Raw genomic sequence first — 130,306 nt, 5'->3', positions numbered from 1 at the left:
CCTTCTCGTCCAACATCAGTGCCTTACCTCACAAATGCGCTTCTGGAAGAATAGTCAAACATTCCCATAGACACTCCTAAACCTTGTGGACAGCCTTCCCAGAAGAGTTGAAGCTGTTATAGCCGCAAAGGGTGGAGCCAACTCAATATTGAACCCTACAGACTAAGACTGGGATGCCATTAAAGTTCATGTGTGTGTAAAGGCAGGCGTCCCAATACTTTTGACAATATAGTGTATGTTGTGTCCGGGTTCAGGTGGACAGAAACCCAGGTACAAGTTGCAAAACCCATACAGGTGCCAACCCTATGCATGCGTGAGTTTGGGGCATGCGCAATAGGAGGTCTGGCATGGTTTGTTATAGAGCAGGGATCCTCAAACTACGGCCCTCCAGCTGTTGCGGAACTACACCTCCCATGAGACATTGTAAACTCTGACATTCACAGACATGACTAGGCATGATGGGAATTGTAGTTCCTGAGCAGTTGGAGGGCCGTAGTTGGAAGACCCTTGTTATAGAAGGTACCGGTGACGTAGCCTTCCCGGGGGGGGCACCTGTGGCCCCCTTGCTATGTCACCAGTGCCTATTGCAAAACAAGAAGTGGTGTGGAGACAATATAAGTGTACAAAAAACCCTTCAATGTATAAATGACATTAAGGATATCTCGGGATGCGCATGCAGCGCTCACGCTTTAATGAAAGGGCCGCAGTTTTCCCCAATTACTGTCATTTTTTAGCTATAAATAGTCAGAATCCCGTTTTCTTTTCGCAGTTGCAGGCAGCGAAGTCAGGCGCAGTTACCAATGCGGTGAGTTTAATTCACCATATTATATAAAGGGTCTGAGAGAGGCTGACAAGGGAAGATAATAGCCGGGAGAGCCGGATTGAGCAGGAGGGGGGTGAGGTGAGATGTTTATGGAGGAGGCTGGGGGGGGGGGGGATGCTGATGCCAGATGTGGCCCACTCAGACCCATCTGCGGCGTGTGATATCCGCTAACACCCGGCTGAGACTTCCCTCTTCTCATACTGAGCCCCTTATCTGCTCTGCGCATTCACACAGCCAAATCTGCTGCACACTGAGCCAGAGACAGGGGGGAGAGCAGACAGGGGCCTGGGGGGGAGGGCAGGCAGGGGCTGGGGGGGAGAGCATGCAGGGGCCAGCGGGGTGACCAGGTAGGGGCTAGGGGGAAGAGCAGGCAGGGGCCTGGGGGGGAGAGCAGGCAGGGGCCAGGGGGAGAGCAGGCAGGGCCCGGGGGGGAGGGAGAGCAGGCAGGGGACGGCTTGGGGGGGGAGCAGGCATGGGCTGGGGGGAGAGCAGGCAGGGGCCAGCAGGGAGAGCAGGCAGGGGCTGGGGGAAAGCAGGCAGAGATGGTGGGGAGAGCAGGCAGAGGCCGGGGGGGGGGGGGAGCAGGCAGGGGCCATCGGGGAAAGCAGGCAGGGGGCGGCGGTGAGAGCAGGCAGGGGCCAGCGGGGAGAGCAAACAGGGGCCGGGGGGAGAGCAGACAGGGGCCGGTGGGGAGAGATGACAGGGGCCGGTGGGGAGAGCAGGCAGGGGCCAGGGGAAGAGCAGGCAGGGGCCGGGGAGAGAGCAGGCAGGGGCCAAGGGGGAGAACAGGCAGGGGCCAGGGGGGAGGGAGCAGACAGGGGCCAGCAGGGAGAGCAGGCAAGGGCCAGGGGTAGAGCAGGCAGGTGCCGGGGGGGGGGGGGGAGCATCTTTATGTAGAGCAACAATTATTTTTTCAGATCCTCAGAGAGTTCTTTGCCATGAGGTGCCATGTTGAACTTCCTGTGACCAGTATGAGAGAGTGAGAGCGATAACACCAAATTTAACACACCTGCTCCCCATTCACACCTGAGACCTTGTAACGCTAATGAGTCACATGACACCGGGGAGGGAAAATGGCTAATTGGGCCCAATTTGGACATTATCACTTAGGGGTGTACTCACTTTTGTTGCCAGCGGTTTAGACATTAATGGCTGTGTGTTGAGGTATTTTGAGGGGACAGCAAATTTACACTGTTATACAAGCTGTACACTCACTACTTTACATTGTAGCAAAGTCTCATTTCTTCAGTGTTGTCACATGAAAAGATAGAATAAAATATTTACAAAAATGTGAGGGGTGTACTTACTTTTATGAGATACTGTATACACCCTATTTTACCAAAGTATTGTTTCGCCTACCTGAAATAAAATATTTACAAAAATGTGAGGGGTGTACTTACTTTTTCAGATATTGTGTGTAACATGAATAAATAAAAGCTGATCATTGTAATCACCCCTGTCAGTGGTAAATGGTTTTACTCATCCCTGTAAACAGATACATTCTGCTGGAAAGTTTGTGCTTTTGAAAAACAGCAGACTTGCTGGCTGGATCACCAGATCAAAATAGAAGAAAGAAAGCCTAAAAAAGAAAACGAATGCAGCCGTCACATCTAAGAATGAGTAAACTGCAATGTTTGCTTTTGGGTTTATTTCTGCATTAATCTAATTATGTCCCTCAGATTTTGCATGCAGTGTGGTCCAGGTTTGTCACTAAGGACTTTCTAAGTTGCAGAATAACGGCGCCGGCCACACTGCGGTGAATGACGATCAGCATCCCTCCTCTGGCAGGTGTCCCAACACTACTGAACACCACCTGTACCCGGCCGTCCCGAAACTACGGGAGGTTCAGAGAAACAAGATTCCTGGTAAAGGAAGAGAGAAAACGACCCGAGAAGAGGAAATAAAAACTGAAATTTTACCGGTTAATGAAAGATTCATTTTATAGTTTAAAGGGAAATTAACCACTTTTGGACCAGAAGATTTGCCCCCTTAATGACCAGGGAATTTTTTTTCAATACTGCACTGCGCTACTCTACTTTATGTCACCCATTATTTGCACAATTTTTTAATTTATTTATTTATTTAATAATATATTATTAAATATGTTATAAATGTTATTATTAATATATATATAAATATTATTTACTTTAACCACTCCTGGACCGGAAGGTTCCCCCCCCCCCCCCAATGACCAGGCCATTTTTTGCAATACGGCACTGCGTTACTTTAACTGACAATTGCGCGGTCGTGCGATGCTGTACCCAAATACAATTGAGCCTAGGGAATAAAATATCAACTGTTGCCATTTTTTTTTACGTCACGCGTTATTTGCACAATTTTTTTTATTTATTTAATATATTATTTAATATATTATAAATATTATTATTAATATATATATAAATAATATTTACTTTAACCACTTCTGGACCAGAAGGATTTACCCCCTTAATGACCAGGCTATTTTTTTGCAATACGGCACTGCGTTACTTTAACTGACAATTGCGCGGTTGTCCGACGCTGTACCCAAATAAAATTGAGCCTAGGGAATAAAATACCAACTGTTGCCATTTTTTTATGTCACCTATTATTTGCACAATTATTTTTTATTTATTTAATATATTATTAAATATATTATAAATATTATTATTAATATATATATAAATAATATTTATTTTAACCACTTCTGGACCGGAAGGTTCCCCCCCCCCCCTAATGACCAGGCCATTTTTTTTGTGATTTGGCACTGCATTACTTTGACTGACAATTGCGCGGTCGTGCGACGCTGTACCTAAATAAAATTGAGCCTAGGGAATAAAATATCAACTGTTGCCATTTTTTTATGTCACCTATTATTTGCACAATTTTTTTATTTATTTATTTAATATATTATTAAATATATTATAAATATTATTATTAATATATATATAAATAATATTTATTTTAACCACTTCTGGACCGGAAGGTTCCCCCCCCCCCTAATGACCAGGCCATTTTTTTTGTGATTTGGCACTGCATTACTTTGACTGACAATTGTGCGGTCGTGCGACGCTGTACCTAAATAAAATTGAGCCTAGGGAATAAAATATCAACTGTTGCCATTTTTTTATGTCACCCATTATTTGCACAATTTTTTTATTTATTTATTTAATATATTATTAAATATATTATAAATATTATTATTAATATATATATAAATAATATTTATTTTACCCACTTTTGGACCGGAAGGTTCCCCCCCCCCCCTAATGACCAGGCCATTTTTTTGTGATTTGGCACTGGATTACTTTGACTGACAATTGCGCGGTCGTGCGACGCTGTACCTAAATAAAATTGAGCCTAGGGAATAAAATATCAACTGTTGCCATTTTTTTATGTCACCCATTATTTGCACAATTTTTTTATTTTTTTATTTAACATATAATTAAATATATTATAAATATTATTATTAATATATATATATAAATAATATTTACTTTAACCACTTCTGGACAGGAAGGTTTTACCCCCCTAATGACCTGGTCATTTTTTTGTGATTTGGCACTGCATTACTTTGACTGACAATTGCGCGGTCGTGCGACGCTGTACCTAAATAAAATTGAGCCTAGGGAATAAAATATCAACTGTTGAAATGTTTTTATGTCACCCATTATTTGCACTATTTTTTATGTATTTATTTAATATATTATTAAATATATTATAAATATTATTATTAATATATATATAAATAATATTTACTTTAACCACTTCTGGACCAGAAGGATTTACCCCCTTAATGACCAGGCCATTTTTTTGCAATACGGCACTGTGTTACTTTAACTAACAATTTTTTATTTATTTATTTAATATATTATTAAATATATTATAAATATTATTATTAATATATATATACAAATAATATTTACTTTAACCACTTTTGGACTGGAAGGTTCCCCCCCCCCCCCCCCAATGACCAGGCACCCCCTAGGCACACATTTAACCCTTTGATCGCCCCAGGAGTTAACCCCTTCCCTGCCAGTGTCATTATTAAAGTAACAGTGCATATTTTTAGCACTGATTACTTAATATTGCCTTCTGTAATCTTTGAAGTGTTCACTTCTTGGTTATTATTCTGGCTGTTCATTACATAGAGAATATATATGGTAGGGATCGGCACTTTACCCGATATATCGGTATCGGCCCCGGAACTGGCAGATATTGCCGATATTTTCGTGCCATCATTCTGCCTTCTTAGACCGCCTCCCCTGCCTTGGACAGCCTCGTCTGGAGTCGGGACTAGTCTTGTGGGAGTGTATCACAGCCATACACCCACCCACAGCAGCCCAGTGCCAGCCACCCACAGCCCCTGTGCCAGGGTGGCAGCCAGCCACCCACCCACCACAGGGTGCCAGCCGGCCACCCACAGGCCCTGTACCAGCCAGCCGCCCACAGGCCTTGTACCAGCCAGCCAGCCACCCACCCACCACAGGGTGCCAGCCACCCACCCACCACAGGGTGCCAGCCAGCCACCCACCACAGGGTGCCAGCCAACCACCCACCCACCACAGGGTGCCAGCCACCCACCCACCACAGGGTGCAAGACAGGCACCCACCACAGGGTGCCAGACAGCAGCCCACCAAAGGGTGCCAGACAGCAACCCACCAAAGGGTGCCAGCGATCCACCCACCACAGGGTGCCAGACAGCCATCCACCACAGGGTGCCAGACAGACACCCACCACTCACCACCCACCAGCTGAAAAAAGCCACACAAAACGCACTAGTTTTCTTTTTTTTTTTTTACAGCCAGAAAACGCTCCTGCCAAAAACTGCTGATAACAGCCTATGTGTGCATGGAGACATAGGAGAACATGCCAGGGAGACATAGGAGAACATGCCGGGGAGACATAGGAGAACATGCCGGGGAGACATAGGAGAACATTCTGGGGGAGACATAGGAGAACATTCTGGGGGAGACATAGGAGAACATGCTGGGGAGACATAGGAGAACATGCCGGGGAGACATAGGAGAACATTCTGGGGGAGACATAGGAGAACATGCCGGGGAGACATAGGAGAACATGCTGGGGGGACATAGGAGAACATGGTGGGGAGACATAGGAGAACATGCTGGGGAGACATAGGGAGACATAGGAGAACATGCCAGGGAGACATAGGAGAACATGCCGGGGGAGACATAGGAGAACATGCTGGGGAGACATAGGAGAACATGCCAGGGAGACATAGGAGAACATGCCGGGGGAGACATAGGAGAACATGCTGGGGAGACATAGGAGAACATGCCAGGGAGACATAGGAGAACATGCCGGGGGAGACATAGGATAACATGCCGGGGAGACATAGGAGAACATGCTGGGGAGACATAGGAGAACATGCTGGGGAGACATAGGAGAACATGCCGGGGAGACATAGGAGAACATGCCGGGGAGACATAGGAGAACATGCCGGGGAGACATAGGAGAACATGCCGGGGAGACATAGGAGAACATGCCGGGGAGACATAGGAGAACATGCCGGGGGAGACATAGGAGAACATGCCAGGGAGACATAGGAGAACATGCCGGGGAGACATAGGAGAACATGCCGGGGAGACATAGGAGAACATGCCGGGGGAGACATAGGAGAACATGCTGGGGAGACATAGGAGAACATGCTGGGGAGACATAGGAGAACATGCCGGGGAGACATAGGAGAACATGCCGGGGACACATAGGAGAACATGCCGGGGAGACATAGGAGAACATGCTGGGGAGACATAAGAGAACATGCTGGGGAGACATAGGAGAACATGCCGGGGAGACATAGGAGAACATGCTGGGAAGACATAGGAGAACATGCCGGGGAGACATAGGAGAACATGACAGGGAGACATAGGAGAACATGCTGGGGAGACATAGGAGAACATGACAGGGAGACATAGGAGATCATGCTGGGGAGACATAGGAGAACATGCCGGGGAGACATAGGAGAAAATGCTGGGGAGACATAGGAGAACATGCTGGGGAGACATAGGAGAACATGCTGGGGAGACATAGGAGAACATGCGGGGGAGACATAGGAGAACATGCCGGGGAGACATAGGAGAACATGCTGGGGAAACATAGGAGGACATGCTGGGGAGACATAGGAGAACATGCTAGGGAGACATAGGAGAACATGCTGGGGAGACATAGGAGAAAATGCTGGGGAGACATAGGAGAACATGCCGGGGAGACATAGGAGAACATGCTGGGGAGACATAGGAGGACATGCTGGGGAGACATAGGAGAACATGCTGGGGAGACATAGGAGAACATGCTGGGGAGACATAGGAGAACATGCTAGAGAGACATAGGAGAACATGCTGGGGAGACATAGGAGAAAATGCTGGGGGAGACATAGGAGAACATGCCGGGGAGACATAGGAGAACATGCTGGGGAGACATAGGAGAACATGCCGGGGAGACATAGGATGACATGCTGGGGAGACATAGGAGAACATGCTGGGGGAGACATAGGAGAACATGCCGGGGAGACATAGGAGAACATGCTGGGGAGACATAGGAGGACATGCCGGGGAGACATAGGAGAACATGCCTGGGGAGACATAGGAGAACATGCTGGGGAGACATAGGAGAACATGCCGGGGAGACATAGGAGAACATGCTGGGGAGACATAGGAGAACATGCTGGGGAGACATAGGAGAACATGCTGGGGAGACATAGGAGAACATGCTGGGGAGACATAGGAGAACATGCCGGGGACACATAGGAGAACATGCTGGGGAGACATAGGAGAACATGTCGGGGACACGTAGGAGAACATGCTGGGGAGACATAGGAGAACATGCTGGGGAGACATAGGAGAACATGCCGGGGACACATAGGAGAACATGCTGGGGAGACATAGGAGAACATGTCGGGGGACATAGGAGAACATGACAGGGAGACATAGGAGAACATGCCGGGGAGACATAGGAGGACATGCTGGGGAGACATAGGAGAACATGCTGGGGAGACATAGGAGAACATGCCGGGGACACATAGGAGAACATGCTGGGGAGACATAGGAGAACATGCTGGGGAGACATAGGAGAACATGCTGGGGAGACATAGGAGAACATGCCGGGGACACGTAGGAGAACATGCTGGGGAGACATAGGAGAACATGCTGGGGAGACATAGGAGAACATGCCGGGGACACATAGGAGAACATGCTGGGGAGACATAGGAGAACATGTCGGGGGACATAGGAGAACATGACAGGGAGACATAGGAGAACATGTCGGGGGACATAGGAGAACATGTCGGGGAGACGTAGGAGAACATGCTGGGGAGACATAGGAGAACATGCTGGGGAGACATAGGAGAACATGCTGGGGAGACATAGGAGAACATGCTAGGGAGACATAGGAGGACATGCCGGGGAGACATAGGAGAACATGCCGGGGAGACAGAGGAGAACATGCCGGGGAGACATAGGAGAACATGCCGGGGGAGACATAGGAGAACATGCCGGGGAGACATAGGAGAACATGCCGGGGAGACATAGGAGGACATGCCGGGGAGACATAGGAGGACATGCCGGGGAGACATAGGAGGACATGCCGGGGAGACATAGGAGGACATGCCGGGGAGACATAGGAGGACATGCTGGGGAGACATAGGAGAACATGCTGGGGAGACATAGGAGAACATGCTAGGGAGACATAGGAGAACATGCCGGGGAGACATAGGAGAACATGCCGGGGAGACATAGGAGAACATGCCGGGGAGACAGAGGAGAACATGCCGGGGAGACATAGGAGAACATGCCTGGGGAGACATAGGAGAACATGCTGGGGAGACATAGGAGAACATGCCTGGGGAGACATAGGAGAACATGCTGGGGAGACATAGGAGAACATGCCGGGGGAGACATAGGAGAACATGCCGGGGAGACATAGGAGAACATGCTGGGGAGACATAGGAGAACATGCTGGGGAGACATAGGAGAACATGCTAGGGAGACATAGGAGAACATGCCGGGGAGACATAGGAGAACATGCCGGGGAGACATAGGAGAACATGCCGGGGAGACAGAGGAGAACATGCCGGGGAGACATAGGAGAACATGCCGGGGGAGACATAGGAGAACATGCCGGGGAGACATAGGAGAACATGCCGGGGAGACATAGGAGGACATGCCGGGGAGACATAGGAGGACATGCCGGGGAGACATAGGAGGACATGCCGGGGAGACATAGGAGGACATGCTGGGGAGACATAGGAGAACATGCTGGGGAGACATAGGAGAACATGCTGGGGAGACATAGGAGAACATGCTAGGGAGACATAGGAGAACATGCTGGGGAGACATAGGAGAAAATGCTGGGGGAGACATAGGAGAACATGCCGGGGAGACATAGGAGGACATGCTGGGGAGACATAGGAGGACATGCTGGGGAGACATAGGAGAACATGCTGGGGAGACATAGGAGAACATGCTGGGGAGACATAGGAGAACATGCCGGGGAGACATAGGAGAACATGCCGGGGAGACATAGGAGAACATGCTGGGGAGTTTATTGGCTGCAGAAAAAAACGTCGGACACCAACAACAGCCGCTGTAAAAACATCCGTGTGCGTGAGGCCTAAAAAGTAGCAAATGTTTACTATACAAAATGCTTTATATACAGAAAACAGAGAGAGAGAGAATGTTGGACTTTAACCGCCTGCCCACAATGCACTGCAGACAGGCGGCCCGGGAAGGCAAAGCATTGTACTGATATATCTCTGCCTACTTCTGTGATTGTACACAGCGGGAGGGTGTCAGCAAATCCCCGCCAATAATTCAGGATCCGCTGATTGGCTGTGTCCAATCACAGCCCAGAGCTCTGTGTTGACGAACAACACAGAGCTTTGTATAGAGATAACAATCTCTCTGTTTCTTATCTCTGTAAAGCATGGACAAGAAACAAAGAGATCTGTTAGTAAAAGCAGCACACTGTACACATGTTACACATGGTTAGGCACGCATTTAACCCTTTGATCGCCCCTAGATGTTAACCCCTTCCCATTCAGAGTCATTAGTACAGTGACAGTGTAAAGAGGGGATATTCAAACTGTGGCCCTTCAGATGTTGCAGAACTACAAGTCCCATGAGGCATAGCAAGACTCTGACAGACACAAGCATGACATCCAGAGGCAGAGGCATTATGGGACTTGTAGTTTTGCAACAGCTGGAGGGCCACAGTTTGCACATCCCTGGTGTATAGTCAGGGGCTCACTGGCAACTTTCAGCCCAGAGGGCAAGTACAAACTATGAGCCCATGGTGCAGCGACTTGACCCCCTCCCATTCTCTCTCTCGCCGGCCTCCTCCTGACCCCCATTCCAGGATGAAGCTCCGCTCTGGGTACTCTCTACTAGCTGTCCGAATCTGGTTTCCCAACCATGCCAGCAGGGGGCAGTTGGGGGAAGCTGGGACAGCTCGGTCAGGGCTGGGGGAGGAGGAGAGTCTCCATTGGGGCATGGAACCGGTCTCTGCTCAGACACAGGTTACACCATCCATGCTTGTCCATGCTTGCTGTCCTTGTCTCAGTAGGTCAGCAGTGGGGACTTTTTACTTCTCTTCACCAGGAATCCTTTAGGCATGTCTGTGGCAGAAGGAGGGAACAGGTGGGGCTTTAGGGGTCGACCAGCAGGAGGATCCTGGTCAGTGAAGGCCTGTGCGTTGGGGGCGCAGGGGCGCCGCCCCCCTATCCATACGTCCGGCCCCCTAATCTACATGCGGGGCGCCGGACACCTGGAGTTCAATGGGGCTTTTATTTTTGTATCACCTGATTAGAGCCAGAGGCTCTAATAGGCTTAAGCAAAGGGAGGACCTGGGGCACAGAGCAGTGCGCCCCGAGCCCACCCATCGTGAATGAAAATTCACTATTGTCACACGGATCCTCCTCCTGGCCAATCAGGAAGCGGGTCCTCCCGCTTCCTGATTGGCCGAAAGGCAAACCCCATGCCATTGACCGAGGAGGAAGCGGGAGGACTGAGTACTCGAGGAGATGCCGGGGGACTGAGGAGAAGCCGCCGCTGCCTGAGGTAAGTGCACTGGTCTCGCGGGGGGGGGGCACGCTTAAGCTGGTCACTCTGCATTGAAAGGGGGCACGATGATCCCTGCATTGAAAGGGGGCACGCTGGCATCTCTGCATTGAAAGGGGGCACGCTGATATCTCTGCATTGAAAGGGGGCACGCTGATCTCTGTGCACTGAAAGGGGGCACACTGATCTCTGTGCATTGAAAGGGGGCACGTTGGTTTCTCTGTATTGAAAGGGGGCACGCTGGCATCTCTGCATTGAAAGGGGGCACGATGATCTCTGCATTGAAGGGGGCACGCTGGTATCTCTGCTTTGAAAGGGGGCACGCTGGCATCTCTGCATTGAAAGGGGGCACGCTGGCATCTCTGCATTGAAAGGGGGCACGCTGGTATCTCTGCATTGAAAGGGGGCACGCTGGTATCTCTGCATTGAGAGGGGGCACACTGGTCTCTGTGCATTAAAAGGGGGCACGCTATACCTTAATTACTGAAGGCCCCTTTCACACTTTTGTGACCTCAAAGTCATGCAATTTTTTTACAGCGTTTTTTGCCGCAAAGCAATGCCTATAACATAACGCCCCCCCCCAAACATTTTGAGCACCAGCCGCCACTGATCCTGGTGAGGTCTTCACTCAGGAGAGAGACAACAGAACAACTTCCCACCCTCCCTCCCCCTTCTTGGTGGTTAAGTTCTTGGGTAATATGGGCTATTTCCCTTGGTGGTATGTCATGGCAGTTGGCGGGGTACAAGGTCCTTGTATGTGCTTTATTTGGTAAATGTAAATTGGTCTGGGCCCGTCTTGGGTACGGTTCCCTGTGGTTTGTCTGGGTTGTATCTGCTAATAGTGCTGTTGTCTCCGAGTCGGTGTTTTGCGGCTGGAAGCCTACGTTTGGTTAAGCAGGTACGTGAAGTGGTGGTGCCTACAAGGACCTTGGGGCTCCAAATTTCAGAATGTACTGACTGTTGCTTGTATGATTTGTATCTGTTATTTATACAATTTGGTTTAATAAAAGGCTGCTTTGGCCATTAAACTCCAGGTATGGTGTCTTGTGTGTAACTTGGGTAAAGAAATAAGGGGGAGTGTTAGTCAAGCAGTTATAGAGAAAAAATATTATTTTATACCCTAGTCAAGTCACTTAGGGACAATTCACACTTCCATCCCTACTCCCAATGGCTCCTTACTCAATAAACAGTCTGGGGATTTTGTTTTTTGGTACTTACTGTGAAACTTGGATGGGAGATGGGAATAGTGGGATACTCCAACTGGAACTATATACAGTAGATGAGGACAACTCTCATTTGGCCTCACCAGGTTACCTGTGGAAGCAGTCACACTGCTTAGACCATACTGCCACTTGTATGGAAGAACTGAGTCTTCTTGCTCTCTCTCCAGCAATAGACTTGATGAACTACATTATCTTCAGGACACTCTCTAGCATCCTCTTGACTAACACCGGTCCACTGACTCTTCTAGCTGAAGGGGTGGCCCCCCTTAGGTCAGGCCCCATGACACAAATCTGTACTCACTGTATACAGAATCAGATCCTCCAGTGTCTCCCTTCCAGTCAGCTCTGCAGGACATTTGGGTTCAGCTCCTCTCTGACTCTCTGGCCCTCAGGTCAACCACCTGAGGCCACATGGCAGCTTCTACAAAGGAAGAGCAGCCACCCCCTCCTTCCGGGACCCCGCTTTTCAGGTTAAAGACTCAGAGCACATGTGCCATTGGCATTTATACAGTCACCCAGCATGCACCAGGGGACTTTCCTTTGGCAATCACCAGGGCTGTACTAAATGCCAGTGCTCTCATTTGTCAGGTTTCCTCCCACTGTCTAATATGCCTCCCTATTGGACCAGTGTGAAACACTTCAGACAAACCGAGCTGCACCTGACCACCATGAGCAGACCTCACTAGCAGATCCTGCTCTCTGGTAGGCAGAGAATGATACAGATTTACCGGCAATCCTTCTGGTAAGCAGAAAAGATACAAAACTATATTCTCTCTCTCTAGCACCTACCTAGGAGGGTGTTACAGTATTATCACTGATCTGTCATAGGTGATGTCAGTGGAAGTTAGTCAGTTCCCTCTAGGTGTCAGTGTCAGATTTCCCGCCACACTATCGCAGTCCCATTATAAGTCGCTGATCACCGCCATTAGTAGCGTAAAAAAATTGAAAAAAATATCCCTATATAAATCCCACAGCTTGTAGACACACTATAACTTTCACGTAAACCATTTAATATACACTTATTGGGATTTTTTTTTTTTTTACCAAAGACATGTAGCAGAAATTCTGTAGAATACATCTTGGTCAAAAATTATGAAGAAATTTGATATGATATTTTTTTTATGTTTTATAGCAAAAAGTAAAACAATATTGTTTTTTCTTCATAATGTTCATTTTTTTCCCTTTTATATCACAAAAAATGAAAAACCCAGAGATGAACAAATGCCACCAAAAAAAGCTCTATTTGTGTAAAGAAAAAAATGATATTGGGATTTAGTTTTACCAAAGACATTTAGCAGAATAATTTTTGGCCTAAAGTTATGAAGAAATGGGATTTTATTGAATATGTTTTATAACAGAAAGTAAAAAATAATGTTTTTTCCCCCCAAATGTTTGATCTTTTTTCGTTTATATCAAAAAAGATTAAAAAAAAAAAAAAAAACAGTGGTGAATAAATACCACCATTAGAAAGCCCTATTTGTGTAAAAAAATGATATTGGGATTTTTTTTCACCAAAGACATTTAGCAGAATAAATTGTGGCCTAAAGTTATGAAGAAATGGGATTTTATTGGATATGTTTTATAACAGAAAGAAAAAAATAATGTTTTTTTTCCCAAATTTTCGATCTTTTTTTATTCATATCACAAAAGATAAAAATAAAAAAAAGAAAACAGTGGTGATTAAATACCACCATTAGAAAGCTCTATTTGTGTAAAAAAAAATTATATTGGGATTTTTTTGTTACGACATTTAGCAGAATACATTTTGGCCTAAAGTTATGAAGAAATTGGATTTTATTGGATATGTTTTATGACAGAAATTAAAAAATATTGTTGTTTTTTTTTTTCAAGATTTTTGGTATTTTTCCGTTTATATCACAAAAAAAAAAAAAAAACAGTGGTGATGACCGCGCTATAACCAGTAAAAGTAGCGTAGTGCTGAATAGCAAAAAATAACCTGGTCATGAAGGGGATAAAGCATTCCGGAGCTGAAGTGGTTAAAGGTGCTTCTGCTTCAACCTCAGAAATAAACAAGAACAACTTCCATGAAAATTGTACTTGTTTTATTATGTTGAACAAACTTAAAGTCCAATTAAGGAGTTAGGACTTCACACAGGCCAGTAATAACACCAGACACCTTTTGCATCCCACCCACTCCATAATAACAAATACGTTTAATTACAGATAAAAAAAAGAAAAAAAACCCCAACAGCAGAAAAACTTTGATATTATAAGAAAGTGAGATATCAACGGGTTTCGCAGGTTGGGCTTCTTCAGGAGAACGTTTAGATTAACCGATCTGTGTGAAAAACAAGTGGTGCTGCTATATCATGGAGAAGGGAGGCAAAAAGTAGCACATCACTCCAGGTCCACGCAACACCCAGTATGGGTAGGTACACATAAGGGGTCCTCACACACCCCGGGTATCACATTTTGTCCTCTAGAACAGTGTTTCTCAACTCCGGTCTTCAGGGCACACTAACAGGCCAGATTTTAAGTATTACCTTGGGGAGACGCAGACTAGAATACTGCAATCACTGAGCAGCAAATTATATCACCTGTGATGTATTTCAGTTTTCTTGCAAACCTGGCCTGTTAGTGTGGCCTGAGGGCCGGAGTTGAGAAACACTGATCTAGACAATAAGGATTTGGGATCATATATGTCATTCCCACTAGAGAGGTAATAAGGCAGATTCAAATACTGTTCCTTATTTGCAAGCAGTAACACACATCCCTCATAGACAGTCATGCTGTCATCATGATTAAGCCCTGATATAGCACGAAACGCGTTGACTTTTCACATTCCCCACAGTGACCTGTTGCTGTTTTATGTTATAATGAAGAAAGATATTTGGGGGGTTCAGCTGTCCGGACTATCGGAGTGCATTATGATGGGTTATTCAGTAAGGCTTTGCATCGACTTTAACCTTCTGCCCTTTGCCACTGCATTTGACCCTGAGAATAGTGAATCAGTCAATCAATTTTTGATTTTTTTCTTTTTTTAGCAATCTAACAAATTGGAATGAGTTTTGCATTTCCCGACTATCTGCAGCCTATACATTTCTGTAGTTCTGTTGATGGTATACAAACAGCTTGTTATCTGCAGCCCAGTCTGCTAGACTGAGCTTATCTCCTCCTGCACAGTGGCGGGCTGCGCGCCTCTTGTTGAGGCCTCTGTACTGAGAGGCTGCTTGGGAGCGCCGTGCTGAGGATGCCATGATAGCCCTGAAGGCAGCTGTGGGTATGGAGACATCATTTAGGCAAATAAGCCGGATATCCAATCATTTTCTATCATTGTTGTCATTTTCCAGCTGTTTTTGACATCAAAGGAATGTGTGTGATCCTCCTTACTCCAGAAAAGGCCGCTCTGTTTTTAGGTATAATTCTACACCATTATTAAAGTAGACCTTCATCCGCTAGATCAGGGGTGGGGAACCTATGTCCCGGGGGCCGTATGCGGCCCTCAAAGTCATTTGGTTCGGCCCCCCGTGCAGCTGAGTCTGTGCCTCTCAGCCGATCTGTCAGAATGGAGCCAATGCTTCCTGTATAGTTCCGGCTTTGTTGTGACAGTCTGAGTGAGTCACAGGCGGAGTGATATCAAATGCACTCCGCCTGTGACCAATACAGGAAACATCGCCTCTTCCTTCAGCGCGGCACCGCTGCTAGCCAGCATTTCCCGCCAGCAGCACACACAGCAGTACCAGCCAGAGCCAGCAGTACTCACAGCAGTATAAGCCACAGCCAGCAGTACCAGCCAGAACCAGCAGTACCAGCCAGAGTCAGCAGTACCCACAGCAGAACCAGCAGTACCCAAAGCAGTACCAGCCAGAGCCAGTAGTACTCACAGCAGTACCAGCCAGAGTCAGCAGTACCCACAACAGTACCAGCCAGCAGTACCTACAGCACAGTACTAGCCAGCAGTACCCACAGCAATACCAGGCAGCAGTACCCACAGCAGTACCAGCCTGAGCCAGCAGTACCAGCCAGTAGTACCAGTCTGAGCCAGCAGTACCAGCCAGCTGTACCCACAGCACAGTACCAGCCAGCAGTACCAGCCTGAGCCAGCAGTACCCAAGGCAATACCAGCCAGCAGTACCCACAGCAGTACCAGCCTGAGCCAGCAGTACCAGCCAGTAGTACCAGACTGAGCCAGCAGTACCAGCCAGCAGTACCCACAGCACAGTACCAGCCAGCAGTACCAGCCTGAGCCAGCAGTACCCAAGGAAGTACCAGCCAGCAGTACCTACAGCACAGTACCAGCTTGAATCAGCAATACCCACAGCAGTACCAGCCTGAGCCAGCAGTACCCACAGCAGTACCAGCCAGCAGTACCCACAGCACAGTACATGCCAGCAGTACCAGCCTGAGCCAGCAGTACCAGCCAGCTGTACCCATCAGCAGTACCAGCCAGCTATGCCCACCAGCATTACCTGCCACCAGTTCTTTTCAAAACTTACCACCACAAAGTCGACTGCTCTCTAGACTGACCGACGCAAACATGGAAAACCAGTTCCGAGTAGCAACATCATCAATACCAGCTAACATCACACACCTCACCAAAGAGAAGCAGTTGCAGCCATCACATTAGGGGTGAGTTAATTAAATGTTTGACCAAATATAACAGGCACATTTTTAAGTTGATAATTTTGTATGGCCCCTGAATGATTTTAAAAATCCCCAAATGGCCCTTGGCAGAAAAAAGGTTCCCTGCCCCTGCGCTAGATACACTAAGCACCACTGAACCCCATCCGCTAGATACACTAAGCACCACCTAACCCCATCCGCTAGATACACTAAGCACCACTGAACCCCATCCGCTAGATACACTAATCACCACTGAACCCCATCCCCTAGATACACTAAGCACCACTGAACCCCATCCGCTAGATACACTAAGACCCACTGAACCCCATCCGCTAGATACACTAAGCACCACTGAACCCCTCTATCAAAAATGGCAATTTTTTAGTATTTATTTACTTTTTTTTTTTTTTTGTTATGTCTGCCCCATCCCCAGCCACCTTTCTCACCTAGGTGATAATGACGTCTCCTCTGCTTAGAAGACTCTTGGGATATCCCATGATGCTTCACATTCCCTTCATGGGGCTGGAGGGGAGTGGGCCCGGAGGTGCATCATTAAGGTGACCAGGATGCGGCAGCCAATACCCGATGAGGTTAACATCAAAGGTGGTGGCACTGGATTCAGTTTTTTGACAGCATGGCAGATCACAGCAGGACAGGGGCGTAACTACAGGGGTTGCAATTGCAACCGGTCCCCATGCTCCAGGGGGCCTGTGCGGCTCCCCTGTACACCTGGATAGGAGGGGCGGCGGCGGGCAGCATGTAGAGAAATCCCTGTCCTCCTTTTTCCTCCTGTAGCTGCAGGAAGAAAATGGAGGAGATTGGTTCCTCTGTATGCTGCCCCTGCCACTCCTCCTATCCAGTTCACTTGTGTTCTGCTGTCTCTGGGCCCTGTGTGCTCCCCTGGTCCCACCCCCCTACTGTGCTGCCCCCCCCCCCCTCCTCACTGTGTTCCCTTCCCTTTCCTGCCGGCTGCTGCAGGGGATGTGTCACAATAGAGAACCAGGAAGAGGTTGGTAAATATGTAATTTACCAGCTCCTTCCTTTTCTGAATGGACAGAGTCATAGTCAGTCACATTGTAAAAAAATAAAATAAAATGATAAAAAATAATACAATTAAAATACCAAAAAATAAAAACTACTGACACCAGTGGGTGAACTTCCAGGATCGGAAAGGTCACACTTGCGACCGGGCCCTGGCATTCCACCACCATGGGGAGGCCCCAAGGTGGCAGGAAGGGGGCCCACTGCAGAACTTGTGAAAAGGGTCCCGCAACAAGAGTAAAGGGCCCCAGGATCAGTGGGAAGAGCCCCAGGCTTGAAGGGAAGGGCCCCGGCCAGGGGTCCACGGGGCCCTTCATGGTTACTTGCACTAGTGCCCTGAAGGTTCTAGTTACGCCTCTGCAGCAGGACAACACTGTATTAGCTGGCTAGGTGGGTTTGCAAATTGTATACAACACCAGCAAAAAGATAAGGGTGGGAAATTCTTTTTTTTTTGGGGGGGGGGGTGGGGGGGGGGCTGTCAGTGACAGGTGTTGGCTGTCACAATATGTAGCACTGCCTCCTTGAGGACTGCCGGATTTCACACTTATGGGTCCCCCAGAGTTACCATTGGCAACCTTGACATGCACAGTCTCTCACTTTTCCTCTTTGGCTCGTCCAATAATCAGTCCAGGGGTATGTAGTTGTTTTTGGTTTTTATTATAAATTAGAGATGGGAGAAGGAAATAGTGGGATACTCCGAATTAACTATGCACAATTTTGGAGGACTTATATCTCTTGGAATAGCCAGGCTGTTGATCCACCTTGCCACTGAGGTGAATTTAGCTTCAAGTCTCTTTCCTAAGATGACTTGATGAACTAATGTTATCTTCAGGACGCTCTCCTCAGTATGCTCTTTCTTGACTGCCGACCCCCATCCACTGACTATCCTACTCTTGGGATGGCCCCCCTCAGGTCAGGCCCCTTGACATGAGCCCCTGTACTCACGATACTGTTTTTCTAGGGTCTCCAGTGTCTCCCCCTCAGTCAACTCTCCTGGACCTCTGGGTTCAGCTCCGTTCCTCTGGCCCTCAGGACGACCACCTGCGACCACGTGCCACTGCTACAGAGGAGGAGGCAGCCGCCCCCTCCCTCCGGAACTCTGCTCTCAAGCCAAAGACCCTGCAGCACATGTGCTCCTGGATTTTATACAGTATCCCAGAATGCACTCGAGGCAACCTGCCCCTGCCAATCACCAGGACTGTACCAAAGCCTCTCTAGACATAATGAAGTGCAGGGGAAGGCTAGAACCCTGGTGATTCAAAAGAACATTTGTGAGGTCAGGTACTGATGTTGGATGTAAAAGCCAGGCTCACTATCGGTGTTCCAATTCACCTGAAAGGCGTTCAGTAGGGATGAGGTCAGGGCCCTGTGCAGAATATTTGAGTGCCTCCACACCAAACTGGTTAAACCATAGCGGGAATTCATGAAAGGTGTTGTAGACACACTTTATAATTCCATTGGACCGCAGCACCGAAAATCCCCCCCCCCCCTTCATCCCCATGGCTACAACAGCCTCCATTCTTCTTAAAAAGCTTTTCACAAGAATTTGAAGGGTGTCTGTGGGAATTTGTGCCCATTTATGAGCCCAGGTACTTAAGTTGGATGAGAAGATCTGGCTCACCATCAGTTTTCCAATTCATCCCAAAGGTGTAGTAGAAGTCAGGACTCTGTGCTGGACTCTCCTGTTCCTCCACACCAAACTCACCAAACCCTGTCTTGACTTGACTTCTGTCATTATTCAAGCCCTGTCTGTTTGTAGGTATTTGTCACATACCTTGTGGCTGAGCCTGGCGTGCAGAGGGAAGGCCTCTCATACAGCCCAGCTCGGAGACCACTGATGTTGCAACAGTGGTCACGAGAGCTTGGCGATGTATGAGTGCCTGTGTAGTCTTCTGCTGGAAGTATTGATGCATAGCAGGTGCATCACCATTGTAGACCAGATAGCTGGAACAGTAGACCCTTGCCTGGTGGACAGCAGGCAGCAGTAGACAGTGGCTGATAGCAGGTGCAGGAAGACTGGTATCCCACTAGGCAGATGCACACAGGGCAGATGAGCAACTGGATGCGTGGTCAGACAAGCCAGGTCAGCAACAGCTGGTCAGATAAAAGCATAGATGGCAGGCAAGGAATAGTCAGGATACAGACTGAAATTGGCAATACGAACTCAAGCAGATGGGCAGAAAGCAAAGCAAAGTCCAGAGACAAGCCAAGGTCAGAGAAGGTAGCGTTCTAGCAAAGTCAGGAGCAAGTCAGGTCAAACACAGAAATTAGCAGAATCAGATCAGGAATCAGCAGAACAGGAACACAGGTAAAGCTTCAGATCAGTGAGCAATGAACTAGTGCAGCTGCCGCACTTATATAGGCTATTTGGCGCCGGTGTCAATGGCGAATGTTTGCGTTCGCATTCACATCTTTGTGCGCTTGTGCCCGGGAAGATCACACCTGCAGGGCTGCGCCTGTTCATTTGCCTCGAAACTTCAGCTGTGCTATGGCTAGCACATCCCTGACAGTTATATTTACTTTATTTTTTATGTTCTGTATTGTGGTGGCATTTTTGTGCAACTTTAAAAGTGCAGTACCGCGGTTGAAGCAAAGTAATAGTTTGAGGGTGACAGAAATGCGTGGTCCTCTCACACCTGCACACATGCGGTAATATGTACTTAGGTTAAGAACTTGTTCACGCTACATGGTGACTGATGATTTTTTGCACCGGATCAACAGCAGTCACCACAAAGCGCACATAAAAATGTACGCACCTACTCTCACAGTACATACTGTAGGGGGAGTCAGGAGGACACAGTACTGGGATCAGGAGGGCACAGTACAGGTTCAGGGATGCTGCTCGGGACACGGCCATCCCAGGACAGCTTAGTAAAAAGAGTGACTGTCCCGGTAAATCCAGGACAGTTGGCAAGTATGATGTATTAAAAGGTTATCATGGGGCCCCCATGCACCTGAGGCCCCTGGGCAGTGCCCATGCATTAAGACAGCCATGTTTCCAAGTCAGTGCCCATGTGAAACAAGACAAAAAGCCTTTTTTCTCCTATGAGGGCAGTTCTCACCACTGCAAGCAGTCATTTTCTTTCTTTTAGCACATTGGGTTTTAATGCAAACTACATCATCGCAATGCCGCAATAGCAAAAAGAAATGAACACCGCCGGTGTTCGGCCCTGGCAAGCCGTATAGACACTGCACTTCCTGGTTTTCCTCCGTACACAATGACGTCATCCAAAGACCTCATGCCTACGCGTTTCTTAACAGGGACACGTGACTGCATCCAGGGATCCCCCTGAGGAAGTCATGTGTTTCTGTGATGAAACGCGTAGGGAATGAGGTCATTGCGCATGGAGGAAAACCTGGAAGTCCAATATCTATACAGCTTGCTGGGACCAAATGGTCTTAGTTTCTTTTGATGTGCGAGTGTGCTATAAGCACCAGAAAAATGTGGGTCATCTTTAATTTAGTGGTGTGAATAAAAGTATTAAGAGATGGAGCACAATGGAGTCTTTTTTTCTCTTGATTCTGTCATGAGGAGGAGTGGCGTCTACGTGGCATATTCCACTCAAGAATGGAGGGTTAGACTTAAAAGAGACACAAGCTGTTTTTGATCTTGCATTTACATGTTTTTTGCAAAATATCTCAATGTTTCTTCCTTTATACAGAAACATGTGTACATAAAGAAACAAACACCACCCGCATTAGGCCCCAGCAAGCCATATAGACACCACACTTCCTGGTCTCCCTCCATGCGTGATGGCGTCATCCAAAGGCCTCACCCTCTGCGCTTCATAACTGGGACACATGAATTCCTCAGGGGGCTCCCAAGGTCATGTGACTTCCTCAGGGGATCCCCATGAAGAAGTCACATGTCTCTATGATGAAACACATAGGGCTGGGGCCTTTGGATGAAATCATAGCACACGGAGGCAAAGCCGGGAAGTGCGGTATCTATACTGCTTTCTGGGGCCGAATACCAGTGGTGTTCATTTCTTTATGTGCACATTGTTGTTTATAACGGAAGCTGTGTGCAATGTGCAATGACGTCTTCCAAAGGCCACCCCCTCTGCGCTTCGTCACAGGGACAAATGACTTCCTCAGGGGGCTCCCAAGGGCATGTGACTTTCTCAGGGGATCCCCATGAGGAAGTCACCTTTCCCTGTGATGAACCGCACAGGGGCGGGGCCTTTGAATTAAGTTATCACACATGAAGGCAAACCAGGAAGTGTGGTATCTATACTGCTTTTTGGGACCGAATACCGACAGTGTTCATTTCTTTATGGGCACATTGTTGTATATAAAGGAAGCTGTATAGACACTGCACCTAGTTTTCCTCCATGCGCGATTATGTCATCCAAGGGCCTCCCCCTCTGCGCTTCATCACTTGGACACATGACTTCCTCAGGGGACTCCCAAGGACTTGTGGCTTCCTCAGGATATCCCCCTGAGGAGGTCACGTGTCCCTGTGACAAAACGCATAGGGGCAGGGCCCTTGGATGAAGTAATCATGCACTGAGGAAAATCGGTATCTATACGGCTTGCTGGGGCCGAATACCAGCGGTATTAATTTATTTATGTGCACATTGTTGTATATAAAGGAAGCTGTATAGCCTCTGCACCTGGTTTTTCTCCATGCGCGATGATGGCATCCAAAAACCTCCCTGTCTGCGATTCATTACCGGGTCACATGACATCCTCAGGGGGCTCCCAAGGGCTTGTGGCTTCTTCAGGGGATCCTCCTGAGTAAGTCACGTGTCCCTGTGACAAAACGCATAGGGGCAGGGCCCTTGGATGAAGTAATCATCTAGATTGTAAGCTCTAACGAACAGGGCCGTCCAATTCCTCCTGTATTGAATTGTATTGTATTTGTACTCTCTTCCCTCATATTGAAAAGCGCTGCGCAAACTGTTGGCGCTATATAAATCCTGTATAATATTAATCGCGCCCGGAGGAAAATCAGTGCGGTATCTAAACCCCTTTCTGGGTCCAAATACCGGCGGTGTTCATTTCTTTATGTGCACATTGTTGTATATAAAGGAAGAAGCATAGAAACTTTGGCACTTCCGATGTTTTTGTTTTTGAATGTTTTGTGTTTGTTACTGATAACAAATACATATGATAAAGGAGTAAATGCATTTTATATTTTTTGTGTTTTCAAAGTAATTCCTCAACCAAAATAAAGCATGGAGACATAGATGGATGGAGTTTGGGAAATGAAGAGAAACCCCTGAGGCAGTCACGTGTCCCTGTGACAAAACACGTAGGGCAGGGTCCTTGGATGAAGTAATTGTGAACGGAAGAAAATCGGTATCTAAATGGCTTGCTGGGGCCGATTACCGGTGGTGTTCATTTCTTTATGTACACATTGTTGTATATAAAGGAAGGTTTTTCTCCATGCGCGATGATGGCATCCAAAAACCTCCCCCTCTGCGCTTCATTACCGAGACACATGACTTCCTCAGGGGGCTCCAAAGGGCTTGTGGCTTCCTCAGGGTATCCCCCTGAGGAAGTCACCTGTCCCTGTGACAAAACGCGTAGGGCAGTGTCCTTGGATGAAGCAATTGCGAACGGAGGAAAATCGGTATCTAAACGGCTTGCTGCCGCTGGTGTATATTTCTTTATGTGCACATTGTTGTATATAATGGAAGAAGCTTAGAGACTTTGGCACTTGGGATGTTTTTGTTTTTGAATGTTTTGTGTTTATTACTGATAACAAATATGTACGATAAGGCCCCGTTCACACAGGGGCGATCCGACTTGGGGGGGCGACCTCCGAGGTCGCGGTGCAAGCAGCGCGCCGCGACCTCGGGGCGGCCGGCACGGACTTCATAACATTGAAGTCTATGACGGTCGCTCCGGGTCACCCCAAAGAAGCTCCGGACCCTTTTTCTAAGTCGGAGCGACTTGTGTCGCTCCTATTAGAACGGGTCTGCAGCTTCCCTATGGAAGGCGACCTACGGCGACCTGTGAGGCGACCAGGTCACCTCACAGGTCGCCTTAGTGTGAACGGGGACTTAAGGAGTAGATGCATTTTATATTTTTTGTGTTTTCAAAGTAATTCCTCAACCAAAATAAAGTATGGAGACAAAGATGGATGGGGGAGTTTGGGGGATGAAGGGAAACCCCTGAGGAAGTCACGTGTCCCTGTGACAAAACGCGTAGGGCAGGGTCCTTGAATGAAGTAATTGCGAACGGAGGAAAATCAGTATCTAAATGGCTTGCTGGGGCCGAATAACGGCGGTGTTCATTTCTTTATGTACACATTGTTGTATATAAAGGAAGCTGAATAGACTCCGCACCTGGTTTTTCTCCATGCGCGATGATGGCATCCAAAAACCTCCCCCTCTGCGCTTCATTACCGAGACACATGACTTCCTCAGGGGGCTCCAAAGGGCTTGTGGCTTCCTCAGGGTATCCCCCTGAGGAAGTCACCTGTCCCTGTGACAAAACGCGTAGGGCAGTGTCCTTGGATGAAGCAATTGCGAACGGAGGAAAATCGGTATCTAAACGGCTTGCTGCCGCTGGTGTATATTTCTTTATGTGCACATTGTTGTATATAATGGAAGAAGCTTAGAGACTTTGGCACTTGGGATGTTTTTGTTTTTGAATGTTTTGTGTTTATTACTGATAACAAATATGTACGATAAGGCCCCGTTCACACAGGGGCGATCCGACTTGGGGGGGCGACCTCCGAGGTCGCGGTGCGAGCAGCGCGCCGCGACCTCGGGGCGGCCGGCACGGACTTCATAACATTTAAGTCTATGACGGTCGCTCCGGGTCACCCCAAAGAAGCTCCGGACCCTTTTTCTAAGTCGGAGCGACTTGTGTCGCTCCTATTAGAACGGGTCTGCAGCTTCCCTATGGAAGGCGACCTACGGCGACCTGTGAGGCGACCAGGTCACCTCACAGGTCGCCTTAGTGTGAATGGGGACTTAAGGAGTAGATGCATTTTATATTTTTTGTGTTTTCAAAGTAATTCCTCAACCAAAATAAAGTATGGAGACAAAGATGGATGGGGGAGTTTGGGGGATGAAGGGAAACCCCTGAGGAAGTCACGTGTCCCTGTGACAAAACGCATAGGGGCAGGGCCCTTGGATGAAGTAAACGTGCACAGAGGAAAATCTGTATCTAAACGGCTTGCTGGGGCTGAATACCGGCAGTGTTCATTTATGTGCACATTTCTGTATATAATGGAAGAAGCTTAGAGACTTTGGCACTCGGGATGTTTTTGTTTTTGCATGTTTTGATCTTATTACTGATACCAAATACGTACGATATAGATGTATTTTCTTTTTTTTTTAGTTTTTCAAAGTAATTCCTCAACCAAAATAAAGCATGGGGACATAGATGGATGGGGGAGTTTGGCGTAGGCGTGACAGGTGCCCTTGAATGGGTTCATCATAGACGCTCGCAGAATAAAATTGACCAGCAAATTAACCCTTGTGTTACCGCCGGGGTCAGCAGCCCTCAGCATATTCTTAATTAACAAGGAAAGCAAGCTGTCTGTCTGCTGGGATATGACAGATCTGAGGGCTGAGGCCATCCGTCACCCTATCAGAGGGCACATTGTCTTCTGAGTGCCGCTAATTGCCACCATGCGGAGAGGCAGCAGATAGATAGGGAGCCGCTAACGACCAACTGTGATAGGTTATTCCTCCCAGGGGCACGGTGACACCGGGGGACAGACATCACACATATTAACCTCTTCCTCCCAGGCAGGAAAAAAAACTGGTTACATAACGTAATGTTAACGACTGGCGCAGACAAAAAGCTGCTGAAATACGGCAATTCTGAAGTTTATTCTGCTTATATTATGTCTTCCCTGGTTCCTCCCCCTCCCCCATCAATATAATAATTTGTTTATTAATTTCAAAATTTCAGTTCCTATTACCTATCTTTTTTTAGACCTAGTGACATCATCACTGGGTCTCTGTGCTTGTCTATGCAATGCAGATTGGAGGGGCTGGCAAGGTGCTGTACAGGTTTTTTTTGTCCTATGTGCCCCACTGGCATACCCCCCCCCCCCCCCAAATTGGAACAAAAAATATCTATTCATAAAAAGTATGCAAGCATAGGACCCCCCCCCCCAATGGGACCCCCCCCCCCCATCACGCCCCCCCTTAAAGCTTAAAAGAGAAAGGCTTTTGAAAGTTACAACTGCAGCAATTTATAAATTTGATGAAAGGTTTAGCACCAGGAAACACTTTTTGAAAGATAAAAAGTGCATTTTATATACAACTACATACAGTATCTTACAAAAGTAAGTACACCCCGCACATTTTTGTAAATATTTTATTCTATCTTTTCATGTGACAACACTGAAGAAATTAGACTTTGCTACAATGTAAAGTAGTGAGTGTACAGCTTGTATAAGGCCCCATTCACACTGGGGCGATCCGACTTCCTGGGGCGACCTTACAGGTCGCGGCGCGCTGCTCGCACCGTGACCTCGGAGCGGCCGGCACGGACTTCACATTGAAGTCAATGCAGGTCGCTCCAGGTCGCCCCAAAGAAGCTCCGGACCCTTTTTCTAAGTCGGAGCGACTTGTGTCGCTCCTATTAGAACGGGTCCACAGCTTCTCTATGCCAGGCGACCTGCGGCGACCTGTCAGGCGACCAGGTTGCCCCAGTGTGAACGGGGTCTAACAGTGTAAATTTGCTGTCCCCTCAAAATAACTCAACACACAGCCATTAATGTCTAAACCGCTGGCAACAAAAGTGAGTACACCCCTAAGTGACAATCTCCAAATTGGGCCCAAAGTGTCAATATTTTGTGTAGCCTCTATCAGTGCCTGACACCCAGGAGCAGCCCAACCCCCTCCATATACAGAACAGTCAGCTTCCATCAGTGCCTTCTCACCCAGGACCAGCCCAACCCCCTCCATATACAGAGCAGTCAGCTTCCATCAGTGCCTTCTCACCCAGGACCACCCCACCCCCTCCATAGAACAGTCAGCCTCTATCAGTGCCTTTTTACACAGGACTAGCCCACCCCCCTCCATATACAGAGCAGTCAGCTTCTATCAGTGCCTTCTCACCCAAGAACAGCCCCCCCCCCCCCCCCCATATACAGAGCAGTCAGCTTCTATCAGTGCCTTCTCACCCAAGAACAACCCATCCCCCTCCATATACAGAGTAGTCAGCTTCCATCAGTCCCTGCCCATCCCCCTCCATATACAGAGCCTTGAAAAAGTATTCACACCCCTTGAAATTTCCCACATTTTCTCATGTTACAACCAAATGTATTTATTGGGATTTTATGTGATAGACCGACACAAAGTGGCCATAATTGTGAAGTGGAAGGAAAATGATAAATGATACAAATAAATCTGTGAAAAGTGTGGCTGCATTTGTATTCACCCCCCGGAGTCAATACTTTGTAGAAGCGCCTTTCCCTCCAATTACAGCTGGGAGTCTTTTTGGGGATGTCTCTACCAGCTTTGCACATCTAGAGAGGACATTTCTGCCCATTCTTCTTTGCAGAATATCTCAAGCTCTGTCAGATTGGATGGAGAGCGTCTGTGAACAGCAATTTTCAAGTCTTGCCACAGATTCTCAATGTGATTTAGGTCTGGACTGTGACTGGGCCATTCTAACACATGAATATGCTTTGATGTAAACCATTCCATTGTAGCTCTGGCTGGATGTTTCGGGTCATTGTCCTTCTGGAAGGAGAACCTCCGCCCCAGTCTCAAGTCTTTTCTTCTAAGATTTCCCTGTATTTGGCTCCATCCATCTTCCCATCAACTCTGACCAGCTTCCCTGTCCCTGCTGAAGAAAAGCATCTCCACACTATGATGCTGCCACCACCATGTTTCACAGTGGGGATGGTGTGTTCAGGGTGATGTGCAGTGTTAGTTTTCCCCCACACATAGCGTTTTACTTTTAGGCAAAAATTTTAATTTTTTGGTCTCCTCTGAGCAGAGCTCCTCCCCCCACATGTTTGCTGTGTCCCCCACATGGCTTCTCCCAAACTGCAAACAGGACTTCTTATGTCTTTCTTCCACCAATGGCTTTCTTCTTCTCACTCTTCCATAAAGGGCAGATTTGTGGAGCGCACGACTAATAGTTGTCCTGTGGACAGATTCTCCCACCTGAGCTGTGGATCTCTGCAGCTCCTCCAGAGTTCCCATGGGCATTCATATACAGAGCAGTCAGCTTCTATCAGTGGCTTCTCAACCAGGTGCAGCCCAGTCCCCTTCATATACAGAGCAGTCAGCTTCTATCAATGGCTTCTCACCCAGGACCAGCCCATCCCCCTCCATATACAGAACAGTCAGCTTCTACCAGTGGCTTCTCACCCAGGACCAGCCCATCCCCCTCCATATACAGAACAGTCAGCTTCTATCAGTGGCTTCTCACCCAGGTCCAGGCTGTCCCCCTCCATATACAGAACAGTCAGCTTCTATCAGTGCCTTCTCACCCAGGTGCAGCCCATCCCCCTCCATATACAGAACAGTCAGCTTCCATCAGTGCCTTCTCACCCAAGAACAACCCCCCCCCCCCCCCCATATACAGAGTAGTTAGCTTCCATCAGTCCCTGCCCACCCCCCTCCATGTACAGTGCCTTGAAAAAGTATTCACACCCCTTGAAATTTCCCACATTTTGTCATGTTACATCCAAAAACATAAATGTATTTTATTGGGATTTTATGTGATAGACCGACACAAAGTGTCCATAATTGTGAAGTGGAAGGAAAATGATAAATGATACAAATAAATCTGTGAAAAGTGTGGCTGCATTTGTATTCACCCCCCGGAGTCAATACTTTGTAGAACCGCCTTTCCCTCCAATTACAGCTGGGAGTCTTTTTGGGGATGTCTCTACCAGCTTTGCACATCTAGAGAGGGACATTTCTGCCCCTTCTTCTTTGCAGAATATCTCAAGTTCTGTCAGATTGGATGGAGAGCGTCTGTGAACAGCAATTTTCAAGTCTTGCCACAGATTCTCAATGTGATTTAGGTCTGGGCTGTGACTGGGCCATTCTAACACATGAATATGCTTTGATGTAAACCATTCCATTGTAGCTCTGGCTGGATGTTTCTGGTCGTTGTCCTGCTGGAAGGTGAACCTCCGCCCCAGTCTCAAGTCTTTTCTTCTAAGATTGTCCTGTATTTGGCTCCATCCATCTTCCCATCAACTCTGACCAGCTTCCCTGTCCCTGCTGAAGAAAAGCATCCCCACAACATGATGCTGCCACCACCATGTTTCACAGTGGGGATGGTGTGTTCAGGGTGATGTGCAGTGTTTTTTTTTTCTTTCACACATATCGTTTTACTTTTGGACCAAAAGTTGAATTTTGGTCTCCTCTGAGCAGAGCTCCTCCCCCCACATGTTTGCTGTGTCCCGGGCTTCTCCCAAACTGCAAACTGGACTTCTTATGGCTTTCTTCCACCAATGGCTTTCTTCTTCTCACTCTTCCATAAAGGGCAGATTTGTGGAGCGCACGACTAATAGTTGTCCTGTGGACAGATTCTCCCACCTGAGCTGTGGATCTCTGCAGCTCCTCCAGAGTTCCCATGAGCCTCTTGGGTGCTTCTCTGATAAATGCCATGTCTTGGTAGGGGCCCGGCCGGTCAGTTTAGGTGGACGGCCATGTCTTGGTAGGGTTGCAGTTGTGCCATACTCTTTCCATTTTCCCATGATGGATTGAACAGCGCTCCGTGAGATGGTCAAAGCTTGGGAGATTTTTTTAGAACCTAACCCTGCTTTACACTTCTCCACAACTTTATCCCTGACCTGTCTGCTGTGTTCCTTTGCCTTCATGATGCTGATTGTTCACTAAGGTTATCTAACAAATCTCTGAGGGCTTCACAGAACAGCTGTATTTATACTGAGAATAAATGACACACAGGTGGATTCTATTTACTAATTAGGTGACTTCTGAAGGCAATTGGTTCCACTAGATTTTAGGTAGGGGTATCAGAGTGAGCCCACCTTCACATTGGTCTGATTTGACATGGCAAATCAGAGCCAATTGTCGGTAATTGCATCGCCTGAATCGGTACAATGCCAACTTTGCTGCGCCGCACTGATTCCCAAAAGTAGTTTCTGTACTACTTTGGGGGGGGGGGGGGGGGGTTCCATGGACATCAGTGCAGGAACCCACACAAATATCTGGGAAATCACCTCCCAATCACGGACTGAAATGCCAGCTTGAAATCCCAAGATTTCATAACAGCCCCATTGTGAACCCAGACTACAGGGGGGGGGGGGGGGGGGTGAATACAAATGCAGCCACACTTTTCACAGATTTATTTGTATCATTTATCATTTTCCTTCCACTTCACAATTATGGCCACTTTGTGTCGGTCTATCACATAAAATCCCAATAAAATACATTTACATTTTTGGCTGTAACATGAGAAAATGTGGAGAATTTCAAGGGGTGTGAATACTTTTCCAGGCACTGTACAGAGCAGTCAGCTTCTATCAGTGCCTTCTCACAGGACCAGCCCATCCCCCTCCATATACAGAGCAGTCAGCTTCTATCAGTGGCTTCTCATCCAGGTGCAGCCCACCCCCCTCCATATACAGAACAGTCAGCTTCTATCAGTGGCTTCTCACCCAGGACCAGGCTGTCCCCCTCCATGTACAGAACAGTCAGCTTCTATCAGTGGCTTCTCACCCAGGACCAGCCCATCCCCCTCCATATACAGAGCAGTCAGCTTCTATCAGTGCCTTCTCACCCAGGTGCAGCCCAGTCCCCTCCATATACAGAACAGTCAGCTTCTATCAGTGCCTTCTCACCCAGGTGCAGCCCAGTCCCCTCCATATACAGAGCAGTCAGCTTCTATCAGTGGCTTCTCACCCAGGACCAGGCTGTCCCCCTCCATATACAGAACAGTCAGCTTCTATCAGTGGCTTCTCACCCAGGTGCAGCCCATCCCCCTCCATATACAGAACAGTCAGCTTCTATCAGTGGCTTCTCACCCAGGACCAGCCCAACCCCCTCCATGTACAGAACAGTCAGCTTCTATCAGTGGCTTCTCACCCAGGTGCAGCCCATCCCCCTCCATATACAGAACAGTCAGCTTCTATCAGTGGCTTCTCACCCAGGACCAGCCTATCCCCCTCAGAACAGTCAGCTTCTATCAGTGGCTTCTCACCCAGGACCAGCCCATCCCCCTCCATATACAGAACAGTCAGCTTCTATCAGTGGCTTCTCACCCAGGTTCAGGCTGTCCCCCTCCATATACAGAGCAGTCAGCTTCTATCAGTGGCTTCTCACCCAGGACCAGCCCATCCCCCTCCATATACAGAACAGTCAGCTTCTATCAGTGGCTTCTCACCCAGGACCAGCCCATCCACCTCCATATACAGAACAGTCAGCTTCTATCAGTGGCTTCTCACCCAGGACCAGCCCATCCCCCTCCATATACAGAACAGTCAGCTTCTATCAGTGGCTTCTCACCCAGGTCCAGGCTGTCCCAGGTCTTGGCTTTGTTGGAGTGTGGAAGGGATGAGCGCAGCACAGATGGCAGTCCGGCTCCCCCTGCTGGCCGCCTGTGGTAGCGGCGCTGTCTCCATCCCCGAGCAGACAGAGCAGCAGCGGCAGTGTCAGGCTGGGAGCCGGCGGAGGAGGAGGCTCGTACCGGGACAGCGGCACCGCCAACGGGACTGACAGCAACTGGGGGTGGGGGGGAAACGGGGGGGAACCCCTGAGCCGGGGATGGGCAGGAGCCCAGCGGAGATTACCGGAGGATGTGACATGGTCTACCTACCTGGACTACCTACCTCCACCTGGACCGATCTACACCACTGACCGGCAACTCCTTCCTCACCCGGGGTGAGTGACTGGGACCCCATAATCTGGGGGGACCCCCTATACCCAACTGTCTGTGCTTCCATGGCTGGGATCTGTCTGTCTACATCATCACCTACCTATCTATCCAACTACTGACATACCTACCTACCCATCTATCCACCAACCTACCTACCTATCTATCCAACTACTGACATACCTACCTACCCATCTATCCACCTACCTATCCATCTATCCATCCATCCACCTACCGACATACCTACCTACCTATCCATCTATCCAACTACTGACATACCTACCTACCTACCTATCTATCCACCAACCTACCCATCTATCCATCTATCCACCTACCGACATACCTACCTACCTATCCATCAACCTATCTATCAAACTACTACCATACCTACCTACTTATCCATCTATCCACCTACCGACCTATCTGCCTACCTTTATCAACTTATGTTTATCTATCTATCTATCAATATTTATTATTTAACTTCTCTTTGATTTTTCCATCTATTTATCTCCCTCTACTTTCTCTAGTTTTCCTTTTTTCTTTATTTTTTTTATTTACTATTCTACTATTTAACGTTCCATCTATCTGCAATGACTATCTATCTATCTATCTATCTATCTATCTATCTATCTATCTATCTATCTATCTATCTATCTATCTATCTATCTATCTATCTATCTATCTATCTATCTATCTATCTATCCCTATTTTCCATCAGTTTTTCTATCTCTTCATCTCTCTCTTTCTACTTTCTCTGTTGGTCTTTTTCATGATTATCCATTTACTATCTGATCCTTGCCTCTATCCGGTTTCAATCCATGGTTGTTTATCTATCCATCTTTCTGTCAATTTTCTATCAAATGTTTCCATCTCTTCATCTCTCTTTCTCTCTACATTCTCTTTTGGTCTTTTTTTGGAATTTTGATTTACTATACTGCCATTGACCCTTGCCTCTATCTAGTTGCAAGCCATATTTGATCTATCTATCTATCTATCTATCTATCTATCTATCTATCTATCTATCTATCTATCTACCCATTTCTATCAGATCTTCCCATCTCCTCATCTCTCTCTTTTCTCTTTAGGTTCTCTGTTGGTCTTTTTGGTTATTTTTGATTGACTATCCTTCCATTGACCATCCAACCATTGACTATTCTACCATTGACTATTCTACCATTGACTATCCTTTCATTGACCATCCAACCATTGACTATTCTACCATTGACTATCCTTTCATTGACCATCCAACCATTGACTATTCTACCATTGACTATTCTACCATTGACTATCCTTCCATTGACTATCCTACCTTTGACTATCCTTCCATTGACTATCCTTCCATTGACCATCCAACCATTGAATATTCTACCGTTGACTATCCTTCCATTGACTTTCCTACCTTTGACTTTCCTGCCAATGACTATCCTACCATTGACCATTCTTCCATTGACCATTCTTCCATTGACCATCCTTCCATTGACCATCCTTCCATTGACTATCCTGCCATTGACTATCCTTCCATTGACCATCCTTCCATTGACCATCCTTCCATTGACCATCCTTCCATTGACTATCCTGCCATTAACTATCCTGCCATTGACCATGTAACCATTGACTATCCTACCATTGACCATGCAACCATTGACTATCCTGCCATTGACTATCCTTCCATTGACTATCCTTCCATTGACCCTTGCCTCTTCCTGGTAGCCAGCCATGTTTGTTGAGCTCATATTTCATCTTCTTTTTGAAGTTTCGTGTACTGAATCCATATTTCTATCTCTAGTTTTCCTATAAAGATTTGTCTCCTGTAAGCGTCTCCCAGTCCATCCTCAGTGTCCTATTAATGTTGTTATTTTGTTATTGGTTGGATGACTTGAGGAAGAATTCTTGAAGTGACAGTTGACATCCTTTTGAGTGACTTTTTATGGTGCCTTTTGCTGTTTTTGGGATTTTTGTGGATTCTTCGGAAGGGAAGAAGCTCCTCCATGTTATTTGTTGTTGGACATCTTGCTGGCATTGCAGACCATGGCAGGTCCATGTCTGTGTGTGTGTGTGGGGGGGGGGGGGGGGGGTTGTTGGTGTGTTTTGATGTTATTTAATAGAATTAAAACATAAACATCAGAATCTAATAATAAAATAAGCCGAGAACTCCTCTGTCTGGAGAGAGGATGCAATTTCCCAACCCTGTCCCTGCCAGTCTTATCGCCATCAGTTTGCAGAATTTTGATTTATTTCATTAGGAAAGCCGGTTATTCCGGTGGGGTTTGATCTGTGCCTGCGTTTGGCTTGAGAGGAAGACAGAAAAAAAAAAATGACAGCTAAAAAAAATTTGCCTGCAGAGCTAGCAATCAGATTGAGCGTTGGCATTAACAAAAGACGCTTGTGTGATGGTGCCGTTCGTGAACTCTGGTAAAGATCGACCATCGAATGGCACCAGATCCAGATTATTGGTTTGGCAATTGATGTAGTGTTTAGTAATCTCTGTAACAATACACCGTGTAATCTTCTTAGCGCCGGCCGTGTATTGTTTGCGGAATCCGTCTGTCACGCAGAGTGTTACGGAGCCGGCCGTCAAGGCGGGGAGCGCTCCCTGCCACCTGGCCGCTCTCATCGGCTGCGTCGTACGCCGGGACGGCGGTCGCTCCTCAAAGCTGACTTCCCTGGAAGAACTATTTATCAATTTTGTTTCACTTTTCTGTCTTCTGTGAAGAAATTCCTCCCTCTTAGTAAATACCTATTAATAATGTTTATTTATCATCGTACGCTTCAATTATATCGCTGTCTTTACTCAGCCTAAAGTCCATGAATCCGCGCATTAATAACCATTTATATTCGCTGAGATGTAAATATCCCAGGTGGGGTTCCTGTTATATAGTTCAGTTTTTAATATTGTAATTAAAAATCTCTCCATCTTCTTTCATACGGCAAAGGGTAACATGCAAAGGGCAACATGCAAAGGGCATTATCCCCTGACAAGCAGCTGGCAATTAAATGTCATTGTTTTACCTCCCGTTATCTGGTGACAGGAGGAGGGATCTCTGGGTCACCCAACTTTGTACATACCAGTATTAATCTCTGCATCGCCTAACCGGATAAAGAAGCTTATTTTAACTCCTTTAATTAAAATATTTTATTGTGTGATAAATCATAATATTAGACAATTATGTCCTGCAAGAGAGTATTGAAAAAAAATATTAGTAATAATAATAATAAGACTACAACTTATAATAATAGTAATGATAATAATAATAATTCAATACATTGTTGAAATATGCATATAATATGCTGCAAGAGAGTTTTGAATATTAATAAAGTTAATATTAATAATAATATTAATAATAAATAATAGTATTATTATTATTATTATTATTATTAATAATAATATTAATAATAACACTTCTATACATTGTTGCAATATGCATATAATATGTTGCAAGAGAGTTTTGAATATTAGTAAAATTAATAAAAATAATGATAATAATAGTAATATTATTAATAATAATAACAATTTAATACATTGTTGCAATATGCATATAATATGCTGCAAGAGAGTTTTAAATATTAATAAAATTAATAATACAATTATATTAATACTAATAATAATAGTAATATTATTATTATTATTAATAATAATAATAGTAATAATAACAATTCAGTACATTGTTGCAATTTGCATATAATATGCTGCAAGAGAGTTTTGAATATTAATACAATTAATAAAAATAATAATACTAATAATATTATTATTATTTTTAATAATAATAATAATAACAATTCAATACATTGTTGCAATATGCATATAATATGCTGCAGGAGAGTTTTGAATATTAATACAATTAATAAAAATAATGATAATAATAGTAATATTATTAATAATAATAATAATAACAATTTAATACATTGTTGCAATATGCATATAATATGCTGCAAGAGAGTTTTAAATATTAATAAAATTCATAATAAAATTATATTAATACTAATAATAACAGTAATATTATTATTAATAATAATAATAGTAATAATAACAATTCGGTATATTGTTGCAATATGCATATAATATGCTGCAAGAGAGTTTTGAATATTTAAAAAAGAATAAAAATAATGATAATAATACTAATAATAGTAATATTATTAACAATAATAACAATAATAACAACAACAATTCAATACATTGTTGCAATATACATATAATATGCTGCAAGAGGGTTTTGCATAGTAATAAATATAATAATAATATTAATGATAACAATACTAACAAAATAATAGTAATATTAATGATAATAACAATTCAATACATTGTTGCAATAAGCATATATTATGCTGAAAGAGTTTTGAATATTAATAATAATAATAATAAGTAATATTAGTAATAATAGCAATAAAAATTCAATGCATTGTTGCAATATGCATATAATATGCTGCAATAGAGTTTTGAAAATTAATAATAATAATAGTAATAATAACAATGCAATACTTTGTTGCAATATGTATAATATTGCAGGGAAGAGGCATATTTTGGGATGTGGAATTGGATACATAGGTAAATTCTTGAGGCACGCCGCTAACTAATAGGCAATTTATAGAAGTCGCTATTATTTAGAGCTTTGCTCTGCATTAGGAATATTAGAGATTCAAAGAGCAAAGAAGAAAAGGAACCTAAGGAAGGAGAAGATGGTGAAGGGTGGCTGTAGATGGACAGATGACTCCATAGACACGTCAGGCAGGAAGACATCTGTCCACCCTCAATCCTGCCGGGACTTGCTGCACTGTAGCTCGTTTGGTTGCTGAGCATGCGCAGTTAAGCGCTTGACTTCTGTTGAGAAAAAAAAATGCATCTCACATGCTGGAAGTGCCTAGGGAAGATCTATGTGGTTCGCTCTTCACCTTGTTTTTACCTAGAGCCATCTGTTTGATGCAAAGCTGGGATGGCCCTAAAGGCTTCACCTACCCGATGTGATGATTGGGTAGGGATTGGGTCGGAATTGGGTTGGGATTAGGTCAGGATTGAGTTAGGTTTGGGTCAGGATTGGGCTGGTTGGGGTCACAGCAAAGGACTCGGGACTTCTCTGCAGCCTGCACAGCAATGAACCCATATAACCTGGTCTAGCCTTTCCTCAGCCAGGGTTCCATGGTGTCATGGGGTTCCTCCAGAGGTTGTAGGGGTTCCTTGAGCAATGAGAAGCTTCTGCCTCTCAGGTAAGTTCCCAATGACACCAGTGACTTTTTTTTCCAGCTGTCTGTAAGAGAGGATTCTTCCCAATAACCACAAGTGTGAGGAGCATTCATTCCCTTGACCGGGGGTCTCCAAACTTTTTAACAAAGGGCCACTTTATTGTCCTTCAAACTTTAGGGGGACTGAACTGTAGCAGTGGGAGAAGAAAGTGCCCTGGTGTCAGTGGGAGGAATAGTACCCCATCATTGGTGTAAGTGGGAGGAATAGTGCCCCATTATTGGTGTCAGTGGGAGGAATAGTGCCCCATCATTGGTGTCAGTGGGAGGAATAGTGTCCCATCATTGTTGTCAGTGGGAGGAATAGTGCCCCATCATTGGTGTCAGTGGGAGGAATAGTGCCCCATCATTGGTGTCAGTGGGAGGAATAGTGCTCCATCATTGGTGTCAGTGAGGAATAGTGTCCTATCATTGGTGTCAGTTGGAGGAATAGTGCCCCATTATGGGTGTCAGTGGGAGGAATAGTGCCCCATCATTGGTGTCAGTGGAAGGAATATTGTCCCATCATTGGTGTCAGTAGGAGGAATAGTGCCCCATCATGGGTGTCAGTGAAAGATATAGTCCCATCATTGGTGTCAGTTGGAGGAATAGTGCTCCATCATTGGTGTCAGTGGGAGGAATAGTACCCCACCATTGGTATCAGTGGGAGGAATAGTGCCCCACCATTGGTATCAGTGGGAAGAATAGTACCCCATCATTGGTATCACTGGGAGGAATAGTGCCCCACCATTGGTATCAGTCGGAGGAATAGTACCCCACCATTGGTATCAGTGGGAGGAATAGTGCCCCACCATTGGTATCAGTGGGAGGAATAGTACCCCATCATTGGTATCAGTGGGAGGAATAGTGCCCCACCATTGGTATCAGTGGGAGGAATAGTACCCCATCATTGGTATCAGTGGGAGGAATAGTACCCCACCATTGGTATCAGTGGGAGGAATAGTACCCCATCATTGGTGTCAGTGGGAGGAATAGTGTCCCATCATTGGTGTCAGTGGGAGGAATAGTGCCCCACCATTGGTATCAGTAGGAGGAATAGTACCCCATCATTGGTATCAGTGGGAGGAATAGTGCCCCATCATTGGTGTCAGTGGGAGGAATAGTGCCCCACCATTGGTATCAATGGGAGGAATAGTGCCCCATCATTGGTGTCAGTGGGAGGAATAGTGCCCCACCATTGGTATCAGTGGGAGGAATAGTGCCCCATCATTGGTGTCAGTGGGAGGAATAGTGCCCCACCATTGGTGTCAGTAGGAGGAATAGTGCCCCACCATTGGTGTCAGTGGGAGGAATAGTGCCGCACCATTGGTGTCAGTGGGAGGAATAGTGCCCCATTGTGGTTGGCAGAAACTATGCCCAACTGTTGCTGACATTGGGGAAAATAGCAAGCGGAGCTGGGCCGCAGTTTGGAGACCAGATGTGGTAATTATTAGCGGGGGTTCCTGGGACTTGACAGTTGTTTGATGGTTCCTTCATGTAGAAAAGTTTGAGAATGGACACCCTAGAAGTGAATGAGTAGCAGGATACGGATGAGGTGATCTCTCTTCACACAATTCATCCGCTGAATTCCCCACTCTGCAAACTCCATCATATGTAACAAACGACATTTATGTATCAATGAGAAATATCCAATCATTCTGTAGTTGTGCGACTATCGTTCTTATGGGTGCCAATAAGAATGGACTCACCTTGGCACCCGAGCGTCGAGTTGCTGACCGTTTTTCGGGGGTTCCCATAATAGAAGTCTGTGGGGCCAAAAACATGCGATTCGACCCCAAAGTGTCGGTTCACACTATAGTGATGTCAGACATTGCGTATGATTCGGAGCGCACTGCTTTGCAAATCACGTGACGTCTGTACGATGCAAATTCAGCCATACAGATTGTACAGATTGCATGGCTGAATTTGCATCGCATTCAGACCAAAGTCGCACAGGACCCTTTTTTTGTGGTCCTAACCAGAATCGGATCGCAAAGGTGTCCACACCTATGCGATCCGATTCATGTCCGAACCGACAATTCCCACTGCGATATGCAAACTGATCTGGGGGGTGTCTAACTTTGTATTGACACCCCCAGCAATTTGCATATGGCAGTGTGAATTTGGGTGCAATGCGGGAACCCGCAGTGGATTCGCAGGGCTCCCGCATCGCATATGTGTGAACCGGCACTAAGTATTGGTATTGGTAACCAAGTATAATAAATTGTGTCCAAAAAGTTATTTTTGCTACTATTATTCACATTTTATGTGTTTTTGTAATTATTTATGGAATATCTATTCACGGAATTGTCTATTGAAATTCATTGATATTTTATTCACCATACGTATTTATTGATTTATTTATTTATATATATTTATTTATTTTTTTATATTTATTTATTTATATATATTTATTTATTTATATTTATTTATTTTTATATATATATATATATATATATATATATATATATATATATATATATATATATATATATATATATATATATATATATATATATAAATATATTTATTTATTTAATTTAATTAATTATTCACGCCTATGCGCAATTGCACCGCTCTCTACTAATATAATAAATGTTTGCTTTTGGCTTTAATCCCACGTTGGATGGAATGTTTGTAGATTTTCAGCACACTTCCTGTATGAAGAAGATGTTGTCACTCTCTCTGATGATGGGGAGATTGCGGCACGGTGATGGGGAGATTGCGGCGCGGTAATGGAGAAGTCATGGCAGACACGGGACGTTACATCAGGTTCGGCGCTTGCCTCACTCACCGCGGTTTTACATCACAGATAACTTGGAAATGTTTGCGCACGTTCCTCTTACATAACTCCGCTCTTCTCTTGTAAAGACGAGTCTTGTGATGTCAATTCGGCTCCTTTTCTTTTTTTTCACAGAGCCTTGAAAAAGTATTCACACCCCTTGAAAATTTTCCACATTTTGTCATGTTACATCCGTAGTATCAGAGTTATCTCTGGATCTTTTTTTTTTTTTTTAACATTGAATTGAAAATTAATAAAATTTATATAAAAAAATGTATTTTATTGGGATTTTATGTGATAGACCGACACAAAGTGGCCATAATTGTGAAGTGGAAGGAAAATGATAAATGATACAAATAAATCTGTGAAAAGTGTGGCTGCATTTGTATTCACCCCCCGGAGTCAATACTTTGTAGAACCGCCTTTCCCTGCAATTACAGCTGCAAGTCTTTTTGGGGATGTCTCTACCAGCTTTGCACATCTAGAGAGGGACATGGGCGTCCACAGAACTTTTTTCAGGGAGGGGGGGGACATTTTAAGGTCACCCATGCTCCACCCCTTTTCACCCCCATGGTCAGGGTCCCCCATAGATCCCCCTTTAGAGCAGGCCAGGTCAGGCTCCCCCATAGATCCCCCTTTAGAGCAGGGACCCCATGTATCCCCTTTTAGAGCAGGCCAGACCAGGGTCCCCATAGATCCCCCTTTAGAGCAGGCCAGGCCAGGGTACCCCATAGATCCCCCTTTAGAGCAGGGTACCCATAGATCTCCCTTTAGAGCAGGTCAGGCCAGGGTCCCCCATAGATCCCCTTAAGAGCAGGGTCCCGATATATCCCCCTTTAGAGAAGGCCAGGGTCCCTATAGACCCTAGTCTTACCTGTTCACCTATATTCCCCATGCTACCAGGTTTTCCTGCACCACCAGGTACTCCAGGCTCTCCCTGCAAATAATATATATATATTTAGCCAATATGACCCCCTTTAGAGCAGGCCAGGATCCCCATAGATCCTCTACAGTAGGCCAGGTCCCCATATATCCCCCGTTAGAGCAGGCCAGGCCAGGGTCCCCCATAGATCCCCCTTTAGAGCAGGGTCCCCATAGATCCCCCTTTTAGAGCAGGCAAGGCCAGGGTCCCTCATAGATCCCTTTTAGAGCAGGGTCCCCATAGATCCCCCTTTAGAGCAGGGTCCCCATAGATCCCCCTTTAGAGCAGGGCCCTCCATAGATTCCCCTTCAGAGCAGGGTCCCCATAGATCCCCCTTTAGAGCAGGGTCCCCATAGATTCCCCTCTTAGAGCAGGCCAGGAAATTTCCAGGGGGGGGGGGGGGGTGTTGGGGCACTTGGCACCTCTTGTGGACGCCTATGGAGAGGGACATTTTTGCCCATTCTTCTTTGCAGAATATTTCAAGCTCTGTCAGATTGGATGGAGAGCGTCTGTGAACAGCAATTTTCAAGTCTTGCCACAGATTCTCAATGTGATTTAGGTCTGGACTGTGACTGGGCCATTCTAACACATGAATATGCTTTGATGTAAACCATTCCATTGTAGCTCTGGCTGGATGTTTCTGGTCGTTGTCCTGCTGGAAGGAGAACCTCCGCCCCAGTCTCAAGTCTTTTCTTCTAAGATTGCCCTGTATTTGGCTCCATCCATCTTCCCATCAACTCTGACCAGCTTCCCTGTCCCTGCTGAAGAAAAGCATCCCCACACCATGACTCTGCCACCACCATGTTTCACAGTGGGGATGGTGTGTTCAGGGTGATGTGCAGTGTTAGTTTTCCCCCACACATAGCGTTTTGCTTTTAGGTCAAAAAGTTGAATTTTGGTCTCCTCTGAGCAGAGCTCCTTCTTCCACATGTTTGCTGTGTCCCCCACATGGCTTCTCCCAAACTGCAAACAGGACTTCTTATGGCTTTCTTCCACCAATGGCTTTCTTCTTCTCACTCTTCCATAAAGGGCAGATTTGTGGAGCGCACGACTAATAGTTGTCCTGTGGACAGATTCTCCCACCTGAACTGTGGATCTCTGCAGCTCCTCCAGAGTTCCCATGGGCCTCTTGGCTGCTTCTCTGATGAATGCTCTCCTTGCCCAGCCGGTCAGTTTAGGTGGACGGCCATGTCTTGGTAGGGGCCCGGCCGGTCAGTTTAGGTGGACGGCCATGTCTTGGTAGGGGCCCGGCCGGTCAGTTTAGGTGGACGGCCATGTCTTGGTAGGGTTGCAGTTGTGCCATACTCTTTCCATTTTCCCATGATGGATTGAACAGCGCTCCGTGAGATGGTCAAAGCTTGGGAGATTTTTTTATAACCTAACCCTGCTTTACACTTCTCCACAACTTTATCCCTGACCTGTCTGGTGTGTTCCTTGGCCTTCATGATGCTGTTTATTCACTAAGGTTCTCTGAGGGCTTCACAGAACAGCTGTATTTATACTGAGATTATATTACACACAGGTGGACTCTATTTACTAATTAGATGACTTCTGAAGGCAATTGGTTCATCTAGATTCTAGTTAGGGGTATCAGAGTAAAGGGGGGGGGGAATACAAATGCAGCCACACTTTTCACAGATTTATTTGTATCATTTATCATTTTCCTTCCACTTCACAATTATGGACACTTTGTGTCGGTCTATCACATAAAATCCCAATAAAATACATTTACGTTTTTGGTTGTAACATGAGAAAAATGTGGAATATTTCAAGGGGTGTGAATACTTTTTCTGGGTACTGCAAGTGTGCAGAGCTTTATACAAACATTGCGCTCAGCACTGCGCTCATCCCGCTGCTACAGACAAACCGCCAGTGGCAGGATCGCTAAACACTCCGTCTGTCTGTCCCTGGGAGCCGCTACTTTGTAGTCAGACGCAGCGAGATGTCGCTGGCCTAAGTGCCTCGGGATCTGGATTGTGAGTGGCGCCTCACTGCACATTTAGGCCTCATTCACATGAGAGTATCACAGCGTATCCCTGTGTGATGGAAGTGTTTTCCCGCACAGCAATGCACCGGTGTTCCATGCACCCCCATGCAGGCAGCCCAATTCATTTTACCACTTGCCGAATGAAGGCTACAGCGTGGTCATCCAGTTCTGGGAGGGCGTCTATTGTGTCCTCCCAGAACCTTTTTCTAAGTCGGAGCGACTTGTGTCGCTCCTATTAGAACGGGTCCTGTACTACTCAATGGACCGCGACATACCGCGACTTGTCAGGCTGACAAGTCGCCTGACAAGTCGCGCTAATGTGAATGGGCTCTTAGTGATCGACCGATATCATTTTTTTAGTGCCGATACCAATACCGATATTTTGGTCATCGGATGTCGGTATCGGCCGATATTGGCCGATATTTTCAGATATTTAAAAAAAAAATTTTTTTTCATTTTTTTTTTTCACAGGTACAGTTGTGGAGGAATCTGGGGGTCTAAAAGACCCCAAACCCCTCCTCTGCAATTAAAAGCAGTCATTTTTTTAAATCTGGCGCCGAATACCCAGAAGTGATGTCACTTCCGGGTTTTTACATGATCATGTAAAAAAAATATTTTTTTTTTTCCAAAGGTACACCTTGTGGAGGGATCTGGGGGGTCTAAAAGACCCCAAACCCCTCCTCAGCACTGAAAAGCATTCAAAATGCCAGTTTTTTTTCATTCGGGCCGTGTACCCGGAAGTGATGTCATGACTCGATCAGAGCCAAATGCGGTTTTAATCAGCTTTGATCGCGTCTGCTCTTTGGCAGCGATGGAGGTAGGATGCCTAGGTCTCTCGGTGGGACAGGAGACCCAGGAGAGTTGTGTAAGGCGGCGGGAGGGGGGGACGTCCCCTCCCGCTCCTTGTAATGACAGCCGAGCGGCTTCTCAGCTGCATGGGTTGTCATTACAAGTCAGCCGACCGTCGGCTATGGACGCCGGTACCGGGGTGATGCCTCTAGCTGCAGCCATCACTCCGGTACAGCACTTTTCCAAAATATCAGCAATATTGGTAACCTCCGGGGCCGATTCCCATATCGGGGAAAGTGCATATTGGCCCCCCGATATATCGGTGTTGCTGATAATCGGTTGAACTCTATTTAATACCACCATAAGAAATCTCTATTTGTGTGAACAAAATGATAAAAATGTCATATGGGTACAGTGTTACATGACCACGCAAAAGTGTGAGAGCTCAGCGTCATATCCAGAGGTTGTCTTTGGGAAATAGACGTATGAGTGCTGCCAGCATTGCTGCAGAGGCTGAAGGGGTGGGGGGTCAGCCTGTCAGTGCTCAGACCATACGCCGCACACTGCATCAAATTGGTCTCCATGGCTGTCATCCCAGAAGGAAGCCTCTTCTAAAGATGATGGACAAGAAAGCCCACAAACAGTTTACTGAAGACAAGCAGACTAAGGACATGGATTACTGGAACCATCTCCTGTGGTCTGATGAGACCAAGATAAACTTATTTGGTGTCAGATGGTGTCAGGTGTGTGTGGGGGCAACCAGGTGAGGAGTACAAAGACAAGTGTGTCTTCCTACAGTCAAGCATGGTGATGGGAGTGCCATGGTCTGGAGCTGCATGAGTGCTGCCGGGACTGGGGAGCTACAGATCATTGAGGGAACCATGAATGCCAACATGTACTGTGACATACTGAAGCAGAGCATCATCCCCTCCCTTCAGAGACTGGGCCGCAGGGTAGTATTCCAACATAACGACCCCAAACATTCCTCCAAGATGACCACTGCCTTGGTAAAGAAGCTGAGGGTAAAGGTGATGGACTGGCCAAGCATGTCTCCAGACCTAAACCCTATTGAGCATCTGTGGGGCTTCCTCAAACAGAAGGTGGAGGAGCGCAAGGTCTCTAACATTCACCAGCTCTGTGATGTCATCATGGAGGAGGGGAAGAGGACTCCAGTGACAACCTGTGAAGCGCTGGTGAACTCCATGCCCAAGAGGGTTAAGGCAGTGCTGGAAAATAATGGTGGCCACACAAAATATTGACACTTTGGGCCCAGTTTGGACATTGTCACTTAGGGGTGTACTCACTTTTGTTGCCAGCGGTTTAGACATTAATGGCTGTGTGTTGAGTTATTTTGAGGGGACAGTAAATTTACACTGTTATACAAGCTGTACACTCACTACTTTACATTGTAGCAAAGTGTCATTTCTTCAGTGTTGTCACATGAAAAGATAGAATAAAATATTTACAAATATCTGAGGGGTGTACTTACTTTTGTGAAATACTGTGTGTTACAACTGCACCTGCTATCTTCTGGGTGTCCATGGTGCCCCTCCCGCTTGGGGAGAACTCAGCTACCTCCAGGCCCACCTGCTCCTCATCTATCCACTAGAATGCATGTTTTCCATTGTGGAGACTCTCATAAATTAGTAGTGTTAGGACTGCAGGTAATACAGGGTGCCGTGAAGGGGCCTTGCAGCTTACGCATGCGTTTGTAAATGTGTGCTAACTAAACCCCTGTTTTTAAGGCATACTGTTGGACAGGTTAATTTGGTTGGTAAGCAGACTGGTTGGTGAGTTGAGCTTGGAATTTCCTCTGTTTTTGTCTTTCATGCGTTTGCCCGTCCATGTGCTCCTTGCTGTGGCTAGTTTTGGATGGGGCAGGGGCCATATCTTTGTTACAGGAGTAATATTGGTGGGGGGGACACACTGGACACCTTTGCTGCCATTGTGCTGTGTGCTGGGTGTCCATGGTGCCCCTCCCCCTAGGGGCCATATCTTTGTTACAGGATTAATATTGGTGGGGGGGACACACTGGACACCTTTGCTGCCATTGTGCTATGTGCTGGGTGTCCATGGTGCCCCTCCCCCTAGGGGCCATTTCTTTGTTACCAGAAAGGTAGCGGCCCATATCTCCAAAGAGAGGTCAACCCCATCATTTACCCGCGGAACCACCTTATATCTATCAAGAACCATTCTACTGGTCCAAGCGCGGTCTCTAGCTCAAACTAATCACGCCTGGTGGAAAGGGTTGGTAAATCGCAAGACTGGCTGAATGGAAGGACGAACGTATTGGCACACACAAACAAATCAGGATGTTTTATGACTTATACATAAAGCTGAGGTTGTTTTGTCAGTAAGAACCGATTATTATTCACTCTTCTCTCTCTCTCTCACCTCGGTCCTCGGCGTACCCCTTTCTTTCACGTTCTCTGAGGGGTGGCGCGGTGCCAGCCATTCACCGTGATAGCGATCAGTGCCAGCCCTTCTGTTCCTGTGCAAACAGTATAGCAGCTGAAACGTGCTGCCATCCTCGCACCCGGCAGGGAGAGGCTCCTCACCCACTCACTGCCTCAGCCTACGAGATGCCAAGTGACATCCACAAAGATCTGCAAAAAAAAAAAATGTCCCGTTCCTGCTGAGGGTTCTCGAGTTTTTATCGTAATTTGTGTGATGTGAGTATAGGGACATGCTAAAAAATTGCAAACATCCAAGTCAGACATGGAATAAGTATAATCTCCATCGTGTAAATCCTAAGCATTAAAAGTTAACTTTTATAAAAATTGCACTTACAATCTCCAGTAGGTATAAACAGCGCTGTATACAGAGATCTCCTGAATATGCCCACATTAAAAATGGCCGCTGTTCATTGCGCAAGCACGGGGAGGTACGTCCTGACACGGTTCGTCAGATGTGACGTCATCAGGGGTTTACGTCATCTGGGGGTGTATAGGGACAGGCTGCAGAGACATTGTTTGGCTGTTCCAACGCTACAGCTTGGAGGAGCCAACAGATAGACCGTCCTTCTATTCTCCATTCAGGAGACATTGAAAGAGACCCTATAAACTAGATAAAAGGCAATAGATGATTTTTTTCTAATCTCCGAGGTCTCCTACCTTCCCTTGTTCCATCGCTGCAGCCAGGGGGTGTATAGGGAAAGGCTGCAGATACATAGTCTGGCTGTTCCATCGTTGCACCTTCGAGGAGCCAGCAGATCAACCGTCCTATTCTCCATTCAGGAGACATTTAAAGAAACCCTGTAAAGTAGGCAATAGATTCGTTTTTTTTTTAATCTCCGAGGTCTCCTACCTTCCCTTGTTCCATTGCTGCAACCTCTATTTCGACACTTCCGGGAGTGTCAGATGCTTGCCCATTGAACAGCGGCCATTTTTTATGTCGGCATATTCAGGGGATCTCTTTATACAGCGCTGTAAACAGAGATCTCCTGAATATAACCACATCAAATATGGCCGCCTTTTAATTCACAAGCACGGTGACGTACGCCCTGTCTCCCTCTGACACGTTTCATCAGATGTGACATCATCAGGTGTTCACGTCATCTGGGGGTGTATAGAGACAGGCTGTAGATACATAGTCTGGCTGTTCCAGCGCTACACCTCCGAGGAGCCAACAGATCAACCTTCCTATTCTCCATTCAGGAGACATTTAAAGAAACCCTGTAAAGTAGATAAAAGGCAATAGATGAGTTTTTTTTACTCTAATCTCCAAGGTCTCCTACCTTTCCTTGTTCCATCGATGCAACCTCTATTTCAACACTTCCGGGATTGTCAGATGCTTGCCCATTGAACAGCGGACATATTTTATGTCGGCATATTCGTGAGATCTCTGTATACAGCGCTGTAAACGAAGATCTCCTAAATATATAACCACATCATAAATGGCCGCCTTTTAATGCACAAGCACGGTGACGTACGCCCTGTCTCTTTCTGACACGTTTCGTCAGATGTGACATCATCAGGGATTCACGTCATCTGGGGGTGTATAGGGACAGGCTGCAGATACATAGTCTGGCTGTTCCAGTGCTACACCTCCGAGGAGCCAACAGATAGACCGTCCTTCTATTCTCCATTTAATAGACATTTATAGAGACCTGTAAATTGGATAAAGGGCAATAAAAGAGTTTTTATACTCTAATTTCCAAGGTCTCCTACCTTCCCTTGTTCCATCGCTGCAGCCTCTTTTTCTACATTTCCGGGAGTGTCAGATGCTTGCCCATTGAACTGCGGCCATTTTTTATAGGGGCATATTCAGGAGATCTCTGTATACAGTACTGTAAACAGAGATCTCTTGAATATACTCACATAAAAAATGGCTGCCTTTCAATGCACAAGCACGGTGACGTACACCCCTGTTTCTCCCTGACGGGTTTCGTCAGATGTGACATTATCAGGGGTTCACGTCATCTGGGGGTGTATAGGAACAGGCTGCAGATAAATAGTCCAGTTGTTCCAGCGCTACACCTCCGAGGAGCCAACAGATCAACCTTCCTATTCTCTATTCAGGAGACATTTAAAGAAACCCTGTAAAGTAGATAAAAAGGCAAAAGAAGAGTTTTTATACTCTAATATCCAAGGTCTCCTACCATCCCTTGTTTCATTGCTGCAGCCTCTATTTCAAAACTTCCAGGAGTGTCAGATGACTGTATCTCCCACTGATTCCATCCTTGGACGCCTACATCACTACATGACACAGCAATGACATAGGGGTCAGAGGATGGACCTATGGCGAGTATAGGGGCTCATGTACACGGCCACTAAAAACACTTTGCTTTTATCAGTAAGCGTGTTTTCTTTTAATGGATCTGAATGCAGGGGTCTTGTTTGCTATGGGATGCACAGCACACAGATTTGTACAGATCAGTAAACTTTCTCTGCATTCAGATCCATAATATAACATTGAAAATCTGCATCAAAGGTCCGCAGTAGTATACACTTAATGCATATAAAGCGTTGTGCTAACAACCTCAAATGTACTCTATTGAAGTACAAGAGCTACCTATGTCATAGGAAAAGAAGGATGCTAAGTGGCTTCTTTCAGTAGCTGTCTGCGTCCTAGCAACAGGGGGAGTTTGGTAGCAATAGCCGTCCCTGTTCTAACAGGGGAAATTAAGTAGCGATAGCCACATTTGTTCTAGCAACAGGGGACAGGAGGTAGCAGTAGCTGTCTCTGTCCTAGCAACAGGGGATGCTAGGTAGCAATAGCCATCTCTGTCCAAGCAACAGGGGGCGCTGGCTAGGAATAGCCATCTTTGTCCTAGCAACAGGGGATGTTAGGTAGCAATAGTCATCTCTGTCCTAGCAACAGGGGATGCTAGGTAGCAATAGTCATCTCTGTCCTAGCAACAGGGGACATAAGGTTGCAATAGCCCTCTCTGTCTTAACAACAGGGGACATTAGGTACCAATAACCATCTCTGTCCAAGCAACAGGGGATGCTAGGTAGAAATAGCCGTCTCTCTGTCTTAGCAACAGGGGACATTAGGTAGCAAAAGCCATCTCCGTCCAAGCAACAGGGGAAGCTAGGTAGCAATAGCCGTTTCTGTCCTAGCAACAGGGGACATTAGGTACCAAAAGCTGTCTCTGTCCTAGCAACAAGGGACGTTAGGTAGCAATAGATGTCTATGTCCTAGCAACAGGGGATGCTAGGTATCAATAGCCGACTCTGTCCTAGTAACAGGGGATGCTAGGTAGCAATAGCTGACTCTGTCCTAGGAACAGGGGACGTCAGGTAGCAATAGCTGTCTCTCTCCTAGCAACAGGGGACATTAGGTAGCAAAAGTCATCTCTGTCTTAGCAACCAGGGACACTAGGTAGCAATAGCTGTCTGTCCTACCAACAGGTGACATTAGGTAGCAAAAGCTGTCTCTGTCCTAACAACAGGGGACGTTGGGTAGCAATAGCCGCCTCTGTCCTAGCAACGGAGGACACTACCAGCTTCCTTGAAAAGCTGCCTGCACCCTAGCAAAGGTCAATGCAGGCAACTTCCTTGAAAAGCCTCCAGCATTCTAGCAACGGGAGCACTAGCCAGCTTCCTCGAAAAGCCACCTGCATCTTAGCAACAGAGGACACTAGGCAGCATTAGCTTCCTGCATCCCGGCAACAGGGGATGCTAAGCAGCTTCCTTGTTAAGCTGCCTGCCTTTCTGTGCAGCAGTTGGGCCTGTTGATCCTGTCCGAAACCTAGAGCTGTTCTGTGCACACTTCCTGGGTTATCTCAAGGAGTCTAATTAGCCCTCCTAGTTCTCATCTTGGTCTACAGAATGATTAGCCTTCATCTTGTAGAGATGAGAGTTGTAATTGTTGAATAATTTAGCAAAAAGACAACCAGGAGGGCTGACACCACTCAGTCCATAAAAAATGTGGCGTGTTGTCGGCCCACAACAGGACTTTGGAGCCGAGAACATTTCTGGCAGATTGAAAGATATATGTCTGCCCTTGTGGGGTACAACCTGTGAAAATGTGCATGTATGGCAGAGATGTACAGTATGTATTTTCTTTTTTGCCCTGACACACACCTTAAGAAATTCTCTTCTTCATTATTTGGAAAACAGATCAAGGTGATAATGATTGTGATAACAAATAAAGGGAATTTGCCGCTTTTGAAATATCATATTTCTCATTTAATGCACGTTAGGAAATATTATCTACATAATCTGCCAAAGATGTCTATTTTCGGAGCTACCGCTTTCTGTAGAAATTTCTGGCTTGGCCTCTTTGTCTGAGAGTTGGACCGCTAGTTCCCCTTTCAGGACGTGCCTCCCTCCCCTTCTTTCTTCTAACATCTCTTACCAATTCAACCAAAACCACCAACACAGTTCCTCCTCGTCTGAGGTTGGTTATGTGAGGGGATGTGGGGAGGTTGAGCATTAACTCAAAGGAAACCTGTATGGAGGAAGATATGGAGGCCGCCATTGCTGCCTCCTTCTTATGAAGATGATGGTTGGCTGGCTGTCGTACTAATCAAGCAATTTCAGAAATTTCTGTTTTGTTGACCTCCAACAAATATGGAGGCTTGTCTAGGCCTTGAAAGTTTAAAGCCATTGTAGGCTTTGGTTGAAGTTCACCTGTACTATAATGCCATTACCCCTATCCTGTACATCCTGCTTCTCTATACCAGTGGTCTCTAAACGGTGGCCCGGGGGCCAAATGCGGCCCTTTTCTTTGCTCTATCCGGCCCTTGGGCAACTATTCCTTCCACCGATACATGACACTATTCTGCCAACTGACATCAACAAGCGGGCACCCTTTCTCCCAATGACACCAACAATGGGGCACCATTTCTCCCAATAAGACCAACGATGGGGCACTTTTTCTCCCAATGACACCAACGATGGGGCACCATGTCTCCCCATTGATACAAGACACTATTCCTGCCCCTCTATAACAGTGGTCTCCGAACTGTGGCCCGGGGGCCAGATGCGCCCCTTTCTTGCTCCTATCTGGCCCTTGGGCAACTATTCCTCCCACTGATACATGACGTTATTCTGCCAACTGACATCAACAAGTGAGCACCATTTCTCCCAATGAAACCAACAATGGGGCACTATTTCTTCCAATGACACCAACAATCGGGCACCATGTCTCCCAATGACACCAACAGTGGGGTACTGTTCCTCCTAATGATACCAACGATGGTGTAATTTTCCTCCACCTAATACCAAATGTGATGTTTACTTCCACTGATTCCAGGAAAATTTCCACATCCATTGGCCCTTTGTTTGGAAAGTTTGGAGACCCCTGCTCTATTCTAATAGATGGTAGAAGATATGGATGTGTCAGGATCCTCCGGGTCATGTAACCCAAGGAAAAGGTCATGCCATGCCATGCTATAGAGGTAAACTGGTAGCATGCACCAACATGGAGGTGATCTGGTAGCATGTACCAACATGGAGGTGATCTGGTAGCATGTACTAACAGGGAGGTGAACTGGTAGCATGCACCAACATGGATGTGATCTGGTAGCATGCACCAACATGGAGGTGATCTGGTAGCATGTACCAACATGGAAATTACCTGGTAGCATGCACCAACATGGAAATGAACTGGAAATGAACTGGTAGCATGTACCAACATAGAGGGGGACTGGTAGCATGTACCAACATGGAAATGAACTGGTAGCATGTACCAACATGGAGGTGATCTGGTAGCATGTACCAACATGGAGGTGATCTGGTAGCATGTACTAACAGGGAGGTGAACTGGTAGCATGCACCAACATGGATGTGATCTGGTAGCATGCACCAACATGGAGGTGATCTGGTAGCATGTACCAACATGGAAATTACCTGGTAGCATGCACCAACATGGAAATGAACTGGTAGCATGTACCAACATAGAGGGGGACTGGTAGCATGTACCAACATGGAAATGAACTGGTAGCATGTACCAACATGGAAATTACCTGGTAGCATGCACCAACATAGAGGTGAACTGGTAGCATGCACCAACATGGAGGTGAACTGGTAGCATGCACCAACATCGAAATGAACTGGTAGCATGTACCAACATGGAGGTGAACTGGTAGCATGCACCAACATGGAGGTGAACTGGTAGCATGTACCAACATGGAGGTGATCTGGTAGCATGTACTAACAGGGAGGTGAACTGGTAGCATGCACCAACATGGATGTGATCTGGTAGCATGCACCAACATGGAGGTGATCTGGTAGCATGTACCAACATGGAAATTACCTGGTAGCATGCACCAACATGGAAATGAACTGGTAGCATGTACCAACATAGAGGGGGACTGGTAGCATGTACCAACATGGAAATGAACTGGTAGCATGTACCAACATGGAAATTACCTGGTAGCATGCACCAACATAGAGGTGAACTGGTAGCATGCACCAACATGGAGGTGAACTGGTAGCATGTACCAACATGGAAATGAACTGGTAGCATGTACCAACATGGAGGTGAACTGGTAGCATTTACCAACATCGAAATGAACTGGTAGCATGTACCAACATGGAAGTGAACTGGTGGCATGTACCAACATGGAGGTGAACTGGTTGGATGTACCAACATGGAAGAGAACTGGTAGCATGTACCAACATTGAATTAAACTGATGACATGTACTAATACAAATAGCACATTCCAACATCAAAGTAAAAATTTAGCATTCACCAAATGAAAATGAACTGTTTATGGGTCCAAAGGATCTCTTAGCAGCTCACCGAGGTTTCCAGTTTGCTTGTACGCCATGCCACTTCCAGTGACCCACAGCTAACCTTCCATTGCTGAGGACAAGGACATTCTGCTGAATTGTGGTTTAAATAAACCGATCCGTTCCTCACCAGTATACAGGGAGCACTTTCTGTTGAGCTCAGAAAGAACGATCGCTCGGAATTGCTGTTTCTTTAGGCTTGTGTTTCCCGTTTGAAGGATGACAAGGTTGTCTTATGGGACTCCAGCCATTGTTGAAGCCTTCCATTACCCCAAGCCAACCATTTTGCCAGTGGGATTTTGGGAGCTTTAGTTTTCTAACCAGCTGGAGAGCCACAGGTTGAGTTCACCCGATTAAATGTGTAATATTGCACCGTGCGCTATACTGCAATGCTGTGTCTTGGCAAAGCCACATCCATCTGTCAGGATATAAAAGATAAGCAGCCAACACCCCCCTCCCCTACCAAATTGTGCCGCCTCATGACAAACAATATAAATGACAGCCTGATGATCTTTGAGTTTTGTGCTGTAATTGTCCCAGGGTGTCGCGATTGTGATCATCGTCACATTTGTCACACCAGGCCTGTCACTCACGCGCTTCACTTTTGTTTATATAAACAGGTGAATTGTTTGATGCCACAATTAAAACCATCTGCCATGCAAATGACTGCCAATTAACTCATCCTGTTTTAATTACCCTGATAATTGAACTCAATGTGTGCCGAGAATGACACAGAAATACTAAGTGGTCACAAGGATTATACCCATTCAATGTACCCGATGCCCAGCGGCGCTACGCTGGGGGCGCTTAATGCTGTTAACTCATCCGCTATGTGGCACTTTGCCAGGACGAGGGTGATTCTGGTCCCATGGAAAGGGCAATCTATACAATTTTTTAATCATGCCAAATGATGCCGAGTCTATGCCGAAGTGTGCCGGCTACCAGGACGTTGGGAGCCATTTTGTGCACTTAGCCGCTTAGAGAGATCAGCCGTGCAACTTACTAGAAATTCATGATTTGCAGAAATGAGGTTGAGGTAACAAAGTGACTGGCTGCGCCATTTGGTTGGCCCATACCCATGGCGGCTGGATAAAAGGATCAAATTAATTTACGAAATAGTGAGCATGGCACTGCTCTATGAGAAAAATAGACAATAATGACCGTCAAATATTGTTACTTTATTGCCAAAATAACTGATGTGAAAAGGAAATCAAAGTGACAGGAGCTCATTTAGGGTGCTTAAAACCATAAAATTAAAATGAAACAATTCATAAGTGATAAATTTCATCGGTATCAAGGAATTTCATAAACCTATAAAAAAAGAAATACATATATAAACTCAAACCTAAAACATTGATAGTTAAGTGACAAGTGCTCATCAAAGGAGCTCCAAACTCAAGTGTCCAAATATATATATATATACATATACAGTATCTCACAAAAGTAAGTACACCCCTCACATTTTTGGAAATATTTTATTCTATCTTTTCATGTGACAACACTGAGTGCCGGTTCACACTGCAGCGGCACGACTTGCACGGACTTCATAAAATTAATGTCTATGCAAGTCGCTCCAGGTCGCCCCGAAGTAGTACAGGACCCTTTTTCTAAGTCGGAGCGACTTGTGTCGCTCCTATTAGAACCGTTCCTGTACTACACATTGGACCGCGACAGTCTGCGACTTGTCAGGCTGACAAGTCGCCTGACAAGTCGTATTAGTGTGCACCGGCACTGAAGAAATGACACTTTGCTACAATGTAAAGTAGTGAGTGTACAGCTTGTATAACAGTGTAAATTTGCTGTCCCCTCAAAATAACTCAACACACAGCCATTAATGTCTAAACTGCTGGTAACAAAAGTGAGTACACCCCTAAGTGAAAATGTCCAAATTGGGTCCAAAGTGTGAATATTTTGTGTGGCCACCATTATTTTCTAGCACTGCCTTAACCCTCTTGGGCATGGAATTCACCAGAGCTTCACAGGTTGCCACTGGAGTCCTCTTCCCCTCCTCCATGATGACATCACAGAGCTGGTGGATGTTAGAGACCTTGCGCTCCTTCACCTTCTGTTTGAGGATCCCCCACAGATGCTCAATAGGGTTTAGGTCTGGAGACACGCTTGGCCCGTCCATCACCTTTACCCTCAGCTTCTTTAGTAAGGCAGTGGTTGTCTTAGAGGTGTGTTTGGGGTCGTTATCATGTTGGAATACTGCCCTGCGCCCAGTCTCTGAAGGGAGGGGATCATGCTCTGCTTCAGTATGTCACAGTACATGTTGGCATTCATGGTTCCCTCAATGATCTGTAGCTCCCAAGTGCCGGAAGCACTCATGGAGCCCCAGACCATGACACTCCCACCACCATGCCTGACTGTAGGAAGACACACTTGTCTTTGTACTCCTCACCTGGTTGCCGCCACACACGCCTGACACCATCTGACACCAAATAAATTTATCTTGGTCTCATCAGAGCACAGGAGATGGTTCCAGTAATCCATGTCCTTAGTCTGCTTGTCTTCAGCAAACTGTTTGCGGGGTTTCTTGTGCATCATCTTTAGAAGAGGCTTCCTTCTGGGATGACAGTCATGCAGACCAATTTGATGCAGTGTGCGGCGTATGGTCTGAGCACTGACAGGCTGACCCCCCACCCCTTCAACCTCTGCAGCAATGCTGGCAGCACTCATACGTCTATTTCCCAAAGACAACCTCTGGATATGACGCTGAGCACGTGCACTCAACTTCTTTGGTTGACCATGGCGAGGCCTGTTCTGAGGGGAGCCTGTCCTGTTACACCGCTGTATGGTCTTGGCCACCGTGCTGCAGCTCAGTTTCAGGGTCTTGGCAATCTTCTTATAGCCTAGGCCATCTTTATGTAGAACAACAATTCTTTTTTTCAGATCCTCAGAGAGTTCTTTGCCATGAGGTGCCATGTTGAACTTCCAGTGACCAGTATGAGAGAGTGAGAGCGATAACACCAAATTTAACACACCTGCTCCCCATTCACACCTGAGACCTTGTAACACTAACGAGTCACATGACACCGGGGAGAGAAAATGGCTAATTAGGCCCAATTTGGACATTGTCACTTAGGGGTGTACTCACTTTTGTTGCCAGTGGTTTAGACATTAATGGCTGTGTGTTGAGTTATTTTGAGGGGACAGCAAATTTACACTGTTATACAAGCTGTACACTCACTACTTTACATTGTAGCAAAGTGTCATTTCTTCAGTGTTGTCACATGAAAAGATAGAATAAAATATTTACAGAAATGTGAGGGGTGTACTTACTTTTGTGAGATACTGTATATACATCCAAACAGGGCAATCTTTTTGGGTGTGCCCCCCTTCTTTAAGGCCCAAGCATTTTTTTAAAGTTTGTTTGATTTTCTAATAGTTAATGGAGACAATTCAATGATTGTTTAGGACTGGGATGATCTGAAGGAAATTCCCACTCATTATACCGCGCATGCGTTAGGTAAAGTTTGATCCAGAAGTAGAACTTTTGTTGGTTTTAAACACTAAAGTATTGGGATTTAGCACAGCTCTGAAGAAGGGGTTCCACCCTCCAAACACGTTAGCGGGCTTATGTGGGGTTGCAGTAACACTTAAAATTTCTATCTCATGTCATCCTTCCATGTACCTGCTGTATACTTTTACACCTTTGCGAGTTTGCGTTTTATTGGTTGTTTTTCATATTAAAAAATTCCTTTTTACTCGGACATTGCGCTAGAGGTTTGCACCTTCCCCTTCTTTGTTCTCAAAAGTATTGGGACGCCGGCCTTTACACACACATGAACTTTAATGGCATCCCAGTCTTAGTCCGTAGGGTTCAACATTGAGTTGGCTCCACCCTTTGCAGCTATAACAGCTTCAACTCTTCTGGGAAGGCCGTCCACAAGGTTTAGGAGTGTCTATGGGAATGTTTCACCATTCTTCCAGAAGAGTATTTGTGAGGTCAGGCACTGATGTTGGTTGAGAAGGCCTGGCTCGCAGTCTCCACTCTAATTAACCCCAAAGGTGTTCTATGGGGTTGAGGTCAGGACTCTGTGCAGGCCAGTCAGGTTCCTCCACCCCAAACTCACTCATCCATGTCTTTATGGACCTTGCTTTGTGCACTGGTCCAAATCATTTGGTGGAGGGGGGGTTATGGTGTGGGGTTGTTTTTCAGGGGTTGGGTTTGGCCCCTTAGTTCCAGTGAAGGGAACTCTTAAGGTGTCAGCATACCAAGACATTTTGGACAATTTCATGCTCCCAAATTTGTGGGAGGAGTTTGGGGATGGCCCCTCCCTGTTCCAACATGACTGCACACCAGTCATGTTAGTAAAAGCAGCACACATTACACATTTAACCCCTCGATTGCCCCTAGATGTTAACCCCTTCCCAGCCAGTGTAATTAGTACAGTGACAGGGTACACTCACTGGCCTCTTTATTAGGTACACCTTGCTAGTAGCGGGTTGGACCTCCTTTTGCCTTTATTCTTGGTGGCAGAGATACAACAAGGTGTGGGAAACCTTCCTCAGAGATTTTCCTCCATAGTGACATGATAGCATCACACAGTTGCTGCAGATTTGTCGGCTGCACATCCATGATGGGAATCTCCCGTTCCACCACATCCCAAAGGCGCTCTATTGGATGAGATGTGGTGAGTGTGGAGGCCATTGGAGGACAGTGACCTCATTGTCATGGTGAAGAAACCAGTGGTGAGATGATTGGAGCTTTGTGACATGGTGCATTATCCTGCTGGGAGGAGCCATCAGAAGATGGGGACACCGGAGTCATAAAGGGATGGGCATGGTCAGCAACAATACTCAGGTAGGGGGTGGGGTTTATACCACTAAAGGGGCCCAAAGTGTGCCAAGACCCCCCCCCTCCCCCACACCATTACACTACCACCACCAGCCTGAACCCTTACCCCCCCCCCTCCCCCACACCATTACACCACCACCAGCCTTAACCATTACCCCCCCTCCCCCACACCATTACACCCCCACCACCAGCCTGTACCATTACCCCACCGCACCATTACACCACCACCACCAGCCTTAACTATTACCCCCCCTCCCCCCACACCATTACACCACCACCACCAGCCTAAACCATTACCCCCCCCCCTCCCCCACACCATTACACCACCTCCACCAACCTGAACCGCTACACGCCCTCCTCCTCCTCCCCCATACCATTACACCACCACCAACCTGAACCATTATCCCCCCCCCCGCACCATTACACCACCACCATCAGCCTAAACCATTACCCCCCCCCCTCCCCCACACCATTACACCACCTCCACCAACCTGAACCGCTACACGCCCTCCTCCTCCTCCCCCACACCATTACACCACCACCAACCTGAACCATTACCCCCCCCCCCCCCGCACCATTACACCACCACCACCAGCCTTAACCATTACCCCCCCTCCCCCACACCATTACACCACCTCCACCAGCCTGAACCGCTACCCCCCTCCCCCACACCATTACACCGCCACCATCGGCCTGACCCATTACCCCCCCCCATCCTCCCCCACACCATTACACCCCCACCACCAGCCTTAACCATTACCCCACCGCACCATTACACCACCACCACCAGCCTTAACTATTACCCCCCCCCTCCCCCACACCATTACACCACCTCCACCAACCTGAACCGCTACACGCCCTCCTCCTCCTCCCCCACACCATTACACCACCACCAACCTGAACCATTACCCCCCCCCCCCCCCGCACCATTACACCACCACCACCAGCCTTAACCATTACCCCCCCTCCCCCACAATATTACACCACCACCCCCGGCCTGAACCATTACCCCCCCCCCCCCACACACCATTACACCACCTCCACCAGCCTGAACCGCTACCCGCTCTCCTCCCCCACACCATTACATCACCACCACCAGCCTTAACCGTTACCCCCCCCCCCTCCCCAACACCATTACACCACCACCACCAGCCTGAACAGTTGGCCACACCCCCTTATGACATCATCGACCAGGGCATGCCATGAGAGGGAGGAGGAAATGACCCCGTACTGTGGAGAGTAGGAAATTCCCCCGATCCGTGCGGTAAAGAAATTCAATGAGTAATGAAGTTGTGATGATGAAGAATAGCGAAGGATCCGGGCGATGATTGCGCTGCGTGTGCAATGCTACAGAGAAGACATTTATTTCCTTTATTAGCTCTAATAACGGATGATGTCATAAATGGCAGCCGTGCCAGAAATTTGCTTGCTAAAATTTCTGGCTTCATAACTCCCACTCTAAAAACAAGCGAGCGAATATTCAGCCGCCGGGAACCGGCGCGCCGCCTGGATAACATTCCATTTTTAAAGTGAAAACTTTACACAAAAAAAGAGAAATTTGTATTTCTATTAAAGGAATGGTCCCTCCCTAGAGAGGGGAATCCCTACATTGGTGACACAAACAGCAATATAATGACATCAGCTTTGTTAAATGGAGAGCTCTAGGTCTGACCCAGCAGGAGGCATGTGGGATCTCTGCAGAGGGACCACTGCTTGCACACAAAGTGCAAGGGTTCCTCTCTGCAGCATGCTGGCAGGGGACAGGCTTTCCTACTCAAGCTGTGGCTGCTTTCTAAAGAAAATACGTAAGATGTTGCACCCCTTTTGATTTGTTGCCCCTGGAATATAGCTGAAGGTGTAATTAGCTCTGCAGGTAACAGACAAGGGGTTGTTAGGCCCTGTAGGTACCTATTGGTGCAGAGGGGGCATGCAGGATCTCTGCAGAGAGACCACTGTTTCCATGCAAAGTAGGTCCTTCTATGCAGCATGCTGGCAGGGGACAGGCTTTCCTACTAAAGCTGTGGCTGCTTTCTAAAGAAAATATGTTGTAAGATTTTGCACCCCTTTTGATTTGTTGCCCCGGCAATATAGCTGAAGGTGTACCTAACTCTGCAGGCAACAGACAAGGGGTTGTTGAGCCCTGTAATGTGGAGGGGGCGTGATGGACCTCTGCAGAGAGACCACTGCTTGCACACATAGTGTATAGCTCCGTCTCTGCAGCATGCTGGCAGGGGATAGGCATTTTAACTCAAGCTGTGGCTGCTTTTAAAGAAAAGAAAATTGTAATATTGCAAGAACACTGCAGAGAGACCACTGCTTCCATGCAAAGTAGGTCCTTCACTGCAGCATGTTGGCAGGGGATAGGCTTTCCTACTCAAGCTGTGGCTGCTTTCTAAAGAAAATAAGTTGTATGATTTTGCACCCCTTTCTGATTTGTTGCACTTGGAATATAGCTGAAGGTGTCCTTCTCCGCAGCATGCTGAGCAAGGGACAGGCTTTTTAACTCAAGCTGGGGCAGCTTAAAAAAAAAAACTAATTGTAGGATTTTGCACCCCCTTTTGATTTGTTGCACCTGAAAAATAGCTGATGGTGTACTTAGCTCTGCAGGCAATAGAGAAGGCTCTTTTAGGTCCTGCAGAAAATAAGTTGTATGATTTTGCACCCCTTTTGATTTGTTGCACCTGAAATATAGCTGAAGGTGTACCTAACTCTGCAGGCAACAGACAAGGGGTTGTTGAGCCCTCTAAGTACCTTTTAGTGTGGAGGGGGTTTGTGGGACCTCTGCAGAGGGACCACTGCTTGCACACAACATGTATAGCTCCCTCTCTGCAGCATGCTGGCAGGGGATAGGCATTTTAACTCAAGCTGTGGCTGCTTTTAAAGAAAAGAAAATTGTAATATTGCAAGAACACTGCAGAGAGACCACTGCTTCCATGCAAAGTAGGTCCTTCTTTGCAGCATGCTGGCAGGGGATAGGCTTTCCTACTCAAGCTGTGGCTGCTTTCTAAAGAAAATATGTTGTAAGATTTTGCACCCCTTTTGATTTGTTGCCCCGGCAATATAGCTGAAGGTGTACCTAACTCTGCAGGCAACAGACAAGGGGTTGTTGAGCCCTGTAATGTGGAGGGGGCGTGATGGACCTCTGCAGAGAGACCACTGCTTGCACACATAGTGTATAGCTCCGTCTCTGCAGCATGCTGGCAGGGGATAGGCATTTTAACTCAAGCTGTGGCTGCTTTTAAAGAAAAGAAAATTGTAATATTGCAAGAACACTGCAGAGAGACCACTGCTTCCATGCAAAGTAGGTCCTTCACTGCAGCATGTTGGCAAGGGACAGGCTTTCCTACTCAAGCTGTGGCTGCTTTCTAAAGAAAATAAGTTGTAAGATTTTGCACCCCTTTAGATTTGTTGCCCCTGGAATATAGCTGATGGTGTACTTAGCTCTGCAGGCAATAGAGAAGGTGCTGTTAGGTCCTGCAGAGCTTGCAGTCAGCACAGTAGAGTTGAGATCAGAATGTGGATTGTATGTGAAGTCTTTCCATGCACAGGGTGGGTATTATGCTCTGCTTGGGGGGGGGGGGGGGGGGGGGTCAGGGCCGCTGGGACTCCAGGCTCTGTGTTGCAGTGTTCCAGGTAGGTCCTGCTCAGCCTCAAGCATTACAAGCTGTGCATTCTTCCAGTCCCTGCTCCCTGGCTCCCAGCTGCACTGAGTGTTTCCATAACAGAGACCAGATGCAGCCCAGTGTCTCCGGCTCTTATCTGGAGTTGTTCTTGGCGGGGCTCAGCTCTGAATTTCAGGAATACTTTACTTTATTTAGGATCAGGGCTGGCTGTGGCTGGGATCGGCCTCCCAACATCTGCTCTGCATTTCCACCCATTTAAAGAGCAGGGACAGGGCTGCGGGGGTCTCCTGTTAACCCTTGCTCTGCTCCCACGCTCCCGCCATGTGACAGGCGGCCGCAGGTCCCCCGCTCATCACCCGTTCTCACGCCCTCTCTTCCTCTTTCTGCTGTAATACTCTCACTTTTCTTCTGTTGGGTTGCTGCTTCCTCATTGCCTCTCCTGTTAAGTGGAATCTGTAGATAAAACAGTCACTTGTGATTGAGATCAGCACTCTAGAGCTGTGATGGTCAACTTTCATTATCAGGGCTCCCAAGAGCGGCCCCTGACATCACCAAAAGGCCACACATACAATTCAGGGAATATTCATTATCAGAGACAGCAAACTGCAGAGATGATACAAGAGATGGTCAGAGACTGCAGACATGATACAAGAGATGGTCAGAGACTGCAGACTTGATACAGGAGATGGTCAGAGACTGCAGGCATGATACAGGAGATGGTCAGAGACTGCAGACATGATACAGGAGATGGTCAGAGACTGCAGACATGATACAAGAGATGGTCATAGACTGCAGACATGATACAGGAGATGGTCAGAGACTGCAGACATGATACAGGAGATGGTCAGAGACTGCAGACATGATACAAGAGATGGTCAGAGACTGCAGACATGATACAGGAGATGATCAGAGACTGCAGACATGATACAAGAGATGGTCAGAGACTGCAGACATGATACAGGAGATGGTCAGTGACTGCAGAAATGATACAAGAGATGGTCAGTGACTGCAGGAATGATACAAGAGATGGTCAGAGACTGCAGACATGATACAGGAGATGGTCAGAGACTGCAGACATGATACAGGAGATGGTCAAAGACTGCAGACATGATACAAGAGATGGTCAGAGACTGCAGACATGATACATAAGATGGTCAGAGACTGCAGACATGATACAAGAGATGGTCAGAGACTGCAGACATGATACATAAGATGGTCAGTGACTGCAGACATGATACAGGAGATGGTGAAAGACTGCAGACATGATACAAGAGATGGTCAGAGACTGGAGACATGATGCAGGAGATGGTCAGAGATTGCAGACATGATACAGGAGATGGTCAGAGACTGCAGACATGATACAAGAGATGGTCAGAGACTGCAGACATGATACAAGAGATGGTCAGAGACTGCGGACATGATACAAGAGATGGTCAGAGACTGCAGACATGATACAGGAGGTGGTCAGAGACTGCAGACATGATACAAGAGATGGTCAGAGACTGCAGACATGATACAGGAGGTGGTCAGAGACTGCAGACATGATGCAGGAGATGGTCAGAGATTGCAGACGTGATACAGGAGATGCCAAAACTGAACTCTCATCTAGGGATCAATTGTACAAAAAATTCAGTCCTTGCAACTGAATTTTTTGCCCATTTCTGTTGGACAATTTACTCTCCTCCATTGATGGATCGGGGTAGGGGTGGGGGGGGGGGGCGGTTCACTAATGTGGTGTGAAAAGCGTTGTCACTCTCTTTGTGCAGCTATACAGCACAGCAGGTGCGGATGGATTATTGGAGTTCATGCATTCCTTTACAATTTTGCAGCCAATAGCATGCTTCCTGTATGGATTGTTCAGCTGTGTAATTTGGGGGGTGTGGCTTGAGGTGTCATGTGAGTCTTTCTGTAGCGCTCATTTTTCCCATGACTTTGGAGTATTAAAGTAATAATAAGACCTCAGCGTTTTTTTTTTATTAAACACATTGAGCGACAATCAATCAAATATTCCCCAGTAAAGGATGTGTTGAAATTCTTACCCCAGCACTTTCAATGCTGATGGATCCTGCTTTCTCTGTGCTGCTTCCCTGAACTTACAGTCTTTGCAGGAAAAACGTTTAACAGTGGACAGTGCAGTCTGCAGTCAGTCTGTTAGCTTTGAAAATGGAGGATTAGGGATTATGGGAATGCCTTGCCATCCTAGGGTACAGGGCTGTGTGTGTTCTATTGATGCACACAGTGTAGGAAGACACAACTATAGTCCCTACATGCAGGGGTGGCTCCATAGGATGCTGCATAGAAAGGAGTCACCCTGAAACAGGAAACCCGCAGCAGCGGTCATGGCACCGGCTTAAACTGGAACATTGGTAAGGAATAATATAGAAAGAAGCTGCGTACTCAGTAAGGGATTCAATCAGCTGTTGAATGAGCTTACAGGATGTAATATCTAACACCTGTTTTATTCAGGTGCCCGCTCTTACCTTTATCAGCAATAAAATGTTTCTCTGTGTGCCCCTCTGATGTTGGTTTCACTTTTTTTTTTTTTTTTTATTTTGACCTCTGGACTAAGCTCCGCCCAACTGCCTGCACCCTGTCCAATGAGAGTAGCATTGATGGCCATTAAGGTGTTCTGATTGGGTAATTGGGAGAAGTTTGGAGGGCGAAGTTCAACCTCAAGTAAAAAAAGTAAAGCTAGCATCGGAGGGGCAAATATACGTTTTTGGCTAATAGTAATTAAAGTGACCGCAATCTGCATGTTCCCAGACTCCTCCAAATCCCCAAATTATTAATATTGCTGCTGTGATCTGACTTCCTGTTAGAGGGTGTTTACAGTCCTTCTTCATAGTCCCACTGTATGTAGGAACCTGCCTTGGTCCCACTGTATGTAGGAATGTAGCCACCCTCTCTTGGTCCCACTGTATGTAGGAATGTAGCCACCCCGCCTTGATCCCCCTGTATGTAGGAATGTAGCCACCCTGCCTTGGTCCCCCTGTATGTAGGAATGTAGCCACCCCGCCTTGATCCCTCTGTATGTAGGAACGTAGCCCACCCTGCCTTGGGTCCCACCGTATGTAGGAAGGTAGCCACCCTGCCTTGGTCCCCCTGTATGTAGGAATGTAGCCACCCTGCCTTGGTCCCACTGTATGTAGGAACGTAGCCACCCTCTCTTGGTCCCCCTGTATGTAGGAATGTAGCCACCTTGCCTTGGTCCCACTGTATGTAGGAACGTAGCCACCCTGCCTTGGTCCCACTGTATGTAGGAACGTAGCCACCCTCTCTTGGTCCCCCTGTATGTAGGAATGTAGCCACCTTGCCTTGGTCCCACTGTATGTAGGAATGTAGCCACCCTGCCTTGGTCCCACTGTATGTAGGAACGTAGCCACCCTGCCTTGGTCCCACTGTATGTAGGAACGTAGCCACCCTCTCTTGGTCCCCCTGTATGTAGGAATGTAGCCACCTTGCCTTGGTCCCACTGTATGTAGGAATGTAGCCACCATCTCTTGCTCACTCCGGAGATGGACTATGGTATGTGTAGTTTTACAGAGGACCAAGGCAGGGTGGCTGAAGATGGATTACTGGGCAGTTAAGTAGTGGATGTCTCTGGATTATTTTTGGAGGCTAAGGGGATCGTTTGGTGTCACTTTAAATTGTCAGGCAGGACTCTTTAGTTTTCAATATTTGAAATGGTTGACAGGTTCACTTTAAATAAAAGGGACCAATGTGAGTGATGCATCGCCCTGTACCCCCCTCCCCGGCGGGCATGGCTGGCTGGTACCCTCAGTCCGGCAGCACATGGCACCATACAGCCAGCTCTGCCCCCCCCCCCCCTCCTCTCGGCTCGGCATTTGGCACCATTGTGTAGACGTGATCCTGGATGCCCGCGCTGATGATGGACTCCAGATGTCGGCTCCGTACAAGCGTCCAGCTGCAGCCCATTAGCAAGCAAATAAAAATAATCCAAAGAGAGGAGGAGAGTTCCTGGCTGGAGCCGGGGCTGGGAGCTCTGGAGTTTTCCAAGACCTGTCAAAAAAACACAAGCGCCAATCGCCAACCACTCTGCAGCTGAGAAAAGTGCTTCTCATAACAGGGAGCCTCTTATCTGTGGCACCAGGAGGGGGCACTGGGGACACAATCCCACATGGTGCAAGCCAGTCGTGGCCAGTGGGGCGTATGCCGGAGAGAAAGAGAGAAGCAACCGGGCTTGGTGTGCGTCCGTTCGTACAAAAATAAAAGAGGCGAGGAATCCTACAAACTGTGCCACCGGGTGGCACGTGAGGGGTTAAGTTGGGCCCTGGCAGACTCCTTCCCTCCTGTCTTCTGCCCGGCGTTCCCTTCTTTGGTCTTGGCTGGAGTTGCAGGACGGATCTCGGCAGCTGCCACACACCTGTCCTCGGCTCTCAAACTGCAGTGAACCCTGCGGACCTCGTCGCTGGCAGAGGAACAGAGCGCCGCCGCCAGCCAGGCAAGGGTTAATAATAGTAGAGGAGGTGGGGGGGGGGGGGACACAGCTGATCCCAGCAGCAGGTGTTTCGGAATCGCTTTAACTGCTGCTCTCCGTCCCCGTCTTCCATCACCCCCGACCCTCTCCACCTGAATGGTAATTTCCACCCAGCCTGGGTCGCCCCCCTGGCCTGGCACAATCTGTCATCTCATAGATTATAAAGTGAACCTGGTATTGTGCGCAACTCTTCTCATTCTTTTCTTTTATTTCCTCTTCGCAGGCAGTTCACACGATTCCCAAATTACAATGCCAGACTCACCGGCTGATGTGAAGACCCAGACGAGGACCACGCCACCCACCATGCCCCCTCCATCGCCTGCGCTGAGCCAAGGGACCAACCGCACTTCCTCCTACACCCCAAGCACAAGTGAGATGGGGGGGGGGTCTGTATAGAAACTTGGGGGGTGGTACTTTAGATATGCCATGGGAAGCCTTCTTGGAAAGGGTTTTTGTTAGCTGTCATGACATGCTGAGACTTGTGGTTCTTCTACAAGGTGGCACTAGATTGCCCCATCATCTACACCAAATGTTCTCCAGCCTGTCCTCAGTCCCCACCAGAAATGCACCTTTTGTAATATCTGTCCTACAACATACCAATGTACACCAGGAATACTTCCACAAGGGGTACTCATGTACTTTAGGGGTACTTTCATAAGAGATACTCATGTACCCCAGGGGTACTTTCACAAAGGGTACTCATGTATCTCAGGGGTACTTCCACAAGGGGTACTCATGTACCCCAGGGGTACTTTCACAAAGAGTACTTATGTATCTCAGGGGTACTTCCACAAGGGGTACTCATGTACCCCAGGGGTACTTTCACAAAGGGTACTTATGTATCTCAGGGGTACTTCCACAAGGGGTACTCATGTATCTCAGGGGTACTTCCCCAAGAGATACTCATTTACCCTAGGGGTACTTCCACAAGGGGTACTCATGTATCTCAGGGGTACTTCCACAAGGGGTACTCATGTACCCCAGGGGTACTTTCACGAGATGCACTCATGTACCCCAGGGATACTTTCATGAGATGTACTCATGTATCCCAGGGATACTTTAATGAGATGTACCCATGTGCCTCAGAGGTACTTTAATGAAGGATACACATGTACCACAGGGGTACTTTCACAAGAGGTACTCATGTATCCCAGGGGTACTTTCAGGAGAGTTACTCATGTACCCCAGGGGTACTTTCAGGAGAGGTACTCATGTACCCCAGTGGTACTTACACGAGGTGTACTTATGTACACTAGAAGTGCTTTCACAAAGGGTACTTTTACAAGAGGCACTCATGTATACCGGGGTACTTTTTTCAGAGGTATTTATGTACCCCAGGGATAATAGAATATTGGTATATTTTCATGAGAGGTATTCATGTACCGCAGGGGTATTTTCATGAGAGGTACTCATGTACCCCAGGGGTACTTTCACAAAAGATACTCATGTACCTCAGGGGTACTTTCAAAAGAGATACTCATGTACCTCAGGGGTACTTTCACGAGATGTACTCATGTACCCCAGGGGTACTTTCACTAGAGATACTGGAAAATTGGTATATTTTCACGAGAGGTATTCATGTACCACAGGGGTACTTTCATGAGAGGTATTCATGTACCCCAGGGGTACTTTCATGAGAGGTATTCATGTACCCCAGGGGTACTTTCATGAGAGGTATTCATGTACCACAGGGGTACTTTCATAAGAGGTATTCATGTACCCAAGGGGTACTTTCACGAGGAGTACTTATGTACTACAGGAGTACTTTCATGAAGGTTACTCATGTACCCCAGGGGTACTTTCACAAGGGGTTACTCGTAGGATCGTTTGACAGAACATTCAATGTACATATCATTTTATATTAAAAAATTTTCATTCAACTGCAATTGTATTTTTGGTACAATAGTAGCAAATAAATTACAAATGACTGAGGACTCCAATAACTGGAACAACAAAACAATTATTTCCCAAGCCTTCAAAAATTCTTCTCATTCCAGCCAAAAACAAATGTTGGGGGGGGGGGGGGTATATTGTTTAATAATGTAGAATATCAATCCTCCATCAAATTAGGGCTAGGTGGTAATAAATCATTATGTTCTGTAATTCAGGCTGTGTCTTGGTAGTTTAGATACCCACAGAGGACACTGGGAGGAAATAATCCAGCTATTTAATATTTCTCCCAGGAAAGTAATGACATTAATGAAAACCCGATGTCCTAAAGAAGTGTATTGGCCCAAGATCATCCAATAGACCCCTCATCCAATCTAGTAGATCCCCTGATCAAGTGTCTCCTGAGATCTAGGGTCCCCAAAGACATCCTTATCTGGGCAAAGTCAGTCCTACTGTAATCCTATTTACACATTATCCTAATATTCTAATAGTCTTCAGACATGCCAGGATTTCCAGTACTCCTTCACAGGTGTTGGGTAAAGAAGCCATGCTTGGGGAAGGTGCATGGTAAGGGGTTTAAACCATGAAGCAAGTGCCCTCTTTTCAATGCCCATCTAAACATGATCTAAGTATTCTCAGCAGGGCTGGATTTACTATTAGACACAATAGGCTGTGCCTATAGGCACCTTAGGGTGGATTTACCATTAAACACAACAGGCTGTTTTTAAAAGGTGGAAATATGATCTCATATACAGTATCTCACAAAAGTAAGTACACCCTCACATTTTTGTAAATATTTTATTCTATCTTTTCATGTGACAACACTGAAGAAATGACACTTTGCTACAATGTAAAGTAGTGAGTGTACAGCTTGTATAACAGTGTAAATTTACTGTCCCCTCAAAATAACTCAACACACAGCCATTAATGTCTAAACCGCTGGCAACAAAAGTCAGTACACCCCTAAGTGACAATGTCCAAATTGGGCCCAAAGTGTCAATATTTTGTGTGGCCACCATTATTTTCCAGCACTGCCTTAAGGGCATGGAGTTCCCCAGAGCTTCACAGGTTGTCACTGGAGTCCTCTTCCCCTCCTCCATGATGACATCACAGAGCTGGTGGATGTTAGAGACCTTGCGCTCCTCCCCCTTCTGTTTGAGGATCCCCACAGATGCTCAATAGGGTTTAGGTCTGGAGACATGCTTGGCCAGTCCATCACCTTTACCCTCAGCTTCTTTAGTAAGGCAGTGGTCATCTTGGAGGTGTTTGGGGTCGTTATGTTGGAATACTGCCCTGTAGCCCAGTCTCTGAAGGGAGGGGATCATGCTCTGCTTCAGTATGTCACAGTACATGTTGGCATTCATGGTTCCCTCAATGAACTGTAGCTCCCCAGTGCCGGCAGCACTCATGCAGCCCCAGACCATGACACTCCCATCACCATGCTTGACTGTAGGAAGACACACTTGTCTTTGTACTCCTCACCTGGTTGCCGCCACTCACGCCTGACACCATCTGAACCAAATAAGTTTATCTTGATCTCATCAGAGCACAGGAGATGGTTCCAGTAATCCATGTCCTTAGTTTGCTTGTCTTCAGCAAACTGTTTGCGGGCTTTCTTGTGCATCATCTTTAGAAGAGGCTTCCTTCTGGGATGACAACCATGCAGACCAATTTGATGCAGTGTGCGGTGTATGGTCTGAGCACTGACAGGCTGACCCCCCACCCCTTCAACCTCCGCAGCAATGCTGGCAGCACTCATACGTCTATTTCCCAAAGACAACCTCTGGATATGACGCTGAGCACGTGCACTTAACTTCTTTGGTCAACCATGGCGAGGCCTGTTCTGAATGGAATCTGTCCTGTTAAACCGCTGTATGGTCTTGGCCACCGTGCTGCAGCTCAGTTTCAGGGTCTTGGCAATCTTCTTATTCCCTGCCATTTTTCGACGAGTGTGTACGGGGCTTTAGATTGTTTCTTGAATATTTATTTTTCTTCAATATCTTTATTTTCTGGTTGTGTGTGGGCAAATCTCAGATGGGACATGAATGGAAGAAGGGATTGTTCCAGAGCTGCATTGATGTGTGTATGGTGTGGTATATGGGGTGTGTGGTATATGGGGTGTGGTATATGGGGTGGTATATGGGGGGTATGGTGTGGTATATGGGGTGTATACGGCTTTAAACCCCCAAACAATATGGATGGGCAGCTTTTCCCCTCACTCATATCTGTCATATGTGTCCCTCACTGGGGATAACACGATCTCTGACATACAATGTATCTATCGTCTGTCATATTCTATCATACACCGCATTGTCTCTATGGATCTCTCATACACCGCATTGTCTCTCTGGATCTCACACACCGCATTGTCTCTCTGGATCTCTCATACACCGCATTGTCTCCCTGGATCTCTCATACACCGCATTGTCTCTCTGGATCTCTCATACACCGCATTGTCTCTCTGGATCTCTCATACACCGCATTGTCTCTATGGATCTCTCATACACCGCATTGTCTCTCTGGATCTCATACACCGCATTGTCTCTCTGGATCTCATACACCGCATTGTCTCCCTGGATCTCTCATACACCGCATTGTCTCTCTGGATCTCACACACCGCATTGTCTCTCTGGATCTCACACACCGCATTGTCTCTCTGGATCTCTCATACACCGCATTGTCTCTCTGGATCTCTCATACACCGCATTGTCTCTCTGGATCTCTCATACACCGCATTGTCTCCCTGGATCTCTCATACACCGCATTGTCTCCCTGGATCTCTCATACACCTCATTGTCTCTCTGGATCTCATACACCGCATTGTCTCTCTGGATCTCTCATACACCGCATTGTCTCTCTGGATCTCTCATACACTGCATTGTCTCTCTGGATCTCATACACCGCATTGTCTCTCTGGATCTCTCATACACCGCATTGTCACTATGGATCTCTCATACACCGCATTGTCTCTCTGGATCTCTCATACACCGCATTGTCACTATGGATCTCTCATACACCGCATTGTCTCTCTGGATCTCTCATACACCGCATTGTCTCCCTGGATCTCTCATACACCGCATTGTCTCTCTGGATCTCTCATACACCGCATTGTCTCCCTGGATCTCTCATACACCTCATTGTCTCTCTGGATCTCTCATACACCGCATTGTCTCTCTGGATCTCACACACCGCATTGTCTCTCTGGATCTCACACACCGCATTGTCTCTCTGGATCTCTCATACACCGCATTGTCTCTCTGGATCTCTCATACACCGCATTGTCTCTCTGGATCTCTCATACACCGCATTGTCTCCCTGGATCTCTCATACACCGCATTGTCTCTCTGGATCTCATACACCGCATTGTCTCCCTGGATCTCTCATACACCGCATTGTCTCTCTGGATCTCACACACCGCATTGTCTCTCTGGATCTCACACACCGCATTGTCTCTCTGGATCTCTCATACACCGCATTGTCTCTCTGGATCTCTCATACACCGCATTGTCTCTCTGGATCTCTCATACACCGCATTGTCTCCCTGGATCTCTCATACACCGCATTGTCTCCCTGGATCTCTCATACACCTCATTGTCTCTCTGGATCTCATACACCGCATTGTCTCTCTGGATCTCTCATACACCGCATTGTCTCTCTGGATCTCTCATACACCGCATTGTCTCCCTGGATCTCTCATACACCGCATTGTCTCTCTGGATCTCACACACCGCATTGTCTCTCTGGATCTCACACACCGCATTGTCTCTCTGGATCTCTCATACACCGCATTGTCTCTCTGGATCTCTCATACACCGCATTGTCTCCCTGGATCTCTCATACACCGCATTGTCTCCCTGGATCTCTCATACACCTCATTGTCTCTCTGGATCTCATACACCGCATTGTCTCTCTGGATCTCTCATACACTGCATTGTCTCTCTGGATCTCATACACCGCATTGTCTCTCTGGATCTCTCATACACCGCATTGTCTCTCTGGATCTCTCATACACCGCATTGTCTCTCTGGATCTCTCATACACTGCATTGTCACTATGGATCTCTCATACACCGCATTGTCTCTCTGGATCTCACACACCGCATTGTCTCCCTGGATCTCTCATACACCGCATTGTCTCTCTGGATCTCACACACCGCATTGTCTCTCTGGATCTCTCATACACCGCATTGTCTCCCTGGATCTCTCATACACCGCATTGTCTCCCTGGATCTCTCATACACCGCATTGTCTCTCTGGATCTCTCATACACCGCATTGTCTCTCTGGATCTCTCATACACCGCATTGTCTCTATGGATCTCATACACCGCATTGTCTCTCTGGATCTCTCATACACCGCATTGTCTCTATGGATCTCTCATACACCGCATTGTCTCTATGGATCTCATACACCGCATTGTCTCTCTGGATCTCATACACCGCATTGTCTCCCTGGATCTCTCATACACCGCATTGTCTCTATGGATCTCATACACCGCATTGTCTCTCTGGATCTCTCATACACCGCATTGTCTCTCTGGATCTCATACACCGCATTGTCTCTCTGGATCTCATACACCGCATTGTCTCTATGGATCTCTCATACACCGCATTGTCTCCCTGGATCTCTCATACGACGCATTGTCTCTCTGGATCTCTCATACATCGCATTGTCTCCCTGGATCTCATACACCGCATTGTCTCTCTGGATCTCTCATACACCGCATTGTCTCCCTGGATCTCTCATACACTGCATTGTCTCCCTGGATCTCTCATACACCGCATTGTCTCTATGGATCTCTCATACACTGCATTGTCTCTCTGGATCTCTCATACACTGCATTGTCTCTCTGGATCTCTCATACACTGCATTGTCTCTCTGGATCTCTCATACACCGCATTGTCTCCCTGGATCTCTCATGCCCCGTACACACGTGCAGATTATCTGCAGACTTTTGTCTGCAGACTTACCTTTTCTATGTAGTGCAAGGGCCTGCCGGATTGCATACAAATTGAAAGTGTTTAGGTTTGACCTCATATTATATGGTTTTGGTAAGTCTGCAGACAAAAGTCTGCAGATAATCTGCACGTGTGTATGGGGCATCATACACCGCATTGTCTCTATGGATCTCTCATACACCGCATTGTCTCTATGGATCTCTCATACACCGCATTGTCTCTATGGATCTCTCATACACCGCATTGTCTCTATGGATCTCTCATACACCGCATTGTCTCTATGGATCTCATACACCGCATTGTCTCCCTGGATCTCTCATACACCGCATTGTCTCTATGGATCTCTCATACACTGCATTGTCTCCCTGGATCTCATACACCGCATTGTCTCTATGGATCTCTCATACACTGCATTGTCTCTATGGATCTCTCATACACCGCATTGTCTCTATGGATCTCTCATACACCGCATTGTCTCCCTGGATCTCTCATACACCGCATTGTCTCCCTGGATCTCTCATACACCGCATTGTCTCTCTGGATCTCTCATACACCGCATTGTCTCTATGGATCTCATACACTGCATTGTCTCTATGGATCTCTCATACACTGCATTGTCTCCCTGGATCTCTCATACACTGCATTGTCTCCCTGGATCTCTCATACACCGCATTGTCTCCCTGGATCGCATATACCGCATTGTCTCCCTGGATCTCTCATACACCGCATTGTCTCCCTGGATCTCTCATACACCGCATTGTCTCTCTGGATCTCTCATACACCGCATTGTCTCTATGGATCTCATACACTGCATTGTCTCTATGGATCTCTCATACACTGCATTGTCTCCCTGGATCTCTCATACACTGCATTGTCTCTCTGGATCTCTCATACACCGCATTGTCTCTATGGATCTCATACACTGCATTGTCTCTATGGATCTCTCATACACTGCATTGTCTCTCTGGATCTCTCATACACCGCATTGTCTCTCTGGATCTCTCATACACCGCATTGTCTCCCTGGATCGCATATACCGCATTGTCTCCCTGGATCTCTCATACACCGCATTGTCTCTATGGATCTCATACACCGCATTGTCTCTCTGGATCTCTCATACACCGCATTGTCTCTCTGGATCTCTGATACACCGCATTGTCTCCCTGGATCTCTCATACACCGCATTGTCTCTCTGGATCTCTCATACACCGCATTGTCTCTCTGGATCTCTCATACACCGCATTGTGTCCCTGGATCTCTCATACACCGCATTGTCTCTCTGGATCTCTCATACACCGCATTGTCTCCCTGGATCTCCCATACACCGCATTGTCTCTATGGATCTCTCATACACCGCATTGTCTCTATGGATCTCTCATACACCGCATTGTCTCCCTGGATCTCATACACCGCATTGTCTCTATGGATCTCTCATACACCGCATTGTCTCTATGGATCTCTCATACACCGCATTGTCTCCCTGGATCTCATACACCGCATTGTCTCCCTGGATCTCATACACCGCATGGTCTCTATGGATCTCTCATACACCGCATTGTCTCTCTGGATCTCATACACCGCATTGTCTCCCTGGATCTCTCATACACCGCATTGTCTCTATGGATCTCTCATACACTGCATTGTCTCCCTGGATCTCTCATACACCGCATTGTCTCTCTGGATCGCATATACCGCATTGTCTCCCTGGATCTCATACACCGCATTGTCTCTCTGGATCTCTCATACACCGCATTGTCTCCCTGGATCGCATATACCGCATTGTCTCCCTGGATCTCTCATACACCGCATTGTCTCTATGGATCTCATACACCGCATTGTCTCTCTGGATCTCTCATACACCGCATTGTGTCCCTGGATCTCTCATACACCGCATTGTCTCTATGGATCTCTCATACACCGCATTGTCTCTATGGATCTCTCATACACCGCATTGTCTCTATGGATCTCTCATACACCGCATTGTCTCTATGGATCTCTCATACACCGCATTGTCTCTATGGATCTCATACACCGCATTGTCTCCCTGGATCTCATACACCGCATGGTCTCTATGGATCTCTCATACACTGCATGGTCTCTATGGATCTCTCATACACTGCATTGTCTCCCTGGATCTCTCATACACCGCATTGTCTCCCTGGATCTCATACACCGCATGGTCTCTATGGATCTCTCATACACCGCATTGTCTCCCTGGATCTCTCATACACCGCATTGTCTCTTTCAGCCCCTTCATGAGATCTGCTTCTTCCAGCCAGATGTTCTTTAATTAGATGTTGGGTTGTGGAAGCTTCTGATCTGATGGGTTTTAGTTTAAGCTAAACAGGAACAGATGTGTGCGTGTCCGTAATCCGTGTCCATAATGTGTGTGTGTATATTTGTAAGTGTGTGTGTTTGTGTGTATGTATGTTTGTATAAAGTATCTCACAAAAGTAAGTACACCCCTCATATTTCTGTAAATATTTTATTCTATCTTTTCATGTGACAACACTGAAGAAATGAGACTTTGCTACAATGTAAAGTAGTGAGTGTACAGCTTGTATAACAGTGTAAATTTACTGTCCCCTCAAAATAACTCAACACACAGCCATTAATGTCTAAACCGCTGGCAACAAAAGTCAGTACACCCCTAAGTGACAATGTCCAAATTGGGCCCAAAGTGTGAATATTTTGTGTGGCCACCATTATTTTCCAGCACTGCCTTAACCCTCTTGGGCATGGAGTTCACCAGAGCTTCACAGGTTGCCACTGGAGTCCTCTTCCCCTCCTCCATGATGACATCACAGAGCTGGTGGATGTTAGAGACCTTGCGCTCCTCCACCTTCCGTTTGAGGATGCCCCACTCAATAGGGTTTAGGTCTGGAGACATGCTTGGCCGGTCCATCACCTTTACCCTCAGCTTCTTTAGCAAGGCAGTGGTCATCTTGGAGGTGTTTGGGGTCGTTATGTTGGAATACTGCCCTGCGGCCCAGTCTCTGAAGGGAGGGGATCATGCTCTGCTTCAGTATGTCACAGTACATGTTGGCATTCATGGTTCCCTCAATGAACTGTAACTCCCCAGTGCCGGCAGCACTCATGCAGCCCCAGACCATGACACTCCCACCACCATGCTTGACTGTAGGAAGACACACTTGTCTTTGTACTCCTCACCTGGTTGCCACCACACACGCTTGAAACCATCCGAACCAAATAAGTTTATCTTGGTCTCATCAGACCACAGGACGGTTCCAGTAGTCCATGTCCTCAGTCTGCTTGTCTTTAGCAAACTGTTTGCAGGCTTTCTTGTGCATCATCTTTAGAAGAGGCTTCCTTCTGGGATGACAGCCATGCAGACCAATTTGATGCAGTGTGCGGCGTATGGTCTGAGCACTGACAGGCTGACCCCTCCCCCACCCCTTCAACCTCTGCAGCAATGCTGGCAGCACTCATACGTCTATTTCCCAAAGACAACCTCTGGATATGACGCTGAGCCGTGCACTCAACTTCTTTGGTGGACCATGGTGAGGCCTGTTCTGAGTGGAACCTGTCCTGTTAAATCGCTGTATGGTCTTGGCCACCTTACTGCAGCTCAGTTTCAGGGTCTTGGCAATCTTCTTATAGCCTTAGCCATTTTTATGTCGAGCAACAATTCTTTTTTTCAGATCCTCAGAGAGTTCTTTGCCATGAGGTGCCATGTTGAACTTCCAGTGACCAGTATGAGAGAGTGAGAGCGATAACACCAAATTTAACACACCTGCTCCCCATTCACACCTGAGACCTTGTAACACTAACGAGTCACATGACACCGGGGAGGGAAAATGGCTACTTGGGCCCAATTTGGACGTTGTCACTTAGGGGTGTACTCACTTTTGTTGCCAGCGGTTTAGACATTAATGGCTGTGTGTTGAGTTATTTTGAGGGGACAGCAAATTTACACTGTTATACAAGCTGTACACTCACTACTTTACATTGTAGCAAAGTGTCATTTCTTCAGTGTTGTCACATGAAAAGATAGAATAAAATATTTACAGAAATGTGAGGGGTGTACTCACTTTTGTGAGATATTGTATGTTTATATGTGTATGTGTATGTATATGTATGTGTATGTGTGTGTATATGTGTGTGTGTGTGTGTAGCGCTCTCCGGGTGGGTTTGTATAGCTGTGATTTGATGGCTCTGTACATGCCAGCGTCTGTGCAGCTTGCAATACAAGCATGTAGCCCGCACACACACAGAACATGTCACACACACGGAGTGTCACTTTGGGATCCCACCTGTCAGTTGTGGGCATGCGGTTATTTTGGGCTGCTCTTTCGTGGGCCGCCCCTCAGCCTTGGTGCCAGCGTGTGTGTGTGTGTTAGTGGAAGGCGATCAGACGGCTATAGAGAAAGGGGTGAAGCTACAGCAAGGTAAGTGCCACTCACCGAAATCCTGCCAATATGTGCCGGGCATGGCCCTGGACAATGCAGAGGAATCTCGGGGTGCTGGTGGGACAGAACCTCTTTATTTTATTACAGCAGTCAGGACATCGGGTAAGTATGAAATTATCCCGGGATCGTATGCAATGGACAGCATGCATTCCTTTGTGTGTTTAAAGGGGACCTCCAACTACTGCTAGAGTTTGGTATTTTTCTGCAGGTCAGAGTTCAGATGATTTTAAATTGGTATTTATTAGCTGAATTGTGTCGCTGTGTCTGTGCAGGATCTTGAAGTATGAGTTCTGGAAATGGTAAAATGTGATGGTTGCTGCTCTGGTTTTCAGGAATGCCATTCGCTGAAAGCGCTGAGAGTCCGGCCCATTTGGGTGGTGCTTGTCCACTAATATCCAACAACAATATGAACTGCTTGGTGCAGGAGGAGGGGCATGAGGTTGAATTGTTTAAAGATATATACATATACTGTATATACTTTGTATGGGTATATACTATGTATGTGTGTATATATATATATATATATATATATACTATGTAGGTATATATATTGTGTATGTGTATATATACTGTATATATTGTGTATGTGTATATATTGTGTAGGTGTATATATACTGTATATACTATGTATGTGTATATATATATATATATATACTGTATATACTATGTAGGTGTATATATTGTGTGTGTGTGTGTATATATATATATATATATATATATATATACTGTAGATCCTTGGTATGTGTATATATATATATATATATATATATATATATATATATATATATACTGTATATACTATGTAGGTGTATATATTGTGTAGGTGTATATATACTGTATATACTATGTAGGTGTATATATTGTGTGTGTGTGTATATATATACTGTATACACTATGTAAGTGTATACATACCGTATATACTATGTATGTGTATATATATACTGTATATACTATGTATGTGTATATATACTGTATATACTATGTAGGTGTATATATTGTGTATGTGTATATATACTGTATATACTATGTATGTGTATATATACTGTATAGATTGTGTATGTGTATATATACTGTATATACTATGTAGGTGTATATATTGTGTAGGTGTATATATACTGTATATACTATATAGGTGTATATATACTGTATATATTGTGTATGTGTATATATACTGTATATACTATATAGGTGTATATATACTGTATATACTATGTAGGTGTATATATTGTGTATCTGTATATATACTGTATATACTATGTAGGTGTATATATACTGTATATACTATGTAGGTGTATATATTGTGTATGTGTATATATACTGTATATACTATGTATGTGTATATATACTGTATAGATTGTGTATGTGTATATATACTGTATATACTATGTAGGTGTATATATTGTGTAGGTGTATATATACTGTATATACTATATAGGTGTATATATACTGTATATATTGTGTATGTGTATATATACTGTATATACTATATAGGTGTATATATACTGTATATACTATGTAGGTGTATATATTGTGTATCTGTATATATACTGTATATACTATGTAGGTGTATATATACTGTATATACTATGTAGGTGTATATATGGTGTGTATATACTATATAGGTGTATATATACTGTATAAACTATGTAGGTGTATACAGTGCCTTGCGAAAGTATTCGGCCCCCTTGAACTTTGACCTTTTGCCACATTTCAGGCTTCAAACATAAAGATATAAAACTGTAATTTTTTGTGAAGAATCAACAACAAGTGGGACACAATCATGAAGTGGAACGAAATTTATTGGATATTTCAAACTTTGTTAACAAATAAAAAAACTGAAAAATTGGGCGTGCAAAATTATTCAGCCCCCTTAAGTTAATACTTTGTAGCGCCACCTTTTGCTGCGATTACAGCTGTAAGTCGCTTGGGGTATGTCTCTATCAGTTTTGCACATCGACAGACTGAAATTTTTGCCCATTCCTCCTTGCAAAACAGCTCGAGCTCAGTGAGGTTGGATGGAGAGCGTTTGTGAACAGCAGTTTTCAGTTCTTTCCACAGATTCTGTGGAAATTGTAGCCTCAGTTTCCTGTTCTTAGCTGACAGGAGTGGCACCCAGTGTGGTCTTCTGCTGCTGTAGCCCATCTGCTTTAAGGTTGGATGTGTTGTGCATTCAGAGATGGTATTCTGCATACCGTGGGTGTAATGAGTGGCTATTTGAGTTACTGTTGCCTTTCTATCATCTGGAAGCAGTCTGCCCATTCTCTTCTGACATCAACAAGGCATTTTCCTCCACACAACTGCCGCTCACTGGATATTTTCTCTTTTTCCCACCATTCTCTGTAATCCCGAGAGATGGATGTGTGTGAAAATCCCAGAAATACTCAGAGCAGCCCGTCTGCCACCAACAACCATGCCACGCTCAAAGTCACCTAAATCCCCTTTCTTCCCCATTCTGATGCTCGGTTTGAACCTCAGCAAGTTGTTTTCACCACATCTAGATGCCTAAATGCATTGAGTTGCTGCCTTGTGATTGGCTGATTAGCAATTTGTGCTAATAAGCAATGGAACAGGTGTACCTAATAAAGTGGGCGGTGAGTGTATGCGGAGACACATTTGATGAGGATGTAGTGACCGGTAACTGCATACATTCCATTTTTTAGGATATTTGATTTAAGTGGACTGTATAGTGTGTGTGTTGATTGTACAATCCTTTGTGATCTCTTTGGCAATAGAATCTTATAGATCCGATCTCTGTCTGTGTTGGGGGATGGTAGTCTTATATTTTACATACAATATTTGTCACACAGTGGGGAAAATCAACTATTTGATCCCCTGCAGATTTTGTAAATTTGCCCACTTACAAATAAATGGCGGGTGTATAATTTTTATCATAGGTGTATTTTATATGATAGAAACAGAATATCAACCAAAAATCCAGAAAAATCACATGATACAAATGTTATAAATGGAGTTGCAGTTCAGTGAGTAAAATAAGTATTTGATCCCCAAACAAAATATGACTTAGTAGTTGGTGGAGAAACTCTTGTTGGGAAGCACAGAGGTCAGACGTTTCTTGTAGTCGGTGACCAGGTTTGCACACATCTCAGGAGGGATTTTGGTTCACTCTTCTTTACAGATCTTCTCTAAATCCTTAAAGCGGTAGTATACCGCTTTTTGTGACTTTTAACTACAGGTAAGCCTGTAATAAGGCTTACCTGTAGGTACAATTAATATCTCCTAAACCTGCACAGTTTAGGAGATATTTGCACTGCATGCAGCTGCTGATGCGAGCAGCGCATGCGCTCTGAAGATCCGGCGGACCTTCAGCATTCCTTGCCGGGAAGTGCCGGAAAATGACTCCATGCGCGCAAGGTTTCTTGGCTGTCGCTTGGCAACTCGAAGTTTCAGCTCCCTCCATACATTTTTCTATAGGATGAAGGTCTGGAGACTGGCTAGGCCACTCCATTAACTTAATGTGCTTCTTCTTGAGCCACTCCTTTGTTGCCTTGTCGGTATGTTTTGGGTCATTGTCATGCTGGAAGACCCATCCATGACCCATCTTCAGTGTTCTGGCTGAGGTTAAGTCGTGAACGTTAGAATGAGAGCAATATTTCTAGCACTGGACCTCCTCTGTAACTCTAAACTGGTAACCTGTATAAAATCTTAAAGTGTAGCCTATGGAGATTTTTAAGTACCGGAGTTTGGCGCCATTCCACGAGTGTGCGCAATTTTAAAGTGTGACATGTTAGGTATCTATTTATCATTTTTTTTATTTTTTTTTTTAACATCATCTTTCACATTATAATAAAAATTGGGCTTACTTTAGTGGTTTTTTTTTAATTCATGAAAGTGTTTATTTTCCCAAAAAATCGTGTTTGAAAAATTGCTGGGCAAATACCGGGTGACCATAAAAAGTTGCAACAACCCCCATATTATTACCTAGGGTCTCTGCTACCAAAATTGATATAATAGTGAAGTGATATTAAAGCAGAGTTCCACCCTGGGAATACTTTCTTTAATAAAAATACCCCCGGGACAGTCAGGGCTAGTACATTCCACAATGATAGCCTCTGATCTGTCCCGGGTTGCACTTACCTTTTAGGAGAAATACTTACCTTGAAAAAGTATTGTCCAGCGCTGCCATCTCAGGTGTGGGCAGCTTGAAGCCAGCGCGATCCTCTTCTGCGTCCTCTTCCGTCTTCTTCGGTCTCACGATGCACTGCACCGGCCCCGCCGCCACTTCCGGTGCCGCAGCGTCATCCCTGCACAGCTTCTGGGCATGCCCAGAAGCTGTTTAGAAGGGAATGACGCGCGCGCACCGGAACTGACGTCGGGGCCGGTGCAGGCGCATTGATTCCTGGGAGCGATGACGTTCAACTCCCAGGAATCATTGCAAGCCAGAAAGTGACGACGGGCCGTGGCCGCCGAGGGGAGGAAGAAGGAAGTAAGGTAAGTATATTTTCTTCTATACGAGGTAAGTAAAAAAAAAAAAAATTGCGATTATCCATTTGTTTTTCAGGTGACCCGGAGCGAGAAGATGGAGGTAAGTATAAATTTAGGGTGGAACTCCACTTTAAGTCGCGATCGTTAGAATGAGAGCAATATTTCTAGCACTAGACCTCCCCTGTAACTCTAAACTGGTAACCTGTAAAAAATGTTAAAGTGTGTTAAAAATGTTAAGCACCAATGTTTGGCGCCATTCCACGCGTGTGCGCAATTTTAAAGTGTGACATGTTAGGTATCTATTTATCATTTTTTATTATTTTTTAGCATCATCTTTCACATTATACAAAAAAATTGGGGCTAACTTTAGTGATTTATTTATTTTTTTTTTAATTCATGAAAGTGTTTATTTTCCCAAAAAATCGTGTTTGAAAAATTGCTGGGCAAATACCGGGTGACATAAAAAGTTGCAACAACCCCCATATTATTCCCTAGGGTCTCTGCTACCAAAATTGATATAATAGTGAAGTGATATTAAACCTGTGCTAAGATTAAATACAGTGCCAAAATGAATATGTGAATCAATAAATATTGCAGCTGCTGCTCACCAAGTAAAAACTTAGAAAAAATTTTGAACCAAAATAACACAGCGCTTGCATGAAAACATTATTATCCAAATATATAATACATTAAAAAAAAATGTGAAATATATCATAAAGTGTATATATGATCTCCAAAATATATTAAAATATATTGAAAAATGGTGTCCAATAAATTATAAGAAAGTCCATCAATAAATCATTATGCACTACAGTGTTAAATAATTGATAAGTCAATAAAGTGCAATAAAGTGCTCCAGTGCAAAATATAAGTGCTGCACTGGAGCACTTTATTGACTTATCAATTATTTAACACTGTAGTGCATAATGATTTATTGATGGACTTTCTTATAATTTATTGGACACCATTTTTCAATATATTTTAATATATTTTGGAAATCATATATACACTTTATGATATATTTCACATTTTTTTGATGTATTATTATATATTTGGATAATCATGTTTTCATGCAAGCGCTGTGTTATTTTGGTTCAACAAAATTTTTATAATGGTTGGGGGTCCTGAGTAATTTTCCAGCAAAAACATTTATGATTTTTTTACATGTAGGAGAAGCGTCAGAATTGGCTTGGGAGGCAAGTGGTACAGGCGCCCCATCAGTCCACCACCGGGGGGGGGGGGGGGGGGACTTGTCTGGCAATTGCCTCTCATTGTAAAAAAAAAAAAAAAAATGTTTTGGTTACTAAAAGTACAATAAAATAAAATGGACCCGTTGTGCATAATTATAAATAATAATAATAATAAATATAATGTAGTAAACGTTCTATATGAGTCCTAATCTTTGTTTATCTCTGCAGTAATGAACGGGAGCAGTCACTCCCCCACTGCTATCAATGGAGCCCCATCCACCCCTAATGGTTTCAGCAACGGACCCTCTGCATCATCATCGGCTGCACTAACCAATCAGCAGCTGCCACCGGCCTGTGGGGCCCGGCAGCTCAGCAAACTCAAGCGCTTCCTGACTACATTACAGCAGTTTGGCAGTGACATTTCTCCGGAGATCGGGGAACGGGTGCGGGCCCTGGTGCTGGGACTGGTGGTGAGTACAGGAGGCAGGAAAGCAGCATTGATTGCACTTGTCCTTACATAAATCAGCAAAAAAAACATACTTGTAATCAGTGACGGGACAAATTTATCCAGTGCCCAGGGCAAAGATGCCCCCCCCCCACCCCATTATGTGCAAGCTTATGAGGCGTAGGGGGAGAGAGACCACAGCCCACACCTCCTTCCAACTCTCTCCTCCTCTCCTTGCCGCCTCCAGGGCTGGCCTGACAGCTACTCTTCTTAGCCTTATAGCAGAGGGAACTTGGGACGCCCCCCATCCCTACAATAAAGGCTGCGCCCCGGGCAGCTTTCCCTTCTGCTCACCCCTTGTCACAGCCCTGCTTACAATTAAGTATTGCCTATGTTGTGCAGGCAGTTGGATTAGGGGAAAATCTTCACTGCAGGGAAGCCCCGTCCTCTTCCTGGCTCTGAACTTGTGGTGTTGCAGTGGTTAAGGCAGGGGTCTTCAAACTATGGCCCTCCAGTTGTTCAGGAACTACAATTCCCATCATGCCTAGTCATGTCTGTGAATGTCAGAGTTTTACAAATCCTCATGGGATGTGTAGTTCTGCAACAGTGGAGGGCCATAGTTTGAGGATCCCTGTCAAATTTTCAGGCAGAACAGCAGTACAGATGATCTGTTGGGGACACGCCCCCTTTTCCTCCATTGAGAAAAGTTCTTTCATTGATTAGACTGCTTTAAACATGATCTGTGAATGGGGGAGAGTCTGATCAGTCACAGGATTCTCTCCTTCATTCACAATTCATGTTAATCAATGAAAGAATGTTTCTCAGTGGAGGAGGAGGAAGGAGGGGGCGTGTCCCCACCGGAGCATCTGTACTGCTGTTCCTGAAGAGCCAGGAAGAGGACAGGGCATCTCTTCTCTGAAGATTTCCTCAGGGTCCAGCTGCCTGCACAACATCAGACATTCATCATTACAGGTAAGTGATAAGACTGAAGCTGTGAAGATTGTTTTTTTTTTGTTTAGCTAAATTTCAACACTTAGGCTCTGTTCACATGTAGGCGTTTTGGGGCGTTTTTGGGGAGTTTTTCTGCTCTAGGATCAGCTCTCAAAACGCCCAACAAGACAAATCCTATTCATTTCAATGGCCCCTGTTCACATCTGAGCGTTTTGACGCTGTATACAAAACGCCCAACGCTCAAAAAAGTACATGATCTTCTTTTTGGGCAGATTACAGGCGTTTTCCATTGGTCTCTATTCAATCTAAAAACGCCTGCACAAAAAACGCCTGTAAACATCGCGGTAAAATTGCGGTAAAAAAACGTGCGAAAACGCTACGCTCAGGTGTGAATGTAGCCTTACAGTCGTATATGCAAATGTGTGAGTGGCTATCAGTAGTTGAGGTAATTAAGGTGATTTAGAGCCCAGGGGGAGCATGCCAAAATGCACCCACAAAATTTAGTACACATCGTCTCCCCCCCCCACTTCAAATCCCCCCTCCCAGCACGAATTCTACCCAAAGTCCCCCCCTTCTAGCACACAAATCTTCTTCCTCCTTCCAACACAAATCCCCCTAAATTACCACTTTTAGCAAACCTCCCTCCCCCACACATTTTCCCTTACTCTCTGCCAACCCCCAAATACCCCCTTCCAACACAAATCCCCCTCCCCTCCCCAATCTCCTTGTGGCCCAACCTCACATGATACCACAGTGCCCAGGGCAGCTGCCTCTCCTGCCCACCCCTTTTCCCGGTCCTGTTCTAAAGTACATTGCAGGCAGCCCCCCCTGGTCATTTTTTCTTTTAAGCCTTAAATAGCTGCTAACTGAGAAGATTGGCTATGCTTACATTTCTAACGGTTTTCATTCTATTTTCCCAGAATTCCACACTCACAATCGAAGAATTTCACTCGAAGCTGCAAGAAGCAACCAACTTCCCTCTCCGCCCTTTTGTCATCCCTTTCTTAAAGGTAAAACGGTCAACATCCACGACGCCTTCTCTTTTTATTCCCCCATGTATATAATTGGCTAGCGATTCTGAACTCCATTTGTGAAAATACTAGTTGCCTGGCTGTAATGCTAACCCAGCGGCTAGCATTAGTAATGCTACTTGTAATGCTAACCCAGCGGCTTTAATACTTTCTGAGCTACTGACTCGGGACCAGTATGCAGACCAAGACTCGGTGGTGAAGATCCTCTTTATATATGGGTGGTGAAGACATTCTATTATATAAGGGGGGGGGGGTGAAGACCCTCTTTATATGAGGGTGGTGAAGATCATCTTTATATAAGGGTGGTGAAGATCTTCTTTATATAAGGGTGGTGAAGATCCTGTTTATATAAGGGTGGTGAAGACATTCTATTATATAAGGGGGGGGGTGAAGACCCTCTTTATATAAGGGTGGTGAAGATCTTCTTTATATAAGGGTGGTGAAGATCCTGTTTATATAAGGGTGGTGAAGATCCTGTTTATATAAGGGGGGTGAAGATCATCTTTATATAAGGGTGGTGAAGATCCTGTTTATATAAGGGGGGTGAAGATCATCTTTATATAAGGGTGGTGAAGATGCTTTTTATATAAGGGTGGTGAAGATCCTGTTTATATAAGGGTGGTGAAGACCCTCTTTATATATGGGTGGTGAAGATCCTCTTTATATAAGGGTGGTGAAGATGATCTTCATATAAGGGTGGTGAAGACTCTCTTTATATAAGGGTGGTGAAGACTCTCTTTATATATGGGTGGTGAAGACTCTCTTTATATAAGGGGGGTGAAGATCATCTTTATATAAGGGGGGTTTAGATCCTCTTTATATAAGGGGGGTGAAGATTATCTTTAAATAAGGGTGATGAAGATCTTCTTTATATAAGGGTGGTGAAGACACTCTTTATATAAGGGTGGGGAAGATCCTCTTTATATATGGGTGGTGAAGACATTCTTTTATATAAGGGGGGGGGGGTGAAGACCCTCTTTATATAAGGGTGGTAAAGATCCTTTTTATATATAGGTGGTGAAGATCATCTTTATATAAAGGTGGTGAAGATCCTGTTTATATAAGGGTGGTAAAGATCTTCTTTATATAAGGGGGGTAAAGACACTCTTTATATAAGGGCAGTGAAGGTCTTCTTCATATAAGGGTGGTGAAGATCATCTTTATATAAGGATGGGGAAGATAATCTTCATATAAGGGGGTGAAGATGCTCTTTATATAAGGGTGGTGAAGAAGATAATCTTCATATAAGGGTGGTGAAGGTCCTCTTTAAACCTGGGTTAATATGGGGTGAAGAAGGCACAACTTTTTTGTTATAAAATGTATTTTATAATGGAGTTGACTGAGTAGAAAATCAAAGGGAATGAGAGCTACAATGAAATATATATTGTGATCAGATTGTTACAATGTATTCATGAATGAAGAAGGTAACAAGCCTTCCACTCTTCATTCACACATGAGCTGCAGCACAGAACGGGTCCGGTTTTCAGGTTCATGAAGTGTTTTGGGGTTCAGGTCTTTTTTCCCACCACATGAAACCTTTGTGTTTCTGTACTTCTAGGACAGGCATGCAGCTCTATTACTTATCCATGTCACCTCTTTTATCCCTTGCATACATAAAACCTTTTCTTTGTTTCAGGCTAACCTTCCACTCCTGCAGCGGGAGCTTCTTCACTGCGCCCGTTTGGCAAAGCAAAGCCCGGCACAATACCTGGCACAGCATGAACAGCTCCTCCTGGACACCAGCGTCAGCAGCTCCCCCAGCGACGCCTCTGAGCAGCTCCTACTGGAGGTGAATGAGAATGGCAAGAGGCGGACACCTGACAGGTATAACCATCAGCAGGAGAAGTTGGCTGATAAATAACTAAAGTCTGGTGCAGTTTTAGGAAAGATAACATGAATGGATGGAGAAAAAGCCACAACTGATTGGCCGTAAGGTACATCTTTGTCAACCATGACTTTCAAGGCCCCTTTCACACGGGGCAGACTGCGGCTGTGACCTGCTTGATCAGCAGGGGATCTCTCTGTTGATCCCCACTGAGCAGGTGGATGACAGGTCCGTGTCCAGTCCGCTCATGTAGAGCGGACACATACACAGACGGGTCTCCTCTATGGGTGGCCAGATGTAAATAGACCACCTGTCTATTTGCACCTGACTGCCATCCGATCCACTAGATCAGGCATGTCCAACCTGTGGCCCGGGGGCCGCATGCGGCCCAGAGCCCCAGGCAATGCGGCCCACTGCCCCGTGACAATTTTTTTTTTTTGATGGGGAAGAAGGAATTCAGGTTGGGTCATGGCCACAGTGGCTTCCAACTAACTGTAGACAGAGGCTGCCTCGGAAAGGATCATCCTCTAGTTGTGATAAATTAGTGCTGGGGGGGCGGCAGCACGGGAAGGGCGCGGTGGCGTTTTATTACTTATATAGCTTAACTATAGTATATATTTTATATGCGGCCCGAGAAAATTTCTCTACACTCAATGTGGCCCAGAGAAGCCAAAAGGTTGGACACCCATGCACTAGATGGAAGGAGTAAGGATCCCCATCCTTCTGTTTTTTGGCGGATCGGATCAGAGTAGATGTCTATTTACATCGCCGCTCCATAGAGAAGAATGGAGGTTCTGATCGGGTCTGCATGAAAAATTGACAGGCGGACCCGTCTGCCAGTAAATACCTTATACAGCCTCCACTTCCTCTTGTCTGGTAATTCTTTCTTCTTCTCACTCTTGTGAGAGTTTGTCAGCAAGAGAGGAAGGATGAGTCATAGGAAAGCCAATGAGAGTTGCAGATCTGGAGGGGGCTGGATGAGGGTGGAGATGACAGGAGACTGCAGAGATCCATGAGCATTCATCCAGTGAGGAGAAATAATGTGCAGGCAAGCAGTAGTGTGACTGTGTCTGTTTGTATATATATGTGTGTGTGTGTGTGTGTGTTTGTGTCTGTGTAAATCCAGGAAGTGAACAGTCAGCAGCTTTAGCTGCCCACAGTTAAAATGGCTGCAGCCAGACTTGGAGGAGAGAGTTTTCTGCAGCATATTTGGCAAGTACAGAATCACAGTATATATAAAATAATATGCAAAGTGGTTGGAGGGAAGCTTCAGAATGACAAATATGTTTTTATCACAAATTATGTGAGCAGACTTCAGTTCCTCTTTAACAGTGTAGGAAGGAGCTGTAAATATTAGTACAACCATTGTGCAGCACTGCAAAGCAGGAAACAGGGTCTGCATTTGTAAGGAGCAAATATGGCTGCCCCTGTGTACATATATACATAAATACATACAGTCAGGGCTTTTTTTCAGCAGGAACGCGGGGGAACGCAGTTCCGGCACCTTTCGGCACTGAATGTATGCAAGGGGTGCTGGGGTGTGCTGAAGGGTGTACTGATACTGGTTGCTAGGGGATGTACTGTAGCTGGAGGGGGGATCCATATTTGCACTGCAGGGGGGTCTATTGTTGCTGGGGAAGTCTTTTGTTACTGGTGGGGGGATCTATTGTTGCTGGAGTTTGTCTTATGTTGCTGGGGGGTCAGATGTTGCTGGGAGAGATCTACTGTTAAGGGGGGGGTCTATTGATGCAGGCTGTAGGGAGATCTGTTGTTGCTGCCAGGGCTTTATTGTTGTACTGTAGGATATTCTGTTGTGGGTGGTGCATTGTTGTTGGGGGGATCTATTGTTGCTGGAGGGTGTATTGATGTTGCTGGCTGCAGGAGATCTATTTTACTGATTTTCTTGTTATCATTAACAAATTCCATACTTACAGTACTTGGTACCAAAAATAGTTCTGTGTTCTCTATAAAGGGCAGTACTGGGAGGTGGGCAGTGGGTGGAATCAGGGAACGGTCCTCGGAGGTGGGCAGTGGGTGGAATCAGGGAACGGTCCTCGGAGGTGGGCAGTGGGTGGAATCAGGGAACGGTCCTCGGAGGTGGGCAGTGGGTGGAATCAGGGAACGGTCCTCGGAGGTGGGCAGTGGGTGGAATCAGGGAACGGTCCTCGGAGGTGGGCAGTGGGTGGAATCAGGGAACGGTCCTCGGAGGTGGGCAGTGGGTGGAATCAGGGAACGGTCCTCGGAGGTGGGCAGTGGGTGGAATCAGGGAACGGTCCTCAGAGGTGGGCAGTGGGTGGAATCAGGGAACGGTCCTCGGAGGTGGGCAGTGGGTGGAATCAGGGAACGGTCCTCGGAGGTGGGCAGTGGGTGGAATCAGGGAACGGTCCTCGGAGGTGGGTAGGGGCAGAGAAAAGAAGTGAGTCAGAAAGGGGGAGTTCCTGCACCTATTCTTTGAGAAAAAAAGCCCTGCATACAGTATACAAAGAAACAATGTTTCTATTGATAAGATTATTTACATCAAGCTGATCTTTCACGTGTATGATAAGAACGGTTTGAATTTGTCCTGTGCAATCAAAGTAGGTGCTGAATAATAACAAAGTGAATTGCCAGTTAGCTTTGCAAAATAAAGTGAAGCTGTGTACACTTTCAATACCCAATCATATGCAAGAGTATTATAAAGGGAGGATTTCCGCTTGCACATGATTGGGTGATTGAAGTGCATTCAGCTTCTTTGTATTCACTTTGCTCTTGTAAATCAGCCTATCTATCTATACAGCTTCACTCCGCATCCCTGAGTACTGAGTACTGAGTACGCCATTTGTATTCTGGATTGGAGATATGATGGCGTCCGGTTGTCAGAAAGTAATGTTGTTTTTTGAGTTGTGAATTGTACAGTAAAAACTGAATAAATCCTTTTCCTTAGGACCAAAGAGAACGCACAGGAAGGTCTCCACCCGGATCATCTTGCCAAGCGGCCATGCACCACAAGCCCCGCGCAGCGATACAGTCCCAGCAATGGACTACTCCACCCGCCCACCAATGGACTCCCACACCCCACCCCGCCTCCTACTCAACACTACCGCTTGGAGGACATGGTGCTGGCCCATCACTACCGGCATACAGACCCTCGGGAACTGCGAGATCGACATCGGCAGGCAGGTATGGGAGACGCTCCGGCATATCCAGGTTAAATGGTACGAGAATCAAAGAGGCCGAGTGGGAATAGCCATGCATAGGTGGACCGTATACAGCCAGCCATAGACGGTTCAAATCTCCGAGCCGAGATTCAGACCATGTATGGGCAGGATAAATGTACCTAAGATGATCCATCAACCAGCCTGGTGGATTTTACATGCAATTATTGCTAGCGGCTGTTATAGCTGCTAGCAATAATCAGGATGCAGCTTCCCCCGACCCCCGCTGGGAGAACACAATAGCTTCTTGGCAGGGATTCCCCGATCAACACTGACTGTGGTTGCAGAAAAGAAACTCACTCCTTCTATGGACAGCTAAAGCCTGGAACACACTAATAGTTATTTTTTTTTCCGTTCCACTCTGTGCTGGACAAAAAAAAAATACTGACAGCTCAGGTCGGAGCCGCTGTACTAACAATCTGATGTTAGTACATGGATCTCCCCTGCTGTTCTATTGTGTTCTGACAGGGGGACGGAATGCCCCCCCCCCCCTCGCAGCCATAACACTCCGGTCAGCCAATGGCTGAGAGCGCTAATCGGGAGCCGATCGGCAGACCTTTTTTTGGTCATGCCTCTTCTGTCAGACCGGCTGTGGTCCACACAGGCCAAATGTCAGCCGGTTTCTATAGAACTGCCTGATGCCGCCCGACATTCAGCCCGTGTGTATTAGGCTTAAAGCATTTGTTACCCCAAAACTTTATTTTCCTTAGTGAAGATGCTAGATATAATTACAAGTAAAATCCAGCAGGCTGGTTGTACCCAAGATGATCGATCTATCAACTTGGTACAGCGCCTAGAAAAAGTATTCATACCGCTTGAAATTTTGTCATGTTACAACCAAAAAGGTAAATGTATTTTATTGGGATTTTATGTGATAGACCGACACAAAGTGGCCATAATTGTGAAGTGGAAGGAAAATGATAAATGATACAAATAAATCTGAAAAGTGTGTGGGGGGGGGGGGGGGGGGCATGCCGCATTTGTATTCACCCCTCTTTGCTCTGATACCCCTAACTAACATCTAGTGGAACCAATTGCCTTTATGTTACAATGAAGACAAGAGAGTCCTCCAGACATGGACAGATGGTTAGAACAACCATGGAGGTCTAAGACAAACCTCTACACTATATGACCAATGGTTTGTGGACACCTGACCATCACATCCAGAAGGTCCTTTTTTTGTCCATAACCACTTTCTGACCCACAAATAAATCTGTGAAAAGTGTGGCATGCATTTGTATTTACCCCCCTTTACTCTAATACCCCTAACTAAAATCTAGTGGAACCAATTGCCTTCAGAAGTCACCTAGTTAGTAAATAGAGTCCACCTGTGTGTCATTTAATCTATGTATAAATTCAACTGTTCTGTGAAGTCCTCAGAGGTTTGTTAGAGAACCTTAGTGAACAAACAGCATCATGAGGGCCAAGGAACACAGCAGACAGGTCAGGGATAAAGTTGTGGAGAAGTGTAAAGCAGGGTTAGGTTATAAAAAAATATCCCAAGCTTTGAAGATCTCACGGAGCGCTGTTCAATCCATCATGGGAAAATGGAAAGAGTATGGCACAACTGCAACCCTACCAAGACATGGCCGTCCACCTAAACTGACTGGCTGGGCCCCTACCAAGACATGGCTGTCCACCTAAACTGACCTGCCGGGCTCCTACCAAGACATGGCCGTCCACCTAAACTGACCTGCCGGGCCCCTACCAAGACATGGCCGTCCACCTAAACTGACTGACCGGGCAACCCTACCAAGACATGGCCGTCCACCTAAACTGACTGACCGGGCAACCCTACCAAGACATGGCCGTCCACCTAAACTGACCGGCCGGGCCCTTACCAAGACATGGCCGTCCACCTAAACTGACCTGCCGGGCACCTACCAAGACATGGCCGTCCACCTAAACTGACCGACCGGGCAACCCTACCAAGACATGGCCATCCACCTAAACTGACTGGCCATGTGGTTATGGACAAAAAAGGACCTTCCCAAAATTGTTGCCAAAATTGTTTCAAACGTCTCTGTGTGCTGTAAGATTTACATAGAGTCCCTTCACTGCAGAGCCCAGAGCTTGGTAACTTGGAGGGCTGGATGTGATGGTCAGGTGTCCACAAACCATTGGCCATATAGTGTAGAGGTTTGTCTTAGACCTCCATGGTTTTTCTAACCTTCTGTCCGTGTCTGGAGGACTCTCCTTTCTTCATTGTAACATAAATGAAATTGGTTCCACTAGATTTTAGTTAGGGGTATCAAAGTAAAAGGGGGCTGAATACAAATGCCCCCCCCACACACACACTTTTCACAGATTTATTTGTATCATTTACCATTTTCCTTCCGCTTCACAATTATGGCCACTTTGTGTCGGTCTATCACATAAAATCCCAATAAAATACATTTACGTTTTTGGTTGTAACATGAGAAAATGTGGAGAATTTCAAGGGGTATGAATACTTTTTCAAGGCACTGTACCAAGTTGATAGATCAATCAACTTGGGAACAACCAGCCTGCTGGATTTTACTTCCGATTATCGCTAGCGGCTGCTATAGCCGCTCACAATAATCACTGACTTCTCCCAGCAGGGACAGCTTTCCCTGCCACCCCCCGGCCGGGAGAATACAATGCCTCGGCAGGAGGGATTCCCCGGTCAGCACTGTTTGTGTTGATAGGGAAATCATGCAAGTTTTGCTCCATCTATGGCCAGCCTTCGTTTCTCAAGATAGGTTTTCTTTTTTTGTCCCCGAGTGTTGTCACTGTATCAGTGTTATCTACCGCAGTACAAATAAGTGGGGATCCTGTGCTGTACTGTAATAAACAGACGGTGCTGCTATATGTTTACACATCTGGTGTTGTGTAACAGCCGGAGCTCCGGCTAATATTGTCATACAAAGTCTATTCTGGGTGCCTTTCCATGTCAGTCTAGCAGATGCCTGAGAAGCAGCGTGACCTCAGCAGCAGGCTGTGTAATGCGTTCATCAGCTGACTTGCTGTACGATGGACCCAGTATGGGAAGAGGCTCTTACAGGCTAACGTGTGCATTCTAACACATATTGTAACGTGTGCCCACTCCGTCTCTGGATTGTGTGTTCTATGGTCAAACGTTTGTGGTCACCTGACCTTCACTCTTCTATGGGCTTGTCAGACATCCAACTAGAAAACCATGGGCATGAGACTCCAAAACATGGAGTTGTCCCCCAACCTGCATCCTTGTGACTAATGCATTCATCAGCTGACTTGCTGTACGATGGCCCCAGTATGGGAAGAGGCTCTCACAGGCCAACGTGTGCGTTCTAACACATATTGTAACGTGTGCCCACTCCGTCTCTGGATTGTGTGCTCTATGGGCAAACGTTTGTGGTCACCTGACCTTCACTCTTCTATGGGCTTGTCAGACAACCAACTAGAAAACCATGGGCATGAGACTCCAAAATATGAAGTTTTTACCCAAAATGCATCTTTGTGACTAAAACAGCATCCACAATTTGGGAAGACTTGACAAGATTTTGAGGAGTTTGCGGGGAATTTGTGCTTGAAACAACTTTTGTGAGGTTGGGTACAGACAAGAAAATCTGGCTCCAAATCCGCACTCCCAAGAGGTTTCAGTAAAGTTGAGGTCAGGGATAGCTCCTCAAACTATGAGGTTGATTTACCAAAACTGGTGCACACAGGATCTGGTGCAGCTCTGCATAGAAACCAATCAGTTTTCATATTTTATTGTTAAAGGCTAATAGAAGAAGCTGAAGTTAGAAGCTGATTGGCTACCATGCACAGCTGTACCAGATTTTGCACTCTCCTGTTTTAGTAAATCAACCAATATGTCTTTATTTTGAGCTCCGGAAGGTTTTACCTCCCTTCATGACTGGGACACTTTTTTCCATAGGGCACTGCGCTACTTTAATTGGCAATTACAAATAGAGTTTTCCATTGGTGGTATTTGATCACCACTGGGTTTACATATATATATATATATATATATATATATATATATATATATATATATATATATATATAATTTTTATTATTTTTTTATATAAATAAAAAAAAGACTGAAAATGTAAAAAAATATATATTTTTTAACTTCTGCTGTAAAACATATTCAATAAAAAAAATTAAAAATCAAATTTCTTCATAAATTTTGGCCAAAATGTACACACCCAATTCCAAAAAAGTTGGGACACTGTACAAATTGTGAGTAAAAAAGGAATGGACTCATATACAAATCTCATTTTATTCCCAATATAATATAGATAACATATCAAATGTTGAAAGTGAGACATTTTGAAATATAATGCAAAATATTGGCTCATTTTGGATTTCATGAGAGCTACAAATTCCAAAAAAGCTGGGACAGGTAGCAATAAGAGGCCGGAAAAGTTAAATGTACATATAAGGAACAGCTGGAGGACCAATTTGCAACTTATTCGGTCAATTGGCAACATGATTGGGTATAAAAAGAGCCTCTCAGAGTGGCAGTGTCTCTCAGAAGTCAGGATGGGCAGAGGATCACCAATTCCCCCAATGCTGCGGCAAAAAATAGTGGAGCAATATCAGAAAGAAGTTTCTCAGAGAAAAATTGCAGAGTTTGAAGTTCTCATCATCTACAGTGCATAATATCATCCAAAGATTCAGAGAATCTGGAACAATCTCTGTGCCTAAGGGTCAAGGCCGGAAAACCAAACTGGATGGCGGTGATCTTCGGGCCCTTAGACGGCACTGCATCACATACAGGAATGCTACTGTAATGGAAATCACAACATGGGCTCAGGAATACTTCCAGAAAACATTGTCGGTGAACACAATCCACCGTGCCATTCGCCGTTGCCGGCTAAAACTCTATAGGCCAAAAAAGAAGCCAAATCTAAACATGATCCAGAGGCGCAGGCGTTTTCTCTGGGCCAAGGCTCATTTAAAATGGTCTGTTGCAAAGTGGAAAACTATTCTGTGGTCAGACAAATCAAAATTTGGAATTCTTTTTGGAAAACTGGGACGCCATGTCATCCAGACTAAAGAGGACAAGGACAACCCAAGTTGTTATCAGCGCTCAGTTCAGAAGCCGGCATCTCTGATGGTATGGGGCTGCATGAGTGCGTGTGGCATGGGCAGCTTACACATCTGGAAAGGCACCATCAATGCTGAAAGGTATATCCAATTTCTAGAACAGGGGTCTTCAAACTACGGCCCTGCAGCTGTTTAGGAACTACAATTCCCATCATGCCTAGTCATGTCTGTGAATGTCAGAGTTTTACAATGGCTCATGGGATGTGTAGTTCTGCAACAGCTGGAGGGCTGTAGTTTGAGGATCCCTGTTCTAGAACAACATATGCTCCCATCCAGACGTCGTCTCTTTCAGGGAAGACCTTGAATTTTCCAACATGACAATGCCAGACCACATACTGCATCAATTACATCATCATGGCTGCGTAGAAGAAGGATCCGGGTGCTGAAATGGCCAGCCTGCAGTCCAGACCTTTCACCCATAGAAAACATTTGGTGCGACTAGAAGCCTGTATTAGACAAGAATGGGACAACATTCCTATTCCTAAACTTCAGCAACTTCTCCTCAGTCCCCAGATGTTTGCAGAACTTGGTAATTTGGAGGGCTGGATGTGATGGTCAGGTGTCCACAAACCATTGGCCATATAGTGTACAGGTTTGTCTTGGACCTCCATGGTTGTTCCAGCCGTCTGTCCATGTCTGGAGGACTCTCCTGTCTTCATTGTAACATAAAGATTTTGTATTCCTTATAACAAAACATGGAGAGGAGCGTGTCTGGTTATAATTATCCGAGATAAACAGCTTGTATTTCCTCTTTCAGCTGTGCATGAGGTCATTGATCACCGGCTGACAGAACGCGAGTGGGCAGAAGAGTGGAAACATCTCAACAATGTGAGTATGCCAAGAAAATTACCGCTCTAAAGATCAACAAAGTAAGATTATTATCCCCTTTTTTTATATACATATATAACAAAGTTGTTGTCAAATGTTATCTGATTGGCCGGTACTGGTTACTGCCGGTCATTGCTGCTGCTTTCTATAGAGCTAATTACCATCGACACCTAACTGATCGAATGATATTCAAGACAAGAAGAGAGTCTGGAGTCTGGTTTTGGAGATTACAGAATTTACATATTTTCAGCCTCCTCCGGATAAGAAGCTGAGACGGAATTGTAAATAGGTTATAAATAGAGATCTAAACAGCTCTGCCATTAGAATCGGGAAAAAAGTGTTTGCTAAGATCGGGTGCCTAAATGTGAACAGTTATCATCCTAATTGTATGCTAGATACACTATATTACCAAAAGTATTGGGACGCCTGCCTTTACACAGACATGAACTTTAATGGCATCCCAGTCTTAGTCCGTAGGGTTCAATATTGAGTTGGCTCCGCCCTTTGCAGCTATAACAGCTTCAACTCTTCTGGGAAGGCTGTCCACAAGGTTTAGGAGTGTCTATGGGAATGTTTGACCATTCTTCCAGAAGAGCATTTGTGAGCCCAGGCACTGATGTTGGATGAGAAGGCCTGGCTCACAGTCTCTGCTCTAATTCATCCCAAAGATGTTCTATTGGAATGAGGTCAGGACTCTGTGCAGGCCAGTCAAGTTCCTCCACCCCAAACTCACTCATCCATGTCTTTATGGACCTTGCTTTGTGCACTGGTGTGCAGTCATGTTGGAACAGGAAGGGGCCATTCCCAAACTCCTCCCACAAAGTTGGGAGCATGAAATTGTCCAAAATGTCTTGGTATGCTGACGCCTTGAGAGTTCCCTTCACTGGAACTAAGGGGCCAAGCCCAACCCCTGAAAAACAACCCCACACCATAATCCCCCCTCCACCAAATGATTGGACCAGTGCACAAAGCAAGGTCCATAAAGACATGGATGAGCGAGTTTGAGGTGAAAGAACTTGACTGGCCTGCACAGAGTCCTGACCTCAACCCGATAGAATACCTTTGGGGTGAATTAGAGCGGAGACTGCAAGCCAGTCCCTTTATTACCAAAAGTATTGGGACGCCTGCCTTTATGCACACATCAACTTTAATGGCATCCCAGTCTTAGTCCGTAGGGTTCAATATTGAATTGGCCCACCCTTTGCAGCTATAACAGCTTCAACTCTTCTGGGAAGGCCGTCCACAAGGTTTAGGAGTGTGTCTATGGGGAATTACAAATCATATTGTAATTGAATGTTATTAAAAATTCACTTTCCTTATCAATCTGCAGCCGCTGTAATTTTCTGTAAAATGCAATATGGCCACCTGGAGGCGCTCTGTACACAGATGGTATGCAGAGCGCCCCCCAGAAATGTCATTTCCTGCTTGTGTGATTGGCTTACTGATTTTCCCAGGATACTGCTACATATTGCTACACTTAGAGGCACCTCTCTTCTCTTTTATACTCAGACATCGCTTGTTTCTAAAAAAAAATGTTGCTTGTCTTGCAAAACGCTCTCAAAGTTACTCTCAATCCAAGGTTTTACTGTATATGAGGTCTTGAAGTGGATAAAAATTCCCTTTTCTTTTCAATATGCAGCCGCTGTCATTTTCTGTAAAATGCAATATGGCCATCAGGAGGCGCTCTGTACACAGATGGTATACAGACCCCCTCCCCCCAGAAATGTAATTTCCTGCTTGTGTGATTGGCTCACTGATTTTCCCAGAAGTCTGCACTAAGATACAAGTCAGATTTTGAGCATCCCCTGCAACAAAAATGTCATTTATGGTGAGATCCTCCCAAAGGGAAATCACATCTAAAGGGATGCAGACCCTGTCACTTCCCGCATTAGAGCCATGCAGGTGCAGCAGCTAATTGATAATTATAAAGTCACTCCCATTCACATTCATACTGCACATGGGCACAGAGAAACACACAGCTATTTCTATCATCTCTTGCGTACAGTACGTGCTGGGACAAGCTTATCTAGAGCCCAGGGCGAACATGCCAAATTGCTCCTCCATCCAAGATGTATGATTATGTGTGAGCAAACCCCCCCCCCCCCCCCCAAAAAAAAAAATTGAGCACTAATTTGCATGCTCCCCTTATCATAAATCCCCTCTTCCTTCCAGAATAAATCCATGCCCCTGCTGAAATCCCCTCTCCTGGCACAAATATTTGCCCCACACCCCCAGCTTTAATCCTCTCTCTCCCCATATGCCCTCAGCACAAACCCCACCCCCCCCCAAAAAAAATCTTCCCCCCTCCTAGCACAAATCCTCTACCCCTCAAATTTCCTCTCCCAGTCCAAATCCTCTCCTAGCACAAATATGCTCCAATTCTCCATATTAGGTTAACCCCCCCCCCCCCTCCAAAAGAAAAAAAATCTGATTTTCGCACAAATCCCCCTCGCTATCATATTACCTTTTCTAGCACAAACCCCCCTTCTAGCATAAATCCTCTTCACCTACCCCCCCCCTTCCAACACAAATCCCCCCAAATCACCACTCCTAGCACACCCTCCCAAATTTCCCCTCCAAGCACAAATCCCCTGTCCCAGTCCAAATCCCCTCCTCCTAGCACATATACACTCCAATCCTCCCTACTAGGTTAACCCCCCACCCTTCCAAAAGAAAAAAGATCTGATCTTCGCACAAATCCCCTTCGCTACCATATTACCTTTTCTAGCACAAACCCCCCTCCTAGCATAAATCCTCTTCACCTACCGCCCCCTCCTACACAAATCCCCTCAAATCACCAATCCTAGCACACCCTCCCAAATTTCCCCTCCTAGAACAATTCTTACCCCCTGCCACCCACCAGATTCCCCCACCCAACACAGATTTTCTCCCCCTCAATCTGTTCATGGTGCCCCCCTACCTCACATAAAACCACAGTGCCCAGGGTAGCCGCTCCCTCCTGCCCACCCCTTGTCCCAGCCCTGCGCTGAGGTTAGAAGCTGATTGGTTACTGCGCAGAGCTTCACCAGATCCCGTGCGCTCCACTTTTAGTAAGGTCCCTTGTTGTGTGACTTGGCCTGCGACTTCGGGACTGCAAAGTCACATGACAAGTCATAGTCCATGATATACAACGAGTACCGTTCATATCTGTGCGACTTCAAGTCGCAACGTCTTCAACGTAATCTCTGCACTACTCTGGGCTGATATTAATGCGTTTTGAGCTCCATAGATATAGGCATTGCTTCAAGTCCAGTCAAAATCACAGCAAAATCGCAGCAAAAAAAGTATGCGACTTTAAGGTGTGAAAGGGGCCTAAATCTCCCCCATTGTGTCCTATAGGGGATTCCTTTCTGTTACCGGAAATCACGGGACAATGCAGATCATTGCTGAGATTGTGGGAATTACAAACTTTTTTTTTTTTGTTCCACCAGCTGTTAAACTGCATTATGGATATGGTGGAAAAAACGCGGCGCTCGCTGACAGTCCTCCGCCGCTGCCAGGAAGCAGACCGAGAAGAGCTCAACCACTGGATACGGCGCTACAGTGACGCTGAGGACCTGAAAAAGAGCGTCAGCTCTGTGAACCAGCCAGCGCGACATCACAACAGCTCATCAAGCACTGAGTCCTCACCAGCAGGTCCGTGAATGGAGAGCTTGACTTGTACCCATATACTATAATATGTAGGGATTTAACCACTTGGGCCCCGGAAGGTTTAACCCCTGTAATGACCAGACCATTTTTTGCTATTCAGCACTGCGCTACTTAAACTGGTCATGCAATGCTGTACCCAAATTACATTTATATCTTCTTTTTTTTTTCCCCCACAAACAGAGCTTTCTTTTGGTGGTATTTGATCACCTGTGCGGTTTTTAATTTTTTGCGCTATAAACAAAAAAAGAGCAACAATTTTTTTAATTTTTTTAATTTGTGTAACATTTTTTTTTTCTTTTTTTAACCACTTCTGGACCGGAAGGATTTTCCCCCTTAATGACCAGGCCATATTTTGCGATTTGGCACTGCGTTACTTTAACGGACAATTGCACAGTCGTGCGGCGCTGTACCCAAATAAAATTGATGTCCTTTTTTTCCCACAAATTAAGCTTTCTTTTGGTGGTATTTGATCACCTGTGCGGTTTTTATTTTTTGCGCTATAAACAAAAAAAAAAAACGACAATTCTGGGAAAAAAAAAAAAAAAACTATATTTTTCACATTCTGCTATATAATCCCAAAAATAAATTTAAAAATCAAAATTTTTTAAATTTTTAGGCCAATTTGTTTTCTGCTACATATTTATGGTAAAAAAAAAATCGCAAAAAGCATATATTGATTGGTTTGCGCAAAAGTTAACGCGTCTACAAACTACGGGAAAGATTTATGTCATTTTTATTGTTTTTTTTTTTTTTTTTTTTAATTTTATTGGCGGTGATCTGCGATTTTTAGCGGGACTGCAACATTGCGGCGGACAGATCGGACCCCTAACTGACACTTTTGGGGGGACCAGTGACATTACTACAGTAATCAGTGCTAAAAATATGCACTGTACTAATGACACTGGCAGGGAAGGGGTTAACACTGTGGGTGATCAAAGGGTTAAATGTGAGCCTAGGGGAGTGATTCTTTTTGGGGACGGGGCTTCTGAAATGATCATAGAGACAAGTGATCCTATATAGAAGGATCACAGGCGCTCTGTGATCATTCCAGGGAGAAGGACGGTCGGCTGTGTTTACAACATCTGACCGTTCTTCTCTCTCAGCGGGGAGCGATCGCGGGTGTCAGGCCCATGCAGCGGAGTCCCCACTGCCGAGTGGGGGCGGGCGCGCTCGCCCCCTAGCTGCAGGCGCGCGACTGACGTATATCTACGTCGGTTCGCGCAGGAGGGGCTGCCTGCCGCAGTATAACTGCGGCGGGCAGTCCTTAACCGATTAAAGTCAGCAGCTACAGTATGTGTACAGTATGTGTACAGTATGTGTAGCTGCTGACTTTTAATTTTTGGAAGGGGGGGGCGTAACTCCGCTTTAAGTGGTTAAAGCGTGAGAGCACTGAAAGTTGGCCTGGGCAGGAAGGGGGTGAAAGTATCCGGTATTGAAGGGGTTAAAGGGAACTGCAGGACACAGACAGGAATGTGCCGCTGTCTATAGACTGTTCAGCAACTTTTTTCTTTTCCTTTAGAGCCATCAAGAGACTTCTTACATCGGCCGCCGGCGGGATATATGCCAGAGGAGATCTGGAGGAAGGCAGGTGAGTTATATCCTAGACCTAGAGTCCCCCCCCCCCCCAAGACAAGTGATAGGACCCCAAAATCGGGGGGTCCCCAGAATACATTACTAAATCTTACTCCATTGATAGAAATAACGGCGGGTTCCCACCTTATAGTGCAGTGATGGTGAACCTTGGCACTCCAGATGTTTGGAACTACATTTCCCATGATGCTCATGCACTCGGCGGTGTAGCTGAGCATGATGGGAAATGTAGTTCCAAAACATCTGGGGTGCCATGGTTCGCCATCACTGCTCTAGCGTCTCTGCTAATAATATATATATATGTGGACCAGCACTAAATCAGTATTTTTTTTGCTAGAAACATTTTTTATAACCCCTGAACAATATACTTTTTTTTTTTTAGCAGAACCCAGGGAATAAAATGGTGATTGTTGCAATTTTTTTTATATCACACAGTATTTGTGCAGCGGTTTTGCAAATATATATATATATATATATATATATATATATATATATATTATATAATTTATTTAAAAAAACAAAAACAATATGAACTCCAATTTGTTCGGAAAATGTGAAAGATAATGTTACGCTAAAAAAATAGATGCCTAAAGCCCCGTACACACGCACAGATTGTTGGCCGTAAATTGTCGGCCAACGTCCGATCTGCCGATTGTCGGCTTGTTAGTATGATGATTCCGACAACCAACTGCGAATTTTCGGCGGAAAAAAATCTGGTGTGCATGCTATTAAATTTTTGTTGGCCAACAAAAAACGGCCGTCAGTCAGTACAGATTTCGGCAGACAAAAATCAGATGAGCAAGACTGGGCATGCTCAGAGAAGAAAAGACACACGGAAAGTCAACCATCACATGACATCACTTCTGAAGTTGGTTTTTGTTGGCCAACAAAAGTCCAGTGCAGTCTAGAGCACATTCCAACACAACAACACTGGACAAAAGTTGGCCGATCAGTTGGCCAACAATCTGTGCGTGTGTACGGGGCTTAACACTTTTGGAATTGCGCCAAACTACAGTACTTAAAAATCTCCATAGGCAACGCTTTAAAAAATTCTACAGGTTACCAGTTTAGAGTTGCAGAGGAGGTCCAGCACTATAATTGTTGCTCACTCTCTATTGATCGTGGTGATACCTCACATGTGTGGTGCAAATATCGTTTATATATGCGTGCGCAACTTGCATACGCTTTCACTGCTGTGCGTGAGCACGGAGGGATGAGGGCGCTTAAAATAGTTTTTTTCTTCTAGTGTTTTTCACATTCAGTTTGCACATGGACACAGAGAAACAAAAGGCTATTTCTTCAGAATAACAAAAGGTAGAAATCTGCAACAAAGTTTTTTACAATCCCTGCAATGTACAGAGACTACCCAGAGGGGAGGGGCTTTTCTCTTTTAGTTACTCTTTAACTGTATTTTTAAATGTACCTAGTGTAAGTACTGTACACAGATATATCCTAATGACAGTCTGCTGTAATTATTTGTACAGCAGCACTCAGGCTGGGAAGGGAGAGCATTAGTAGGAGCCAGTCAGGTATACTTTAGGGCCCATTTGCTGATTGGTAAAGCTGTGTTACTATAATCCAGGGGTCTTCAAACTATGTCCCTCCAGTTGTTCAGGAACTACATTTCCCATCATACCTAGTCATGTCTGTGAATGTCAGAGTTTTACAATGCCTCCTGGGATGTGTAGTTCCACAACAGCTGGAGGGCCGTAGTTTGAGGATCCCTGCTATAATGGATTTCATGCAGAGGGTTTTTACTGTTAATCAGTGGATCGAATGTAGATCAAGTGTGCACCTTCTCTCTTTCTGTAGCTTTGTGAACAATCAATGTTATGGCACTGCGATAGGCAGCCAGTAGATCTCTGGTTGTTGAACTACAAGCCCCAGCATGTTCTGCCTGCCAAGGTGTGTATGGAGCCACGCTGTCAGGACTTGCTGGATCTTCTGATTCCATAGATCTACTCGTTGCCCGTCACTAGCTTTGCGTCAACATTAGCAGCAGCGTAGGGTTATAGACCTAAATCATTAAACTCCTCCTTCACCTGAGTCCCCCCTCCCAGGGCTCATCTTCACCTCTGAGCTGTCTCTCTGTCCGCACAGAGGAGGCGGTGAACGACGTCAAGCGGCAGGCCATGTCCGAACTGCAGAAGGCTGTGTCGGAAGCGGAGCGCAAGGCTCACGACCTCATCACTGTAGAGAGAGCCAAAATGGAGCGAGCGCTGGCGGAAGCAAAGCGGCAAGCATCGGAGGACGCCGTCTCTGTCATCAACCAGCAGGAGGACTCAAGTGAGGTAACGCCCATGAAGAGATAAGTAGGAGGCAAGAGATCCTTTAAAAAGGACTAGCTATTGGGCTTTATACACACATGCTTCAGCTTGTATAACAGTTGTGTGTACTGAGAGTTTTTACACAGCATTTCCAAAGCTTGCAGCCAACTTCTAACAATTTTCTTAGAGCCTTTCAAGCTCCAGTTTGGGGTTGGCATCGTCCTTTGTCTCCACCCCCTATCCACCTCTGAGCATCGTCCTTCATCTCTACCCCCCTACCCTCCTCTGAGCACCATCCCTTGTCTCCACCCCCCCCACTTCCAAGCTTCATCCTTTGTCTCTACCCCCTACCCACCTCCGAGCATCGTCCTTTATCTCCGCCCCTACCCACCTCCGAGCATCATCATTTGTCTCTACCCCCTACCCACCTCCAAGAATCATCCTTTGTCTCCACCCCCTACCCACCTCGGAGCACTGTCTTTGGTCTCCATCCTCTACCCACCTCCGAGCATCGTCCTTTGTCTCCATCCCCTACCCACCTCTGAGCATCGTCCTTTGTCTCCACCCCCGACCCGCCTCTGAGCACCCTCCCTTTGTCTCCACCCCCCCAATCACCTCCAAGCATCGTCCTTTGTCTCCATCGCCTACCCACCTCCGAGCACCGTCCTTTGTCTCCACACCCTACCCACCTCTGAGCACATCCTTTGTCTCCACCCCCTACCTACCTCCGAGCACCGTTCTTGGTCTCCACCCCCTACCCACCTCCGAGCATGGTCCTTGGTCTCCACCTCTACCCACCTCCGAGCATCCTTCCTTGTTTCCATCCTCTACCCACCTCCGAGCATCGTCCTTTGTCTGCACCCCCGACCCACCTCCAAGCATGGTCCTTTGTCTCCACCCCCTACCCATCTCCGAGCATCGTCCTTTGGTTCCACCCCCTACCCACCTCCAAGCATGGTCCTTTGTCTCCACCCCCTACCCACCTCCGAGCACCGTCCTTTGGTTCCACCCCCTGCCCACCTCTCAGTACTGCCACTTTTTGAAAAAACAGAACCAAGCATTTTGTCGTGAAAAGTAATTTGTATGGAATTTGTTATTGATAATAAGAAAAGCAAAAAAATAGATCCCCTGCAACAAAATATCCCCTATCAACAACAAATCCAACCCAGGAACAATAGACACCCCACCCCAGCAACAATAGATCTGTAGACCTCCTGCAACATTATAACCCTAGCAACAACAAATCCAACCCAGGAAAAATAGTTTTAAGTTTTAAGGCTGGTATAACTACTTTTTATGCTTTTTTTGGTGAATTTTCAGGAATTAATCTGCACTTTTAGTTCTATGTCTTCTAATAATGGATAAAGTCCCCCTATAGTGACCCCCCCTCTAATTAAGATAGTATTGGCTATCGTGCCACCTCTGTGCTGTAGACTGTGTCTTCTACAACATACTCCTTCTCACTTTCTGTATATTTGCAATGATCATGACCTTTACAGTAGGTACTGTGGTATATAAACCCATTTAAAGGTGTGGACAACTGTGTAGAGAGTGCACCCAGTCAATGAGCTATATACAGAAGGGATATCATTTTAGACCAGCCGATGAGGCACAAAGCATTTGAGTAAACAGAATTTGTCTCCTTACACACACACACGTTATGCCCTAAGACTTCTAGACACCTGACCATCAAAAAACCATTGGGATTAATATGGATTTGCCACCACCGATCCAACTCCCTTGTAAATTAAACAGTCTCCATCTTTCCAGCAAAGGCTTTCCATAAGACTTTGGAGAGTGTCTGTGGGGAATTTGTGACTATATGGCCACAATGTTGGAGCGTTTGTAGGATCAGGTACTGTTGTTGGATTATTAGACCTGGCTAGCAACTGGCATTCCCCTTCATCCCAATGGTGTTCAGTAGGAGGTTGGGGTCCTTTGCAGGCCACTCAACTTTCTCAACACCAAACTCTTAAAACCATGTTTCTCTTTCGTTCATTGATGGACACAGCTTCAGATCTTCATAACGTCGATCTTCGTTGAGTTGTACTGCCCCTACAGGAGTAGGACACTAGGCAGAAAAAAAGTCTGGCTATGCCCATGGGTAGTCCCAGGGGGTATACTTCCTCTCTCTGCTATAGGCACTCAGTTTAAGGACCTAGTTCCTTGCTGGGATCTTGTTCCTGGCAATTTTCTCTTTTTAGATAGATATTTTTTTCTTTTGGATTTTTCCTGTGAGATCTACAATCAACTGCCGACTGGGCGATGGCCTGTATAATCTAGATCCAGTGGTCAGCCCAATCTGGCCAGCGAGCGTGCGCAGATCGAATTAATTCGGTCAAAGTCATTCGGTCTGGCTACAGGATCAAGTTTCGCTCTTGCCCTCCGGCAAGGTTCTTTCCTTCCAACTTGCGTCTGTCCCTGGACTGCTTACAGGGTCTGTTTGGGGCGCTACAAGACCTGTTCCATCAAGGGGTGATTGTCCTGGTTCTGACTTAGGAACATTTTCAGGGTTTTTATTCAAACCTGTTTACAGTTCCCAGGAAGGAAGGCAAAGTGCGTCCAATCCTGGACCTCAAGGCGCTAAACTGCTTTGTGTGGGGGCAGAAGTTCAGAATGGTGTCCATTCGCACGGTGGTGGCTTCCCTGCGTCAGGGGGATTTCCTTTCCTCTATCGACATGAAGGATGCTTATCTTCACATTCCGTTATGTGCCAGTCACCAGCGCTTCCTCCACTTTTTACTGTGGGAGAGGAGCATTATCAGTTTGTGGCGTTACCCTTTGATCTTGCCTCTGCTTCTTGGGTCTTCACAAAAGTGTTAGACCCAGGGCTAGCTTTATTATGCCAACGGGGGATCGCGGTACTGGGCTACTTGGACGATCTCTTTCTGTGAGCAGAGTCTTCCTCTGCTCTGGTGGAAAACCTGGAGATCACAATACGAACTCTGCGCGAGTTCGGCTGGATTCTGGATTTTCAAAAGTGTGCCCTTGTTCCGTCCACAAAGCTGAACTATGTGGGCCTGACTCTGGTCTTCCTCTGCACAAACTCCAGAAATTGCAGGCTGCAATTTGTCTCCTGCTGTCCAACAGACGGTCATCCCTTCGGACTTGCATGCGGGTGCTGGGCCTGATAGAGTCTACCTTCGAGGCGGTTCCGTTTGCACAGTTCCATACGAGGTCCGTGCAAAGGGAGATTCTGACCTAATGGGACAAGACTCCTCAGTCTCTGGACAATCAGATCTGGTTGAGTCGGGGAACGCAGGAGTCCCTGATATGGTGGCTTCATTCTCTGGCGCTTGGGCTGGGCAAATCTTTCCTCCCCTTGTATTGGACAGTGGTCGCCATGGATGCCAGCCTGTCCAGCTGGGGAGGCGTCCTCGGCAAACATTCTGCTCAGGGGATCTGGACGCTGCAAGAGTCCAGACTACGGATCAATGTCTTGGAACTCCAAGCAATCAGACTGTGTCTGGACCATTGGACGGATCTTCTTCGGGGTTGTCCAGTGCGCATTCAATTGCACAATGCCATGACCGTGGCTTATGTCAATCACCAAGGAGGCACAAGAAGTGTCCTGGTGGCTCTGGAGGTAGCCAGCATTCTAAGGTGGGCAGAACGTTTCGTTCCAGCCTTCCCCACTGTACACATTCTCCGAGTGGAAAACTGGCAGGCAGATTACCTCAGTCAGCAGTCGTTGGACCAAGGGGAGTGGTCCCTTCATCCAGAGGTGGATCTGTTGGCATCTTGGCACAACAGAAAGGTGCAGAGGTTTGTGGCTGGATCAAGGGATCCTCTGGCGGACGCCACAGACGTCTGACTCCACAGACGTCTGATTTATGCCTGCCCTCCTCTCAAGCTTCTGCCATGACTTCTACACAGGATCGAGGCAGAAGGGATTCTAGTCATCTTAGTGGCTCCGGACTTACCTTGCCAGGCTTGGTACACCGATCTGGTGCGGCTGGTCGCCAACGTTCCTTGGAAGCTTCCTCTCAGGGAGGATCTGCTGTCCCAAGGACCGATCTTCTATCCTGCTTTACAGTCGCCGGCTTTGACGGCTTGGCTGTTGAACGCCAGGTACTGAAGGATAGAGGTTTATCTGAGTCGGTGATCCCTACACTGTTAAAAGTTAGGAAATCTACTTCTAGAAAGATCTACCATTGTATGTAGAAGACGTACATTGAGTGGTGTAAATCTCTTGGGGTTCATCCTCACTCCTTCTCAGTGGCTCGGATTTTGACCTTACTTCAACAGGGGGTTGAACAGAAATTGGCCTTGAGTACCATCAAGGGCCAGGTGTCGGCTTTGGTGGTCTTCTTCCAACGACCTTTGGCCACACACTCCCTGGTACGTACTTTTCCTCAGGGTGTCCGACATTTGGTTCCTGCAGTGCGGTCTCCATTGCCACCTTGGGACCTCAATTTGGTGCTTTCGGCCCTCCAGAAGCCTCCCTTTGAGAATCTTCATGAGATTCCCCTGCTTATGCTGTTCCAGAAGGGGCCTTTTTGGTGGCTCTTACCTCTGCGTGCAGGGTGCCGGAACTGGCGGCCTTATTCTGTCGTTCACCTTACCTGGTGATTCGAAGAGATAAGGTGGTTCTTCGCCCCTGTCCATCGTTTCTTCCAAAGATTTTCTCAGATTTTTATATGAATCAACACATCGTGCTGCTCTCCCTGTGTTCCAGGCCTAAACATCCGAAGGAAATTGCCTTGCATGCCTTGGATGTGGTCCAGGCAATTAGGGTGTACCTGGCAGCTACGGAGTCTTTCAGGAAGTCAGAATCACTATTTGTACTCACGGCTGGGCCTCGTAAAGGGTTGTCTGCCTCCTCTGTGACCATTTCCAGATGGATCAGACAGACAGTAATTCAGACCTATTCCATCAAGGGTCAGGTTCCTCCTTTCCCTGTTAAGGCGCACTCTACTAGGGCGCTTAGTGCCTCCTGGTCATCGGTGCACACTTTCACAAGGTTTTAAAAAGTGGATGTGTTGGCATCTGCGGATGCTTCTTTTAGCCGCAAGGTTTTGCAGGCTGCTGTTGAGAGGACCTGGTCCCCTTTGAGGGTGTATTGTTCTTTTCAGGTGGGCTCCAGTTGTTTGGTTGAGCTCCTGTTGCCTGGTTGGCTACTGTTTAGCCTTGGGAATTTTTTTGCGGTTCCCACCACCTCATGTTAATCACTGCTTTGGGAGGTACCAATGGTTATGAAGATCTGAAGCTGTGTTCATCAATGAACGAAAGAGAAAATGGGATTTTTGACTTACCGTAAAATCCATTTCTCTGATGTTCATTGATTGACACAGCCCCCACCCCTCTGTGGAGTTGTAATTCTTCTGACACTGCTTGTAACAAAACTGAGTGCCTATAGCAGAGAGAGGGAGTATATCCCCTGGGACTGCCCATGGGTATAGCCAGACTTTTTTCTGCCTAGTGTCCTACTCCTGTAGGGAGCAGTATAACCCAATGGTTATGAAGATCTGATTCTGTGTCCGTCAGTGAACATCAGAAAAATGGATGTTACGGTAAATCAAAAATCTCATTTTTTTTCTGGACCTGGCTTGGTACACAGGGGCACAGTCATGCTGGAACATAAAAAGCACCTACCCCAAAACAGAGGCATATATATATATATATGGGCCACAATTGTGACTTGGCCCCCTGTACTCATGGATAGGAGAGGGGCAGAATATAGAGGAACCAATCCCCTCCAATTTCCCCAGCAACTACGGGAGGAAAATGGAGGGTATCGGTTCCTGTACATGCTGCCCCTACTATACAGGCCCTGCTGTGATCGGGGCCCCTGTGAGTTTCCCCGGCCCCCCATCCTCCCCCAGAGGCCCTTCCTTGTCTTAATGAATAGAATCAGTGATATGTACTGATCACTGACTCTGTCCATTCATAACTAAGGCGTTGTAATCTGTGTTTCCTATGCTTTTGCAAATTAACGGGAAGCTCTGTACAGAGCTATTCCTATCCATTCTTTCTGTGCTGCTGAGGCTGCAGAGATGACTAGTGAGTGTCCTCAATCTCTTTTCTCTGTCGCAAAGATAAAACATCAGAGGTCTGTTTAGACCCCTGAAAACTCACCTAAGCCCCCCTACATGGCTTCTAAAAAATTGTAAAAAAAAAATACTTTAAATGCTAAAAAATAATAATGATAATAATAAAAAACTACTTACACCAGTGGAGAAACTCCCAAGGTCACAAAAATCGCACTTGCAACCAGGCCCTGGGGGGGGGGGGGGGTCAAGAGGGCCCTTTAGGGTTTCTTGCAGTGGGACCATGAAGGTTGTAGTTATGCCTCTTGCCCAAACTGTTACCACAATTGCCTAAAATGTCTTTGTATGTGGCAGCCTTACCAGTACCCTTTATTGTAAACACTTGGAATCAATAATTCAGAGGTTCAGAGGGGTGGCCAAATATTTTGAGTGCATATTGTAGGTGTGATGGTAGGGTGCCCACAAACATTTGTCCATGTAGTGGCTTCCCAGTCTTAGTCCGTAGGGTTCAATATTGAGTTGGCCCACCCTTTGCAGCTATAACAGCTTCAACTCTTCTGGGAAGGCTGTCCACAAGGTTTAGGAGTGTGTCTATGGGAATGTTTGACCATTCTTCCAGAAGAGCATTTGTGAGGTCAGGCACTGATATTGGATGAGAAGGTCTGGCTTGCAGTCTCCGCTCTAATTCACCCCAAAGGTGTTCTGTCAGGTTGAGGTCAGGACTCTGTGCAGGCCAGTCAAGTTCCTCCAACCCAAACTCTCTCATCCATGTCTTTATGGACTAAGACTGGGATGCCATTAAAGTTCATGTGTGTGTGAAGGCAGGCATCCCAATACTTTGGACAATATAGTGTATATATACACTGTATGTATGTATATATATATATATATATATATATGTGGCACTTGCTGACAGGACTGTGGACAGTGTATATATGTTACCGTGTATGCATCAAATTTGTCAGGCTTTGTGGAGCGTTGGTTGGGATAAAGGATCTCTTCGTAGATCCACACCTTACCTTGTATTTAGAGCTGATTATTATAAGGCTCAGATCATTCTCTGCTGCTGGGTAAAAAGGCTGAATGCTGCCAAAACACTAAAAAGATTTATGGCCTGTTTGTTTGTTTGTTTGTTTGTTTGTTTGTTTTGGGGAACCCATTAGGGGACAATATATAATTTTTTCGTTTCTAATCTTCTTTGAGAAATACCAGCCAAACGTTTCTGTGCTTCTGCTGATTTCGGAACTTGCAGCTTATTCTTCTCTCTTTGTCTTTTGTAGAGTTGTTGGAATTGCGGGCGGAAAGCAAGTGAGACCTGCAGCGGCTGCAACACAGCGCGTTACTGCGGCTCTTTCTGCCAACACAAGGACTGGGAGAAACATCACCACGTATGCGGCCAATCCCTGCACCACCCTCCCAGTGCACCACCAGCGTCAACCACCCCTGCCACACCTGCAGCCAGCCCCACCGCAAGCAGCTCCGCCTCTCGATCTGGGACCCCCGCCACACCCCTTCTGTTAGATACAGCCTCACGCTAAACTGAGACCTCCCGCGATATTATAATCTGAGGACGGAAACCAACCACGTCAACACACAGCGACCTGCACTGGTCAGCCATGCTGCTGGTATAATTTAGTGCTCGTCAAGACTTTACCTGACCCCCCCTCTCTTGTGTCTCCTCCTGGGCGGGGCTAGGACCTGCATGTCAGTGTGGATTGGTTTTGGCCTATATGAAGCTAAATATCACAAAAGGCCCCGTCTTGACTCCTTATATGAATATCCCTAGGAGGGGATGCAGAAGATCGCGGATTGGGGGATGATTTTTTTTAAAAACTGCTTTCAAATCTTTGGCTTTAAATGAAATTGAAATCCAAAAAAAAAAAACATAAACCAGATATACAAATTAAACTACCTTGCTAGACAGCCAAGAAATGTCCAACACCAAGAACACCTCTTAAAGAGAAATCCAAATAGAATGAAACCCAAACCCATACTTTTTGTTGTTTTTTTTGCCAGCCCTGCCAAAGCCCGGTCCGTCATGGCGGGAGGAGTGGGAGGGAGCTTCCTGGAGTTAAAAAACAGGAAACTGCAAAGGATTCTGGGAGTTCCGCTGGGTGCTCAGCAAAGAGGAAGGACACCTTATTCTAACCAATGCTAAAGAAGAAGTGCTCCAAAGAGGCACCACCAGTGCCGCACTTCCAGATTGATCTCCTCCTACCTACCTCTCCTGGAGCTAATGCCTCTCGTGTTGCTCGGCTGTTCAGGACCCCGACGGCCCTCGTCCAGTTCTTGGATTGTGCGCGAGGCAATAAAAGGCCACCAGAGACACGGCTTCTGTCCCGTTCAGACAGACAATGACATTTTGTGTATAGGTGTCTTCACTCCAACCAACCTCTGCTTGCCTCGATGGCCTGTAGAAATACCCCAAATATCATTATTTAATGGACAGTCGTGGATAACACACCCCTTGGGGGGGAGGGGGGTGGGACTGGTGGGAGGTGAATCCAGGGCTCCGCCTGGACCACAGACTTCGGCCCACGTTTGGCAAGATTGTACAGTTTTTTTTCTTTTATTTTCTATTTATAAAAGCAAAATGAAGAATTCCCATGTAGGGGACATGAGTGCAATATGAAAAGTGCAAGGCTACTGATGGATGGGAGGAGTTAGCTGCAAACTTATGTCAACGCAAAACAACCATGAAAATAAAGTGGATGGGCAGGAAAGAGTTAGCGCCACGCAGAGAGGAACGGTGGCAGAAATGTGAAAATGAAGTTATTGTCTTTTTGTAGTAATAGAATGCAATAGGCTGAGATGTACAGTAAGCTATAGCAACCAATCATAGCCCACATGTTGTAGTCTGCCCCCTCTAAGACTTGAAGGCTGATTGGTTGCTCTTGGTTACTTTGTGCCATGCTCTTTGCACTGTAGACGCAAAATGTGATTAGTTGCCATGCAGAATACAGTTCTACTTTCAAACGCTTTCTTGCGTAATAAATAGCCCATTCATTAGAGGAGCCCATTCATTGAAAAACATATTTAATACATGAGCCCATTCATTAGATGAACCCATTTATTAAATGAGCCCATTTATTACATGAGCTCTTTCATTAGATGAGCCCATTCATAGATGAGCCCATTCATTAGATGAGCCCATTTATTACATGATTCTATTTATTGGATGAGCCCATTTACTAAAAAAGCCCATTCAGACATGAGACCATTCATTAGATGAGCCCATTTATCAGATGAGCACATTCTTTGGTTGAACCCTTTTATTAGATGATGCTTTGGGCTCTACTGTACTGCACAGTGCATTGGGGAGCAAATCAAAACGAATGGCACAGACCATGTATAGCCATACAGACCACAGGAAAGAGCCGGTAAACCAGCAAACCTGGTTATCCTTTATTACAAAAGAGTAATAATAATAGCCCATTCGTTGGATGGGCCCATTTACTAAATGAGCCCTTTTATTACATGGGGCTCATTCATAGATGAGCCCCTTTATTACATGATTCTATTTATTGGATGAGCCCATTCATAGATGAGCCCCTTTATTACATGATTCTATTTATTGGATGAGCCCATTCATAGATGAGCCCATCCATAGATGAGCCCATTTATCAGACGAGCCCATTTATTTGTTGAGCCCATTCATTGGATGAACCCTTTTATTAGATGATGCTTTGGGCTCTACTGTACTGTACAGTGCATTGGGGAGCAAATCATAATGAATGGCACGGACTATGTATAGCCATACAGACCACAGGAAAGAATCGGCACTCCGGTAAATCAACAAACATGGTTAACCTTTATTACAATAGAGTAATAATAATAGCCCATTTATTAAATGAGCCCATTTATTACATGAGCCCATTCATTAGATGAGCCTATTTATTAGATGAACTCTTTCAATAAATGAGCCCATTAATTGAAGAGCCTATTTATTCAATGAGCCCAATCATTGGATGAGCCCAGTTATTAGATGATCCTATTCAATAAATGAGCCCATTCATTGAAGAGCCTACTTATTACATGAGCCAATTTATTAGATGAGCCCAATGATTAGATGAGCCCATTTATTAGATGATTCCATTCATTAAGTAAGCCCATTCATTGAAGAGCCTATGTAATACGTAAGCCCATTTCTTAGATGGGACCATTCATTAAATTAGGCAACTCACTTTTATTACACAAGCCTATTCATTAGACGAGCCCTTTTATCAGATGATGATTTGGACCCTACCCTATTGTACAGTGCATTGGGGAGTAATTCACAATGAATGTCACGGACCGCACCACACATAGAAAAGGTGCATTGCCATAAAGACCACAGAAAAGAGCCACCACTCCGGTAAATCACCAAAAATAGTTATCCTTTATTACAAAAGAGTGGTGTAAGGCTTATAAAGAAAATCCAATGCGTTTTGGCTGTCAGGCCTCAATCATGAAACGCTTTGGAATTTTTTATCAGCTGTACTCCTGCCAGCAGAGTGCTGGCTCTTTGCTGGCTCTTTGCTGTGGACGGTATAGTGCTGGAGGTTATCAGATACCGCTTTACCTGAAGGAGCTGTGGATGGATGAGGGGGGTTGCAGCGCTGTTTCACCCGTTTCAGGTTCATTGCCCTGCATTGTAGTGAGGCAGGCTTTAGCACACATTGCCACAACACACAAGTATAAATAGGCCCTTAAAGTGATGTAACAGATATGAAATATAGCAGAGCAGGACATAGAGGCTTTTTTTTTAATAGCAAAGGCCGGTATTCAGCCAAGACCCAGAGCCACCAATCACATCTCGCTTTCTTCAGTTTACTGTCGCTAGGCCGATGCAGATCGGTTTTTATTTTTGCGCTCTTGCTTATTATGGATGCACCATTGAAATTTTGAGATCACAATCCCGCTGACAAGCACTTGAGACAGATGTTGGTAAATTTTACAATATTATAGGGTGCTTAATGCCTGCACACCATTGGCTTAACATGTATTTAAATTTTAATCCAATTTCAAATTTTAATCAATTATTTTTTTCGTTTTTGAATACCGGTTTTGGAAACCTGTCGTGTTGTGCTGCGATGAAGTGCAGGTGCACTGATAATTACTGACATGTATGCTCTGGGATGCTATTCTAAATCAAAGGCAACGCACGTAGTACCTTGTAATCCAGTACCGCACAATGATTGGTTACTAAGGAAGACACTTTTTTCAGACCTTCAACGCTAGGTTCACATCTATGCAGTTTCGGTTGATGCAGTTTTACGGTGATTTTCATGCGTTTTGCCTTTTCTTTTTTTTCTTACCAAACTGTAAATAGCCAGTTGTTAAGGAGCAGGAGGCAGCCTCTGCATCCTTAACAACCAAGGAGTCATCAGCTGTCAGTGGGGAACCCATTGACAGCTGATGACTCATCAGTTGTTAAGGATGTGGCAACCACTAACTCCTCAGCAACTGGCTATGCACAGTTTGGTAAAGAGAAAAAAAAAACATAAAAGGCATGTAAAAACACATCAAAAACACACCAGTTGCGTTTTTGGTGCGGGACCATTGAAGCCTATTACACGTAAAAAAAAGGCCCTTACCCTTTTCCAAAAACACAGCGTCTGAAAAACACATAGCTGTGAATGTGTACCATAGGAAACCATGTTAAATGGACCGTTGGGGGTTTCTGCAAAAATGTGCTAAAAAACGCATAGGTGTGAACCTAGCCTTAGGTCACAAGACCCCGTGTGCTAAAAAGACACCTTTGTTTTTGGGGTAATTCATAAAACGGGTAACGCCAGCTAGACTTTTTTTTTTTGGTTTTTGATAAAGTCAGGAAGTCGTAGAGCAGGGGTGTCCAAACTATGGTCTTCCAGCTGTTCAGGAACTACAATTCCCATGAGGCATTGTAAATCTCTGACATTCACAGACGTGTCTAGTCATGATGGGAATTGTTGTTCCTGAACAGCTGGAGGGCCATAGTTTGGACACCCCTACGTCGTAGACCCCCCTGTCGTAGAGCCTGTCTTAGGTTTTTATTGTTGTGTGTGGAGATATCTCCCCCCACTTTCTGAGCACCATCACTGGGACAGGTAATAAAAGGGAACCTCCCCACCTGGGGCAAAGACAATAACTACAACAAACAGTGCTTGGCTGTTGTCCGTGTTCCCAAAGACAGGAAGTGGAGGGAATCTCCCCAATCGGGACAAAGACTGCCATGCTGATAGATGTCCCAACCCTTTCCTGCCTATCTCCCGAATCCTAAAAAAAAGAAGTAGCCCCCTCGAATTTTGCTTCATCTCACTTCTCCGGAGGAAGTAAATATCTAAAAGGAGCAAGTAAGCACCAGCAACCCAAAAGTATATTAGATTAGATAGATTAGATTAAATTAGATATTTAGAAAGCCTCTGTCTCCCACCCACAGTGACCATCTTGAGGTTCAACACCCCTAAAATAAAAGTAGACATTGGAAGAGCCCGTCCCCATATTTTATGCCGGTCTCAAAAACATCCATCACAAGGGGCTTTGGCAAAATTACTGGTTTTTACTATATTGAGATTTTGCATTCATACAGGTTGTACCAAACTTTCCTCCAAAATGGCTGCCTACCGTGCCATAGTCATTCTTTTGCACGCTGGCTCCCAATGAGAAAAGCACATTTGACCTTGAGAGGACACTCTCTATGTAGGTATCCTCTGGAAATTCTAAGCAAAGTTAAAAAGATAAGATCTCCCCAGGTTAGTGTAAGTCCAGTAAAAGTTTATTCATCTTAATAGAAGAAGACAAAGCCAAGACATTTCGGAGGTTCAAGGTTCTCCATCAGGAGAAACAAAATCATATCAGAATATCTATGGTGTACTAAAATTAAAAACCTCTATACTAATTTGTGCCATCTTGGTTGAAGGGGAATCTTGAACACCTGAAACTTGTAGGGTTTATCTTGTGACCATTTATATCGCAAATCTCTATATGATTTTGTGCCATCTTGTTTCTCCTGATGAAGAGGAGCCTTGAACTCCTGAAACGTGTTGGGCTTATCCTCTGACTATTTATCAAGAATAAAAAACTTTTACTGGACTTGCACTAACCTAGGCGCTCTCAACCTTCTACACTTTGCTTAGATATTCTTTTGGAATTGTCATAACTAATTGCAAAAACCTGGGGATACACCAAAAGCATCTTCACCATAGAAAATTTCTAGTCTCAGCTTTAGAAATATGACTTTTCCATTTTTATTGGCTGTTCCAGAACACTGGTTGGGTTGGCCCAATGGCAGTCACATCTACGTGACAGCAGAAGGGGCAACTGTTTCCATGGGGAAATAATGCCCAATGGTTCTCCTCCTCACAGCTTTGTGACTGGCTACGTCGGCTCATCCCGGGAATCTGACAGCCAAACAGAAAACTGGAAGGAGAGGCCCTGCCAGCTGCACCATAATAATGGCCATCAAGAGAGAACTTGTACCTGTTATCAGAGACAGTTTAGGTGGAAGCAAGAAAAATGTGCAACTGGGTGGAAAGCCCTGTAATTTGGGATTTTTTTGGGTCACTTTTTCGCACAGCAGCATGTCTATTATTTCACAGATTCATCTAGTAGGAATTGTGGGAGGAACGTATTTTTAAGGGGTCAGTCTTTCCGAAACTGATAGTTGGGTTATGGTTGAATCACTTACTCACTTTTTATATCTCTCCAAGAGTACGGTGGTGAGATTAGTAACCAAAATGAAAACACGGGGAAGGAGCTCCCTTCCTACTGACCATATTATTTGGGTGGAGTTGGGAATACTGGTGCCCAGAGCTAACTACACCTGCCATAAGTTTACCTGGGTTTACAAACACTTTAAGAGTGAGATGAGTGAAAGCAGCCAGATCCTTTAAAAAGTGGTTTGGTTAAGTGATTCCAGATGACCAGAATACTCCTGAATCTGAAATATCCATTTTAGATGGAGTGACCCTTTAAACCGGCCATTTATTTGCCCCCTAGTGCAAAGACCCACTGCAGTATTGCCCGTACCAAGCTGTCCCACCCACTTTTGTCCTTTTTTTTTCTGATTAAGGAAGGGAAGCTAACACCCGATTGGTTGTTATTGGCAGCGCCTTCTACTAGTTTTCCACCAATGGACTTTGAACCACAAGCGACCCCTGCTGGCCAATAAAATAAAAAAGTGAAAATAAAAGATAAAAGAGTTTTACAGCATCAGCAGCCGCTCCCCATGCCGAGGCATTATTCGGCTTTTCCTGTTATTGATAGGCGTACAATTATTAAGTTGCACCATATTTATTTGTACTTAGAAAAAAAAATCATGCAGCATATTAAAACCGCTAGAATCGGATTATTATTATCAGTTCGTCGTCCATTTTGTTCATCTGCTTCATCGCTGTAGTCAGATACGAAGGAAAATTTATTTTTATACATCTTATGGTTAAAAAAAAAAAACATAAAGTAATATATAAAATATTTGGTGTGTGTATAAAGAGACAAACCTGCCCTGTCTTTAATACTTCTCTGATTTCTTCTGCTGTTGTACGTTTTGATGCTCTGTAACCTCCATTGCTGTTAAGATGGCATCCATCTTTGTAGCATACAATTGTCTCTCTGTTGCTGTGTATTCTGTTATTTTTACCCCACGTTTTGCGGTATCCATGCAGGCTGGTCCCCCCCATTCCCTATTGTTTGCCAAGTGCTAAGATATCAAATCATGAAAATTCGCTCTCTTCCCCGCCTATTTAGAGCAGGATTGGAGGGGTTTTGGACGTTCGATCACAGCATGGATTACTGCCCTTCGAAGACTCTCTTGCACTACCTCTTAAGTTCACAGCCCTGTATGGAACTGCAAAAAAAAAAGGCCATCCAAGCTTCGCGTTTATACCAAATTGTCATCGTGGGAAAAGACATTGAACAGTCCCTTGGGAACCTCTGTCCTAGACTTTTTACTTTGAAGAAAAAAAAAAAAAAAAACAGCTTTAAATATATCAAACTTTGTCCCAAGGATTAGTGAACAGGGACCTCACAGCTGGAGGCTCGTTAGAGGTCGAAGCTTTAAAGATGACAGCTCTTTGCTCATTTTTAGATCTGCAGAGGCCTCCATAAACCAATACAGATGTAGATTTCGGTGGCATCATGGAGAGTTACTATATGGCGTTTTCTTGTGTCACACTGCCAAATTGCATCAGTCCTTTTTCTCTGTCCTTGTTCTATTTTAATGTTGGAGAAAAAGCAGCAGTCTTGTAGTTTCGGAGTCCTGAACGTTGGGAGTTTAAATGGTAATTATTCACATTTCTTTGGTTGTTTAATGTTCTCCCCACTATCTGGAAGTACCTGGGTCACTGTGATGGGCTTCAATCAGGAGATACCATCTTAGAACAACAATGTTGCTTTATATAAGGCATATACATACCCTTAGTTAAAGTACAGTGTATGGGCAAAGGGATGTGGACACCCCTCAAATATCCATAAAGACCAATCCGGGTGAACACAATACATAAAGACATGGTTTGATGAGATAGGTGTGGAGGAACAGGAGTGGCCTACAAAGAACCCTGACCCTAACCCCGCTGAACATCTTTGGGATGAACAAGAATGCCAGTTGTGAGTCAGGTCTTCTCATCAAACGTCAATAGCTGATCTCAGAAATGATTTGGCTTATTCATAGAGGTAGCTCTACGACTAAGCCCAATCTGGGTGAACTCAATCCATAAAGACATGGTTTGATGAGTTTGGTGTGGTGGAACATGAGTGGCCAATACAGAGCCCTGACCGAAGGCCTACTGAAAATCTTTAGGGTGACCTACAAGGCCAGTTGTGAGCCAGGTCTTCTCATCAAACATCAATAGCTGATCTCACAAATGATTAGGCTTATTCATGGAGGTATCTCTATGACTAAGCCCCATCCGGGTGAACTTAATCCATAAAGATATAGTTAGATGAGTTAGGTGTGGAGGAACAGGAGTGGCCTACAAAGAGCCCTGACCTCAACCTTACTTGTCCTTAGTTAAAGTACAGTGTATGGGCAAAGGGATGTGGACACCCCTCAAATATCCATAAAGACCAATCCGGGTGAACACAATACATAAAGACATGGTTTGATGAGATAGGTGTGGAGGAACAGGAGTGGCCTACAAAGAACCCTGACCCTAACTCCGCTAAACATCTTTGGGATGAACAAGAATGCCAGTTGTGAGTCAGGTCTTCTCATCAAACGTCAATAGCTGATCTCAGAAATGATTTGGCTTATTCATAGAGGTAGCTCTACGACTAAGCCCAATCTGGGTGAACTCAATCCATAAAGACATGGTTTGATGAGTTTGGTGTGGTGGAACATGAGTGGCCAATACAGAGCCCTGACCGAAGGCCTACTGAAAATCTTTAGGGTGACCTACAAGGCCAGTTGTGAGCCAGGTCTTCTCATCAAACATCAATAGCTGATCTCACAAATGATTAGGCTTATTCATGGAGGTATCTCTATGACTAAGCCCCATCCGGGTGAACTTAATCCATAAAGATATAGTTAGATGAGTTAGGTGTGGAGGAACAGGAGTGGCCTACAAAGAGCCCTGACCTCAACCTTACTTGTCCTTAGTTAAAGTACAGTGTATGGGCAAAGGGATGTGGACACCCCTCAAATATCCATAAAGACCAATCCGGGTGAACACAATCCATAAAGACATGGTTTGATGAGATAGGTGTGGAGGAACAGGAGTGGTCTCCAAAGAGCCCTGACCCTAACCATCAATAGCTGATCTCACAAATGATTAGGCTTATTCATAGAGGTAGCTCTACTACTAAGCCCAATCTAGGTGAACCCAATCCATAAAGACATGGTTTGATGAGTTTGGTGTGGAGGAACATGAGTGGCCTATACAGAGCCCTGACCTTAGCCCTACTGAACATCTTTAGGATGAACTAGAATGCTAATAGTGAGCCAGGTCTTTCATCCAACATCATTACCTGATCTCACAAAGGATTAGGCTTATTCATGGAGGTAGCTCTACGACTAAGCCCGATTCGGGAGAACACAATCCATAAAGACATGGTTTGATGAACTTGGTGTGGAAAAACTCAAGTGGCCTGCACAAAGCCCCAACCTCACCTTTTGGTATGAATGGGAATACCAGTTGTGAGCTACGTCCTTTTTTTTGGTTCTCATGAACTAGAATATCAGGTCTTTTATCCAACATCAATACCTGATCTGACAAATGATTTGGCTTTGGCATAGAGGTAGCTCTAAGACTAAGCCCAATCCTGGTGAACTGAATCAATAATGACATGGTTTGATGAACTTGATGTGGAAAAACTCAAGCGGCCTGCACAAAGCCCCAACCTCACCTTTTGGTATAAATGGGAATACCAATTGTGAGCTACGTCCTTTTTTTGGTTCCCAATGTGAGGCCCAACATGTGATCCTGGTCTTCTCATCCAACCTCAATACCTGATCTCATAAATGTTATTTTTTGCTGAATGGACACAACTTCCCACAGACACACTCCAACATCTTGTAGAAGGCCTTCCAAGAAGAGTGTAGTTGTTATGGGAGGGGATTGTTGGGAGGGTAAATCCACATGAATGCCCATGGTTTTGGAATGGGATGGCCAACAGTTTCTTTAGGAGTCCACAAACCTTTGCCCATATAGTGTAGACAAGGTGCAATGATTTAGGGCTGTCAGGCTTTCCTTGCTTCACTACCTATAGGTTCTGGAATAGGTACACAGCAAAATAAGGTACAGAAGTAACGTATTCAGGTCAATGACTCACAAAGTAGTAAAGGAAGGATAAAGGTGACATCTCTGAACCTTCCACCTTAGAAAAAATGTCAATCAGGGCAGCAACCGTTTTTCTGTCCTGACAGGTTTCCATTAAAGGTCAACTCCATCCAAAACAAATGTGTCTGTTTTGAGTGGGCTCAGGCGAGTTGGGTCCCTTTCAGGGTTAATATGTCAGCGAGATATCTCTGTAGTAGTTCATGCCCCTACCCTCCCGCAACACCATAACGAAGGTGTCCCCCCCCCCCCCCCCCCCCGTCATCGGGTCTCTCCAATTTCTTTTGGCTATAGCAGCGTTTCTCAACTTTTTTACCATGGAGGAATCCTTGAAATACATTCTGGTTTCGGGGGAACCCCTGTTGATAATTAATATATCTACAGCTCACAATACATTAGTGTGATGGTCAAAGGGAAGAAAGCTCCTTACATTTAGGGACAGGAGGAAGAATCCCCCAGTTATAGATAGCTAAAAGGATCATTGGTGTCAGTGGTCACCCATTTGAGAGACAGAGGTTGCTCATTGCTCAAGAAACCCCGAGCAAACTCTGGTTGAGAAAGGCTGGTCTACATCATAGAAGAAACATCAGAAAAGCATGACCAAGTTTTCTTGTTCTGCGTTGGCTGTTAGTAGGGAAGCACTGAGAATTCTGGTAGGAAAAGGTTATCCTTGAAGTTCTTGAGAGATACCAGAGTACACACCACACCACAACTTCAAAAAAAAAAAAAGTCAAATAGCAATACTGAGTGGAGTAACAGTTTACGAAGGCCATAGATGGTCGAGAACACAGTTTGTAAGATCCATCTGGCCCATTAGGTTCTGTAATTATCATCAGGACCCACTATGGTTTTCAACCAAAGTTACTATGTTATGCACATGCAATAATAGGATCATTAGGGTTGGGTATTGGCTGCAGAAGTTTTCAAACACCCTAAATTCACTCTACAGTCTGTACTATCTAATACCATCTAACATTAGTATCTACCATACCATCCATATAATTTGCATCCGATTGGGCTGGCCCTTGCACTGCATTGTTTTTGATATATCTAACGGAGATTGTACAATCAGACTGTAATATGTGTGGTGAGTTTTATACTCATAAGAGTTTGCTATCCTTTTTAATCAAAGTCTGATTCTGGCCAAACTTTTTTTGTTTGATTTTTTAGTTTTGGACTTAGTAGACCAGCCTTTCTCAACCTTTTCAGCACAGAGGAACCCTTGAAATACCTTTCCGGTCTCAGGGAATCTGCTAAAAATTACTATATCTACAACTCCTGATACATTAGTGTGATGGTCAGTGGGAAGAATGCTCCTTATACTTGTAGTCATTGGGAAGAATTACCCCCTTACAGATAGCTAAAAAAGATCATTGGTATCAGAGGGAACCTATCTGAGAGGCAGAAAATGCTCATTGCTCAAGGGACCCCTAGCAACCTTTGGAGGAACCCTAAGGATCCATGGAACCCTCCTTGAGAAACCCTGTTCGAAACCATGGACTGGCTTTCACCAATATTTTATTTTGGCTTCTATGATATTTTAGTTTTCTGTGGCTACTGTCACCAGATTTTTTAGAACTACCCAAAGGCCTCCACCAGTACAAAGCCAATTGAGGTTGACGTGGGTCTACACCAATACAAAGCCAATTGAGGGTGACTTGGGCCACCACCAATACAAAGCCAATTGAGGGTGACTTGGGCCACCACCAATACAAAGCCAATTGAGGGTGACTTGGGCCACCACCAATACAAAGCCAATTAAGGGTGACTTGGGCCTCCACCAATACAAAGCCAATTGAGAGGGACTTGGGCCACCACCAATACAAAGCCAATTGAGGGTGACTTGGGCCACCACCAATACAAAGCCAATTGAGGTTGACTTGGGACCCCTAGCAGACTTTGGAGGAACCCTAAGGATCCATGGAACCCTCATTGAGAAACCCTTTTCGAAACCATGGGCTGGCTGTCACCAATATTTTATTTTGGCTTCTATGATATTTTGGTTTTCTGTGGCTACTGTCACCAGATTTTTTAGAACTACCCAAAGGCCTCCACCAGTACAAAGCCCATTGATGGTGACTTTGGCCTCCACCAAAACAAAGCCAATTGAGGGTGACTTGGGCCTACACCAAAACAAAGCAAATTGAGGTTTACTTGTGCCTCCAACAATACAAAGCCAATTGAGGGTGACTTGGGCCTCCACCAATACAAAGCCAATTGAGGGTGACTTGGGCCACCACCAATACAAAGCCAATTGAGGGTGACTTGGGCCACCACCAATACAAAGCCAATTGAGGGTGACTTGGGCCACCACCAATACAAAACCAATTGAGGGTGACTTGGGCCTCCACCAACACAAAGTCAATTGAGGGTGAATTGGGCCTCCAAAAATACAAAGCCAATTGATTGTGACTTGGTTCTCTACAATGTAGAACAAAGAACTTGAGTCCAATTACACAACTTACTGCAGGGAAATCTCCACAATGGAGTCTCTATAAGAAGCCCAAATAATATATCACCAGAACATCATATTGATGGATAGATAGAGGATATTTAAGAAGTGCTTGGAGGCAACCAGGGACCTCTTCCTCAGGCACCAGTGACTGTCCCTGCTGCTTGAGGTCCCTAATGGCCTCCAAATGTCACTTCTTATGGGTGACACAGGTGACTTCATCTTTGAATATGGTGTGCTGGTGATATCATAGTATTTGGACTTTTGGTATGACTCCACCATTCGTCCCCTCAACTTACCACTTGCTGACGCTCTATTGCTGTATAGACCAATCTAAAAGAAGCCACCGGGAATAAAAATCTATGTTTTGGATGGAGTTTGCCATTAATGAGTCATATTTAATTACTCCTAATGTTGAGTCCTAATCAATTCCCTAATCAATTTAATGCCCTTGCTATCTTTCGTAAGCAATTCTGTCCTAATCACAGGCATCCTAAGAGTATTATGGAGGTTGGGGGAACCATCATAGGTCAGCTGATCTTCTAGAAGGGACTCTTGCTTTAAGAAGACTGCGGAGCCGAAGTATAGGTGTGTTCTTGTTGGGGGAGGCAGGGTCATCATGGCCCCAGCAGACACGGAGCTGCGTATCTTTGCATGCTAGTATCTCAATGTGTTTTACGTCTGATCTGTGGCAGCTGTAATCATTCATTCAGATCAATGTCTGTTCTGTGATCTGTATCTGTGTCATAAAGAAAAGTTTAATACAAGAGGCTTTGTCTTGTCTTACTAATAACGATTACTATCAATACCGACCAGAACCCGATATAAGACATCAATAAGTGTCTCCACCCACATCTCAGAATGCCAACATCACACAAATGGCAAATACAACACAACAATGATCAGGGGCAGACTGGCAACTTTTGGCCCAAGGAGTAAGTACAAACCAGAGGCCCATGGTGCAGCCACTCAGCCCCCGTCCCATTCTCCCTGTTCCTGGCCTCCTCCTGACCCCCATTCCAGGCTGAAGCTCCACTCCAGGTACTCTCTACTCACCAACCAAATCTGAATTCCCGGCCTGGCCAGTAGGGGGCAGTTGGGGGAAGCTGGGACAGCTCGGTTGGGGCTGGCTAGGGGAGAAGAGTCTCCAGTGGGGCATGGAACTGGCCTCTGCTCAGACAGTTTACACCATCCATGCTAAGGGGGGGGGGGGGGAGGCCTGCGCTCTGTCCTTGTCTTCAACCCACGTAGGTCAGCAGCAGTGACTTTTTACTTCTCTTCACCAGTAATCCTTTAGGCATGTCTTTGGCAGAAGCAGTTCAGCCTTTTTACAGGGCATCAGACCAGCCCAGGGGGCAATTGCCCCCCTGCCCCAGTCCTCCCCTGACAATGATTTTGGATCGGGACTTTGCAGGCATTTTCACCTACTAGATTATACGTAAAAAAATACAAATTTTATTTGTCACATGATACAAAAAACGTAATCCCATGATACAAAAAATATAAAAATTATACGAAGCTAATAACCATTTGACCTCCAGAAGATTTATACCCCTTCATGACCAGGTCATTTTTTTTTTGCTATACAGCACTGCATTACTTTAACTGACAATTGCGCAGTCATGCAACGCTGTACATAAATGAAATTTATGTCATTTTTATATTCATGTAATTTTTTTTTTCTATACAAAAATGTTTTGGATTTCATTTCTATTGTAAACTGAATGGGCTGTTTTATAAGGTGATCGTTTACAATCACTTTAAATTTTTATAATTTTTTTTCACACTAATTGAGCTTTCTTTTGGTGGTATTTGATCGCTTCTGGGGGTTTTTATTTTTTGCGCTATAAACAAAAAAAGACAATTTTGAAAAAAAAAAACATAATTTTTTACGTTCGGCTATAAAACATATCCCATAAAAAAAAATTATAAAATCAAATTTCTTCACATGTTTAGACCAATATGTATTCTGCTACATGTTTTTGGTGGAAAAAAAATCCCAATAAGCGTATATTGATTGGTTTGCGCAAAATTTATAGCTTCTAAAAACTGGAATTTTTATGTAGTTATTTATTTTTTGTACTAGTAATGGCGGTAATCAGCGACTTATAGCGGGACTGTGATTTTGCAGCGGCCAATCTGACACTAGCTGACACTTTGCGGGACCCAGTGACACAAATATTTGATAGCAATTTACAAATACCTCAATGGTGATCTCAGCATAGAAAAAAATCTATTCAGTTGCAAGGATTGTATGAGGACGCAAGGACATACAATGCGATTAGAGGAGAAGCGTTTTAACCTCAGGCAACGCAGGGGGTTCTTTACTGTTATGGCTACAAGACTGTGGAATTCTCTACCACAAGAGGTGGTTTCTGCGGGAAGTATGGCTACTTTCAAAAGACTCTTAGACGTACATCTCAAGGATCAGAACATTCAGGGGTATGAGAGATGATTACGGCCTCACACACCTACACAGGTGGAACTGGATGGACTATTGTCTTTATTCAACCTCAACTACTATGTAAAATACAGTGATCAGTACTAAAAATATGCTCTGTCACTGTACTAATGACACTGCCTGGTAAGGGGTTAAAAATCTAGGGGCGATCAAAGGGTTAACTGTGCCTAGCCAGTGTTTTTGTGTTTGCTATATGGTGCTTTTACTAAGGGATGTGGTTTGCAGGGAATCAAAATCCAGGACAGGACAGAGCCCTGCATTGTTTACAAGTTTTGCTCTGTCTTTCTCCTCTCCGATCAGCAGGTGCCGGAGGACATCCATTGGCCGGCACCCGCTGATCGGCTTCTGCTGCGACTAATCACAGCACAGCTGGCGGGACCCCTACCCGGAAGAGCAGAATCACATATATATATATATATATATATATGTATATGTACAGTGCGAAGTCAGAAAGTGGTTAAAACAGAACCCAATGGATCACATGACATACAACTGATAAAAAACACGTCACACTGGAGGGGTGCACCACCATCACTCCCCAGTGGGACCCGGAACGTCTCACTCAGCAAGGTCCACAGACACCAATCTTACAGTACAAAAGGATGTTGGATGTTGGATGATGTCCTACTCAGAAAACCATATGGGGGTCCAAGGTGGAATATACAGCAGGCTAAGACAGATGTACTTCCAACTTATAGAAATTTGGACTAGGGTCCCCTCTCCAATGGGAACTAGGAGCCCAAATAGCATGTTATAGAGTAGGGGTATCAAACTCAATTTAATTGCGGGCCATGTCAGCATTACTAGGGTAGTTCAGTAGTTCAGATGCCACCTGTTTAACCATATTACCTGGATCAGTACCCAACACCACCCCCCTTTACCTTTAAATGACAACACTAACTTAAGCATTGGGATTAAATGGCCGGTTCGGCCTTTTATTAAAGAAAACCATAAATAACAGAAAAACATAAAACAGTCAAACCAATCCAGATCAAACAATGGTTGCAGATCCTTGACGATACCATCTCCCACAACTTTGGAGTCTGTGGTACCAATAAGTTGGGTTCTGTCTCCAGCTGCCAAAACACCCCCCTCAAGGACTATCCAACTGACCACAGACCCCTACCACCTTACACTACCCAGTACGTCTAGACTGAACCAGACCAACCGTAGGACTCCATACCTGAGATGGGTCCCACCAATTTATCGTTCAACACCATGTTTTGGACCCTCATCAAGGACCCCAACCGCCAACGTCCAACCTCTTTAGGAGAATGACAGAAAATGGCATCTCCAGGGCGGGCGGGAGGGACGTTTCTCCTATGATTTCCAGTCTGCAAGTGAAGCCCCTTTACTCCTCACCGCCAACTACTCTCCCTCCTGCTCCTCCCCATCACCTTGTCTGCCCGGCCAATAAGGTAAGAGTCCTGACCCCCCCATATCCCAACAACTAATTTAACCCCCTACTGCCTGGTTTTCCTTTCCACCCTGTCATGTATGCCCTTTGCTTATCATTTCCTTCAAGCTCCGGGTATGTCTTTATGGTTGCCATCAAAGTGTGGGTTATATCTGTAAGATTATATAAATTTATCCAGGGCTTTTTTTTCTCAGAAAATAGAAGCAGGAACACAACCATGCCCCCCCCCCCAACCACGTCAAACAGTGGGTGTGGAAAAACAGTGGGAGGATCCTAAAGGGGCAATAAATACCATGAGTGTATCATGTGTGGAGTTCAGGGATGCGCTGTGTACATAGTGCAGAGTTCAGGATTGTCCTATGTACAGAGTGCAGGGTTCAGGAGTGTGCTATGTACATAGTGCAGAGTTCAGGATTGTTCTATGTACAGAGTGCAGGGTTCAGGAGTGTGCTATGTACAGAGTGCAGAGTTCAGGGTTGTCCTATGTACAGAGTGCAGAGTTCAGGATTGTCCTATGTACAGAGTGCAGGGTTCAGGAGTGTGCTATGTACATAGTGCAGAGTTCAGGATTGTTCTATGTACAGAGTGCAGGGTTCAGGAGTGTGCTATGTACATAGTGCAGAGTTCAGGGTTGTCCTATGTACAGAGTGCAGGGTTCAGGAGTGTGCTATGTACATAGTGCAGAGTTCAGGGTTGTCCTATGCACCGAATGCAGGGTTCAGGAGTGTGCTATGTACAGAGTGCAGTTTCAGGGGTGCCCTATGCGCAGAGTTCAAGGGTGCACTACGTACATAGTGCAGGGGTGTGCTACATACTGAGTACAGGGTTCAAGGGTGCCCTATGCACAGAGTGCACTATGCACTTGCAGTGAGATCATTGGTCGGCATCTATGCACCCAGGCACAGATGGGTATCACAGTGCAACGTAGCATGTGATGCCCCATCCCACCAATGACTACACTGCACCCATATCTCCCTTGTTCCCGCCATGAGTGAAGGGCAGGCAGGGATCTCTGAGAGCACGGCTCCCTCCTTCTTTCATTGTAGTGCTTTGAAGTTTCCCTGCTAAAGGAAAGCAGCATCGCTAGGAATAATGAACCATCAGAGTGAGCGCTGAGGCTTGACTGTGTAGGGATCTGTGAGAGCCCCTGAGAGGAAAGCTGTCCTTATAAGCACAGAAGACTTCTATACTTACAAGTGGCAGTGGTGAGCGGAGAGCGGGGAGCGAAGGGTGAGAGCAGGAGATGGTGGAACAGAGTTTCACCACATTCTGGCTGAAAAAAAATCCCTGTGTGCGAGGGCCACATGAAATGGCCTGGTAGGCCAGATGTGGCCCACAGGCCTTCTGTTTGACACATGTGTTAGACTTCAAGAAAGTGCTGCTGACAAATGAGACCAGTTGGGCTAACCTCCCCCAGATGGACACAGCGGGTGGTCACCTTAGAGTACATTTATCCAAAACTATGTACAATTATCACCAAAGGCACATATACCCAAGTATATATATAGTCATTTATAGAGATACCTCCGAATGAATGCTGTAGGGGCCCCTAGGGATGCATCTGTCTCTGTTTAGGAGACCCGAAGACAAGATCTGCAGTCATGAGGAAAACCTCCAACTGTTGTCCAACTCGCCTGGAACGGAGCTTCTCACAGGTCAGGACTGTGGTGTAGCACTGGAACTCACAGTCAGCCTATCTACTCTGCACTTTAGTACCTTCCTAGTAGTTGCTAAAATAACAAGTGTGGTATATAAACTTCATTGGAATGTAGCACTGTCCCCATAGGGCTTGCTGTGTGATGACTTCTTGGGCCTCCTCTGATTACCTGCAGACAGTCACTTAGGGACAGTTCCCACATTCATCCTTACTCCCAGTTGCTCGTTACTCAATAAACAGTCCAAAGGTTTCGGTTTTTGGTATTTATTGTGTAACTTGGATGGGAGATGGGAATAATGGGATACTCCAACTGGAACTATATACAGTAGATAAGGACAACTCTCACTTGGCCTCACCAGGTTACTTGTGGAAGCAGTCACACTGCTTAGACCATACTGCCACTTGTATGGAAGGGGTTAAGGCTTCTTGCTCTCGCTCTCCAGAAACAGACCTGATGCACTACATTATATTCAGGACACTCTCTAACATCCCCCCACTGACTCTTCTAGCTGAAGGGATGGCCCTCTCAGGACAGGCCCCATAACAGATCTGTACTCACTGTATGCAGAAACAGATCCTTTCCAGTGTCTCCCTTCCAGTCGGCTCTGCAGGACCTCCAGGTTCAGCTCCTCTCTGACTCTCAGGCCCTCGGGTCAACCACCTGAGGCCACATGGCAACTTCTACAGAGGAGTAGCAGCCGTCCTTTCCTTTCGGGCCCCCGCTCTCCAGCTGAAAGACCCCAAGCACATGTGCCCTTGGCATTTATAAGGTATCTCAGCATGCACCGAGGCACTTTCCTCTGCCAATCCCCAGGGCTGTACTAAATGCCTGTGCTCTCATTTTTCAGGTTACCTCCCACTGTCCAATATTCCTCTCTATTGGACCAGTGTGAAACACTTCAGACAACCTGAGCTGCACCTGAGCACCATGAGCAGACCTCACTAGCAGATCCTGCTCTCTGGTAGGCAGAAAACAATATAGATTTACCTGCAATCCCTCTAATAGGCAGAAAAGATCCAAAACTATATTCTCTCTCTAACACCTACCGAGGAGGGTGCTACAGGAACAAACAAGTTCACTTACTAACGCCTCGCTACGGTTCAGTTCGGTTCGGTACGGTACGCAATTTTTGCGTTTCCATTGTCAAAAGTTGTGAATGGTACCCTAATTCCGAACCCTATCGTACCACTTTTTGGGACCCTTTCATTGGGGTACCAAGCACATTAGTACCATACCAACAGGGTGGAGCTACACTGTTGATGTACTGTTGAGCTGAGGTACTGTTGGCGGTGGAAACGCAAGCCTGATCAAGGTGTACCATTCCAAACCGTACTGAACTGTACCGAACCGTACCGTACCGCTCTCTCTACCCCCCGCCCCTCTCTCTCTTCTATTCTATGATTGCCTATGTGGCCAGCCGGTGGCCTCTACAGCTGCAATGTTTGGATTTGGATATTTTCACAGACCACCGGCAGCCTATACACTATGGTACATGACCAGTTGCCTGTTTTCACAGACCACCCCAGTACACAACCAGTTGCCTGTT

At 45.7% G+C, this 130,306-nt stretch overlaps 1 protein-coding gene across 5 annotated transcripts; it reads left to right on the top strand.

Moving 5' to 3' along the window:
• Positions 1-31,288: 31,288 nt before the first annotated feature.
• CBFA2T3 (CBFA2/RUNX1 partner transcriptional co-repressor 3) lies at positions 31,289-112,126 on the top strand. Of its 5 annotated transcripts, XM_082269604.1 has the most exons (11): positions 31,289-31,511; positions 65,525-65,671; positions 82,439-82,680; positions 84,527-84,616; positions 86,274-86,461; positions 89,386-89,621; positions 95,472-95,542; positions 98,974-99,178; positions 100,713-100,781; positions 102,844-103,069; positions 110,321-112,126. In XM_082269604.1, the coding sequence occupies exons 2-11, from the start codon at positions 65,551-65,553 to the stop codon at positions 110,559-110,561; spliced, it is 1,689 nt and encodes a 562-aa protein (XP_082125730.1). In that variant the 5' UTR covers positions 31,289-31,511; positions 65,525-65,550; the 3' UTR covers positions 110,562-112,126. The 5 variants fall into 5 exon arrangements, with proteins under 5 accessions (XP_082125730.1, XP_082125729.1, XP_082125728.1 ...); XM_082269603.1 differs by lacking the exon at positions 31,289-31,511 and having other exon boundaries at positions 65,504-65,671; positions 102,884-103,074; XM_082269602.1 differs by lacking the exon at positions 31,289-31,511 and having other exon boundaries at positions 65,504-65,671.
• Positions 112,127-130,306: the final 18,180 nt, after the last annotated feature.

This window comes from Pelophylax lessonae (genome assembly GCF_965119305.1).
Source record: "Pelophylax lessonae genome assembly, chromosome: 10".
Lineage (NCBI taxonomy): Eukaryota > Metazoa > Chordata > Amphibia > Anura > Ranidae > Pelophylax > Pelophylax lessonae.
Note: the sequence above shows the minus strand (reverse complement) of the source record. Positions and strands in the feature narration are given on the sequence as shown.

What these genes read in the sequence shown, in the direction of transcription:
- CBFA2T3 (XM_082269604.1), top strand. Translation starts at nt 65,551, where the DNA reads ATGCCAGACTCACCGGCTGATGTGAAGACCCAGACGAGGACCACGCCA. An exon ending in AGATCGACATCGGCAGGCAG is followed by an intron (nt 89,622 to 95,471) that starts GTATGGGAGACG and finishes TTCCTCTTTCAG; the next exon opens with CTGTGCATGAGGTCATTGAT. An exon ending in CAACCAGCAGGAGGACTCAA is followed by an intron (nt 103,070 to 110,320) that starts GTGAGGTAACGC and finishes TGTCTTTTGTAG; the next exon opens with AGTTGTTGGAATTGCGGGCG.